The 144,179-nt window shown below is 44.3% G+C and overlaps 1 protein-coding gene across 2 annotated transcripts; it reads right to left on the reverse strand.

Moving 5' to 3' along the window:
* Nucleotides 1-42,899: 42,899 nt before the first annotated feature.
* Nucleotides 42,900-101,635, reverse strand: LIMA1 (LIM domain and actin binding 1). 2 transcript variants are annotated; one of them, XM_040426009.1, is made up of 11 exons: nucleotides 101,504-101,635; nucleotides 88,936-89,058; nucleotides 80,129-80,174; nucleotides 68,141-68,539; nucleotides 61,301-61,394; nucleotides 58,055-58,209; nucleotides 52,942-53,040; nucleotides 52,320-52,374; nucleotides 51,100-51,203; nucleotides 48,218-48,351; nucleotides 42,900-46,138 (listed from the first exon to the last, which is right to left on the reverse strand). In XM_040426009.1, the coding sequence occupies exons 2-11, from the start codon at nucleotides 89,049-89,051 to the stop codon at nucleotides 45,175-45,177; spliced, it is 2,166 nt and encodes a 721-aa protein (XP_040281943.1). In that variant the 5' UTR covers nucleotides 89,052-89,058; nucleotides 101,504-101,635; the 3' UTR covers nucleotides 42,900-45,174. The 2 variants fall into 2 exon arrangements, with proteins under 2 accessions (XP_040281943.1, XP_040281944.1); XM_040426010.1 differs by lacking the exon at nucleotides 68,141-68,539.
* Nucleotides 101,636-144,179: the final 42,544 nt, after the last annotated feature.

The raw sequence follows: 144,179 nt of genomic DNA on the forward strand, positions 1-144,179 counted from the left end.
TGTGACATCATAATGGAATCCGGGATCCTATTATCTGCTGACCAAACATTGTGACATCATAATGGAATCCTGGATACTATTATCTGCTGACCATACATTGTGACATCAGAATGGAATCCTGGATACTATTATCTTATTGCTATAAATTGTGACATCATAATGGAATCCTGGATACTATCATCTGATTACTATACATTGTGACATCATAATGTAATCCTAGATACTATCACCTGCTGACCATACATTGTGACATCATAATGGAATCCTGAATACTATTATCTGCTGACCATCCATTGTGACATCATAATGGAACCCTGGATACTATTATATGCTGACAATACATTGTGACATCATAATGGATCCCTGGATACTATTATCTGCTGACCATACATTGTGACATCATAATGTAATTCTAGATACTATCACCTGCTGACGATTCATTTTGACATCATAATAGTACCATGGATACAATCATCTGCTGACCATACACTCTAACATCATAATGGAATCTTAGATACTATCATCTGCTCACCTTACATTGTGACATTATAATGGATGCCTGAATACTATCACCTGCTGACCATACATTGTAACATCATAATGGAATCCGGGATCCTATTATCTGCTGACCATACATTGTGACATCATAATGGAATACTGGATACTATTATATGCTGACAATACATTGTGACATCATAATGGAATCCTGGATACCATTTTCTGCTGACCATTCCTTGTGACATCATAATGGAATACTGAATACTATTATCTGCAGACCATACATTGTGACATTATAATGGAATCCCGGATACATTATGACATCATAATGTAATCCTAGATACTATCATCTAATTACTATACATTGTGATATCATAATGAAATCCCGGATACTATCACCTGCTGACCATACATTGTGACATCATAATATAATCCTGAATACTATTATCTGCTTACCATACATTGTGACATCATAATGGAATCCTGGATACTATCATCTGGTCACCTTACATTGTGACATCATAATGGAATCCTGGATACTATTATATGCTGACAATTCATTGTGACATTGTAATGGAATCCTGGATACTATTATCTGCAGACCATACATTGTGACATCATAATGGAATCCCGGATACATTATGACATCATAATGGAATCCTGGATACTATCATCTTATTACTATACATTGTGACATCATAATGGAATCCTGGATACTATTATCTGGTGACCATACATTGTGACATCATAATGGAACCCTGGATACTATCACCTGCTGATCATACATTGTGACATCATAATGGAATCCTGAATACTATTATCTGCTGACCATCCATTGTGACATCATAATAGAACCCTGGATACTATTATATGCTGACAATACATTGTGACATCACAATGGAATCCTGGATACCATCATCTGCTGACCGTACATTGTGACATCATAATGGAATCCTGGATACTATCATCTTATTACTATACATAGTGACATCATAATGGAATCCTGGATACTATTATCTGGTGACCATACATTGTGACATCATAATGGAACCCTGGATACTATCACCTGCTGATCATACATTGTGACATAATAATAGAATCCTGAATACTATTATCTGCTGACCATCCATTGTGACATCATAAAAGAATCCTGGATACTATCATCTGGTCACCTTACATTGTGACATCATAATGGAATCCTGTATGCTATTACCTGCTGACCATACATTGTGACATCATAATAGAACCCTGGATACTATTATCTGCTGACAATATATTGTGACATCATAATAGAATCCTCAATACTATTTTCTGCTGACCATACATTGTGACATCATAATAGAACCCTGGATACCATCATCTGCTGACCATACATTGTGACATCATAATGGAATCAAGGATACTATCATCTTATTACTATACATTGTGACATCATAATGGAATCCTGGATAGTATTATCTGCTCACCTTACATTGTGACATCATAATGGAATCCTGGACACTATCACCTGCTGACCATATATTGTGACATCATAATGGAATCCTGAATACTATTATCTGCTGACAATACATTGTGACATCATAATGGAATCCTGGATACTATCATCTTGTTACTATACATTGTGACATCATAATGGAATCCTGGATACTATTATCTGCTGACCATACATTGTGACATCATAATTGAATTCTAGATACTATCATCTGCTCCCCTTACATTGTGACATCATAATGGAATCCTGGATACTATCAACTGCTGACCATACATTGTGACATCATAATGGAATCCTGAATACTATCATCTGCTTACCATACATTGTGACATCATAACGGAATCCTGGATAGTATTATGTACTGACCATACATTGTGACATCACAATGGAATGCTAGATACCATCATCTGAAGACCATACATTGTGACATCATAATGGAATCCTGGATACTATCATCTTATTACTATACATTGTGACATCATAATGGAATCCTGGATACTATTATCTGCTGACCATAAATTGTGACATCATAATAGAATCCTCAATACTATTTTCTGCTGACCATACATTGTGACATCATAATAGAACCCTGGATACCATCATCTGCTGACCATACATTGTGACATAATAATGGAATCAAGGATACTATCATCTTATTACTATACATTGTGACATCATAATGGAATCCTGGATAGTATTATCTGCTCACCTTACATTGTGACATCATAATGGAATCCTGGATACTATCACCTGCTGACCATCCATTGTGACATCATAATGGAACCCTGGATACTATTAAATGCTGACAATACATTGTGACATCATAATGGAATCCTGGATACTATCATCTTGTTACTATACATTGTGACATCATAATGGAACCCTGGATACTATTAAATGCTGACAATACATTGTGACATCATAATGGAATCCTGGATACTATCATCTTGTTACTATACATTGTGACATCATAATGGAATCCTGGATACTATTATCTGCTCACCTTACATTGTGACATGATAATGAAATCCTGGATACTATTATCTGCGGACCATACATTGTGACATCTTAATGGAATCCTGAATACTATTATCTGCTGACCATACATTGTGACATCATAATGGAATCCTGGATACTATCATCTGCTCACCTTACATTGTGACATCATAATGGAATCCTGGATACTATCACCTGCTGACCATACATTGTGACATCATAATGGAATCCTGGATTCTATTATCTGCGGACCATACATTGTGACATCATAATGGAATCCTGGATAATATTATCTGCTGACAATACATTGTGACATCATAATGGAATTCTGGATACTATTATCTGCAGACCATACATTGTGACATCATAATGGAATCCCGGAAACATTATGACATCATAATGTAATCCTAGATACTATCACCTGCTGACCATACATTGTGACATCATAATGGAATCCTGAATACTATCATCTGCTTACCATACATTGTGACATCATAATAGAATCCTGGATACTATCATCTGGTCACCTTATATTGTGACATCATAATGGAATCCTGTATGCTATTACCTGCTGACCATACATTGTGACATCATAATAGAACCCTGGATACTATTATCTGCTGACAATATATTGTGACATCATAATGGAATCCTCAATACTATTTTCTGCTGACTATACATTGTGACATCATAATAGAACCCTGGATACCATCATCTGCTGACCATACATTGTGACATCATAATGGAATCAAGGATACTATCATCTTATTACTATACATTGTGACATCATAATGGAATCCTGGATAGTATTATCTGCTCACCTTACATTGTGACATCATAATGGAATCCTGGACACTATCACCTGCTGACCATATATTGTGACATCATAATGGAATCCTGAATACTATTATCTGCTGACAATACATTGTGACATCATTATGGAATCCTGGATACTATCATCTTGTTACTATACATTGTGACATCATAATGGAATCCTGGATACTATTATCTGCCGACCATACATTGTGACATCATAATTGAATTCTAGATACTATCATCTGCTCACCTTACATTGTGACATCATAATGGAATCCTATATACTATCACCTGCTGACCATACATTGTGACATCATAATGGAATCCTGAATACTATCATCTGCTTACCATACATTGTGACATCATAACGGAATCCTGGATAGTATTATGTACTGACCATACATTGTGACATCACAATGGAATGCTAGATACCATCATCTGAAGACCATACATTGTGACATCATAATGGAATCCTGGATACTATCATCTTATTACTATACATTGTGACATCATAATGGAATCCTGGATACTATTATCTGCTGACCATAAATTGTGACATCATAATAGAATCCTCAATACTATTTTCTGCTGACCATACATTGTGACATCATAATAGAACCCTGGATACCATCATCTGCTGACCATACATTGTGACATCATAATGGAATCAAGGATACTATCATCTTATTACTATACATTGTGACATCATAATGGAATCCTGGATAGTATTATCTGCTCACCTTACATTGTGACATCATAATGGAATCCTGGATACTATCACCTGCTGACCATATATTCTGACATCATAATGGAATCCTGAATACTATTATCCGCTGGCCATCCATTGTGACATCATAATGGAACCCTGGATACTATTAAATGCTGACAATACATTGTGACATCATAATGGAATCCTGGATACTATCATCTTGTTACTATACATTGTGACATCATAATGGAACCCTGGATACTATTAAATGCTGACAATACATTGTGACATCATAATGGAATCCTGGATACTATCATCTTGTTACTATACATTGTGACATCATAATGGAATCCTGGATACTATTATCTGCTCACCTTACATTGTGACATCATAATGAAATCCTGGATACTATTATCTGCTGACCATACATTGTGACATCATAATGGAATCCTGGATACTATCATCTTGTTACTATACATTGTGACATCATAATGGAATCCTGGATACTATTATCTGCGGACCATACATTGTGACATCATAATGGAATCCTGAATACTATTATCTGCTGACCATACATTGTGACATCATAATGGAATCCTGGATACTATCATCTGCTCACCTTACATTGTGACATCATAATGGAATCCTGGATACTATCACCTGCTGACCATACATTGTGACATCATAATGGAATCCTGGATTCTATTATCTGCGGACCATACATTGTGACATCATAATGGAATCCTGGATAATATTATCTGCTGACAATACATTGTGACATCATAATGGAATTCTGGATACTATTATCTGCAGACCATACATTGTGACATCATAATGGAATCCCGGAAACATTATGACATCATAATGTAATCCTAGATACTATCACCTGCTGACCATACATTGTGACATCATAATGGAATCCTGAATACTATCATCTGCTTACCATACATTGTGACATCATAATAGAATCCTGGATACTATCATCTGGTCACCTTATATTGTGACATCATAATGGAATCCTGTATGCTATTACCTGCTGACCATACATTGTGACATCATAATAGAACCCTGGATACTATTATCTGCTGACAATATATTGTGACATCATAATGGAATCCTCAATACTATTTTCTGCTGACTATACATTGTGACATCATAATAGAACCCTGGATACCATCATCTGCTGACCATACATTGTGACATCATAATGGAATCAAGGATACTATCATCTTATTACTATACATTGTGACATCATAATGGAATCCTGGATAGTATTATCTGCTCACCTTACATTGTGACATCATAATGGAATCCTGGACACTATCACCTGCTGACCATATATTGTGACATCATAATGGAATCCTGAATACTATTATCTGCTGACAATACATTGTGACATCATTATGGAATCCTGGATACTATCATCTTGTTACTATACATTGTGACATCATAATGGAATCCTGGATACTATTATCTGCCGACCATACATTGTGACATCATAATTGAATTCTAGATACTATCATCTGCTCACCTTACATTGTGACATCATAATGGAATCCTATATACTATCACCTGCTGACCATACATTGTGACATCATAATGGAATCCTGAATACTATCATCTGCTTACCATACATTGTGACATCATAACGGAATCCTGGATAGTATTATGTACTGACCATACATTGTGACATCACAATGGAATGCTAGATACCATCATCTGAAGACCATACATTGTGACATCATAATGGAATCCTGGATACTATCATCTTATTACTATACATTGTGACATCATAATGGAATCCTGGATACTATTATCTGCTGACCATAAATTGTGACATCATAATAGAATCCTCAATACTATTTTCTGCTGACCATACATTGTGACATCATAATAGAACCCTGGATACCATCATCTGCTGACCATACATTGTGACATCATAATGGAATCAAGGATACTATCATCTTATTACTATACATTGTGACATCATAATGGAATCCTGGATAGTATTATCTGCTCACCTTACATTGTGACATCATAATGGAATCCTGGATACTATCACCTGCTGACCATATATTCTGACATCATAATGGAATCCTGAATACTATTATCCGCTGGCCATCCATTGTGACATCATAATGGAACCCTGGATACTATTAAATGCTGACAATACATTGTGACATCATAATGGAATCCTGGATACTATCATCTTGTTACTATACATTGTGACATCATAATGGAACCCTGGATACTATTAAATGCTGACAATACATTGTGACATCATAATGGAATCCTGGATACTATCATCTTGTTACTATACATTGTGACATCATAATGGAATCCTGGATACTATTATCTGCTCACCTTACATTGTGACATCATAATGAAATCCTGGATACTATTATCTGCGGACCATACATTGTGACATCATAATGGAATCCTGAATACTATTATCTGCTGACCATACATTGTGACATCATAATGGAATCCTGGATACTATCATCTGCTCACCTTACATTGTGACATCATAATGGAATCCTGGATACTATCACCTGCTGACCATACATTGTGACATCATAATGGAATCCTGGATTCTATTATCTGCGGACCATACATTGTGACATCATAATGGAATCCTGGATAATATTATCTGCTGACAATACATTGTGACATCATAATGGAATTCTGGATACTATTATCTGCAGACCATACATTGTGACATCATAATGGAATCCCGGAAACATTATGACATCATAATGTAATCCTAGATACTATCACCTGCTGACCATACATTGTGACATCATAATGGAATCCTGAATACTATCATCTGCATACCATACATTGTGACATCATAACGGAATCCTGGATAGTATTATCTACAGACCATACATTGTGACATCACAATGGAATCCTGGATACCATCATCTGCTGACCATACATTGTGACATCATAATGGAATCCTGGATACTATCATCTGCTTAACTTACATTGTGACATCATAATGGAATCCTTGATACTATCATCTTATTACTATACATTGTGACATCATAATGGAATCCTGGATACTATTATCTGCTGACCATACATTGTGACATCATAATGGAATCCTTGATACTATCATCTTATTACTATACATTGTGACATCATAATAGAACCCTGGATACTATTATCTGCTGACAATACATTGTGACATCATAATGGAATCCTGGATACTATCATCTTGTTACTATACATTGTGACATCATAATGGAATCCTGGATACTATTATCTGCTGACCATAAATTGTGACATCATAATAGAATCCTCAATACTATTTTCTGCTGACAATACATTGTGACATCACAATGGAATCCTGGATACCATCATCTGCTGACCATACAATGTGACATCATAATGGAATCCTGGATACTATCATCTGCTTAACTTACATTGTGACATCATAATGGAATCCTGAATACTATCATCTGCTTACCATACATTGTGACATCATAACGGAATCCTGGATAGTATTATCTACAGACCATACATTGTGACATCATAATGGAATCCTGGATACTATTATCTGCTGACCATACATTGTGACATCATAATGGAACCCTGGATATTATTATATGCTGACAATACATTGTGACATCATAATGGAATCCTGGATACTATTATCTGCTCACCTTACATTGTGACATCATAATGGAATCCTGAATACTATCAACTGCTGACCATACATTGTGACATCATAATGGAATCCTGAATACTATTATCTGCTGACCATCCATTGTGACATCATAATGGAACCCTGGATACTATTAAATGCTGACAATGCATTGTGACATCATAATGGAATCCTGGATACTATTATCTGATGAACATACATTGTGACATCATAATGGAATCCTGGATACTATCAGCTGCTGACCATACATTGTGACATCAAAATGGAATCCTGGATACTATCATTTGCTCACCTTACATTGTGACATCATAATGCAATCCTGGATACTATCACCTGCAGACCATACATTGTGACATCATAATGGAATCCTGAATACTATTTTCTGCTGACCATCCATTGTGACATCATAATGCAATCCTGGATACTATCATTTGCTGACCATACATTGTGACATGATAATGGAATCCTGGATACTATTATCTGCTGACCATACATTGTGACATGATAATGGAATCCTGGATACTATCATCTGCTTACCATACATTGTGACATCATAACGGAATCCTGGATAGTATTATGTACTGACCATACATTGTGACATCACAATGGAATGCTAGATACCATCATCTGAAGACCATACATTGTGACATCATAATGGAATCCTGGATAATATTATCTGCTGACAATACATTGTGACATCATAATGGAATTCTGGATACTATTATCTGCAGACCATACATTGTGACATCATAATGGAATCCCGGAAACATTATGACATCATAATGTAATCCTAGATACTATCACCTGCTGACCATACATTGTGACATCATAATGGAATCCTGAATACTATCATCTGCATACCATACATTGTGACATCATAACGGAATCCTGGATAGTATTATCTACAGACCATACATTGTGACATCACAATGGAATCCTGGATACCATCATCTGCTGACCATACATTGTGACATCATAATGGAATCCTGGATACTATCATCTGCTTAACTTACATTGTGACATCATAATGGAATCCTTGATACTATCATCTTATTACTATACATTGTGACATCATAATGGAATCCTGGATACTATTATCTGCTGACCATACATTGTGACATCATAATGGAATCCTTGATACTATCATCTTATTACTATACATTGTGACATCATAATAGAACCCTGGATACTATTATCTGCTGACAATACATTGTGACATCATAATGGAATCCTGGATACTATCATCTTGTTACTATACATTGTGACATCATAATGGAATCCTGGATACTATTATCTGCTCACCTTACATTGTGACATCATAATGGAATCCTGAATACTATCATCTGCTGACAATACATTGTGACATCACAATGGAATCCTGGATACCATCATCTGCTGACCATACAATGTGACATCATAATGGAATCCTGGATACTATCATCTGCTTAACTTACATTGTGACATCATAATGGAATCCTGAATACTATCATCTGCTTACCATACATTGTGACATCATAACGGAATCCTGGATAGTATTATCTACAGACCATACATTGTGACATCATAATGGAATCCTGGATACTATTATCTGCTGACCATACATTGTGACATCATAATGGAACCCTGGATATTATTATATGCTGACAATACATTGTGACATCATAATGGAATCCTGGATACTATTATCTGCTCACCTTACATTGTGACATCATAATGGAATCCTGAATACTATCAACTGCTGACCATACATTGTGACATCATAATGGAATCCTGAATACTATTATCTGCTGACCATCCATTGTGACATCATAATGGAACCCTGGATACTATTAAATGCTGACAATGCATTGTGACATCATAATGGAATCCTGGATACTATTATCTGATGAACATACATTGTGACATCATAATGGAATCCTGGATACTATCAGCTGCTGACCATACATTGTGACATCAAAATGGAATCCTGGATACTATCATTTGCTCACCTTACATTGTGACATCATAATGCAATCCTGGATACTATCACCTGCAGACCATACATTGTGACATCATAATGGAATCCTGAATACTATTTTCTGCTGACCATCCATTGTGACATCATAATGCAATCCTGGATACTATCATTTGCTGACCATACATTGTGACATGATAATGGAATCCTGGATACTATTATCTGCTGACCATACATTGTGACATCATAATGGAATCCTGGATACTAGCATCTGATTAGTATACATCAGGGGTACTCAACTGGCGGACCGCGGTCCAAATACGGACCGCGGTCGCCAGTTGTCCGGACCCCGGCCATCCTTCAGAGCGCTCCTCCTCTCCTGCACACTGTACCGTGCAGGAGGAGGAGCTTACCGGCGCACTTCCTCCTGTCCCACTCCCAGAGCGCTGAGCGCAGTGAGACATGTAGCGCTCCTCCTCTCCTGCACACTCTGGTATGTGCAGTTGGAGGAGCTTACCGGCGCACTTCCTCCTTCCCAGGGGAGCAGTGAGAGACGGCTCCCTCCACATGCAGGCACCAGCGCTTTCATCCGGCACCTGCAGGTGGAGGGAGCTTTCTCCCTCAGTGCGCTCACAGGTCCCTCCTCCCCTGCAGCAGCGGCAGCACATAAGGGAGCTTCAAGCTCCAAAGGACACTTACGTGCTGCTGGAGAGGGGAGGGACATCACCACTGCCACCAATGAAATAAATGTCACATTTGGGAAGGAAGGGGGGTGTGGAGAGGGAGGGCTACTGAGAGGCGGGAACACGTCACTGACTGCAGGAAAGGACTCCAGTCAGTGTCGTGTTCCCATCTCTCCTGGGCCATCTTCTTTAGGTAACCTGATTAAATAAAGTGATTAAGCCCCATCAAACCATGATAGTTTTGTTCCGCATCCAATTCCCATAGATGATAGTATCTAGGATTACATTATGATGTCATAATGTATCCGGGATTATATTATGATGTCACAATGTATGGTCTGCAGATAATAGTATTCAGTATTCCATTATGATGTCACAAGGAATTGTCAGCAGAAAATATTACTATACATTGTGATATCATAATGTAATCCTAGATACTATCACCTGCTGACCATACATTGTGACATCATAATGGAATCCTGAATACTATTATCTGCTTACCATACATTGTGACATCATAATAGAATCCTGGATACTATCATCTGGTCACCTTACATTGTGACGTCATAATGGAATCCTGGATACTATCACCTGCTGACAATACATTGTGACATCATAATGGAATCCTAAATACTATTATCTGCTGACGCAGCCAGGTGAATGCAAATTTATTTTATTTTTTTTGCAAAAGCAGAGAAGGGGGGCACTAATGGGGGCATTACTCTTACTGGGGGCACTAATGGGGACATTATTCTTACTGGGGGCATTATTCTTACTGGGGCACTAATGTGGCCATTACTAATTCTGGGACTTACCCGGGGCACTGCACTATAACGGCAGAGCGCCCCAGGCGCATGGATCACATGATCGCATGGCATCTTTACTGTTGGCGTTCAGCTCGGACCTTCACCTGACTGCAGACCCAGGTATGTAGACCTTTAATAAAACTAGTTGAGTACCCCTGCTATACATTGTGACATCATAATGTAATCCTAGATACTATCAACTGCTGACCATAAATTGTGACATCATAATGGAATCCTGAATACTATTATCTGCTGACCATACAATGTGACATCATAATGGAATCCTGGATACTATCATCTGCTCACCTTACATTGTGACATCATAATGGAATCCTGGATACTATTATCTGCGGACCATACATTGTGACATCATAATGGAATCCTGGATACTATCATATGCTCAAATTACATTGTGACATCATAATGGAATCCTAAATACTATCATCTGCTTACCATACATTGTGACATCATAACGGAATCCTGGATAGTATTATCTGCTGACCATACATTGTGACATCATAATGGAATCCGGGATCCTATTATCTGCTGACCATACATTGTGACATCATAATGGAATCCTGGATACTATTATCTGCTGACCATACATTGTGACATCAGAATGGAATCCTGGATACTATTATCTTATTGCTATACATTGTGACATCATAATGTAATCCTAGATACTATCACCTGCTGACCATATATTGTGACGTCATAATGGAATCCTGAATACTATTATCTGCTGACCATCCATTGTGACATCATAATGGAACCCTGGATACTATCACCTGCTGACGATTCATTTTGACACCATAATAGAACCCTGGATACTATTATCTGCTGACCAAACATTCTAACATCATAAAGGAATCTTAGATACTATCATCTGCTCACCTTACATTGTGACATTATAATGGATTCCTGAATACTATCACCTGCTGACCATACATTGTAACATCATAATGGAATCCGGGATCCTATTATCTGCTGACCATACATTGTAACATCATAATGGAATACTGGATACTATTATCTGCTGACAATACATTGTGACATCATAATGGAATCCTGGATACTATTTTCTGCTGACCATTCCTTGTGACATCATAATGGAATACTGAATACTATTATCTGCAGACCATACATTGTGACATCATAATATAATCCCGGATACATTATGACATCATAATGTAATCCTAGATACTATCATCTAATTACTATACATTGTGATATCATAATGGAATCCCGGATACATTATGACATCATAATGTAATCCTAGATACTATCATCTAATTACTATACATTGTGATATCATAATGTAATCCTAGATACTATCACCTGCTGACCATACATTGTGACATCATAATGGAATCCTGAATACTATTATCTGCTTACCATACATTGTGACATCATAATAGAATCCTGGATACTATCATCTGGTCACCTTACATTGTGACGTCATAATGGAATCCTGGATACTATCACCTGCTGACAATACATTGTGACATCATAATAGAATCCTAAATACTATTATCTGCTGACCATGCATTGTGACATCATAATGGAACTCTGGATACTATTATATGCTGACAATACATTGTGACATCATAATGGAATCCCGGATACATTATGACATCATAATGTAATCCTAGATACTATCATCTGCTTACCGTACATTGTGACATCACAACTGAATCCTGGATAGTATGATCTACAGACCATACATTGTGACATCATAATGGAATCCTGAATACTATTATCTGCTGACCATCCATTGTGACATCATAATAGAACCCTGGATACTATTATATGCTGACAATACATTGTGACATCACAATGGAATCCTGGATACCATCATCTGCTGACCGTACATTGTGACATCATAATGGAATCCTGGATACTATCATCTTATTACTATACATTGTGACATCATAATGGAATCCTGTATACTATTATCTGGTGACCATACATTGTGACATCATAATGGAACCCTGGATACTATCACCTGCTGATCATACATTGTGACATCATAATGGAATCCTGAATACTATTATCTGCTGACCATCCATTGTGACATCATAATAGAACCCTGGATACTATTATATGCTGACCATACATTGTGACATCATAATGGAATCAAGGATACTATCACCGGCTGACCATACATTGTGACATCATAATAGAACCCTGGATACCATCATCTGCTGACCATACATTGTGATATTATAATGGAATCCTGTATGCTATTACATGCTGACCATACATTGTGACATCATAATGGAACCCTGGATACTATTATCTGCTGACAATACATTGTGACATCATAATGGATTTAAGGATACTATCATCTTATTACTATACATTGTGACATCATAATGGAATCCTGAATACTATCATCTTGTTACTATACATTGTGACATCATAATGGAATCCTGGATACTATTTTCTGCGGACCATACATTGTGACATCATAATGGAATCCTGAATACTATTATCTGCTGACCATACATTGTGACATCATAATGGAATCCTGGATACTATCATCTGCTCACCTTACATTGAGACATCATAATGGAATCCTGAATACTATCATCTGATTACTATACATTGTGACATCATAATTGAATCCTGGATACTATTATCTGCGGACCATACATTGTGACATCATAATGGAATCCTGGATAGGATACTATTATCTGCTGACCATACATTGTGACATCATAATGGAGCCCTGGATACTTTTATATGCTGGCAATACATTGTGACATCATAATGGAACCCTGGATACTATTATCAGCTCACCTTACATTGTGACATCATAATGGAATCCTGGATACTATCACCTGCTGACCATACATTGTGACATCATAACGGAATCCTGGATAGTATTATGTACTGACCATACATTGCGACATCACAATGGAATGCTAGATACCATCATCTGAAGACCATACATTGTGACATCATAATGGAATCCTGGATACTATTATCTGCGGACCATACATTGTGACATCATAATGGAATCCTGGATACTATCATCTGCTCAACTTACATTGTGACATCATAATGGAATCCTGAATACTATCATCTGATTACTATACATTGTGACATCATAACGGAATCCTGGATAGTATTATGTACTGACCATACATTGTGACATCACAATGGAATGCTAGATACCATCAACTGAAGACCATACATTGTGACATCATAATGGAACCCTGGATAATATTATCTGCTGACAATACATTGTGACATCATAATGGAACCGCGGAAACATTATGACATCATAATGTAATCCTAGATACTATCATCGGATTACTATACATTGTGACATCACAATGGAATCCTAGATACCATCATCTGCTGACCATACATTGTGACATCATAATGGAATCCTGGATAGGATACTATTATCTGCTGACCATACATTGTGACATCATAATGGAGCCCTGGATACTTTTATATGCTGGCAATACATTGTGAAATCATAATGGAACCCTGGATACTATTATCAGCTCACCTTACATTGTGACATCATAATGGAATCCTGGATACTATCACCTGCTGACCATACATTGTGACATCATAATGGAATCCTGAATACTATTATCTGCTGACCATCCATTGTGACATCATAATGGAACCCTGGATACTATTAAATGCTGACAATACATTGTGACATCATAATGGAATCCTTGATACTATCATCTTATTACTATACATTGTGACATCATAATGGAACCCTGGATACTATTATATGCTGACAATACATTGTGACATCATAATGGAATCCTGGATACTATCAACTGCTGACCATACATTGTGACATCATAATGGAATCCTGGATACTATCAACTGCTGACCATACATTGTGACATCATAATGGAATCCTGAATACTATTATCTGCTGACCATCCATTGTGACATCATAATTGAACCCTGGATACTATTAAATGCTGACAATGCATTGTGACATCATAATAGAATCCTGAATGCTATCATCTGCTTACCATACATTTTGACATCACAATGGAATCCTAGATACCATCATCTGCTGACCATACATTGTGACATCATAATGGAATCCTGGATAGGATACTATTATCTGCTGACCATACATTGTGACATCATAATGGAGCCCTGGATACTTTTATATGCTGGCAATACATTGTGACATCATAATGGAACCCTGGATACTATTATCAGCTCACCTTACATTGTGACATCATAATGGAATCCTGGATACTATCACCTGCTGACCATACATTGTGACATCATAATGGAATCCTGAATACTATTATCTGCTGACCATCCATTGTGACATCATAATGGAACCCTGGATACTATTAAATGCTGACAATACATTGTGACATCATAATGGAATCCTTGATACTATCATCTTATTACTATACATTGTGACATCATAATGGAATCCTGGATACTATCAACTGCTGACCATACATTGTGACATCATAATGGAATCCTGGATACTATCAACTGCTGACCATACATTGTGACATCATAATTGAATCCTGAATACTATTATCTGCTGACCATCCATTGTGACACCATAATGGAACCCTGGATACTATTAAATGCTGACAATGCATTGTGACATCATAATGGAATCCTGGATACTATCACCTGCTGACCATACATTGTGACATCATAATGGAATCCTGGATACTATTATCTGCTGACAATACATTGTGACATCATAATGTAATCCTGGATACTATCATCTGATTGCTATACATCAGGGGTACTCAACTGACGGACCGCGGCCGCCAGTTGTCCGGACCCCGGCCATCCTTCAGAGCGCTCCTCCTCTCCTGCACACTGTACCATGCAGGAGGAGGAGCTTACCGGCGCACTTCCTCCTGTCCCACTCCCAGAGCTGAGCGCAGTGAGACATGTAGCGCTCCTCCTCTCCTGCACACTCTGGTACGTGCAGTTGGAGGAGCTTATCGGCGCACTTCCTCCTTCCCAGGGGCGCAGTGAGAGACGGCTCCCTCTACATGCAGGCACCAGCGCTTTCATCCGGCACCTGCAGGTGGAGGGAGCTTTCTCCCTCAGTGCGCTCACAGGTCCCTCCTCCCCTGCAGCAGCGGCAGCACATAAGGGAGCTTCAAGCTCCAAAGGACACTTACGTGCTGCTGGAGAGGGGAGGGACATCACCACTGCCACCAATGAAATAAATGTCACATTTAGGAAGGAAGGGGGGTGTGGAGAGGGAGGGCTACTGAGAGGCGGGAACACGTCACTGACTGCAGGAAAGGACTCCAGTCAGTGTCGTGTTCCCATCTCTCCTGGGCCATCTTCTTTAGGTAACCTGATTAAATAAAGTGATTAAGCCCCATCAAACCATGATAGTTTTGTTCCGCATCCAATTCCCATTATTGGGGCATTGGATGCGGACCCCTTAGTTTCAATGGAGCGGAAAAAGATGCAGACAGCACACAGTGTGCTGTCTGCATCTCTTGTGGCCCCATTGTAATTAAGGGGTCCGCATCCAATCCCCCAATAATGGGAATTGGATGCGGAACAAAACTATCATATGTCTGTTCTGTGGCTTGGGTTGCCACCCGGCCAGTAGTTCACCAGCAAGGCTGGTATTTTAGTTCCCTTGCCGGTGCCAGAATTTTCCTGTAAGGACTGTTAAAGGGTTTCTATAACTTGGTATGACATAATTAGCTGTCAGACACTAGCGATCTGCTAGTGTCTGCTCTGTCCAACCATCCTACTATAATCACTTGTGGGGCAGCGGTTTTGCTAAAAAACTAAAGTTCTCGCGCATGCGCCGTGCGCGGCTGTATTCGGCGCATTTGAGATCTTAGCTCGGAGCGGTCAGACATTCAATGCGCATGCGCGGCTGTATTCGGCGCATGCGCATTGAATGTCTGACCGCTCCGAGCTGAGATCTCAAATGCGCCGAATACAGCCGCGCACGGCGCATGCGCGAGAACTCGTCCGCTGCGTCACACGGAGGAGGACATGGGCGGGCTGGAGGGACGCGCTGGGCGGCTGTGTATGAAGGTAGACGGAGCCTCTAGGTGCTAATGACGCCCACATAGCACCTAGAGGCTCATTAGCATATTTATAAAAGTTAGTTTTTTAGCAAAACCGCTGCCCCACAAGTGATTATAGTAGGATGGTTGGCCAGAGCAGACACTAGCAGATCGCTAGTGTCTGACAGCTAATTATGTCATACCAAGTGATAGAAACCCTTTAAGGTACTTTCACACTTGCGGCAGGACGGATCCGACAGGCTGTTCACCCTGTTAGATCTGTCCTGCCGCGATTTCGCCGGACTGCCACTCCCCATTGACTATAGCGGGAGTGGAGCTACGGCGCAGCATGGCAGTGCACGGCGTGAGGCCGCCAGACGAAAAAGTCGGACATGTAGTACTTTTAGTCTGGCGGCCTCTCACCGTGCTGCGCCGTAGCTCTGCCCCCATCCCCATTATAGTCGATGGGCACAGAGCAGCGGCACGGCGAAGTAGTGGCAAGATGGATCTGACAGGGTGAGAAGCCTGTCGGATCCGTTCTGCTGCAAGTGTGAAAGTACCCTTACTAATGAGCGCTTCCATCATGGAACGCCCATTAGTACAGCATTTACCTCCACCGCTACTTGTGCTAGTAAAAAAAAAAAATATATATTACGGTACCTCCACCTCCATTTGCTCACGCTGTGGAGAACACTCCCTGCTGACTAGAAGCTCAGGACAGGACCTACAAGACGTCATCACGTTGGAGCACCGGTCCTGAGCTTGCAGTAAGCAGCGAATATTCACCGCAGCCAGGTGAATGCTAATTTTTTTTTTTTTTCCAAAAGCAGAGAAGGGGGGCACTAATGGGGGCATTACTCTTACTGGGGGCACTAATGGGGACATTATTCTTACTGGGGCACTAATGTGGCCATTACTAATTCTGGGATTTACCCGGGGCACTCCACTATAACGTCAGAGCGCCCCACGCGCATGGATCACATGATCGCATGGCATCTTTACTGTTGGCGTTCAGCTCGGACCTTCACCTGACTGCAGACCCAGGTATGTGGACCTTTAATAAAACTAGTTGAGTACCCCTGCTCTAGGGTGTACGGGCGCTGCATTAGTTCTACACCAAATTTATCAACTGTGACTTTTTAAGAATTCGCAAAGAGTAGAAGAATTTTACTCCAGTAAAGAGGTGGCATAAAAGAAAATGAAGCAACATCTCTTCTAAAGACATACATTTAACTAATGAAGCTCAGGGGTGGAGGAGGGCTCAGGTGGCCCACCGGGAAATTTTTCTGTAAGGTCTATGGCCAATCCCATCCCTTTTCAGTGGATGTCCTTCCTGTTGCTTCTCTCTCCCCATCACAGGTCAGGAAGGAGGGGGGGGGGGTCCTTGTCCTTTCTGCTGCAGCTCTCTCCCTGTAACTGTCACAGCTTCTAACAGAACATATAGCTGGTGACAGCTGAACTATGGAATTGAGCATGGACAGACAGAGAAGGAAAAGAACAAATAGGTGGTGCTATACAGAAAGATTATTGAATTACTCAACAGCTAAGCTTTTAATTACAATGAAACAGATACGAAGAGCAAATCGGCACTATACCATCCACACACCGCAATCTCCATTACATGATGGGCATGGGTTCCAGAAATTACTACCAAGACCAGTTAACTTCTGAATAACATTTATTAAGGAAATTATATATCATTATATATGCGGAGGTAAAGGTCACGATGTTAATTCTTTAAATACTTAATAAACCGTTTAAATAGAGATAATAAAAAAACAACACGTCTACTCATTAATGAGCGACTTCACCCAATGAATCTAACATCGCGACAATATGGGGGAGGGGGGGCGACGACTGTTTGTTGCCCAGTGCCGTGAATGTGCACTGACCGTTATCTCCTTCTTTTACAGGTACCTGGAACGTCCGTTGAAGAGAAGGACCAATCACCATTCTCCAAAGGCACCTGCAACTTTTCCGCCGATGACTTCGCCAATTAAATCCTGTTGCCAGGTAAGAAATCAATAACTTTACTATACACCACACACACCTATACAATGAATGGAACCATGCCATCATGTGTTCCCTTCATTGTATAAACACTTTTGGGCCCATACATTCTTAGACTTGAGGTTCACCAGATATAACTCAGGTGGTGCTCTACACGGCTTCAGAATAGCACATCCCTATAGGAAGCAATAGAGATAAGAATATCTGTATGGCACTCACATTTAAATAAAACAGAAGCCGAGGGTGCGGGATGTAGTGGCAGTGCAGTCAGGTAAGGAGAGATAAATTCTGGTTTTAGAATGATTCTTTACTGTTTGTTTTACAGGTGACACGTTTCGGGGACAAACCAGCCTCTTCATCAGACCAAAAGACAAATACATGTTTTGTCATATACAGTATGTCATGTTTTTATCTTTTGGTCTGATGGTCTTCTCTGGATCCTCAGCCTCGGACATTGTGCCTGGAGGGAGAAGCCTGGCAGCACCAGCATCTACATTCATCCTACAGGCCTGCAGCGGGTGTTGTGCTCCCAGAGCAACACTAAGTGGAGAAGCTCTGACATAGGAGCTTAACCTTGTGTTATATGGTCCTTCCGATGAGGCGATGCTCTCCTCTGAAAACAAATACCTTTACTGTATTAAATCCATAAACAGTATACATATAGGCATGGTGTGAAATCGCAGGTTCCTTCGAATAGATCAGCATGATTGCCTTACACATCTCACACGATACTTTGTCATGGTGCCACCTGACGCGTGGGATGCAAAATGGCCATAATTATCTATGTTTTTTTCATGGTGAGTGCCATACAGTTATTCCCTTAACTGGATTCCTAAATTTTTAATTACATGCAGTTACATTAGTATTTAGATCCAGATGGACATTTGAAAATGTAGAGTATTTTTCGTGGGATAATCCTTTCAAATGTACATTTTTCTGGTGGATCTGAAAACCGGATATGCGCGAATGATCATGGAGGCAGTAATACCATTTGTACATTAGGCTACATTCACACGGCAGTGAAAAAAAAATTGTCATGAAAAACGGACACACTGCCTGTTTTTCATGGGTGCACTCCTGTCTAACTGCCATTAAAAACGGTCCCAATATGTTCTATTTTTTGATGGCCGCCATTCACTGGCCATTAAAAAAAAACGGCCGCGTGTTTTTCCTTTTGCATCGATCCTCTTTATTCTCTACAACATTGGCTTTTATTTGTTATCTTTATTACAAAATGTAGAAAGAGCCTCAATAAAATTGTTTAAAAAAACAAAAAACGGCATGCGAATAGCCCTATTAACAATTTGTTCTAAAAACGACCATCACAAGGCTGTTTTTCATTGTCATGTAAATGTAGCCTTCATGTGAGCACATGCCCGTTACCATGTGACCTCCAGCACCCACTACTTAAAGCCCGCCATCCCCTCACGTCAGCACTCTCCAGCGCCATACTTCTGCATACAGGGGCAGATTGGCCATAGACCCTACAGGGAAATTTCCTGTTGGGCCGATGCCCAGGGGGCCACTCAAGCTCTCTTGACGGCCACAGGCCAGGTACATAATGATTTGATGCTCAACGGCCGCAGGTGCCCTCCTAAACTCATCTGTATTACTGTCCTTATGATGGTGATACAGTTGAATACTGTGGTGAGGGCGGCAGTATTTTATGCTGTCCTGTGGTATTTGGTTCTGCTGGGGCGGTTTTCTTCTCTGCACTACAGTATTGCAGGCCACGCCTACTTGTTTTGGCCTGTCTTCTGTCAGTCTAAACCCACCTACAACATGGGGCCACTTTTAGTTTTTTTTTCCAGGGCCATTTTAAGTTCCCAGTCCTCCCCTGTCTGCATATGTAACATCCCAGAGTATGTCACTAAACTCTTTCTCCCTGCTGCATCATGTCAGGTGTATATGTACATTGTCATCTTGTGTGATCTAACAATGCATTCTTCCATTATATGTATTTTCCAGGCCTGTATAATGTATTTTCTGTAATTTCCATGTACACCAGCAGGTGGCAGCAATATGTTCAGTAGACCTTAGCCAGTTTAGTATTGCTAGACTGGAATAGTACATTCCAGTCTAGCTCCCCCCTCTTTGAGGAGGAGTGGAATGTTCCCACATCCTACCTCATGGGGAGGAGAGGAAGTTAAGTTAGTGTGTACCAGCCCCCCTGCTAGTGGTAGGCTGTGTTGGTAGAAGCTCCCAGAAACAGGGATCCCAACCTAGGATCCAGCCTCGGCTGAGGCCAAAGATCCCTCTTCCCAGCCTGAGTTTTCTACCTCAGCTGGTGACAAGCAAGCAGCACCTCCAGATCTACAGACCTCCAGGACAAAATATACCCTGCGAGCAGAACTGTGAGTACTTATCCAGAGTCCAGCAGAAGCAAAATACCTCCTCAGCTAGTCAGGCCCATACTAAGCAGAAGACAGAGCAGAAGATAGATACCTGCCAGATTCTCTAGGCATATGAATAGAAGCAGAATACATATTGATTCCTGCCACATATTGCCAATACCTGCTGGGACCCAAGACCTATGCTGTAACTCGTATGGATTCAAGCTGCCATTAAGTAAAGACGAGTTGGATTATATCATCAGTCTGGATCTCATTCCTTACTACCAAAGTTCCTCAGTTACTCCTACTAACAACACTCATTTTATTGCAAGTGAGCCAGGATCCAGGAGTCCAGCCGTACCAAGGTAGTAGACACCATTGACACAATACCTACTACACAGAGATATTATCCCCCTCTGGCATTCCTCACCTGGTACGTGAGTCATTACATCTTAAAGGGCCCTGTTACAGTACCTGCGCAAGCTGCAATTGGCGTCACAAACTACTTATAGACTTATATATTTACCTGTCCTGACCCACTGCATCATTGGCCACCGTACCAGTGTCCTGCTCATTGCACATACTACTCCAATGGGAAACTCTGTCTTCTAACCTCATCGACAGTTTTCTGCCATGTTTTGGGTTACTTGCCCACACTTGGGAATCTATGCTAAACGGCCACCATAATTAGTCTCCTATTCCATTATATTCCCTATTCTGGAAAATGGTTTCTTTGCAGTTTTCTCCATTTATGATTTCAAATGTGCAGTTATCATTTTGACCTTATCTTTTTATTTTTATGTACAGTACAGACCAAAAGTTTGGACACACCTTCTCATTCAAAGAGTTTTCTTTATTTTCATGACTATGAAAATTGTAGATTCACACTGAAGGCATCAAAACTATGAATTAACACATGTGGAATTATATACATAACAAACAAGTGTGAAACAACTGAAAATATGTCATATTCTAGGTTCTTCAAAGTAGCCATCTTTTGCTTTGATTACTGCTTTGCACACTCTTGGCATTCTCTTGATGAGCTTCAAGAGGTAGTCCCCTAAAATGGTTTTCACTTCACAGGTGTGCCCTGTCAGGTTTAATAAGTGGGATTTCTTGCCTTATAAATGGGGTTGGGACCATCAGTTGCATTGAGGAGAAGTCAGGTGGATACACAGCTGATAGTCCTACTGAATAGACTGTTAGAATTTGTATTATGGCAAGAAAAAAGCAGCTAAGTAAAGAAAAACGAGTGGCCATCATTACTTTAAGAAATGAAGGTCAGTCAGTCAGCCGAAAAATTGGGAAAACTTTGAAAGTAAGGGCTATTTGACCATGAAGGAGAGTGATGGGGTGCTGCGCCAGATGACCTGGCCTCCACAGTCACCGGACCTGAACCCAATCGAGATGGTTTGGGGTGAGCTTGACCGCAGAGTGAAGGCAAAAGGGCCAACAAGTGCTAAGCATCTCTGGGAACTCCTTCAAGACTGTTGGAAGACCATTTCAGGTGACTACCTCTTGAAGGTCATCAAGAGAATGCCAAGAGTGTGCAAAGCAGTAATCAAAGCAAAAGGTGGCTACTTTGAAGAACTTAGAATATGACATATTTTCAGTTGTTTCACACTTGTTTGTTATGTATATAATTCTACATGTGTTAATTCATAGTTTTGATGTCTTCATAGTCATGAAAATAAAGAAAACTCTTTGAATTAGAAGGTGTGTCCAAACTTTTGGTCTGTACTGTACATCTATTCGTTCTTTATATATCCTTTCATTTTCTTGTATCTCATTATACTCATCAATGTATATTCTTTACTTGCAGCGACTCACTGATAAAGGTCCGGGTCGGACCGAAACGTCTATTGGGTTGCATATACTGTAGAACTGGATACAACATGGATAATGATTTTTTTTTTTACTACCTTGACGAGCTGAAATGCTACTCGATCATGTCGGTCCTTATGGACATACATTTTTTTTGCATAATAAATCACTAATGCTGCTTGATCACGTTGGTCCTTATGGACATATGCACAATAAATCCCTAAGTGTGCGTGGAATCGTTCACTCTCACAACGTAGCCTTGTAATCGGTCTTTCCCCCTTCTCCTGAACTGGCTGATAACAGGGAGGTGTAGAGCAGAGGATGAGAAGGTTGTGTAATATGCTGGTGTTATATAAGGGATGATTATTGTCTTCCTCCTCCTGCTCCGAGCAAAAAGTACACAAGTGTCTGCTTCAGGACGTTACTAGCAGAGATATTTCTTCAGGAATTTGGAGCATGCAGAAAATGAAAGATAATCATCGTACACTTTCCTAAAAGCTACAACTATCTGTGGATCTCCTTCCCAAGCAGACATGGCTTTCTTCTCACAGCCAGATGCTATTTAAGGCTCTCCTAGTGCCAGCTTACTAATCCTGAACTTTAATCCTAATCTATTTTTATAGGATAATTTGCAGAAGGTTTGGAGACCTTTTGTTCACAGTAATTCTAGGAACTGACATTCTATCAAACTCTAAGAACAAAACGGACTAGGATAACGAAACTAGGATATCAGGAGGAGAAATCGCACATTCTGTAGGAGAACCTTTATAAATAATGGTACTTAAGGTGGTCTAAATGGACTAGTTGGGGGGTAATTTGCTTAAACCGGTGCTTCACACGCTGGTCTTAGTAAATACCCTGCTGGAGAAAGATCTGACTAATTTATTAACGTCTTACAGACCGGGCCAATTGTCGTTTGTGTACTTACATACACAAATGCTCGTTAGCAATAATCTCGAAGGCAGTTTTTTTAAACCCCCGTAAATGGCTAAAAAAAATTTACCTTGTAATACCACTTTTATATTACGGTTGTACTAGGTATTGAAGCCTCATTACTTTTTCAATATCCATACACCTCACAGTGCTGAAAGCTGGTATGTAAAAGGACCTGTGATGACATCATCGCTATGTGACAAGTAATGTCCACATGTTCCAGGTCACATGGCGATGACATCATCACAGGCAGGGCCGTCTTTAATACTGATTAGACCCTGGGCAAGAATTTACTTGGGCCCCCTGGATCCCGCCTTCCCACACCCTAGCATGCAATGACGCCCTCCACCACAACACACAAAAAAAATAATAATCCACATACCTCGTAGAGTAGTAAACTTTAATAATGATGAGTGGCCACTAGAGGTGTTCCTTGGCAGTAATGTAAATACTGCCTTTTTTCTGAAAAGGCAGTGTTTACATTAAAAAGCTTGCAGAGACATGTTATAGACACCAGAACTACTACGTTTAGCTGTTGTGGTTCTGGTGACTACAGTGTCCCTTAATATAGAGGGGGGAAAAAGAATCAGCACAAAAGTATCAAATAAAAGTGCTTCCAGAAGAGATGTAAGCCAGAGAAAAAAAATGACCTAATCTATCTGGCTAGTGAACTCTTCGAGGCTGCCTTTCCCTTATTTATGCCAGAAAAGGGAACAAAATGCACAGAGGACTTTCTCCAATCCTTAGTTAACCCTAGGAAACGTATAAGGCATCTCCTAATCTCCAGACAGTGGAAACGTATTTCTTTTGATCCCTGGGCTTATCAAAAGTGCTTGAAAAGTAATCAAAGCTAAGAATACCCAGATGGAAGCATAGGGAATCTAAAAGCTAACTAGAGGTCCGAACTTTAAAGAAAAAGGGTCGGATCAATAACATCCTAGGAAATTTTAATAACGGACATTATACTTAAATCCAACATAATCTTATAATAGAAATCTCATATGGGTTTCTCATCAAGTATTTATCAAAATAATCATAACAGATTTGAACAAAACATCTTAGAGGAGTACTTATCTTGACAAGGAATGATCAAACTGAAGATGATTGCTGAACACCGCTTCCTTTGGTGCAGAATATATTGCGAGACAGATGCTTTGATCCAAGACACACTGGAGGTCCTGTGTTACATTTACCAGAATAACTTTAGACGTCAAATCTCCAATTTTCCTTGCAATCTGGCATCCATGATGGAAAAACGACCGTGGCATCCATCCCCCGGAGGAGCTCACGGGTCTGCCGCGAGAGCCCACTGGACCCTTCAGCCTGGGAATTCTAGATCGGCGGCAAGTATTTATAGGGTTTGCTGGTGCGCCATACCTCCTGTAGGCCGTCCAGACTAAATGTTCCAGTCCATCTTATTACTCCCAACCAGGAGCCATATAGGGCTTTGTTGATACGCCATTCATACTGTAGGCTATTCAAGCAATATGGTCCAGCCCATCTTCTCACTCCTCAGCAAGAGCATTATAGGGCTTTGTTGGAGTGCTATGCCTATAGTAGACTATTAAACTACAAATTGACAACCAAACATAGCCACAGAACTAGTTCACCCTGTATGCATAGCCACCAAGATAGACTGCCACAAAGACATGACAGCACCCCAGGCACCGCTGGTCACATAGACACCCACTCAGAGCCAAGCACAGTCATCCAGACACTGCTGCAAGAGCGGTCAACCATTTAGACATGGCAACAGAAGACACCCGCCATGCAGACACGGCCGCCAGAAGCCGCCACCCATGCGAAGTTGCCCGCCGATTAACACAACTGCACTAGTTAAACCCAGAAGCAGAATGCAAGAGCAGTCATCCCAGCAAGCAAACACAGAAGCAAGCAATCAGCTCCATAGATACATGAGGCAATCCAGGAAAATACAAAAAATGCAGCCAGCCAGACAGGCACAGGCTCAAAAGGCAGCCAGCCAGCCAGACAGGCACAGGCTCAAAAGGCAGCCAGCCAGCCAGACAGGCACAGGCTCAAAAGGCAGCCAGCCAGCCAGACAGGCACAGGCTCAAAAGGCAGCCAGCCAGCCAGACAGGCACAGGCTCAAAAGGCAGCCAGGCACAGGCTCAAAAGGCAGCCAGGCACAGGCTCAAAAGGCAGCCAGGCACAGGCTCAAAAGGCAGCCAGGCACAGGCTCAAAAGGCAGCCAGGCACAGGCTCAAAAGGCAGCCAGGCACAGGCTCAAAAGGCAGCCAGGCACAGGCTCAAAAGGCAGCCAGGCACAGGCTCAAAAGGCAGCCAGGCACAGGCTCCAAAAGGCAGCCAGACAGAAAGACAGGACAGCTCAAAGCAAGCCAGACAGAAAGACAGGCACAGGTTCAAAAGGCAGCCAGACAGAAAAGACAGGCACAGGCTCAAAAGGCAGCCAGACAGAAAGACAGGCACAGGTTCAAAAGGCAGCCAGACAGAAAGACAGGCACAGGTTCAAAAGGCAGCCAGACAGAAAGACAGGCACAGGTTCAAAAGGCAGCCAGACAGAAAGACAGGCACAGGTTCAAAAGGCAGCCAGACAGAAAGACAGGCACCGGTTCAAAAGGCAGCCAGACAGAAAGACAGGCACAGGTTCAAAAGGCAGCCAGACAGAAAGACAGGCACAGGTTCAAAAGGCAGCCAGACAGAAAGACAGGCACAGGTTCAAAGGCAGCCAGACAGAAAGACAGGCACAGGATTCAAAAGGCAGCCAGACAGAAAGACAGGCACAGGTTCAAAAGGCAGCCAGACAGAAAGACAGGCACAGGTTCAAAAGGCAGCCAGACAGAAAGACAGGCCACAGGTTCAAAAGGCAGCCAGACAGAAAGACAGGCACAGGTTCAAAAGGCAGCCAGACAGAAAGACAGGCACAGGTTCAAAAGGCAGCCAGACAGAAAGACAGGCACAGGTTCAAAAGGCAGCAGACAGAAAGACAGGCACAGGTTCAAAAGGCAGCCAGACAGAAAGACAGGCACAGGTTCAAAAGGCAGCCAGACAGAAAGACAGGCACAGGTTCAAAAGGCAGCCAGACAGAAAGACAGGCACAGGTTCAAAAGGCAGCCAGACAGAAAGACAGGCACAGGTTCAAAAGGCAGCCAGACAGAAAGACAGGCACAGGTTCAAAAGGCAGCCAGACAGAAAGACAGGCACAGGTTCAAAAGGCAGCCAGACAGAAAGACAGGCACAGGTTCAAAAGGCAGCCAGACAGAAAGACAGGCACAGGTTCAAAAGGCAGCCAGACAGAAAGACAGGCACAGGTTCAAAAGGCAGCCAGACAGAAAGACAGGCACAGGTTCAAAAGGCAGCCAGACAGAAAGACAGGCACAGGTTCAAAAGGCAGCCAGACAGAAAGACAGGCACAGGTTCAAAAGGCAGCCAGACAGAAAGACAGGCACAGGTTCAAAAGGCAGCCAGACAGAAAGACAGGCACAGGTTCAAAAGGCAGCCAGACAGAAAGACAGGCACAAAGGCAGCCAGACAGGCACAGGCTCAAAAGGCAGCCAGACAGACAGACAGGCACAGGTTCAAAAGGCAGCCAGACAGAAAGACAGGCACAGGTTCAAAAGGCAGCCAGACAGAAAGACAGGCACAGGTTCAAAAGGCAGCCAGACAGAAAGACAGGCACAGGTTCAAAAGGCAGCCAAGACAAAGGCCAGCACAGGTTCAAAAGGCCAGCCAGACCAGAAAGACAGGCACAGGTTCAAAAAGGCATGCCATGACAGAAAGACAGGCACAGGCTCAAAGGCAGCCAGACCAGCCAGACAGGCACAAGGCAGCAGACACGGCAACAGGCTCAAAAGGCAGCCAGACAGACAGACAGGCACAGGTTCAAAAAGGCAAGCCAGACAGAAAAGACAGGCACAGGCTCAAAGGCAGCCAGGCACAGGCTCAAAAGGCAGCCAGACAGACAGACAGGCACAGGCTCAAAGGCAGCCAGGCACAGGCTCAAAAGGCAGCCCAGACAGCACAGGCTCCAAAAGGCAGCCAGACAGAAAGACAGGCACAGGCTCAAAAGGCAGCCAGGCACAGGCTCAAAAGGCAGCCAGCCAGACAGACAGGCACAGGCTCAAAAGGCAGCCAGACAGACAGACAGGCACAGGCTCAAAAAGCAGCCAGGCACAGGCTCAAAAAGCAGCCAGGCACAGGCTCAAAAGGCAGCCAGACAGACAGACAGGCACAGGTTCAAAAGGCAGCCAGACAGAAAGACAGGCACAGGCTCAAAGGCAGCCCGCTAGACAGGCACAAGCTCAAAAGGTAGCCAGACAGACAGGAACAGGCTCAAAGGTAGTCTCCGCCTTCCATGTCAACGAGGACATTGCTCTCCCCTCATTTTGTCACTCACCTTCACATCCTAGGGAACAGGCCTTCCACCAGCAGGACGTGGTTTGTGCCCTGTGAATTTATTTATCTGCTTCGGAGTCGTTTCGGCATACCAACTCACTGTTAGTTATTCCTGAGGGTCCTCAAAAGGGTTTGACAACCTCCAAAGGAACGATTGGTCCGCCCCTCCGTATTCACTCGACCAGGGCAGTGGGTGCTTCTTGGGCTCGTTTACACCAGGCTTTCACTTTACAGCTGTCTAAGGAGGCAACCTGGTTTTCCTTGCCCACGCATACCTTTTGCGTCGGCAGACGCCGCTCTGAGTCGCAAGGTCTTGCAAGCTGCGGTATGTTAGGCTCCCGTGACTTCCATGGGTGTGTGGTTTCTACCCTTCACATGGACTGCTTTGGAAAATCCCACGGTCCTGTGTCCCTCAATGATACGAGCGAGCTCCCACCCTTTGTTCTCCAATTTTGCCGCAGGCGACGGCAGTTGTTTTACTGGTGTTATGGGTGGTGAAGGTGACTGTCACCAGAAAGGCCACTTTCCAGGAAAGGCGGAAAGAAACAGTGTCAAGAGGCTCGAAGGGAGCTTATTGTGGACTTGTGGAAGCTCACCAGCCAGCCAAAACATGCCAGGGGATCCAGGGTGACGTGTAAACTGTCCTCCTTCTGATTAAAGGTCGCAGCCTTGACGAGGATGTCATCCAGATAGGGGATCAGGGTGATGCCCCTGGAATGAAGAAGAAGGGCAAGGAGAGGAGCATGCACCTTCGTAAATACTCACAGCGCTGTTGCCAGGCCGAAGGGTAGAGCCACGAACTGGTAGTGGTGAGACTCTACCGCAAAGCGAAGAAAACGCTAGTGCGCGGGAGCAATGGGAACATGCAGGTATGCGTCCCAAAAGTCCACAGAGGAAAGGAACTCGCCCTGTTCCAGAGAGGCAACTACGGAGCGGAGAAACTCCATCCTGAAGTGGTGGACCCTGACAAACCAGTTCAGCAACTTGAGGTCTAGAACAGGGATCCCTCCTTCTTGGGGACGACAAACAGGTTTGACAAAAAAAAAAGTGGAACCAGGTAGATCACTCCCCGGGGAGAAGAGACTGTAATGCCTGAAAAAAGGCAGAGGCCCGAACTCAGTCCCTGGGCGGCTGGTAAAGGAAGAATCGGTCCGGTCGATCTTGTAACCCGAAGTTATCATCCCGAGTACCCATTCGTCAGAAATGTGGGACCGCTAAAACCTCCTGAAAAAGGAGGAGCCGACCCCCCACCCGAGAGGGCGGGGTCGCCCCTTCATGCGGAAGATTGACTATTGGCATAGGCGTGGGCGGGTTATGCCCACGGGCGCCAGGCTGGTTGGGGTTTAAAGAATGGTTTTCTCTTCTGCTCTTGATTGGAAGCCCTGGGTGGCGCTCCTGCCAACGGGAATGTGCCGGAGAAGCACAAGTTCGAAGGCCTAGAGTGAACCGGACGCTTGGCCTTGCCCTGTGGGAGGTGGGTACTTTTACCACTTGTGGCCTCAGAGATGATATCGTCCATCCAAGCACCAAACAGACGAGAGCCTGAAAAGGCAAGGCCCACAAGGGAACATTTTGATGAGGAGTCTGCAGCCCAGTAAGGCGACTGAGAGTGGATGAGCAGGCAACCAGAGTGCCCGCGTCCAAAGAGGCCTCGCAGAGGTACTTCCCCGCCTGAGAGAGCTGCAGGGCCAAACACTGGAGGTCCGCTGGGCAAAGACCAGCCGCGATGTCCTGATGCAGGCAAAGGGCCCATTCAGAGACCGCCTTAGCCACACACACTGAGGCAAAAATGGGACTAAGCGCGGAGCCAGCCGCCGCAAAGGCAGACTTGGTAAAAGACTCCAGGCGGTTTTCCACAGGGTCCTGAAGGGACAGTCCATCGGCCATGGGGATGGTGATATGCTTAGTAAGGGAGAGTCGTCCTAAACCTGGAAGGTGTCGTGGACAACCACGACCAGGCTATCTACTATAGAAGCAATTGTTCCTGATACAGATCAGAGTCTGAATCAAGTACCTCCCCTTTGGACAGTGTCTCACCTGGGAGGGAGGACATATCCAAGCGTGGCCTTGGGGGGGACCTCAGAAGAAGAATAGTGTCCTGTTCTGAGCCGCCTGTGCGAAGGTCTGCCCCTGGGTTGGTCGCCCAAGGAAGGAGCAGGATGTGTAGGTGAGGACTGGTCAACCAATCGACCCATGAGAGAGAGGGTAGATTGGGAAACTTTCGATAAGTCCTCTACTGCCTGGGACAGGGCACGGGCCCATTCCAGTTCCACACAGTCAGGGGGGGCAGCGCGGCTGCTCGGGTGGGAGGGCTAGGGCCGGTTTGGGCGTACAGCATGCGGTACACAGGGAGTCTGACTGGCCATGAGGAAACTTAAGCTCGCATTTTGCACAAGCGTAGTGGGTGGGGGCTGGTGGTGGGCAGGCGTCACTCGTGGGTTTGGACATGGCTACTAAGAGTTGGTCCCAGGGTTGGAGGGATATAGGGTTGTCCTACCAGAAAAGTTGCAGGTGGAACCAGGTCCTGATGTCCCCCAGTGAAGCTCCCTGCCGACCCGCGTGAAGAGGAGTGGAGAGCCGGCTTCCCCATGGGTCCAGCACGGGGAAAAAAAGAGTAAACTCCGCCCTCCCAGGAGTGTCCGCCCCTTAATTGTAGGGGGAGGGTCCGGAGAAAACGTGGCCTAGTAGGCCCCCCGAGACCAGGGACTAAATTAGTTGCGGGGGCCAGCTGCGAAGCACTTCCGGTCGGCCGGAAAAACGGAGGCGGAGCGGGGGCTGCCCAGAAGAGATGACATGCCGGAGACCCCGCTGGAGGGGTAGAAGAGAGCCTGAGAAGCGCGGGAACCAGGAAGGCCGCAGACCGGGGCCTAAATTAGAAGGGCAGGTGGCCGGAACGGCGCTTCCAGGCGGCCACCAGAAGGAGTGCTGGAGGCGCCTCCCAAGGATCCCCAAACCAGGGCCAAACTGTAGCCCTGGAGGAATAGTTCCCAATGTGAGGACGACAGGTGGGAGGAAGGAAGGGAAGGAAGGAACAAAGGGGAGCATAGCAATACTCACCCAATTCAGACTACTCACCCCATCTTCCTCCTCTTCTATTCACCCTCCTTCAGTGGGCCAGCAGGGTCACCTCTTCAGCTGCTGGCAACGAAGTGGCAGGTAGCTGGCATGGAGGGAAGGTATCTCACCGGCAAGGCCGGTATTTTCCTAACAGGACTGCTACTAATGAGCACTTCCACCTCTCCTGGTGTCAAATGGCCTCCATTGAATGCAATGAGAGTCCACTCTATACCTCTCCTGGTGTCAAAAGGCTTCCAGCGAGTGCAGGGAGAGCAGGCTACGGCTTTATACTTACACTAATTAAAATCAGCAAAAATTCTGGGGTGCACTAATGGGGGCATTATTCTTCCTGGGGGGCACTAATGGGAGCATGGGAACATTACTCTTACTGGGGGCTCTAATGGGGGTATTAATTCTGGGGTGCACTGATGGGGGCATTACTATTACTAGGGGCACTAATGGGGGCATTATTAATTCTGGGCAGCACTAATGGGGGCATTAATATTATTGGGAGCCACAGTATGATAGCGACTTAACACCCTGTGTTAAACCACTTCGTCACAGCCAGACACCCTTTGGGGTGTGGCTTAACATGGCCAGTATGTTTTTTTGGAAAGGTGGCAACCCTGAAGGAGGGCCGTATCCAGGTGACCCCTTCGGTGGCGGAATGCAGGGGAGCTAGGCTGCCCTGGTTCTTTTTCTTGGGGCAGCTGGACAGGGATGGAAACCCACCCGGGCCATGGTCCCCGGGAAACCAGGGAGGCTAGGTGGCCCTGTTCACCTCCTGTAAAAAGGGGAAAAAATAAAAAAATAAAAAAATAAAAATATAGCAGGATTGCCTCCTACGACACTAAGCTAAAAACGGATATGTTCTCTCCAGGCTGGTATAGCCGGCAGGAGGAACTAACACTTTTTAGACTAGTGTCACCTCTTAGCAGGCAGCAGCTAAGCCCACAATCCTGTGTCCCCCAATGACACGAGCGAGAAATAGCATTTATTATGTAGAGAAAGTTAATATAAAGCACTTACTAATGTTTTGTTATTATCCATATTGCCTCCTTTGCTAGCTAGATTAATTTTTCCATCACATTATACACTACTCGTTTCCAGGGTTACGACCACCCTGCAATCCAGCAGCAGTGGCCGTGCTTACAAAATAAAGGAAAAAGCACTAGCCTATGTGCGCTCCTACAGTCCCTGCCACCAGAGAGGCCGGCACTTTTTCCTATAGTGTGCAAGCACAGCCACCACTGATGGATTGCAGGGTGGTCGTAAGCCCTGAAAATGAGCAGTGTATAATGTGATGGAAAAATGAATCCAGCCAGCAAAGGAGACAATATAGACAATCGCAATACATTAGTATGTGGCTTGTATTAACTTTCTCCAATTTCAATAATAAATGCCACTTGCTGAAGTGACAAAACTCTTTTAAGATCCGTTTACATGGGACGACGTTCAGAATCTAGTTCATGTCCATTGCAGACTCAGGATCCTCTCCCTGTCATATGTCCCAAGTCTGACTACCAGGAGGGCTGTTTCACACGAACGTGTGCAGTGCAGGGATTGCGCTCTGGGTGTGAGCGTGAAACTCTGTTCTGGACACTGCTCGTCTTGCAGGAGCTCACAGCGTTATACTATGTGCCTCTTCATGACCTTACTTATACAGAATTATAGTGACAGCGTTATGTCAGTATGACTCCAGCACTGCACACACTTTTGTGAAACAGCCCTTATACAATCTAGTAGTCTGTGGTAGAGGTCTATGCCATATAATGCTGAATGTTAAGCCACACTCCTCAGTTGGCAAAGTGCGGACGATTATGCGTGATTGGTTTACTTGCTTATTAACCCCTCAAGGACCCTGCCATATTTCACCATAAGGACCAGGCCACTTGTTTGCAAATCTGACATGTGTCACTTTGTGGTGACAACTTTAAACCGCTTTTACTTATACAGGCCATTCTGAGATTGTTTTCTCGACACATTATACTTCATCACAATGGTAAAATTGAGTAAAAATTTTTAAATTTATTTATAAAAAACAAATTTACCAAGAATTTGGAAAATATTGCAAATTTCCAAATTTAAATTTCTCTACTTTTATAATAGATAGTAATACTTCCAAAAATACTTTACATTCCCCATATGTCTACTACATGTTTGGATCATTTTGTGAATGCCATTTAATTTTTTGGAGCCGTTACAAGGCTTAGAAGTTTAGAAGAAATTTTCCAAAACCCACTTTTTAACATAATCGAAACCACCCAAAAATAACCCCATTTTAGAAACTACACCCCTCAGGGTATTCAAAACTGATTTTACAAACTTTGTTAACCCTTTAGGTGTTCCACAAGAATTAATGGAAAATAGAGATACAATTTCAAACTTTCACTTTTTTCGCAGATTTTTCCATTTTAATATTTTTTTTTCCAGTTACAAAGCAAGGGTTAACAGCCAAACAAAACTCAATATTTATGGCCCTGATTCTGTAGTTTACAGAAACACCCCATATGTGGTCGTAAACTGCTGTACGGGCACACGGCATTGCGCAGAAGGAAAGGAACACCATATGGTTTTTGGAAAGCAGATTTCACTGGGATAATATTAAGTTGCCCTGTCACATTTGAAGACCCCGATGTACTGCTAGAGTAGAAACTCCAAAAAAGTGACCCCATTTTGGAAACTACGGGATAAGGTGGCAGTTTTGTTGGTACTATTTTAAGGCTAAGAAGACAGGTTGGCATCAGCAGGAGCTGCTCAAACCCACATGCAGTTGTGCATATATATAGGGGAGCAAATCCTGCACTTGTGGCCCATTGCTAATGGCAATCCCCAGCAAAATGCATACAATGGAGGATGCCCGCGGCGAACCACAAGTACCACAATAGACATCCTACACAAGGTAACAAGTGCGGATGTGATAATTTATATAACAATATAACAAAACAATAACAAACATAGGTGCACTCTGCAGTCTCACTAATTCTCAAACTGATTTTAAAATTGAGAGATTAGTCAACATGTCCTACGGTGTAGAACATGTCTTAAGCCCGGACACCACGACAAGGTTTCTCAAGTAGCCCGGGACCCTACACTCTCCTACCTGAGCCATATGGGCGATACCAGGAGCCAGTGGGCAAATTACAGGAGCATAGGGCCGACTCGCAAACAACTCACCAGTTACCTCCAGCATGTGGCCATGCTTGCAATGGGAGGAGGGAGGAGTCTGTGAGTCCCACTCAAGACTTGCTGATATAGCCCAGGCTTCACAGGTGCACCTAAATGTGACCTGTAGATGGAAAACAGGCACATTTAAATAGGAGTTTATACACCTCCAGGAATCTATATATACAGACTAAGAAGACAGGTTGGCATCAGCAGGAGCTGCTCAAACCCACATGCAGTTGTGCATATATATAGGGGAGCAAATCCTGCACTTGTGGCCCGTTGCTAATGGCAATCCCCAGCAAAATGCATACAATGGAGGATGCCCGCGGCGAACCACAAGTACCACAATAGACATCCTACACAAGGTAACAAGTGCGGATGTGATAATTAATATAACAATATAACAAAACAATAACAAACATAGGTGCACTCTGCAGTCTCACTAATTCTCAAACAAGGTACAAGGTAACAAGTGAGGATGTGATAATTAATATAACAATATTGTTATATTAATTATCACATCCGCACTTGTTACCTTGTGTAGGATGTCTATTGTGGTACTTGTGGTTCGCCGCGGGCATCCTCCATTGTATGCATTTTGCTGGGGATTGCCATTAGCAACGGGCCACAAGTGCAGGATTTGCTCCCCTATATATATGCACAACTGCATGTGGGTTTGAGCAGCTCCTGCTGATGCCAACCTGTCTTCTTAGTCTGTATATATAGATTCCTGGAGGTGTATAAACTCCTATTTAAATGTGCCTGTTTTCCATCTACAGGTCACATTTAGGTGCACCTGTGAAGCCTGGGCTATATCAGCAAGTCTTGAGTGGGACTCACAGACTCCTCCCTCCTCCCATTGCAAGCATGGCCACATGCTGGAGGTAACTGGTGAGTTGTTTGCGAGTCGGCCCTATGCTCCTTTAATTTGCCCACTGGCTCCTGGTATCGCCCATATGGCTCAGGTAGGAGAGTGTAGGGTCCCGGGCTACTTGAGAAACCTTGTCGTGGTGTCCGGGCTTAAGACATGTTCTACACCGTAGGACATGTTGACTAATCTCTCAATTTTAAAATCAGTTTGAGAATTAGTGAGACTGCAGAGTGCACCTATGTTTGTTATTGTTTTGTTATATTACTATTTTAAGGCACATATGATTTTTGGTTGCTCTATATTACACTTTTTGTGAGGCAAGGTAACAAAAAAAATAGCTGTTTTGGCACAGTTTTTATTTTTTGTTATTTACAACATTCATCTGACAGGTTAGATCTTGTGGTATTTTTATAGAGCAAATTGTTACGGACGCGACAATACAAAATAGGACTACTTTTTTTGGTGGTTTGTTTCAGTTTTACATAAAGCATTTAAAAAATATATATATATTTAAGGTCTTTTTTTGGGCAAATTTTTTTCGCGATGAGATGACGGTTTGATTGGTTCTCTTACAGGGTGCATATGACTTTTTGATCGCTTGCTATTACACTTTGTGATTTAAGGTGACAAAAAAAATTGCTTTTTTGACACTTTTTTTTTACGGTATTCACCTGAGGGGTTAGGTCATGCAGTATTTTTATAGAGCAGGTTGTTACGGACGTGGCGATACCTAATATGTATACTTACTTTGATTTACACAAAACATTTTGAGACCAAAAAAAAAAGATGTTTTAGTGTCTCCATATTCTGAGGCGTCTTATTTTTTTGGGCGATTGTCTTAGGTAGCGGCTCATTTTTTGCGGGATGAGGTGATAGTTAGATTGGTACTATTTTTGATCGCTTGGTGTTGCACTTTGTGATGTAAGGTGACAAAAAAAAACGATTTAGCACAGTTTTTATTTTATTTTTTTGACGGTGTTCACCTGAGGGGTTAGGTCATGTGATATTTTCATAGAGCCGGTCGATACGAACGCGGCAATACCTAATATGTCTACATTCATTTATTTTTTTTAAATTTCCCCTTTATTTTGGCAAAATGTTTTTTTTTTTTTTTACTTGAAACTTTAAAAAAAAAAAATGGGGAAAAGTACATTTTTTTCACTTTTTTTCCCACTCTGGGACTTCAACTTTTGTTATAAAAGGGAAAATAATAATGATCGGGTCCCCATCCCGATCGTCTCCTAGCAACCATGCATTAAAATCGCACCGCATCCGCACTTGCTTGCAATTTTCACGTAGCCACATTCACTTCATGACGTACATGTACTTCTCTGGTCCTTAAGTCACGGCCAGAGATGACGTATATGTACGACATGGGTCCTTAAAGGGTTAAACAGGTCTAAAATGAGATGTGCTAAAAAACGAAATGGTTTTGAAAATTATTCCAAAATTCATAGTCAATGTGGGTCATTAGAGGCCAAAGTACGAGGCGTGTGTGTGTGTGTGGGGGGGGGGGGGGGGGGGGGTTGTTGTTGGCTCTTCTTAAACAGGACCTGTCACCTCTCCCGACATGTCAGTTTTAGTAACTACTTGTATTCCCCATGTAATTCCCTCCTAAAATGCATCCAAGGCATCTCAGGAGGCCACAGTTCTACTCCACACTAATTAGGGGCAAGTACCCCTAAAAATATGTTTTCAGATGAAAGGTTGGCTTCCCTGGAAGATACCTCTTTGCATATTATTTTTCCATGGACCATTACCACTAAGTCTCCACCATACAAAGCTGGTCTTCTTAATGAGTCAGTAACCCCCGTCCCCCAGGCTGCACCCAAAGGCATGTCCCTCAGCCAGTCAGAATCCTATTCCATACTGACGAGGGATAAGCACACCGAAACAGCTGGATATTTGCGCTGGACTTTTTCAGTCTAGTCCCCAGGCTTGTTAAAAAGGTCAGACTGACTCATAAGGAGCCACTTCCAAAAGGTGTCATATAAAATGGACACAAATGAGATTGTTCACAATTTCTCCACAAGGTGGCAGTGTCTCCTAAGTAGGATGACAATATATTACGCTAATATGCGGTATACATTTTTGACGCTTCCGTTTTTACTACAGATTCTAGATACATGAACTTAGACTACATATAATGGTTAAAGCACTAAGGGTTTTTTATTTTCTATTCAGGCTAGGCCGATTGACTTTGGATAAGTAGCCCATGGCTTTGTCACACCACAGAAATTCAATTGGTTCCCCAATCACTTTACGGTCACTCTACTCCAGTGTGTTATCACTCTGGAACACCGACCGTGAGGCAATGCCGTTACTGACGGCCGGACCGCTGGATTTCATCATCTTAAGGCCTCATGCACACGGCCGTTGTCTTGGTCCGCATCAGAGCCGCGGATGCGGACCCATTCACTTCAATAGGACCGCAAAAGATGCGGACAGCACTCCATGTGCTGTCTGCATCCGTTGCTCCGTTCCGTGGCCCCGCTAAAAAAAATATATAACGTCCTATTCTTGTCCACGCTTTGCAGACGAGAATAGGCAGTTATATTAAAGACTGTGGGTGCCGTTCCGCAAATTGCGGACCGCAAAACACACCGCGGTCGTGTGCATGAGAGGCCTAATGCTTTTTGTTTTCTTCCAGGATCATCTCCTTTCACTACTGTGTTGGGTAGGGAAAGTAACAGGATAAAACTAGAACATCCCTGTACGATAGTGCTCATTTCACCAGCCGACTTCATGCTTCTACTTAGATACACAACGTAAAAAGATAGTCAATGATAGCGTTTCCCATTACAGTAGATCTGTCCCCTCCCAAGGCTTTATAAGTGCAGTACTGCATGGATAGTGCCACTTCTGCTTAGTCCCCATCACTATGTTAGGCGGTATTCACATCTGTGGCAAGTCCATGGGGATTCAGTGTTGAACTACAGAATCCAGCAACACTGGATCCAGCAGGCTTCTCTCTACTGGAACAGCTTGCCGTAGATGTGAACAGGGCCTTATATCTTCATACACACTCCCATTTCCACACTTTGCTTCTACAAGGCAGTGCTGGAATACATTGAGGGGACTTCTGAGTGCACGCTCATAATGGAGAGAACCGAGTGCACGCTAAGTCCTCTCCAGGTCAGTGGCGTAGCTAGAAATGACTGGGCCCCACAGCAAAAAAAAAAATTGTAGCAGATTTCAAATACGCTCACGTGGAAAGCGACTTCTTTCAAGCATATTCGAACTGAAGCCAATGGGGAAGGGCTTTTTTTTGTGTACGTATTTTTTATTTTTTTTTATTCTACCACTAAAAATGTGTTGTTCTCAGAGACCTCAGCCTTCTGACCGGTTAGTTTTTTTTCCTCAAATGTAATTTTAGCAATGAGAAAAAAAGCACAAGGCTGAATCTCGATTCCATACGTCTGGATGGAGAAGCACATTGATCTCTGTAAGCCCCATCCAGATAACCAGGGCAGTCATAAAAACTTCTGCAACAAACCTTTCATGTATGAATATACCCTAAAGGATGCAGTTTGCTTGTTGTGTATAAATGTTCTAGGTGGTCTTGGATCTGGAACAGGGTCGGCTGTGACAGCAGACTGGACAATTCCATCCATTTTGCATCTGCAGGACATGAATTTTAAAATAAGGTTTTTATTTATACAGTTTTGTCCATTTATGTATGGGGTATATTAAAGTGTGATTTTTTTTTTAAGGCAGTTCCAGATGATTGAGTGCCTGTTAATATCCATAAACATAAAATATTAGTACTAAAAGGCCGTGGGATAGGCCTATCACAGTGCACCTATATCCAGAAATGGAGACAGGTGAGCCACCATAGCCATTTTCTATATGAGGACATTCATATCCTTTCTAATGGACTACAAATTCTGATCTGATCCTGCAGCCACAATCTAAACCATCTGTTCCTTACTTCCTGCTGACCCACCGAATGTACGTTAGGGGGAATTCACATGACAGTATTTTCAGTCTACATCCTATTCCCATTTTTTGGGGATCGCACACAAACCCATTCACTTCTACTGGGCAGCAAAAAATGCAGCCAGCACTTGGATCTCATTTGTGTGCGGTCCATATCTGTGCAGCCAAACCGCAAATTGTAGAACATGTCCTTTTGTTGTCTGGACAATAGGCTTTTTTTTTTCCAATGGGGGCCCAAGAACAGTGTGGGGAGCACATGGAGGTTGTGTGAATGCCCCCTTAGGTAGAAGTCAGAGACAAATGGAAGAGAATGTTAAAACAATAGATTTTATTATTAAAACTTTTTGCAATGTGGCTTTGTTTGCAAACAGAGGACCCAGTCTTGAAAGTTACAGGACATTCAAAAAAATTTAAGGAAGGACTGGAATGTTATAAAAGAAACCAGTCACCTGCTCAGGCCCTTGCTTTTCCAGCAAATCAGCTAAAGATTGCACATGAACAATATTTTCCAATGGTGGGAATTATTTTCAGCCCACAATATACAGGCACCGGCCGTGTGCACTCCTATATCACGGATGGGACCCATTCACTTGAATGGGTCCATAATCTGCAAGATAGAGTGGAGGCACGGTGCGAGGAACTCCAATTCTGTGGAATTTGTGTCCGTGCTTCTGTACCGCCAAAAATAAGTAAATAGAACATGTTCTTGCGATGCAGACTGAATATTACAGACTCATTCAAGTAAATGGATCCACATCCGCAAAAGCCCTTAACCCTACAGGACTATAGGAAACTGCGGGGACATTCCTTATAAGAGCTTTAATGGTGGCAAGTTGTTGTCCCCCTGAATAAGGCCTCATTCACACGACCATATCTTTGGTCCGAATCCAATCTGCATTCCTTGCGGATCGGATACAGACCCGTTCATTTCCACAGGGCCGCAAAAAATATGGACAGCACACCACGCGCTGCCCGTATCTGTATGTATGTTCCAAAGTCCTGCAAAAAAGAAGAAGTCCAAGATAATACAAATGGATCAGTTCTCAACGGATGCAGATGGCTGTATTATCTGAACGGATCCGTCCATGACGGATCCACACAAAACGCATGTGAAAGTAGCCTTACACCAAGTTAACGTCCCCCTCCACAAACACTGTATGGAGCGCGGCTTCCAAAGCTGCAAAATAATCAGGTCAGAGGAGGGGTGTAAACATATGCATAAATAATGGACGGCATTAAAACAAGCAAAAACGGGGTAAACCATCCATCAATAACATCATGAGGAAAAAATGAAACATCGACTCTTCTGTCCCTGAAGGAAAAACAAACAGATCAGCAGCTTATCTGACTAATGATGGCAAAGCAATTACTGTGCAATGAAAGGAAGTGAGGCCGTTGTCCTCGGGAACAGGGCCAGCACTTGTCTACTTACAAGGGATGCTTCATTTTTGTTCTTCCTTTGATATGTTCACCCCCCACCCCAAACACATGTGACACATCGTGAATGAACTAAAAGCACTGGAGGCTCCGGTTCCCCAATCATTTTATATCTACCCTTCCTGTTCATTGTGAAGGGGGCTCACAAGTTCCACAACTATTAAATTCCTTGTGGACCTGAAAAAGGTATTAAATCTGGTGATTATATATAGTTATACTCCTCTATTCAGATAGATAAAAAAAACGTTGGCATAATGCAATTGTTTTTTTCACTTTGAGAAGTGTGTGGCCTCACAGCCCTGCACATTTACTAGTCAGGAGACCCTCATACACATTAGATTGTCAGCTGGTAATGTGTATGGAGGCTTTAAACATGAAGATTGTGGCCTATGCAGGTTGGAAGCACTTAAAAAGATAACACCCAAGTCTAAAGCTGACCATACACCTTAGGGCTCATGCACATTAGCGTGTGTGCCCCATGCCTGTATTGACCTGAATGGGTCAGCAGTCTGCTCTAGCTTTGATATAAGAGATTGCCATGTGATGTATTTTTTTTACAATAATCATGGGATAACCATTTTAAAGGTGTTGTCAAGGTTCAGAGCTGAACCCGGACATACCCTTATTTTCACCCAGGCAGCCCCCCTGAGGCTAGCATCGGAGCATCTCATGCTCTGATAGGCTCCCTTGCCCTGCGCTAGATCGTGCATTGCACAGGCTCTTTTGTTTATCATAACACACTGCCAGGCGGAAGCTTCCGCCCGGAAGTGTGTTTGGCGACGTCACCAGCTCTGATGGGCGGGATTTAGCGCTGCCCTAGCTATTTTACTGGCTAGGGCAGCGCTAAAGCCCGCCCATCAGTGCCGGCGACATAACCGGGCTTCCTGGCAGCACCGGTACGTCACTGAAACTCCTAAAAATGCCTTTGCCCTGCGCAATTTAGCATAAACTGCTCCGATGCTCAAGTCAGGGGGGCTGCCTGGGTGAAAATGGGGATATGTCAGGGTTCAGCTCTGAACCTGGACAACACCTTTAATGGTCAAGTTCACCATACACATTAGATCAATGTCTGCTGCGGGAACAGGTAAACATCTAATGTTAATGGCGGGCCTCCAGAATCTCCTCAGACAGCTGATGTCAGGGGAGAATAAAGGATCAGGCATATTTGATTTGGATGTCAACTGCCCAATCCTTTCCCCTCTCCCATTCACAATACATGCAGGCTTGGCCAAAAGTGCTCATGTGTATAGGCTAGCTTTAGACTTCATCCAATACTAGTTTAGGCAAACAAGTCAAAGAAATAGAAAACGCACTGAAATTCTTGAATAAAAATCTCTTTATTGTCAGATTGGTTGGGAAGAAAATATATTACAACTTTTTCTTAAAAAATGAAGTACCAACTTATCAACTCATTCAGCAAGACGCACTTGTATAAAAAAAAAATCCTTATTTTAATCTTCAGGGATAGAGTAAAAACAGACATAAGAAAATCACATACACTGCCCTCTAAAACGAAATCTCTTCCATACCGCAGCCTACTATGATGTAGTGTTTATGACGTTATACCACTTTCTCTCAGGTCACACCTTGTAGAGTGACTATGATGGATTTCACACTTGTGCTGCCAGAACTACAGAAATGAAACCACAAATGATAACTCTTAAGTCTCCATGTCCAGGTCTCATATGACCCCGATGAAGCAGCAGATACATTCATCAGTGGCAAACTAGGAATGTACAAGTACTCGGTATATTGCATAGTTGAGACATTTGCTTCCAGTGCAATGTAATATAAAACTTTGTCCCACTGGAATATCTATACACAATGGAGGCAGCCATCTTTTAGCAATGAAACAAGATTCATGAGGACTCTGGCCACAAGACCAGAATGGTCAGGTGAATGAGCAGAGGGCGTCCTCAATTACTGGTTCAGCTCAAGACATTTCCACTGTGCTACGATTTATGCACGTGTTAAACCTATTTGCCATTACTTTATAGTAAAAGTGTAATAAAAAGCGGCACATTGCACTTTATGACCCACAGAGGGTTGAAGGGTGGACTAGGCCAACCATAACTGAAGGCTCCACATGCATCAAGACTTTGGTCGTTTTCTTCCAGTTCACTACTTCTAAAATGATAAAGTTTTCATGAGAATTAAAAATACACATCGCACCTGAAATACTAGTGTATTCCCAAAAAGCGCCTACAATGGAGAGATGAAAGATATTGCCTTTATACAAAGTATATACTGCAGAACTCTTATGTAAAAATTCCCACATCTGAACAAAGCGTCTGGACAGTTAAAATAACACGGTTTACAAAGTTCCAGCTGTGCAAAACAATAGGGTCAGTTTTCCTTACAACCCCCTACCACCTCCGGTGTTCCTCCTACCATGACTGGTATGACGAGCAAGCAAATTTAAAATGATACTATACAAATAAGAACAGTGCATAGAGAAGGAATGCTTTACCATAGTGCAGATCTGTGCAAAAACAGGATTTCTGAGAAGTGTTGCGTCAAAGTTGACCATAAAATATTATGCAGTTTACAAACCACACCAACAACTGCCTTACACTTCTAGCTAGGAGGATGCTCTACCTATAAAAATATTTTCCCGATTATGAAAAAAAAAAAACATTCTGCAAGAACTTTGCCAAAAAAATTGCTTTCATCCATACCACCACTGTAGGAAGAGGAAGCAGGTGAAGGCTAAAGATGCCGCCAAACTTCCAATGGCTGTCAGTCAAATGCTTATTCGGCTGACAGCCATCTCTCCCGACTCCTGTATACATGTCCGGTTTAGACAAACGTGTATGTGATTGTCAATGGGTATAGAGAAGAAAGCCAGACACTTCTGGTGGCAACTTAATATCTGTGCCCCATCTTTCTCTCCTGACATTGTTGGGGATGGTTGGGAGCTTCCTATACACATTATACTGTTGGCTGAGAATTGTTTTCAGCGCATAGGAGGGCTATCAGCCATAAAGCTCAGATTTTGGTGTGTGGCCATTTCAATAAGTTATATAGGGGCCTCATAACTCTCTGACCGAAGATGTTAAGGCAAAGAATGGTCGGGAAACTTGAGTTTCATTGATAATCCCCCCACTAGAGATGCCTGGCAGAGTCTCTCTCTCACCACTCAAAACACATACACCTGCCAAAACCAAACAGGTGTGTTATTGGGGAGTCGTGAGGAACAGCTGTCCACAGAATATTAAAAGCAGGTTTTTGATAACTAAACAACATCATGCATTTGCTGTTGGCAGAATGAAGGCAGATTTCTTGATACAGACGCTTTAATTGTACTACAAAGTGCTATACATCCCCATGACTGAAAGCCTGTATGATGATCTCCTTGAGGCAAGACAATAAATTTCCTGGAGAAAAAAAATAAAATTATGGGGATCTTGTTCTAAAGCAATCACATCCTACAAATTTTAATTTTTGAAAACATTAAATATTACTAACTTAAACATGGGAGACAAGTTTTAAAATGGGACTTTACACTAGATACAAAATGAAATCAGTATTACCTAGGGCATTAAGGCTGAGCCATGTACAACATAAAACTTTTTTTTTTTTCACAAAATTTACTAATAATCATCTTCGTCATCGTCGTCATAGTAACGATTTCTTTTGATCCGTTCTTCTACACTCAGTTCTTCTACATCATCTTCAAAGTAACAGTTGTCTTGAGATTTTCGATTCAAAGTTGGAGAAAGCTCCTTGGACACTACTAGATCTTCTGTGCTTGAGTTTTTCGAATGGGTAGATTCCTCAGGGGAGAGTTGCTGGTTGGAAACATCCAATTCAGAATGGTCCCCATTTTCTAAGAAGCTCTCATCTTCAGGGTTTGAAGGAGTTTCATCCTTGGCTTTAGTGGTTATGTGAAAAGGTTCATCCTCATCTAGGTCAGCTTTGGCCCCATCATCTTCTGGTTTATTGCCATATTCTCTTTCCAAATCATCCCCAAGTTGTAGGGATTCAGGCTTTCGTAATACTGGTGACAACTCAGATGAACTTTCTGATTCTTTCCGGTTTTTGGTGACAGTTGGTTTTGCTATACTTAGCATGAATGGACGGCTGCGCTCTTTGAGAGAGGAACTTCTCCTAAGCTTCTTAAGGTCAGTATCTTCCGGATTTCCTGTTTTTATAATCTCGTCGCTTGGTGGCCATTTTGGTTTGAACACTTTAATGTTCTCCTCCAAAGTACCACCTGAGCCTGATGATTCCATTGGAGGTGGCCAAGCAATTTTCAGCTTTTTGGTTTCAACTTGTTTTTCTCGTTCATGTGCATTACTCGCAGACTTGGCTTCCATGGATGCAGCCAGGACACCAACTTTAGCAATTGGTGCCTCTTCTACAACAGGACTGCCAGGGTCTTCAGTGGTATTACTTTGTTGCTCATTATTCTCATTGGCATCTTTCTTGCTCTCCCACAGTTCTTTGTGTGGTTTATGTCCAAAACCCTCATCATAGTTCCCTTTGGACTTAAAGAGCTGGTTGAAGTGAGGCTTGCAATATGCATTCCCATGCAGTGAGGCATAGTTCCCCAGACTGGTGGAAAAAAAAAACAATATATTACTTCCCAGTAACAAATTCCTCCAGACTATCAGTACTCTAATGAAGCCACAGCTCATGCAATTTGTTAATAAAGTTAGACTTCCTACTGATAAGATCTTAAAGGCTACAAACAAAAGTCAACTTTGACTGTCAGATCAGCTTTGAGGATTATCCAGGAAAGGAGAAAAAGGGGGTGGAGACTGAATTTGCTAGTGAGTGGAATTCTGCAGCTTGCTATGTATTACAATACATGCAGGCTGCAAATGCCAAAATGGTACAAAGTGTTTGGTAAAAATATATATTTTTTTTTACCAAAATGCACGCAATTAAACGAAAAAAATGGTTCAGATGTCAGCCTTTAAAAAAATAAAGCAAATATCACATCTAAATATTATATTCCTGGTTTTAATGATAATCAGGGCAGTGCATATGCTAGTCAGATGTGTTGTAGGCAAGAAGCGTACCTAAAGCGTGTGTATTGTACTGTGTTGCAGGCTCATCCTTAATATTACGTCCCCCCCCAAACTTTTCTAATGACAACCTATCAGTATCTGATCGGTGGGGGTCCAACAACCAGGAGCCGCCACCCCCCCCTCCCCCGATCAGCTGTTTGAGCAGGCACTGGTGCTCGTAGTAGCGCTATGGCATTCTCGCAGTTTTGTCTAGGCCATGTGACATGATGTTTATCGGTCACAAGGCCTACGGGCAGCCCAGGTCCATTGAAGTGAATAGAGCTGAGCTGCAATACCAAGCACAGCTGCTATACAGTGTACAGTGTTGTTCATGGTGGGGCAAGAGAAGGCCACGGCACTCCCAGGAGTGCTGATACTTTCTCACACATCTGATCGTGGTGGTCCCGGATGTCGGACCCCACCGATCAGATAATTATAACCCATTTTGAGAAAGCCAAGTAATTACTAAACTAGACATGGCAGGAGATGTGACAGGTCCTCTTTAATTTATATTAGTCCTCTTTATAATAAAATAATTTGCAGATTCCCCTGCCTCACAACATTGTGCCAGTTTGTATACTGTATGGTACCTTTTATTGATTTTTCTCTAACTATAGAGATTTGTGAAAAGGGAATCCAAGGCTGTAAAACAGTTTTACAATACGTGAAGTGCCACAGACAGGTAACCCTTGGAGCATGCCCCATCACTATATATAAAAGCATCTCTTTTGTAATGTGCATCACACACAGTGACCGTTCCAAAATCTCTAACATAGCATATAAATTCAGTGCAATTTTGAGGTGAAACAGACATGCAATGCTTGGCCATGTGAGATTTTTCTTCTTTACCAGCTTCTTTTGAACAATGCCCAAACATGTGGAAAAGGTCTCGATGTTTGCAATGAAGGGAAGAAAAGACTCCAGCATACTTTATAGAAACACTGCAGAGGAAAGCTGGGGGGTTAGCCAGAACAATATCAAAATAAATAAATAAATAAATAAATATATATAAATAATGGCGGCACAGAGTAAACATAAGGTGGGTGCTATGTCCCAGGGCATATGTCCAGAGCCCAAATGTAAAAAAGGAAAAAATCAGACAGCACTTCAGATAAATTAAACAAAAGCTTATGGCAAATGTACTTCTGTTTAGTATAGGAAGAGAATGTGTGTATGTATAAAATCGGACAGCACTTCAGATAAAAAACCAAAAATGTATTCACCCACGCGGCAAAAAGGAAGCAAAGTTTCAGCTCAACAAAGAGCCTTTCTTCAAGCTTGAGAAAGACTATTTTTGAGCCAAAACATTACTTCCTTTTTTGCCACATGGGTGAATACATTTTTGGTTTTTTTATCTGAAGTGCTGTCCGATTTTATACATACACACATTCTCTTCCTATACTAAACAGAAGTACATTTGCCATAAGCTTTTGGATGAAGGAACACCTATCCTGAATACATGGGTGCCCTTACACTCTAGTTACGGTACATACATGTTCAATCAAGTGAACATCTCAGGAACATGTTCTGCCTGCGAGGTTCATACAAGGACACAAAGCTGTCACGTGCGTCTAGTAATCCCAACCGATCCTAAATCGCCTACACTGGAGGTATCACCTACCTGAGCTTTGTGGAGCAGTGATGACAGCGGAAGCAGCTGTTGTGATACACTTGCTCGTTGGCAAAGAGACGTTCCATCGGGTAAACAGTCTTCTGACACCCAAAGCAGATCTCTCTTGGCGGTGGCTGAAACTTCTGTTCAAAAGCAAACACCTGAATCAATAGATTGAAAATGTGCAAACATCCAATTTTCCTACTCTGCGCTGTGCCACCCTATACTGCAAACAGATGGGACAACATAGAAAGGAGCTTCTGAGAGAAAGAAAAAGCAGCAATGGAACAGGCATCGTCAAATCAATCAAACTGTATCCACACGGGACAAGTCCATGCCAAATGAATATAAAAAGAAAAAAAAGAAAGAAATGCAAGGTCAGACACGTTACAGAACCGTGCACTAATCATACCCTACAACCTCCTGCATCTATAGCTTTATATGCTTGGGCAGCAGCATGCAGTGAACAAAGCATTCTCATGTGACTTCTGAATTAATGATGGCCTAGGCCCCATCAAATTGTATGGTTGAATGCAAGAGCACAGCGTGTAAAAGTCACGTACAGAGAGAGGGTTGTACGCGCTGCCTATGCCACTGCAGCTTGGAAGAAGACAAGGCCTTAATGGTGGAGGCTGCAGAGGTCAGACTACAAGGGAAGAGGAGGACAGGAGCGAATAGAAGGAGTCAGGAGACAGAAGCTGGAAGAGAGAAATAAGAAGCGGTCAAATAGATTCTGGCTTGAAGGAAACTAAAGCCGATGGGCGACCATTAGCAACTAGTACAATAACGTTACTACAGCATGTCATATTTCATGAATGCTCAATAACTAAGACGTCTCATAGAACTTGCTAATCTTTCCAAGTGATACATTACTGATCTATAAAATTCTGCAGTTCAACCAGTTTAAAGGAAACCCGTCATTAGGCCAGGCAGTTCTATACACGACAGTAACGTGTTATAAAGATGCCTGTGGATAATGGGATTAAAGAACCACAACTTATCACGTGTGGTCCTTCACTCCCATTATACAGTCATCTTTAGAAACATGCTAACGGGATGTGTAACTATATTGCGACTGTCCGTGGGGCTCATACCTAATGAAGGGATCTCTCTAAAATGTTTTACTAGCATGAAGTCAATTCTGGCAGGCTCTACAGCAGGGATGATCAGCAACCTCTGGCACTCCAGCTGAAGTGAAACTACAACTCCCAACAGGCACTCGCAGTAGTCTTTGTAACTCGCATAGAAGTGAAAGAAGGATCCTGGGAGTTGTAGTTCCAGAACAGCTGGAGTGTCGGAGGTTGCCGATCCCTGCTCGACAGGGAAACCCTGCAGAGAAAAAATAAAAATAAATGGTGTTTCCCATGGTAATAATTCATTAGCGTTATAAAGACTCCCTAATGAATATTCTATTTAAGTATCGGTTTTGTTACAGAGCCCAAATTAGCCGGAGTGGTTGACTAGCAACAGGTTGCACCGCTGCAACCACATCTCTGCAGAAAACAATATTCTCCTTCAATGTGATACAAATGCCAGCTCTGCAAATACCTTACCCAATTCCAGTGCAGGAGAAAACTGCTTCCAATTACTAGCAGGAAGAAGTCCATTTTTTATTCAGTCTACACTTAAAAGGGTTTTCCGGGATTTTAATACTAATGACCTATCCTCTGGATAGATCATCAGTGTCTGACCGTTGGGGGCCAACACCTGGGACCCCTGCTGATCAGCTGTTTGAGAAGGCACTGACGCTTGCAGTAACGCTGCAGTCTCAGTTTCTCCTTGGCCTAGTGGCGACACGTTCATCGGTCACATTGAAGTGAATGAGGCTGAGCGCGATACCAAGCACAGCCGCTATATAATGTACGGCGCTGTGCTTGGTGAGCTGAGAGAAGGCGGCGGTGCTCACATGTGCGCCGATCTCAGAAAAGCCCTTTAATTTATGCTGTAGTTGGTGTTTTAACAGGCAGGAGAGACAACGGCCCACATTTACTAATGCGGTCACACCAAGCTGAACAATCCACTGTGCCCCGCTCAATGATGTGCGCCAAAATTGCACCAGATACTAAGAAAATCAATAGTTGGAGTAAAGTCAGGAAAAAAATAAAAAAATCCAGTTGCCAAATTTACCATACATCCAGAGCCACTGTTGGCGCACATTTAGACGGCCTAACATTAGTAAACCTGCCTGAAGTTTTCTTTCAGTAGTTCAAACTCACATTTTTAAACCAATTTGATTTTGCAGATAGCCAAAAAGGGCCTGGTCACAGTACGCAAGCTGCAGATTCCACATCGAAAGTCTGCAACCAGTGTGCTGCACGGGCACATCGCATAAAGCAGTAAGTGAGATGTTCTACAACACACAAGTCTGTAGATATTACACAGTGTATGTTAGGGGATAAGTATAAAGGGGTTTTCCAAGCTCTCGACATTGCTGACCTATCCTAGGTCATTAATATCCGATTGATGGGGGTCCAACACCCCACACCGATAAGATGTCCCCTGCAGCCCCTGGCTCTGGAATTAGCACTGTGAATGGAACAGGAAGGACAGCACCGTTCAGAGTGTAGTGGCCGTGCTGGGTTACTGCAGCTCAGCTCCTAGTCACTTCAACAAGATGCAGTAACCCAGCACGGCCACTCCACTTTGAACAGAGCTCATCAGTGGGGTGTGGGGGAGCTGAACCCGCATCCTGAGTATAGGTCAGGGATCGCAAAACTACAACTCCCAGCATGCCCAGACTGCCAACAGCAGGGCATGGTGGGAGTTGTAGTTTTTTTTAACAGCTGGAGAGCCGCAAGTTGTCCATGCCTGGTATAGGTCATCATTGTCAGGAGACTGGAAAATCCCTTTAAGGGAAGGGTTCAATTCTCCCTTACCAGTGAGCCACTTACCTTAGTAATTTTGGGAGGAGTTGTTTCCAGCTGGTTTAGGGCTCTTGCTTGTGGGTTATAACCAGGAGAACTGCTGGGTCTCTGAACTTCATCCTCAGACTTTCCTGCAGATTCAAAATGCACTTTATTAAAAGGAAATGTGTCACCAAAAAGGTTATCTGCCAGTTAAAAATTAGATAGTAGCACTTTTTTTTTTTTTTTTTTTAATCTGTTTAATTTCTAATTTACTTAATCTATTTCCTGAACATGATTATGGGGGCAGCCATCTTGCCTGATGAGAGCATTAAGACAATTGCTATATGGCAGCCCCATGGGCCATAGACACAATGGTCAGGAGTGGGCCCTATTGACTTACATGGGAATGTTTTCTAGGCTCTGACCTGCACAGAGGTGATATCATTACAGGCAGGATTAGAAGGAGTTAACTGCAGTAAAGTGATCTGTACAAACCAAGAAGTGGCACCAATTAACTGACATTGTGGCCAGTGCAAAAACTGCAAGATTTTTTTGTTTTAGTATAAAAATATAAAAAGTGACATGGAAAATTAAATAACAAAAATGGTTTAAAAATATTTTAAACATAAAAGGGATTCAAATCCCAGGGCATTTTCTGATGGCACATTCCCTTTAATGGTACTAATTGCACACCTAGGGACACCAGCAAAATGGGGTCTCGGGGACTGTGGCTATGCCATGTCCATGGAAGGAGAATTTCTTTAAAAATACTGGTAAGCTGCATATCAAATAGAGGATTTGTGAAAACTGCAGAGCAAGCGAGCGAGCAACTCCAACATAAGAAAAACTACCGGAAGAGGATTCCCTAACGTTTTCATAATACCACACCATAATACACAGCCTTTCCACATTAGATTGGGGCAAGAAGGGTCGCCCTAATGAATCTCCTCCGACCGTGGCCACCTGGACGCCTCCCATTCTCTCTCTATCCCCCATTACACCATCATACCTTCTTGGCCCCAGAAGGCAAATCAAACACCCTCCCCACAATGGATTTTATAACCTTTGAACACCTGTAGTGTTTGGTTAAATGAGCTTCATTTATATAAAACTTTACAAGTTCTCAAAGTTTCTATGCAAGGCTGGATCGAGAGCGTTCACATAGCAATGTTACATCCTGCCCTACCAAAAGCAGATGTCTATCAGTACGGCTGCAATACACAAATCAGTGTAAATGAAAAGGTGCAACTGTCTGCAGAGCTTACCATTACTATCTGCCAGGCTCCGGGGTGTAGAAGGACTGTTTTCACCGAGTGATCTCTACAAGACATCAAAACACAAGGGATTAATAGACAGTTATCTGTTAAGACTAAAGAGAGTATTAGACACCCCAATGCTGCTAGAGCTAGTCGCGAGGGAAGCGTTCCCTCTTGGCAGTAGCCAGACAGCAAGCAGAGGACACCGCTACTATTACATGCAGCAATGTCCTCCGCAGCATGGGGAGGAGTGATCGCTATGCCATCGCTCATCCCCATGCCAGCAGCAGATCGTGATTACACAGCACGATCTGCCGCCAGCAAATCCAGATCTTTCAGCAAGCTTGTTCATCAGGCAATCGGAGGCAGTATTAGACTGCCAGATGATCGCTAACGTGCGTTCATAGGAACGCTAGTTAGGGATTACAGGGCAGGAAATCTGCCCGTCTAATATACCCTTTAGATCAGGGATGGCTCTCCAGCTGTTGCAAAACTACAACTCCCATCATGGACAGTCTACAGCTATCATCCTATAGCAGGGCATGGTGGGAGTTGTAGTTTTACAACAGCTGGAGAACCGCAGGTTGGCCATGCCCGCTTTAGATGGTGTCTTCCCTGGTAATGTTCTTACCTTTTCACCCTCAATGGAGGAGCTGGAGCGTGCTGGACTGGGAGGAACGTTTTCTTTTTGCTCAGACTTCATGTCGTTCCAAATGGCTTTCATGTCATTCTACAGAAATAGAAAAAATAAATAAAAATTGTAAAGGACAATGGAACGTTTACACACTGTTGATATAGTATCAGCAGCCAAGGAAATGTATCCTACCGTCATTTTTGCAACTAAGATGCTGAATGTAACAAATCTACAGAACCAGAGGGTGTTAGAGTTTCCAATTTTTTTTTTGACCGTTTCTGTGTGGGAATCACACACTAAAGCCCCCCTTACACTTACACATTAGTCTGTTGGAGGAACCCACCATTTTTGGCTGAACCAGCTGGCAATCTAGTGTGTATGGGGAGCTTCCAACAGATTATGTCAGAGGAGAGAAGGACTGGGTGCAGGGAAGTGTCTGGCAGCAGGTTTCTCCTCTCGCCCCATTGAACAGGGTGCACGTGTCTATTAGGAGACACTGGGAGAACTGGGAGAGATAGTTGGCTGAATGAGTATGTTCAAATGACAGCCTGCATAGGTGTATCTATAAAGAAGGCTATACACACACACACGATGACCAAGTTCGGGTACTTTCACACTAGCGGCAGGACGGATACGACAGGCTGTTCACCCAGTCTGATCCATCCTGCCGCTATTTCGCCGTGCCGCCACCCCGTCCCCATTGATTATAATGCGCTGGACCTCCGCCCCCATTATAGTCAATGGGGATGGAGAGGCGGTCCGGCGGCATAGCGAAAGAGCGGCAGGACGGATCCAACAGTGTGAACAGCCTGTCACAGCTAGTGTGAAAGTACCCTTACTGAAGGTGTATGAACACCTTAAGACAACTCACATTGGCTATGTGCAAGGAGTTAGTCTTGTATAGCAGTTCACATATACATTACTGTACTAGGCATATTTCCAGATACTCCAACTTTGGCAGTAGCTTAGGGTACTTCACACTTGCGGAAGAGGATTCCGGCAGGCAGTTCCATTGCCGTAACTGCCTGCTGGATCCGGCAATCCGGACGCAAACGGATGAATTTGTGAGACGGATCCGGATCAGTCTCCCAAATGCATTGCAATACCGGATCAGTCTTTCCGGTTGTCATCCGGAAAATACGGATCCGGTGTATATTTCTTTTTCTCATTTTTAAAAGGTCTTGTGCAGACCGCAAAACCAGATCAGTTTTTCCAGACAACTTGGGGGCGGATCCGAGAGGCTCATTTGCCTATAGCTCATTTTTCTCAGCAATGCGGGCACATAGGAACACAGGACCAACACAGATGTCTTCAGCTGCCAGCGCACATATAACAGGTCAGCCAGTTTCATAGGTACAAATCTGCCAACAGATGTGTAACACCCCAGAGTTGTGTTCCTATACGCCTCTACCCTGCTACTATATTCTAAGAGCCTTTATACTGTCAGATATGATTTTGCTCATGTCCTCCAAAAAATGTGCATAAAACTATGTTAAATGCAATTGTTCATGTAATTAGCCTGGTTACCAGCAGGTGGCAGCAACTCATTGGCAGGTACAAGTTACAGTTTAGTGCATCTGAGCTGGAATGGTCTATTCCAGCTTAGCTCCCCCTCTGTGGAGAAGTGGGCTGGATAGAGATAGCTCTCTCTATCTCCCAGTAGAGCACCTTCAGCTCTGATGATGAAGCAGAAACTACAGACCAACTCCAGAGTTCCAGAAAGAAAGCATCCCCTGAGAATCCAAGCTGACGTTTATCCTGCAAGCTCCACATTTAAAGCAGAAGTACTCATTCCTGCCAATCATTGCTAAAACCTGCTGGGACCAAGAGACAAAAGTATACCGCTTGGATGAACGTTATTTCAAGTAAAGCAACGTTTGAACTTCATCTAAAGGTCTGGACATTTCTTCTGCAAAGTTCCTCTATTACTCCTACGATCATTAAACTCAAATTTATTGCTAGTGAGCCAGGAGCCGGGAGTCCAGCCGTACCCAGGTAGACAACGTGACACAAATACCACCAAACTACAGAGACATTATAAGCCATTACCCCACTCTGGCATTCCTAATCTGGGACGTGAGTTGCAACACCTTGGAAGGGCCCGGGGATAGTACCCTGCAATTGGAGTCACGACAAATACAGAATATTACACCGCCCCCCCCCCCCCCCCCCCCCCCCCCCCCCCCCCCGTACCTGGCCCCTGCAGATGCTCTTTAAAGTGCATGCGCAACCAATCCAACAGTACATGCTAGGAGTGAGAGCCAAGCACATTACCTACGCACTGCATATAAAAGGCTTACACCTTTCACTATTAAAGATATGGCAATTTTTACATTTTGTATAGATTCATTCTTTAAAAAGGGGTTGGGAAATCTGCTGCCAGGATTGTAACCAGAGCCTTCTCCCGATGGCTCGCTGATATCTGTATCATATGACACTGGGAATGGACTATGAACTCCAGACCGGCTGCAGCCTTTGGATGCAAATGCAGGTCAATTACATGAAACTAAATTTCCACCTCTAAACAACTTCAGGGCTTTATACTAAACCACTAATGGCTGCCTCGAATGCATTTCCATGTTAAATTACCAAAGGAAACGTGGGGTGGAGTACTGGAGTTTTGTTCTGCATCTATGTGTACACCTCGTCTTAGACCATTCTGCCTTCTGGTAAATAGGAATGAACACAACATCATCCAAGTATTCAGGAGCATGCTGAATGCAGATGCTAGAGGATATGGCCGAGCAGTGCATAGCTAGGATTTGTTCCAGCAGAGGTGGTCAGACTGGTTTCTCCGCTCGACAAGTCACTACTTAGTAACAGCACAATAGTGAGATCCTCAGGCCAAAAATCCAGAGGAAATTGCTGAGCTCCATGTCCTGTTGAGTCACTCATTAGTGATCGGATGAGGCCTAAACCCAGCCCTGCACTGGGAAGGACACAGAACACATGCCCGGGTGTTACAGGCTTTCCTGTATAAGTGACATTATAACAAGAGGCAAGAAAAGAAAGTCAGAGCAAAGGTTCACAGCACGATATACAGTCCGCTGAGTACCAAATATTGGTTCTGAGGGGTTAGCAAGCAGTACGTGGGCACAGATCACCGGTGGGGGATATTTGGGGGGCAGCAACTGGATTACTTAGAATATAAGAATATAAATCTAGCGAGACGTCAGTAAAATCGCCTCGGCACAACACCGGAACAATGGGTGAATCATTTACTAGCACTGAACCCGTCTCCAGGTCAGAGTCCGTGGCCTGGCAGTCTTCAGGAGCGGTGGACCAACAAGTCACAGAATACAGTATTGGACAGCATTCGGCGGGCGTTGGAATTGGAAAATGACTTTAAGGGTTATACCCATGTCAGAATGGAGAAGGAAAGCCTACCTCGCATGCGTCGTGTGCTCTCTATTCACTGCAATGGGAGTTGCGAAATAGCTGAGCAAGGCTTGGCTCTTTTCACACGTTCCATGGCATTGAATGGAGAGCACATGAACGGCCACCTCTCCATCCACAGAAATGAGACTGCCGGAAATAGCCAAGTGTAAGGAACTCTCACAGCGGTGAACAGAGGGTGGCTGTGTTCGCGGGTCCACAAGGTGGGACCTGCACCGATCTGACACTGATAGCATATCCTGGCAATATGCCATCAACATCTGCATATGGAATAGCCCTTTAGTACATGTGCCTCCAGTCAAAGGTCATTTGATACCTCAAGAAAAATTCTCAAGAGAAAAATAAAATAAAAATCTAAAGCCTCTCATAAGCGAACAAGACTGTATTTTGCAATGGATATCAGGTATTCCAGCAAACCAGATACCAGCAGTACCTTGTAATGCACAGAATAAACAGACACCGGGCTCGTACGGGTGAACTGTTTCCCTCATTCCACAAATAGTTTCAGCTCGTCTTTATCAGGTTTTCTTCAGTTTCTGTCAGTAACAGAAGTTCGGTTTTCCAGTAGCATGAAACTCAAAATCTCTGCTTGTGTAATAGGAAATGCCACCCGGACACCATCTAAAAAAATACTAAGCTACCCCTTCACAACTGCTGGACTAAAAGCTATGTACCACAGCATGTACGTTGCGGGCTAGATCATGTCCCGTGTGTAGACACTTACTGCAATCATGTGCAAAAAACAAAATTAAAGAGGACCTTTCACCGATTCTTACCCTATGAACTAAGTATACATACATGTGGAGCGGCGCCCGGGGATCTCTCTGCACTTACTATTATCCCCGGGCGCCGCTCCGTTCTCCTGCTATGCCCTCCGGTATCTCCGTTCCCTAAGTTATGGTAGGCGGAGTCTGCCCTAGCACTGGCCAATCGCATTGCAGAGCTCACAGCCTGGGAGAAAATAACCTCCCAGGCTGTGAGCTCTGCGCTGCGATTGGCCAGCGCTAGGGCAGACTGCGCCTACCATAACTTAGGGACTGGTATCTCCGCCTACTATAACTTAGTGAGCGGAGATACCGGAGGGCATAGCGGGAGAACGGAGCGGCGCCCGGGGATAATAGTAAGTGCAGTGAGATCCCCGGGCGCCGCTCTACATGTCAGTATAGTTAGTTCATAGGGTAAGAATCGGTGAAAGGTCCTCTTTAAAGCTCCTGAGCCCAGTGTAAACTAATAAGCCTCCTATCAGGTGCCATTTAGAATACTGATGTCTTCTGTGGCAGAGGGATCTTTCAACCTCCATCTAGGCTCCTAAGCCCCAATTCGACTGTGACCGCTGCACTCCCTATATAACTACATTGCTCATCATGTGTTGCTGTTAAATCTACTCATTGTGGACGTACCACGAAAGAGGAGAGGACGGAGGAGGACTGCAGGACGAGACTACACAGTTCATGCATCTATCATACTTTTACTAATATAGAAGGGGAAAGGAAGTCTTCAGGTCAAGAATAATTAAGGGTCTGTTCCCAGAACTCTTCCAGAATACGCAGTCGCCTCCATTCACATTGGGTGCATCAGGACTCCCGTTTTTGGAGATGGGTGTCCCAGATATATCTTAAGAGGTTTATGATGGGAATACCCCTTAAGAGGATACATTTCAAAGCACAGAAACCTAAGCAGATACATAAATATTTGATCATCAAGAGCTACCTACCGTAGGAGAGGCCGGCTTGGTCTGTTTGCTCAGAGCCGCTTGGTATTTAGCCATTCTATCCTTAAGAGAGGAGGTTTCCAGGACATGAGATATTTCGAAACTTTTCTGAGAGGTGAGCTTACTGGGACTGCTATCAGGAGAACTGATGGAAGTACCTGAGCAACAAGGGAAAGAAAATAAAGTTACAACCTGAACTAAAACAGTCGCTAACAAGACAAACATACAAGCAATTGAAATCCTACAAGACGCACAAGGCCACAGAAAATAAAAAGTACTAGACTCAAGGAAGCATAGTTTAATCCATGCTAAGAAATTCCTGTTCAGAAGAAACTGTGCTCAAAGCTAAAAACAAAAGGGTACTGACACAATCTACTATGCGATAAACATCATTGTTATAAAAAAAAGTTTATACATTTTTAACTGTTTATATACAGCAGCCTGAACGTGTTCCCACATAATGCAGGCTCGGTCCAGTTCAGAGTGAAATCCATCAGCCCAAGTCTGACTGTTCACTCTTCTTCTCTGCTCTCGAACAATCTTGTAAGCTTACATCTCTTCAAGTCCACTTAACAGTTTTAAAGAGGTCACCTTAAGGCCTCTTTCACACGACCGTTTTTTTTTCTGTTTTGCGGGGACATTTTTTGCGTTCCGTATACGGAACCATTCATTTTAATGGTTCCGCAAAAAAAAACTAAATATACTCCGTATGCATTCAGTTTCCATATTTCCGTTCCTTTGAAAGATGGAACATGTCCTATAATTGCCCGCAAATCACGTTCCGTGGCTCCATTCAAATCAATGGGTCCGCAAAAAAAAAAAAAGGAACACATACGGAAATGCATCCGTATGTCTTCCGTATCAGTTCCGAACCATCTACTGAAAATGTTATGCCCAGCCCAATTTTTCTATGTAATTACTGTATATGCCATATGGAAAAACGGAACGGAAATTGAAACACAACGGAAATCAAAAAAATGGAACGGCTCCGTGAAAAACGGACCGCAAAACACTGAAATAGCTATACGGTAGTGTGAAAGAGGCCTTAAGGGTGGCATCATACACAGCTTTGTGTGGCACTTTTTGGTGCCTTTTTCTGAGCCAAAACCAGAAGAGGATCCAGCAGGAAGAAATCCTTTCTATACATTTCTCATTTCCCTTCTTCAGGCTTTAGCTTAAGAAAAAAAAAAAAAAAACACGCAAACAAAAAAAAAAATGCCACAAAAATGTGATGTCACCCTAAAAGATCGTTCAGGAGAAGAGAGGGACTATAGAGTAAGCACATCAGACAGATCTGACAGAATTCACTCTGAATGGGACCGAGCAGCCTGAAATGTACTAGAACACATGAAGAGTTCTAAAATTTTTATTAAAATGGACCACAAAAATGAGTTTATAGAACTTATGGACATTTGTGAAGCCAAGTACTTGCAGTAACTCTTGTACAAGGATAATTGCATGTTGCTGTATGATGTTCTTTGAGCTCTCCTACAAACCTACATTTCTTCTTGCAGTTGTCATCCAGATATAATTCACAGTAGCCTAACCGATGTCTACCTGGCACTTCCAAAAAGGAGATTAAGCCACATTAATCCCTACATGAACGGTATCTGAATGGCAGGTGCTAAGTGCTTAGATTATTCCTGTCAAACCCCACAGATTGCAGAAAGGACCCCACCAACATTTCCCCTGGTGCTGACAGTAGGTTTTATTTCTGAATTCTAATAGGCAATCACTGACTAAGTGAATGTTGTTTTCACAATGGCTCCTCAGATCTGATACAAGACAATCAAGTAGAATATACCGATTTCATTATCTTCCTGACAGCCATAGACTTTTACTCATGAAGATTTTCCATAAAAAAAAAAAAAAAAAATTGATCTGGGAACCAAGAGAACATTCTTTTCATAAAAAGGAGTGCAGTTCCCTAATGCCATGACAAGCAGGGGCACGCAACAGAAGAATACATGTGCCAGGCACCATAATCTTCAGCAGCATTGATTTACAAGCGTGTGTATGTGACCCAAAGGCCCCAGAATACCTGTCAAAAATCTATTAAAAACCCAATTGTATGTGAATCCAGGCCACAAGTCAGTAGGTCATCTGTCCTTAGTTACAGTAGTTTACCAAAGTGACAGAGCTGAAGTACCAGGTTCTGCCTCCCATATGGACAGCTCATTGTGCCAGGGGCTCAGACCCACATTAAAGTGCATCTGTTTTCTCAGGTGTCGTGTGTACATGAGAAATACTACTTCTGGCCATTATATGACTTGAATGAAACAATCAGGCTTCAGCTCGAGTTGTCAGTTTTCCTTGAGGTTTTGGGTGCAGACTCACTGCTAATAAGAGATCCTGCTCACCTCTGTCTTACATAGACTCAAGGACAGCATGGAGGACACTATACAACATACGGAGCAGTGCTGCTGTGAACACAGCATTGGGGAGATGTAGAAAAGTTACCCCTCTATCCACTCCTTTATTGCCTGCAACTGTAACCCAATTTCTGGGCGAGCCGTTGAAGGGGTATTCTGGTTGCTAAAAGTTATTTCCTATCCAGAGGAGAATAGATTGGTGGTGGTCCAACAGCTTGGACCCCAACCGATCACAAGAATGGGTGTCTTGTATCAGTCGGTGCGCTCTGAAATGAACAGAGTAGCAGGCAAAGCATGCGCTGGTCCGTTAATCTTTATGGGAGTTTCGAGTAGTCATTCTTGTGATCAGTGGGGGGGTCCCAGCATTAAGACCCCCACCGATCTAATAGTTATCCCCAAGCCTATTGATAGGGGATAACTTCTAAACTGGAATACCACTTTAATCCATGTTCGCTGAATATATAACAGTGAATGGTGAGTGGGTGATCAAGGCAGTTTGGGAACCTGAGAAAAAAGGCATTTTTCTGCAATAAAATATACATTACAATTTCCTATTCACTTACAACATTTTTGAAAAAAATAAAAAATTAAAACTTCTTACTGAAAGACTGATGGACTATCCTAAAGAAGAGCAAAATCGATATTAAGTCCCGAACAGCACCTACAAGTCCCTGATCACATTGAAATGAAAACAAGGGCTTGAATACTTCTGCGTCATGAACAGCAGATCTGATCCTAGTGACTAATGTCTACAACATTTTGCTTATAACACTGTATGAGGCTCTTACACAACTAGATGTATTCTGGATCCAAGCCACAAAGATTTTAATACCTCACCCCTAGGTTTCTATTAAGAAAAAGTTAATAAAAAGCTTACTTTTCTCCAAGAAGGCATCCGAGTCTTCATTTGTTATGTGGTTTTCTGCATTCAACCTCCCAATATTTATTTTCCCTGGTTCACGCTGAGGATGCTTTAGGTAAAAGGAGACATCAAAAAATAAATTAATATAAAATAAATAAAATAATAATGGCAGATACCTGGATAGACAGAGGTCTCTTCCTGCTTGTTGCTGCCATGTCTATAGTGAGCAGGAAGACAGGAGGGAGACGGCAAGTGTGCACCTTCCCTTCATACAGCTGATCAGTAGGGATGCCCCGGCTGATCGGATATTGATTATCTATCCTTCGGATAGGACATCAATATTAAAAGCCAGGAGAACCCCTTTAATGAAAGGGAGTGATAGTTCTGCTTTCTAACCAGATTTAAAAGGGTTATTCCCATTTTCAAGTGATGGCCTATTGCAGGCATGCTCAACCTGCGGCCCTCCAGCTGTTGTAAAACTACAACTCCCACAACGCACTGCTGCAGGCTGATAGCAATAGGCTGTTCGGGCATGTTGGGAGTTGTAGTTTTGCAACAGCTGGAGGGCTGCAGGTTGAGCATGCCTGGCCTATTGCAATCATGTTATGACTGGTATGGGTCCAACCTCTAGGACCCCCACAGTGCTTGCGAATGATGGGGCGGCACTGTCAATTTCCTTGCACAGTAGCGCTTGACCACTTGGCACTGAAGTGGACTGTGCTAAACCAGAGCAAAGAGCACATTATTTTTATGATCCTAGGCAGTGATGGCTAACCTCTGGCACTACAGCTGTTGTAAAACTACGACTCCCAGCATGCTCTATTAATTTCTATGGAGTTCTGAAAACAGCCAAACAAGTGTACATGTTGGGAGTTGTAGTTTTACCACAGCTGGAGTGCCAGAGAGTAGCCACACAGCCCTAGGGGGTTGCAGAGGTTGGACTCACAACGGTTATAACATCACGCCATCTTACTATAAGAAGGGAATAGCACTTAAGCGGCGGACAACTTGCGTTCAATGCATTCATTTTTCACATATACTTAATATAAAAAAAAAGACCATTACAGAAAAATCTTGGATTTCACCAAATCCAAAATGTCTTCCATCTAGACTTGAAAATGTAGGCTATTTTTATATTATGAGGTTTAACTGATGTACATATCAAAATGTATTCTGATCGATCAGATCAACTCGAGGCAAGCCGTAAATAACCCCAGACCGATGTGCACAACATCTCATACAGGTCCTCAAGAACAGACAGTGGGGTCTACAGCTAAAGGAGCACACTAATTGGTTTCCACCAAGCATGCCCACTGATGAGGAATGAACCCTTTCCAGCAGTCCTCATCTGTGACCACATCACATACAAAAATACAGGAGCAGCATTAGCCATGAACACAATGATCTCCAGGGTCAAATCAATGTCCTCCAAGCTACCTTACACCAATACTCTGACAAGTTAGATTGGTCATGTTTTATTTGAATGTTCACCTTTAGACATTATTTTACACTGTGCTTTCAGCTGCAAAGTTTATTTTTATATTTTAAGACCCAATTCCTCATCACCTTTCGCATATTCAGAAGAATTGTAGTCTGTGGTTGCATCAAGGGAGATCTGTATTCAGTCCACAGACATCAATACAAGGTCCTACTGAGGTCTATGGGAAATGCCTACAGATCAGCACCCTGAGAAATCTTGCTAGTTATGAGATAAGGCGAGTGGGCGTCAAGGGGTGCCAAAACCTAAAAAGCTCCTTCTATATTTCATTATATATTTTCATTAGAACAGATTTGGTAGTTAAGGGAACACATTCACATCAAAAATTAAACATACAAGCAATTTCAAAATGACGGCATATCACTAGGAAACGCCATCACCTTAGGCTTGGCAGCAGTCTAACCTCAAATACCCCCCCAATCCACAGTGTGATTCTGTACTGTGCTCCTCCGAAAACACCCGGTGTTCGGGGTAGAAGGAGGCACTGCTGCGCAGGGGAAACTATAAAGAGGCCATATCCATTAATTTTAAGGACTGGTGGGGGTCCAAGAGGAGAGATCCCAACCAAAGTGATAGGTCATCAGTTTATAGGTGGTCATAAAACATTACTCATCTACAGATCCTGAGTCCCAGCTCATAGAATGGTCTAGATCTGCATTCTTTGGGCCTGAAATCACCCAGCATTCCTCATCTCAATACGTCCCCAGAACTTACACCAAGAAACATTGTAAAAATCAGATTAGAAAAACCCAACTTTCCTACTGTATTACAGTGGGATCTGACAAGACGACTGCCAAGAATGTTGAATGCAGCTCTGGTCAATGCAATTGATTTACAGAGGGATTCAGACATTCCACACAACAGAAGCGTATTCCAGAGCAGACCTGTACCTAGTATGAATGGTATGCATGTTTGGTGCCAGGTACGCCGTAGAAATAATGCGAATTATGAATACTATGACATTCCTACAGCAATTTGCCTTCAAATGAAGGCTATAGTCTGTATGACTGAAAAAGCTAAAAAAAAACGCATAGACCTCATCACACAGAACCCCATCTATAGCACCTATTAAGGGTACTTTCACACTTGCGGCAGGACAGATCCGACAGGCTGTTCACCATGTCGGATCCGTCCTTCCACTATTTCGCCGTGCCGCCGCTCTGTTCCCATTGACTATAATGGGGACGTGGGCGGAGCTCCAGCGCAGCACGGCGGTGCACAGCGAAAGCCGCCGGACTAAAAAGTCTGACATGCAGGACTTTAGTCCGGCGGCTTTTGCCGTGCACCGCCCAAGCTCCGCCCCCATTATAGTCAATGGGGACGGAGCGGCGGTCCGGCGGCACGGCGAAATAGCGGAAGGACGGATCCGACATGGCTAACACCCTGTCGGATCCGTCCTGCCGCAAGTGTGAAAGTAGCTTAATTTAGCCTGTAATTGGCAACTGATCAATTTAATATATGAAACTACTAGTAGTCCGTGAAATGCAGTTGTCAGCAGGATACTAAGGCTGACTTCATCCCAAAAAACCTTCCCAATTAATTTTGCTGATGGGTGGGGAATAGGTTTCGACTGCTTGTCATCCAATATTTCTCCAGGCCTGTGGTTAGAGTCACAATGCAACTTAAAGGGGTTATCTAATATCTCCCACAATGCCCAAGCCCCTTGAATAGATTAGATTAAACTCATCTGCTCCCTGGTACCTGCGTTGCTCCAGATCCTTGCACGGCCGCTGCTGCATCTCATCGCGCCTGGGAATTTGAGGCTGGTCACCATCACGGATGTTTTGATCCGAGCGATGGGGAGATGCAGCGGCGCTCATGCAGGGATCTAGAGTCATGTGAGTGCCGGGGAGCAGAGAAGTATAATCCATACAAGGGGCCCAGGCATTGGGGGGGTATTTTAGATATCGGATAACCCCTTTGACCATACAAGATGATAATTACCTCTAAGAGCCCACTCACACGGCAGAATTTGCCAAAGTCCCAGCAGCAGCCAAGTGGTGTCTGCCTCACATGGTTTTCAATGGCAGGCAGTGCTGCTGTTCAGGAACCCCGATTATCCTGCGGTTTGTGTGAAGTTTTAAAGATATCCTCTAACCACAGGATAGGGCAGGGGTTGTCAACCTCTGGACGGAAGGTGAACGGAATGGATGTGCAATATGTGCTCTCCGCTTCACCAGAGCACGCCCCCGATCTTCCGGTCTGCGGCTCCGGAAAAAATAAATAGAACAGGTCATATTCTTGACAAGAATAGGCAGCTCTATGGGGGTGCCGACCGGGTGTATTGCGGATCCGCAATGCACTACAGACGTCTGAATGGACCCTAAGGGTACTTTCACACTAGCGTTAGAGGAATCCAGCAGGCAGTTCCATTGCCGGAACTGCCTGCCGGATCCGGAAATCTGTGTGCAAACAGATACCATTTGTTTCCAGATCAGTCCGACAAATGCATTGAAATACCGGATCTGTCTCTCCTGCGTCATCCAGAAAAACTGATCCTGCATTTTTTTATTTTTTCACATTTTTTAAAAAGGTCTGCGCATGCGCAGACCTGGAAACCAGACACGGTTTTCCGGAACACTTGGTACCGGATCTGGCATTAATACATTTTAATAGACATTAATGCCAGATTGATAATCAGGCAAGTTTTCCGGAATTTTAGCATGCCGCAGTATTTTCTCCGGCCAAATACCGTAAAAGTCACTGAACTGAAGACTTCCTGATGCATACTGAAGGGATTGCTTTTCATTCAGAATGCATGGGGATAAAACTGATGCGTTCCCCCCGGTATTGAGCCCCTAGGACGGAACTCAATACCGGAAACCTTTAACGCTAGTGTGAAAGCACCCTTAGTTATCCTCCATCTTGTGGATAGGGGAGGGGATAATCTAACTTTTAAAGAACTTAAAAGGGATTCTCAGAAAATGAAATTGTTAGAACTAGCCTGGAAACCACCATCCCCATCTGAAGTATTAGCCGGCCACGCATTATGGAGCACTTTTTTCTTTTCACCTACCATTCCTTTCATTGGAGGTGCCCTACAATTTAAAGGCAAAGCACACGCCTTGTTCAACTATACATCTAAAAGCAAACCCTTTTATATACACGTGTCCCTTCAATGCCTACGTATACGGTCAACTGTAGAGCTCCAAGCAGAGTGTGAACTTAGCCTGTGGAGGCTGAGGCCGGATCATCCTCAGACCGGTGGAGACCCTAACCAGCCTACCCTTCATGATATCCAGCCACTAATGGGGGAACCTCTTTACAATACATAACCGGCCCACTTATTGTTTAAGCCTTTACATCATAATCAGCGACCAATAATTGCTCCTTGTCATCTACAAACAAGGCGGCATTAAGCCAGTTCTCCTCAGACATGGACACCGTGCCATTATACTCCCCTTTTCACACTCATGTAGAAACAATCAGCCAGTGTTACAGATCACAAAGTGTTAAGTATCTCCAGCGCTGCTCAGATGCCTGTTAAACCCCGGGTGGGGGAGGGGGGATTTACAGTCTATGACCTCATATACAGCAGCTCTAGGCACTGTAACCAGAGCCTGAGATAGAGAACGGGATAGGAAGAGAAGGCCACAGAGAGGGCACGGACCTCAGCCGGACAAAGGCCTGCACACATAGCAAGTCAATGGATTGAGTTTCCTGCCAGGCAGACACACCCGGGCAATTATCTGTGCAAGGGACCTCTTATCAGAAGGCAGGCATGCTGGGAATGGGCTATGCCCAGTTAACCTATGAACCGCGCCACATCTGGTTATTCACTTACTGAGCTGGCTCCTCTTGTTTAAAGGGGAAATGCACCAAACTATCATTTTCACTTTACCATTCTGCAAAACCTACAGTAAATCCCCACATGTATGTAAAGGTTTTACTTGTTTCTTAGCACTGGAGTTACACAAGAACATGGATACAGGTGTGGGGGGGGGGGGGGGGGGGAAGAGGTACAGCCCGTAATTTAGACTTCCTCTTAGTAATCCTATTGAACATTGTGGTCAGCCTCTTCACGGGATTTATTTCTGGAAACAGATTGCAGTCAAAAGGCAAAACTAGGAAAGTACCCGAGTTTCCACCAGTATAAATGGCGTTGTCCTTTTCTGTCCAGTTAAGAATTACAGTATAGGCCGTTTCTAACATAATTCTTCCTGGGAAAGACTGGTGATTACCAATTTAGATGCCACCAGGGCTGTTAACCCAAACTTACTACATACTTCAATGACATGTTTTCTTAGCAGGCCTTACTAGACAAGACTACTGTTCAAGAGTCTGGAAAGCTGGATGACAACTTCTATAAGAGCCGACCCTTCCGTCTGATTAGTTTTATCCCAGGTTGCTCAGAAACCGTGGACTTAACGGAAAATATAATTTTAGGGAGATATACCCATTACTGTAGAAGTATGGCACCCTCTTTTTAAGCAACATAAAAAGTAGCCAACAACCCCATGTACATAGTCTTACATCCTGCTGAATTTAGACAACCCCATGCACCATTTTAGAACCCTCTTAGATGGCTTGAATACATTTCCTGACTGACAATGGGCAATAGTGCTGGCTGAGAGAACATGGTTGTTCCACTGTATTGCAACAGGAAGAATTTTGTTTTTTGTGCTTCTGGCCTTTCCCCAGGTTACAGTCCCAAGCAAGCAGATCTGTGTCATAGCAAGCCTACAGTGCTTGCTCCACATGGAAGAATTCAGCTCCGCAGGCAGAAAGAGTAAGCAAACTATAGAAGCAATGATGTACATAACTATTCACATACACTTTTCCATCCTGGAAAGGAAAAGGAGCTCACAATCCTGGTGCTTCCTGATCACAGGCGGCTCATGCAATGCCGATTCATTGCCAAAGTGCTGACATATCTGTTTTCCCACCAGGTGGAAGTTTACCGCAGACATAGATGTTCTACATTAAGAGGAATCTCCTTGGAGTAGTTACAGAAACCACAAGAGACAAGGGGGGGGGGGGGGGGGGGGGGGGACGACTGCCGGAGATTCATAATCTGCAGTCGTTCCTGGTCTAACTCAAAAGCGATACAGCTGGGAGTTGTAGCCGAACACAAAGAGAAGGCTTTAAATCAAATAAAATGGCTACAGGCAATGTAATGTGTTGCTATGAAGACAATGTAGTAGAAGAACCTCCATGGTTGTCCCGGGCATCGCTGGACAGCTGTGAGCTCACAGAAAAGTTTGGCAGCCACAGCCAAGTGTCGAATAGTCAGATGGAGGGGCTCTACTGCTAAACATGACACCGTACCATCAGTCACAAGAGCAACTGCTAAGCCATAAGGCAGATGAGGGCAATGACACTGAAATGCACTGGTGGGATCTCTGCTCAAATCTTACCTTATGGACGGCAGCTTCACCTTTCTCAAACATCATCTTCAGGCTGTTTAAAGGGACATTGAACTTCTCTATCTTAGGAGATGGTTCAGGGTTGTCCAACTTTGAAGTCTCCAAATCTTGTTCCATGCTCTCAACCTCAGTGGAGGAAGAACGAAGTTCTGAGGCACTGGGATAGCGGAAGCGGCTTTGTTCCTGCACTTGAGCGCGGATCTTGGGGCTTTCGACCTCCGAATGGTTAGCAGGGGCCGTTTCAGTCTTGGGGCTGCTGACTCTATGCCGTATAACAAAGCTGCTACTGTGCTTAATTTCTGTCCGAGCGACCGGACCAGGGATCTCCCACTTCTTCCTTAACACGCTCAGGGACCCTCGATTAAAAGAGGACGGAAGAGTTTCTGTGTTCTAGAGAGAACATAAAGTGGATGAGTAAGGAAGTGGCTGCCTAAGCCAGGAAAAGAAAAGGTCTCCAACAGACAGCAGATCCACATCCAGACAGCTGCTCAGAAAATTTTGGTCTATGCCACATGTAAATAAAAAAAAAAAGCATTCAGCCCAGGGGGAATAAGGAGGCGGAGAAAAGTTTGGGCAGGAAGTTTAAGGGAGAGTTAAAAAAAAAAAAAAAAAAAAAAGGAGGATATCCTTATAAGGACAAACAGATGGGAAGAACAAGGCAAAAAATGATGAGAAAGTGACTCATGTAACAAGCAAGAAGCTATGACATGAAATGGGACAGAAAGTCAAAGAAGGTACTTCTGCTTTACGCTGCTGACACAACTGGAACATTTACTATAAAAAAAAACACACACACACACACACACACACACACACACAAAGCATTTCAACTAAAAACCTAAAAATACAGGTAACCAAATCCAAGTCAAACAAGCAGGAAAAGCAAGGATTCTGAGCCAGTGGCAAACAAGGATAGCTGTAATTTAGACATGCATATAATAAAAGTTGGCGTGCAGTTATCAAGAGGCTTGATCAAAGCAGAACATTATAGAAGAGGATATTAAGAATGGCAAGTAAGCTGCCACAACGAGGGTGAGCGATTACTGCCCAGGGTGGTACATCAGAAACCGGTGTGCAGGTCAACAAGCACACATGCAAGAATAGGGGGAAAAGGCAGACTGATGAGCCCCAAAAAGAAGAAAGAAGTCATTCTACCTGTTTTCGCTGCATGACTGCGGCCGCTGCCTGGAAGAGCTTCCAGTAGGAGTGTAGCCGCAGTGACAGCCTGCCAGGCTTTATAGAATTACAGGTGATTAGCAGCTATATTGGGATTGTAACCCTAAGTCTCTCGCCTCATTACATGCCGAGGAAACAGCACCAGATTTCTGAGCTGGGTGAAAGACAAATGGAAAGATCACCCAAAAGGGGTTCTAATCAAGCTGCACCGGCTACAAATGCAAGCAAGGGCAACGTCCGGCTATGCTTCTACCCATGCAGAATAGCTAAACGTGGCCGCATACATTCAATAATGATCGTCCGGTTCACAGCTATCCCTCATGACTCCCAACTCTGATTCCTCCAAACGAGTTTCAAATGGCAAGAAATGAGATAGCCACTGCCAGACATTATTGGTGGCACTATCTCCTGGGAGAAGAAAAGGACTGGGTGGAAAAAAAAAAAAAAAAAAAAAAAAAAAGGATACACAGGTGGCAGACCTACAAGGCCAGATTTTCGTGAACTAGCGTTATTACGAAAACTTGTGTAAATGTGCCGATGAACAACCATTTCTCTCGCTCATCAGATGACATTAATTTTCAATTAATGAATCTGCATCTGATTGGGGACATCATAGTAGCCATGGCTTGTCCCAATAGAGTACACGAGATCACTGCATGTAAATGCAGAGCTCCGCCTCCACTGATGAGCAGGCATCAGGAAGGAACTGTCCCTTCCCAATAATTGCTTGCTCCTTCAGTCAATGAAAATGGGCCATAATATGTATGTAGGTCTTTAAGGTGCGCCCTACCAAAAAAAAAGTATGACAGATAGTTAAGGGCATCACAGAAAGGTTTGCAACTGAATAAATCTGAATAGGTTTGCTTCATTAGGCAAGCACATAAGATTTCTGCATGCCTTATTCAGATGGACAGGACAGTCGCCAAAGATTTCTGCCAAGTATAAACATACCCTTAAAGTTTAATTAGCCGTACACAAGAGATTTCGCATGCCATAAAGCCCAACTTAGATCAGTTTCTACCTCCTGTCGGTGCCTGTTACACAAGAGTGTGGCAGAAGTCACCTGAAGGCAGGCATCTGTGGAAAAGGCCACACACCACACGTACACCAAGGGCATGCTGAAATCCACCGCAGCAGGGTTTGATGAACAGAAGCCCAGCTTGGGTCTCCAAGCAAGGCGAATACTGATCTTCAGACTGTTGGTCATTTGCTATATTCAATGGTGTCTACATCCAAGTCAATCAGAAGGTGGCCGACAAATCTCTAGTGTATGGGCAGCACTGGACAGATCTGTAATGGCAGCACGGTGGCTCAGTGGTTAGCACTGGTGTCTAGGTTCAAATCTGACCAAGGACAACATTTACATGGCGTTTGTATGTTCTCCCTGTGTTTGCGTGGGTTTCCTCCGGGTTCTCCAAAGACATACTGATAAGGACCTTAGATTGTGAGCCCCATTGGGGACAGCTTGATGCTAATGTCTAAAGCGCTGCAGAATATATCAACGCTATACAAGTGCATAAAATAGCGCCACCACCTAACTGTGTATGTGTAATGAATGCACACTGTATAGGATACACACACTACAGCAGCGGTCAGCAGTCTTCAGGACTGTCAAACTACAACTCCCAGCATACACAGCAGCAACACTCACAGAAGTTGAGAGGTAGAAGTTAAAATTCTGGGAGTTGTTTCAGAACAGCTGGAGGTTGCCGATCCCTGCTCTACACTAAGGCCTCTTTCACACGGGCGTGTTCGGATTAGGTCCGGATGCATGCCGGCAAACCCGCGCGAGTAGGAACGCAATTGCAGTCAGTTTTGACTGCAATTGCGTTCCAATGTTCAGTTTTTATTGCGCGGGTGCAATGTGTTTTGCACGCGCGTGATAAAAAACCGACTGTGGTACCCAGACCCGAACTTCAGATTTGGGTTAGTTGTAGAGTAGATTGTATTATTTCCCCTTATAACATGGTTATAAGGGAAAATAGCATTCTGAATACAGAATGCATAGTACAATAGGGCTGGAGGGGTTAAAAAAAAAATATTTAACTCCCCTTAATCCACTTGTTCGTGCAGCCGGCATCTCTTCTGTCTTTATCTGTGAGCAATAGGACTTTTGATGACATCACTGCGTTCATCACATGGTCCATGGTGATGGATCATGTGATGAGCGCAGTGACGTCATCAAAGGTCCTATTGCTCACAGATAAAGACAGAAGAGATGCTGTGCGAATAAGTGGATTAAGTTAAATTATTATTATTATTTTTTTTTATTTTTTTAACCCCTCCAGCCCTATTTTACTATGCATTCTGTATTCAGAATGCTATTGTTTTCCCTTATAACCATGTTATAAGGGAAAATAATGATCGGGTCCCCATCCCGATAGTCACCTAGCAACCGTGCGTGAAAATCGCACCGCATCCGCACTTGCTTGCGATTTTCACGCAACCCCATTCATTTCTATGGGGCCTGCGTTACGTGAAAAACGCACAAAGAGGAGCATGCTGCGATTTTCACGCAACGCACAAGTGATGCATAAAAATCACTGCTCGTGTGCACAGCCCCATAGAAATGAATGGGTCAGTATTCAACTCACGCATCGCATCCGCGCGGAATACTCGCCCGTGTGAAAGGGGCCTAAGGGGGAGGGGGGGGGGGAATGCATCATGAAGGTAATAGGTGGTCAGTTTTGCTAGAGTCTGCACTGGTGCACTTTACAGCACATTTATCGCATGTTTGATACATTTTCCTTAACCTTAAACCTAACACTTGTCTAGAAAAGCTACTCCACCTTCCAACTGGAGTAATAGTGCTTTTTTTTTATTTATTTTTTAAAGTCTCAATAATAAATATCTTGAGTGAAAATCACTAACATAGCTAATGGCACCCATCTCCACCCACATTTCAAAACTGGAGTGAGTGATGAGGGGGGGGGGGGGGGCAACATTTTTGCACAAGTGAGTGCACAGATGCAAAAGCCCAATTTTGCGACTTTTTGAAGCCAGAATTCTGGCGTGAAAGACATGATAAAATCAGGGCCTACATTTTTTGGTGCATATTTTACATAGACATAGCTGTCTTTGCCAGCGGCATTTTTAGATATTTTGCCATCCCATTACCCACATGTATCATGGCCCAGGCGATGCTCTCCTGCACAGGCGCCCTGCGTTATACAATAGAGACAATCATTTCATTATTTTAAAATCGATAGAAATCGGTTTTATTTCACAGTAAACAGATTTTGGTTTTCTTTTACTTTCTTGATTAAATCAAACTGAGCTTGGATCTTAAAAGGTCAGCATTCCTAAAAGGAGACAATCTTATTATTCTCCCAGGTCGTATGTTATCAGATAAGAAAACGTCACTCCTAAAGCAATCAGTCTGGGCAGGATTACAGCTCATGGCTCTTACTCATACCCCCCACGGGCCATCCTTGGAATGTCTGTCACCTCTCCTCACAGGACAGCCGGCTAAGTGGTAATGTCGTGTGATTAATCAGAGACGAGCCCTGCTGAGAAGACCTGCCGTACAATGGCCTCATCTAGACGTAAGTGGCTCTAGGGCAATGCCGGCTTTCTGATGAAAGGTCCATTTCCCAGAAGAGATTAATCAAGTGCCTAGGACAAACATGTTCTAAGCTGGGGTTTTCCAACTTCTTCTTCAAACACTGGACTGGGAAACTACCAGAAACTCAACGCTTACATTCCCTCAGGATAGGTTATCAATATCAGATCAGCGGGTGTGCTGGGTGCTGCCATGTCTATGGAACAGCAGCGGGAGACAGAAGGGAGACTGCACGAGCGCACTGTGCACGCGTCTCCTCAAACAGCTGATCAGTGGGGGACCCGGGTGACAAACCCCCACCAGATACTGATGACCTATTCAGAGGACAGGTCACCAGTCTCTGAAAACCCCTTTAATATTAGATTGGAGGGGGTCCAAGACCCAGCAACCCCACTAACCTGTTTGTGGCATCCACAGGAGCCAGAAACTATACACTGGCCGAAGCTAGAAGAGGAAGGCTCCATCCGTGGTAGTTTAGGACACAGGCATAATGCAGCACTTAGAGTCCAAAAGAGTGTCCTTTTGGCTTCTGTTGGGCTGAGATACTGCTTATTCTCTTTCAACAGAAAAACTTACTATACAGCAGCATCCCAAAGAGAAAAATATATATATCCCAAGGAATAACTTTATTACTACGGGATGGCAACCAATGTAGTGGCCTACATGCAGTATGCCACTGTAGCCTTGGAGGTTTCTGTCAGATGTATACTCTGGAGAACATTCCAGACATATCTGAAATGCCAAAGAGCCTTAGGAAGTCACCATTTGGGGGAGAAAAAAGTAAAAAAGGTACTGTAATAATTCCTTTAACTGTAGATGCATTCAGATAAAATAGCTATAAGGAATATTAAATTACTTGGCTTCCAAGATCTCAGGCACATGGCAGAGCTGGGCGCAGAAAACTGGATGGCAGCACAAACAGTCCCCAGTGGCTCTATACTAGAATATAGCTTAGGGTCTGTTCACATCTATGTTGTGGCTTCAGTTTATAACAGGAGGAAAACTTGCAATGCCAGGTGCCTCCACGACTGATACCAACTAGGCACAAGCCCTATTCATTTACAAAGGAGTCCGTCAGGGTTATAGTGTGGTCATGTCAACGTCAAGAAAAACGCTGCATCACAGCCATCACATTTGACGGATCTGCCGACAGTTTGGGATCTGGCAGTACTGCAAGTACACTTGATTTTAAAGAGGACCTGTCACCATGAAAAGAAATGGAGTCCGCAGGCAGCAGGTTATAGAGCAGGAGGAGCTGAGCAGATTGATATATCGTTTTGTGGGAAAAGACTCAGTGAAACTGGGAATTTACTTAAAATTTCAGCTCTTTCTGACCTCAATAGCCAAGTTGGCAGTCTTCTAAGTGACTGACCGCCTTCCCTCTGTACAGAGATCGAGGTCACTGGAAAGACCGCACACAGGTACAAAACAGAGATTTTTAAGGGGCTCTCCAGGATTTAATTGATGACCCGACCCATCCCTAAGATAGATCATAAATATCAGATTGGTAGGCATCTGACACCATTGGTGATCAGCTGTAGCTCTGTCAACCCATTGTTAGGCTACTTTCACACTAGCGTTCGGGGCTCCGCTTGTGAGCTCCGTTTGAAGGCTCTCACAAGCGGCCCCGAACGGATCCGTCCAGCCCTAATGCATTCTCAGTGGAGGCGGATCCGCTGAGAATGCATCAGTCTGGCACCGTTTGTCCTCCGCTCCGCAGGCGGACACCTGAACGCTGCTTGCAGCGTTCGGGTGTCCGCCTGGCCGTGCGGAGGCAAACGGATCCGTCCAGACTTACAATGTAAGTCAATGGGGACGGATCCGTTTGAAGATGACACAGTATGGCTCAATTTTCAAACGGATCCGTCCCCCATTGACTTTCAATGTAAAGTCTGGACAGATCCGTTTGCATTATCATGAACAAAAAAAAAAATATATATATATTTTTTTTTGTTCATGGTTATGCAAACTGATGCGTTCTGAATGGATGCAAGCGTTTGCATTATAGGAGCGGATCCGTCTGTGCAGACAGCAGACGGATCCGCTCCCAACTCAAGTGTGAAAGTAGCCTTAGTGGACAGAGCTTGTTACTGCGGTGCTGTTCCCATTGGAGTGGGACACTCAACCAGTGGACCAAGCTGAGCAGTTCCGCTGGGGGTGCGGAGTGTTGGACCTACACCGATCTGATATTGATCTAACTTAAATATACACTGCTCAAAAAAATAAAGGGAACACTTAAACACCACAATGTAACTCCAAGTCAATCACACTTCTGTGAAATCAAACTGTCCACTTAGGAAGCAACACTGAGTGACAATCAATTTCACATGCTGTTGTGCAAATGGGATAGACAACAGGTGGAAATTATAGGCAATTAGCAAGACACCCCCAATAAAGGAATGGTTCTGCAGGTGGTGACCACAGATCACTTCTCAGTTCCTATGCTTCCTGGCTGATGTTTTGGTCACTTTTGAATGCTGGCGGTGCTTTCACTCTAGTGGTAGCATGACACGGAGTCTACAACCCACACAAGTGGCTCAGGTAGTACAGCTTATCCAGGTTGGCACATCAATGCGAGCTGTGGCAAGAAGGTTTGCTGTGTCTGTCAGCGTAGTGTCCAGAGCATGGAGGCGCTACCAGGAGACAGGCCAGTACATCAGGAGACGTGGAGGAGGGCAACAACCCAGCAGCAGGACCTCTACCTCTGCCTTTGTGCAAGGAGGAACAGGAGGAGCACTGCCAGAGCCCTGCAAAATGACCTCCAGCAGGCCACAAATGTGCATGTGTCTGCTCAAACGGTCAGAAACAGACTCCATGAGGGTGATATGAGGGCCCGACGTCCACAGGTGGGGGTTGTGCTTACAGCCCAACACCATGCAGGACGTTTGGCATTTTCCAGAGAACACCAATATTGGCAAATTCGCCACTGGCGCCCTGTGCTCTTCACAGATGAAAGCAGGTTCACACTGAGCACATGTGACAGACGTGACAGAGTCTTGAGACGCCGTGGAGAACGTTCTGCTGCCTGCAACATCCTCCAGCATGACCGGTTTGGCATTGGGTCAGTAATGGTGTGGGGTGGCATTTCTTTGGAGGGCCGCACAGCCCTCCATGTGCTCGCCAGAGGTAGCTTGACTGCCATTAGGTACCGAGATGAGATCCTCAGACCCCTTGTGAGACCATATGCTGGTGCGGTTGGCCCTGGGTTCCTCCTAATGCAAGACAATGCTAGACCTCATGTGGCTGGAGTGTGTCAGCAGTTCCTGCAAGACAAAGGCATTGATGCTATAGACTGGCCCGCCAGTTCCCCAGACCTGAATCCAATTGAGCACATCTGGGACATCATGTCTCGCTCTATCCACCAACGTCACGTTGCACCACAGACTGTCCAGAAGTTGGCAGATGCTTTAGTCCAGGTCTGGGAGGAGATCCCTCAGGAGACCGTCTGCCACCTCATCAGGAGCATGCACAGGCGTTGTAGGGAGGTCATACAGGCACGTGGAGGCCACACACACTACTGAGCCTCATTTTGACTTGTTTTAAGGACATTACATCAAAGTTGGATCAGCCTGTAGTGTGTTTTTCCACTTTAATTTTGAGGGTGACTCCAAATCCAGACCTCCATGGGTTGAAAAATTTGATTTCCATTTTTTTATTTTTGTGTGATTTTGTTGTCAGCACATTCAACTATGTAAAGAACAAAGTATTTCAGAAGAATATTTAATTAATTCAGATCTAGGATGTGTTATTTTTGTGTTCCCTTAATTTTTTTGAGCAGTGTACTTCTCCTCTTGTAGTAATCGTGAATGGCAGCTATGGATTACAACACAGATTCTATTCAAAATGTCTCAAGTAGTTATTAGAAACAGTCAATTTGTTGACACCCATCCCTATTAACTTGACTAAGGCCTCATGCACACGACAGTTGTTTTTCTCGGCCTCCGTTCCGTTTTTCCTGCGGATAGGATGGGGACCCATTCATTTCAATAGGACAGCAAAAAAATGCTGATAGTTCATCCGTTTGTGTTCCGCGTCCGTTGTCCGTGTTTCCCTTCAGCAAAAAAAATTGCACGTCCTACTTTTTTCACATTTGCGGACAAGGATAGGCATAGTTTTTTTTTTTTGGCGGACGCAAAAAACAACTGTCGTGTGCATGAGGCCTAAGCCGTAGAAATACTGTGCTGCAAAACATAAAATGTATATCTTTGCAAAATATTTTTTTTAAAAAAGCCCAAATGACTTAAAATAAACAGTACCTACCACTTCTTTAGTCGACTTTCACACGCTCGTTTGGCTTTGTTTGTGAGATCCGTTCAGGGCTCTCACAAGTGTCCTAAACGGATCAGTTTGCATTCTAAATGAAAAAGGATCCGCTCAGAATGCATCAGTTTGGCTCCGTTCAGTCTCCATTCCACTTTGGAGACAGACACCAAAACGCTGCTTGCAAACTGACACAATCTGGCACAATAGAAAACAGATCCGTCCTCCATTGACTTTCAATGGTGTTCAAGACGGATCATCTTGGCCATGTTAAAGATAATACAAACAGATCAGTTCAGAACGGATGTAGACGGTTGTATTATCTGAACGGATCCATCCATGACGGATCCGCATAAAACGCGAGTGTGAAAGTAGCTTACCCAAGTGATCATGCTGGCCGTCAGCAAACAGACAACGGGTGGGGTCACTGGAGCTGTAGCGCTTGATCACCAGGGAAAAAAAAAACAAAAAAAAAAACCCACAAAGGACTGGTAAAATAATTGAATTTATTTTAAAACATTTTGAAGAAAAAAAAAAAAAAAAAAAAAAGTTTAGTTCAGTCTTTTTGACTGATCAGGACGGAGATAAAACTGCAGCATGCTACGGTTTTATCTCAGTCCTAAAAAAAACACTGCCAAATCCAGCATTTTTTCCATAGGAATGTATTAGTGTTGGATCCGACATTCAAAATACCGGCATGCGCAGACCGAAAAAAAAAAGGGGAAAAATAAATAAATGCCGGATCCATTTTGCCAGATGACACCAGAAACACTAATCCAGCATTTCAATGCATTTTTCTGACTGATCAGTCTTACAAATGGCATCATCAGTTGGCATACGTTTTTGCCAGATCCAGCAGGCAGTTCCGGTGATTGTACAGCTTGCCGGATCACTCTGCCGCAAGTGTGAAAGTAGCCTAAAGCCAGTCATGCAGACTTTTACAGGCTCAGATCGGGAGACCTCTGAACAGAGCCAGGGAGCTAGAACAAAGTGGTGGGGAACAAGCCCAAAAAAAATTCCCAAAAGCTGGACAACTCCCTTAAGTATCTAGTTACATGGTGCCTACATCTGTGAATACTCTTGTACACAGTAAGCAATTAGGTCCATGAAGATCACATAGGTAACTTTTCATGATGAATTAGGGCACCCCAACCACCCCACCAGGTATCCAGGACACAGAGGTGGGCAATTACATTCTTCTGCATTCTGGCGCTTGACAGTGAAGAGAAGCAAACTGACCCCTTTTTCTTTCTGGCTTCATTTTACATTGAATATTAATATGAGAGTAATGACTTCAGAGCAATATCCCTAATTCCCCTCATCTTGACCTGTATGACAAGTCTCTTCACGCTCAATTTATTAAAACAAACTCATTCAGAAAATAAACTGATAGCATTAAATGAATGAAAATATGGTAAGGGGAGTTACTAGAAAACATGCACGCTAGAGGAAAGGCCATCAGGTGAAGCACAGCATATCCGCTCAGGAATAAATATACTAAGTATGCATCATAGTATGACACTCATGTACTATGTTACTATGTATAATAGGAACAGATGGCAGGATTTTTCTTGCAATACAAGGTTACAGGTATTAAAAACTAAAAAGGATTCTCAAAATGGGGGAATACGCTCTCACTCTTGAGACTGGGGGGTCCCCAGCGACTGGACCCCCACAGATTAGACACATATTCCCCATTTAAGGGATATAATGCTGTAATGGGACAACTCCTTCAGGGAGTTAAACTACTAAATATTGTATCATGAGCACCTCGCACCTCTCACCCCCCCCCCCCCCCCCCCCCCCCCGACCCATATCATTTGGTGGAAATGTGAAATCTAAGGCATCTTTTACATTTGCAGTACAGCCTTCAAGCAGGGGACCATTGCAAGCAGCATTTTTTTCCCATCCAAATCCATAGTTAATGGGGCCGGCAGGCATTCTGGCGACATGCAGGAATGCCAGAACCGGAAAACTCTGGCAGCCTGTTCTCTACCGGAACGCTGTACCGCAAATGTGAAACTAGCTTGACTGACCGTTTTCTCCACTTCCCATCTCCATAACAGACTTCACCATTTCCTAAAGAGCAAAGACCAATAATAAAGCACAAAGCGCTCATTCAACTGACAGCGCTCTCTCCCGATGACCCCAATACACGCATGCTTGGTTCGGCCAAGTGTGAATATGTTGTGAAAGGGAGAGGGGAGAAAGCTGCTGCCAGACAGACACAGGAAGCCATCTGCCCGAGAACAAAAGGGATCGGACGTGTTGAAATCCAACATGCCGGACCTTTCTCTGCGTAGTATCTAGCAATGGGGAAGTGTCGGAGGGCCCTCACACACATTAGATGGTTGGAGGATCCAGTCTAACGTGTATGGCCTGCTTTTTTAAATTGCTATTTCCTTTCCAGTAAATGCTGCAGGTCATAAGAAAATATGGTGGGCTGTAAAGTAAAGGACATAAGACCTTTACCGGAAGTTAGAATCTACAAAAAGCAGGTAAAAAAAGTCATGAATCTCAGGACCAGATGAGTTCTCAGTGACAGGAGCTCCAGAGTCTGCAGGAATAGATCCCAGAAAACCCTTTTGACAAGAGTGCATTACTGGATTTTACTACGGAAAAACCTATCCTCTGGATAGGTCATCAGTATCTGATCAGTGGGGGTCCGACACCTGGGACCCCTGCTGATCAGCTGTTTAAGACATCAATGCTCGTGTGAGCACCGCGACCTTCCCTGTGCTCACCAAGCACATCGCCTTACATTGTATGGCATCATGCTCAGCCCCATTCATTTGTAAGCCGAGCACAGAGAAGGCTGCGGAGCTCACAGAAGCGTCGCTGCCTTCTCAAATAGCTGATCAGCAGGGGTCCTGAGTGCCGGACCCCCACCGATCAAATACTGATTACCTCTCCTGAGGATAGGTCACCAGTAGTAAAATCCTGGAAAACCCCTTTGATATGCTGATCAGAAGGCTACTTACAGTTTTCTTCTTATCCTGGCTGGCTTCTTCAGCTGCTTTTTGATATCTATGCAGAACAGAAAAAATAAAATCAATATATATTAACGTGTAACCATTTTCACACATTCTGCACTGAAATTTCTTTGGCAATACAATCACCCATTTTGTCTACTAATGAAAAGGAAATACTTCTATATTCTTTTAAATCTAAACAGGTTTTTTTTTTATTCCATTTTTGTACATGACTACAGGGGCAGCCATAATGCCCGAGATTTAAAAGCAGTCAAATGCAGCAACCACGTGGACCATAGGAGCCTGTAATGTGGTGGGAGAGTGTTTTGAGCATGCTCTGTGACTTGTGCAGGGATGGGGGAGGAGCTAAGTCGTAAACATCTATTGTAAACAGTAGCCAGTGTTTTCTATATGTTGGTCAAAAGGAAAAAAGTCTGGGACCGTGTTAGCCAATAGAAAACTAGTTTAGTGCTCTCATTAAGAAACAAAAAAAGAGTATTGCAGGTCTGATACTTTTTAATGGCTAACAAAAATAGAAGTAATGATGTTACAATATAGCGAGCTTTCGAGACATTACCAGTACCTTCATCAGGCGTACTACAAGAATATATGAAGAAACAGCAATGTCACCCTTCATTGTAGGCTGTGAAGATAATGAGATGACTGCTAAAAAGTGATCTCTACACAAAACTGTTCTGAAGCTCAGTGGTCACCGTCAATACTGAAATATTTCATGATCTTGTTTTGCTGACAGCATAATCTTCTATTAAGTTTTATAGAAAACTATGCAAAACTTAAATTTTATTAATTACATTCTCTGCTCTTTCTGAGCTCAGTAGCCAAGAGGGAGGTCTTGTGAGTGAAAGCTTTCCCTGTATAAGTGTGTAAACAGGGAACATTCGGTCACTGATGAGATAACCCACTTCGCTACTGAGCTCAGAAAATGCAGAGATTGTAACAAAAACTGCAAAAATGCTGAATATTTCTGCTCAGCTCCTTCTGCTCTCTAACATGCTGTATGCAGACTGCAGTGCATTTATATGATGACTGGTTCCCTTTAAAATAAACCATCCTGACTGAGGGATTCTAAAGAAAGCACACAAAATGTTTCATAGGTCCAGCACCATCAGGGTTAAAGCATCTATATCTTTAATGATTTGCCCTAAGTGTGTGTTATCTTTAAAACATGGCTGTCGTCTTCCAAAAACAGCACCACCCCCGTCCACGGGTGGTGTCTGGTATTGCAGCTTGGCTCCACTGGAGTCAATGGTGAACAGGTGCACTATCGCACACAACCTGTGGACAGGGCTGGTGCAGTTTTAGGAAGTCAGAGGCCATGTCCTTTAAATCTGTGTCTATGCCAGGAATTTAAGAAAAAGAAAGCTTCCAGTTCTGTGAGGACACAGCATGAAATTAAAAAGGTCACCACTAAATGCAATGCAATCTACAGGCTATAGAGCAGGAGGAGCTGAGCAGATTAATATGTACAATTTTATGGAAAAAGATTCAGTAAAACTTGTAATTTACACATTTCTCAGCTCTTTCTGAACTTGAGATCACCCCCGTGTACAGCCATCAGTAACTGACATCGATGTCTGTATAAACGCTTACACAGAGAATGCCATCAGTCACTCATAACACCTTCCCTGTGTACAATTGAAGTCAGAAATAGAGAACTATATAAATTACACGTTTTAATGAAGCTTTTCCCATAACTATATACATCAATCTGCTCAGCTCCTCCTGCTCTATAAACCTGCTGACTGCAGATTGTGGTGGCAGGTAGGGTTGTCACAATACCAAAATTTTGATTTGATTTCGATACCATAAAAAAGTATAGCGATACTAGATACCATGCGGAAAAAAAAAAAAAAGCTTGCATTCCGCATTTTATGGAACGTCAGGCCCATAATCGAACAGTGCTATCCTATTTTTTGGTGGGGACAAGGTGACAAAATAAGGCTACTTTCACACTAGCGCTTGATCGGATCCGTTCTGAACGGATCCGATCATATTAATGCAGACAGAGGCTCCGTTCAGTACGGATCCGTCTGCATTAATAACTTAGAAAAATTTCTAAGTGCGAAAGTAGCCTGAGCGGATCCTTTCAGACTTTCAATGTAAAGTCAATGGGGGACGGATCCGCTTGAAGATTGAGCCATATGGTGTCATCTTCAAGCGGATCCGTTCCCATTGACTTACATTGTAAGTCTGGACGGATCCGCACGCCTCCGCACGGCCAGGCGGACACCCGAACGCTGCAAGCAGCGTTCAGCTGTCCGCCTGGCCGTGCGGAGGCGAGCGGAGCGGAGGCTGAACGCCGCCAGACTGATGCAGTCTGAGCGGATCCGCATCCATTCAGACTGCATCAGGGCTGGACGGAAGCGTTCTGCTCCGCTCGTGAGCCCCTTCAAACGGAGCTCACGAGCGGACAGCAGAACGCTAGTGTGAAAGTAGCCTAAAAATAAAAAAATAAATAAAAAAAGTGAATCACGCAGTTTTGACATTTTTTTTTTCTTCTGTTACAGCATTCACCACAGGGAATTTTTTTTATATTATGATAACTTGGACTTTTTGGACGTGGCAATATGTAATAGGTTTATTTATTGTTTATATATTTTAAATGTAAAATTAGGAAAGGGGGTGATTTATACTTAATATTTTGATGGGTTTTTTTTCCCCCACCTATTTAATAACCATTTTCCCCTTAGGGGCTAGAACTTGGGATCTTTTGATCCCTTGTCCTATTCACCCTAACAGATCTTTTAGGGTGAATAGGATCTTACACTGTCCCTGATGCCCTGTGCATAGTGCACACAGCAGCAGGGAGCTTACCATGGCAGCCAGGGCTTCAGTAGCATCCTAGCTGCCATGGTAACCAATCGGAGCCCTGCAATTACACTGCTTGGGCTCCGATCTTGCCACTGCACCACCAATGAAGAGTAGGGGGAGGGGACCCTGTGGCCACTGCCACCAATGATTTAATACTGGGGTTTGGGGGGGAGGGAACATAACTAACTTTTAATACAAAATACAGGAGGCGGGTGCCAGCTGCAGAATCACATAGCTGGCACCCGGCCTCTATGACAGGGAGGTGTGGTCAGCGTCAGTTAACCCTTCAGGTGCCGCATCTGAGCGGTTAACTGCCGCGGATCACAGCTCCCTGTCAGAGGTCGGGAGCCGGCTATGTGATTCTGCAGCTGGCACCCGCCTCCTGTATTTGAATTAATGGGCGAGTTATATTCATTGGTGGTGCAGTGGCCACAGTCCCTCCCCTCCTCCACCCCTCTGTCGTCTCATTGGTGGCAGCAGCACAGGGGGGAGGGGGAGGGAGAGACTGCTTCCTTCTCCCCTATGCTGCTGAGGGAACATGGCGCGCGCCGAGAGCAGCGTGCGCCATGTTCTGAGATACTAGGCTGCGCTATCAATTGGGTATCGATAAGTCGATACCCGGTGCAACTCTAGCGGCAGGTTCTCTTTAAGGCTGGATTTACATGATGTGAGGTGCCGATAATAGTGTGCTAGAAATACAAGAGCGAATAAAGGAGCTTACTTCTTAATTATTTATAACCTATTTTGGAGAAAACAGGTCACATGCTGTTGGAATGGTGACTAACCTGTACATAGATTATAATTAAAAACCTTTTTGAAGACATAATTATTTGATTATTTAGGGTCTCTTTCCCCTGATCTGAGCCTCCCATTGTTCTGTAGTACATGCCGACACCACGCACTGTATACTAAACTGAAATTCCCCTCCCATCCCTTTGGCAGAAAACAGTGACCTCTTGATATCTTTGACTAGTGCAGGTGACAGCAGGTAAGTCCCAGGGTTTTTGATTTACCAAATTGCCCGACAAATAAGCGTTTGTTCGTTCATCAGGCAATCTGTATTACACTGCCAACGAGCGTTCATACGTTCAGCAAAAAAAGTAGATGCAATACAGCTGGCATCTTTACCCTTATGCTTTAAAGGGGCTTTCTAGCATTTTTATATTGATGGCCTATCCTCAGAATAGCTTATCAATATTAGATCAGTGAGGGGCCCCGGCTCCTGCTGATCAGCTGCAGAAGTACACAGCTCTGTCCCATACTGTAGTAGATGGCGATGTTACTGTAGTACTGCTCCAGATATGAATAGGAGCAGCGCTGCAGTAAATGCCGCCATGCACTACTCCAGGGATGGCCAGCCAGCAGGGCATGGTGGGAGTTGTAGTTTTACAACAGCTGGAGAGCCTCAGGTTGGCCATTCCTGCACTACTCAATGGATGGAGCATGTACTTCTAGCACTACTTGTGAACAGCTGATTAGTGGGCATGCAGCATCTCTTACCACCGACTAGCCTGAGGACAGGCCATCAATTAAAATAAATTCTGGAAAACCCCTAAAAAGGGTTGTCCCAAGAAAAATATTCTACAGTTTTCAAACCAGCACAAGGATCTCAATACTTTTGTAACTGAATGTAATTAAAAATTTAGCATAGCTACTGAGTAAGGGCTCATGCACACAACCGTGTGTATTTTCCGGTCCGCAAAAAATACGGATGACGTCCGCGTGCATTCCAAGTTCTTAGAACGGAACAGCTGGACCCTAATAGAACAGTCCTATCCTTGTCTGTAATGCGGACAACAATAGGACATGTTCTATTGTTTTGCAGAATGGAAATACGGAAACAAAATGCACACGGATTAACTTTAGTTTTTTTTGCGTTCTGAATGGCTCTGCATACGGGAAAAAAATAAAATAAAAGTTCGTATACACAAGGCCTTAGACAACTAAACCTATCTGTATAGCGCCACCTGCTGTTTGTTCTTTTAATTTCTTTGTCCCGCTCACCGAGACGGAAGCACATGCTCAGTTCCATCCTTTAACTGCCACCAGCTGCAGCAGAAAGGACACGCCCTCTGAATAAAGACACCCTCCCACTAAGCTGTCAGCTTGATATAAATCTAGCAGAGCAATGAACAGGGAGCTCTCTGGACCCATGTGAGGCACAGGGCTGGTTCTAGCTTGGTTAGAAAGAGGATGTCAAACTATATTATGACAATTTTCATATTTTACATTAATCATGGAATAACCCCTTGAAGCTGAAAAAAAAAAACTGATATACAAAATGATAAATATCACACATGTTTACATCAGCAACTGATCGAGCATGCTGTATGTAACTTCCTGTGTGGATCTTTTCTAGGAGAAGGACTGCCTGGACGGCAACAAGGCCTGGGACAACATGTCCAACCTGCAGAACAGAGGTCATTTGGTAGAAAAGTCATTGCTCCAAGAATTGTGCAGCATTTAAAAACCTCAGTCTTCTTTCTTCTAAAAACAGTGCCACACTCATCCACAGGTTGTGTGGGGTACTGTAAGCCGCGTAAGGGTACTTTCACACTTGCAGTAGGACGGATCAGACAGGCTGTTCACCCTGTCGGATCCGTCCTTCCGCTATTTTGCAGTGCCGCCGCTCCGTCCCCATTGACTATAATGGGCACGGGGCGGAGCTCCGGTGCAGAACGGCAGTTCGCTCTGAGAGGCCGCCGGACTAAAAAGTCGGACATGCAGGACTTTTAGTCCTGCGGCCTTTCGCCGTGCCGGAGCTCCGCCCCCATTATAGTCAATAGGGACGGAGCGGTCGTCCTGCCGCAAGTGTGAAAGTAGCCTCATCTTCAGTGGATTCGAGTTGTAAAGCCGCACACAACCAATGGAGAGGACAGGAACAGTTCATACAGACCTGTCCTGGATCAGCGGGAAGTCCTGAGCAGGGACCCCCATTGTGCATGGGAACAGCATTTTCTTCATGAAACATCCCTTTTAAAAGGGTTGTCCCATTAAAACAACTTATCCCCTACCCCTGTCTGATTAGTGATCCCCACCAGAATGGGGTGGGTCCATGCTCTCCATTTAAATGGAGCGGCAGACATGCATGAGCGCTACCACTCCATTCCGCTCTATGGGGCTGCCGTAGATCGAGTACTAGCGCCTAGCTAGCTCCAGCAGTCTAATAAAGTTGAACGGTGCAGCGGACACACAGGCACATCTGTTGCGCCATTCAGAAAGGAAGCATGGGCCCCCAGCGATCAGACGGGGACAAGTTGTTTTAATGGAACAACCCTTTAAGGCCTCATGCACAAACTTTGTTTTGGTCCACATTTTTTGCGGCTCTGATGTGGACCCATTTACTTCAATGGGGCTGCAAAAGATGCAGACAGAACTCCGTGTGCTGTCCGCATCCATTGCAAAAAAAAAAAAAAGTAAATAAATAAAAAACATGTCCTATTTCTGTCTGTTTTGCGGACAAGAATAGGCATTTCTATCATGGCTGCCTATTCCATTAATTGCAGAACTCGCATGGGTGGCAATTTGCGGACCGCACGACACAGCATGGTCGTGTGCATGACGCCTAAGGCAGATGCGGTCTAGCTTTCTCTTTGTTCTGCTCCCTCATACAATATGGTCAATCATCTCTAGGGTAGACTTAGTAAATGTCAGCAATATCCTATGACCGTGTGCTATAGAAGGTTTGCCTTTACCCCCCTAAAGATATTGTGCACATTATGGAGAGCAATAGGTAACCTTAGTGAGAAGGTCACAGAATATTTAACTAGTAGAACAGGAGGTTAGAACCGGCATCACCTGGCCAAGTGAAACCGTAATGGGGAAAATAAATGTGCAGCCTCATAAATCATGGAATGTGTCGCGTGTTCTGCCAACACAGTGCTCCAGCGCTGACAACTTTACCCTGAACGCAAAACACTAAGAGCAAGATGGCATTTGCGGTAGCAGATCCGGCAGGCTTTACCGGCACAGAGAAGCCTACTGGACGTCGCCATATCCCATTTGACTATAATGCGGTCCGGCGGTGATCTGGCCGCTTTACAGCATAAATGCTGGGTTTCGGCAGGACAAAAACTGTTTTTGTCTGGCCGACAAAAGGAATTTTGTTGCCGGATCAGACATGCGGCAGATACAAACATACCCTTAGCTGAACAGGTCAATGTGCACTGTGTACGTGGCAATGGCACAGCATAAGTGAGGCCTCCGACTAGATTAGAACCCAAATGGGTAAGGGGCGTCCTAACGCAGGTTGTGTTTTGAAATCAATGTCTGAAGTGGATTGTAAGGGGACCGAAAGTACATAAGATTCCACTTAAACTGCACCCAAACGACAAGAAAGCACTCAGTAGCGGAGTAGTCCTCATGCAGGCCATATTATACCAAAACCTAGCGCCATTATGTAGAAGTATGGCAGGTTTAGACCTGGCATAACAGTACAAAAATGTGTTTTCTATTTGGCAATCTAATCCAGTTACCGTCCAGTAACATTAAGAAGCTTCTGACGACAGGAATAGGTGCAGCTTCCTATAAACAGGGAAGGGTGCGTAGATTTCTTTGGAAGAACCTGACTAATGTTCCCAGGAGGGTTCAGGGCAAGATGTTACATGTCTACGTATACATGGGGACAGTTTATCAGTAACTGAATCAGCACCTGTGCACAGATATCCAGAAAATATTCTGCAGACGGACTGTAATCTGCCGTCCAGGAATTAGTGCCAAGAACGGGATCAGATCCGGAATTTTGCAAGCAGGGGAAAAAAAAAAAAAAAAAAAAAGCTTTGGTAAAGGTTTTCCTAATTCCACAGGGCTGGACCTGATCCCATTCCAGCACTAAGGCTAGGTCTACACGACGACATTTGTCGCACAACAATTTTTATAATGTTAGTCTATTGGTTTCGCACTGCAACATGCTGCGACGCGACAGTCGCAAAAAATCCATTCGAGATGGATTTTTCTGCGACTGTCGCGCATGTTGCAGTGCGACACTATAGACTACCATTATAAAAATTGTTGCGAGACATTGGTGCGACAAATGTCGTCGTGTAGACCTAGCCTAAATATACAGCTTCCATGGTCTTCTGAAAATTACCAAAATTACCCAGCTCACACAGAAACGGCAAGGTGGACTCAGTGGGAAGAAGTGAATTACACAAAGTAAAGCCCAAGCAGCCATGGGACAAAACGCTGGTGCCACCAAGGGCTAGGTTCTCACTCACGTTCCCGGTATTGCAATGCAACAAACAGTGCCAAGTCCAAGAAGGAGGGGGTCACAGGGTTCCCAAAAAGCAAACATGTCTAATGTTGCAACGCTCTCATCATTGCTGAAGGCTAGGAAAGCTGGGTGACCGCACCTTTGGCAGATGCGATGACAGTCATACAGGTTGTCACCTTTCCAACAAGGTATATACGGTAAGTGGTAGAAATCAGTTCTATCTAAAAGGACAGTGAAAGTTGCATTAAGGAAGAGGTGGGCCATTTCTCCGTGATTTGCTTTTACACTGAAGTCTCATGACTAGACATAGGTCCAAGAGTCACAGAACTCAAACAAAAATAGCCAACACATTGAAAACAAGCTGCAGACCACATGCAATTTACACCGAATTCTACGTTGGAAAATTTGCTTGGGATCAAAAATTTGGATTATTCGTGCCTGTCCTGTTACGTGAGCAATGCAACCACCTACACAATCATTACTTGTTGATGATTAATCTGTAAAGCTGCCACGTTGCAATAGCCCTATGGCAAGAGGATGGAGTCTAACCCAATAGAAGATTTAATTAAGACGCACATAACCGTAAGCGGCCATTTTACGGACCATATTAATATTCATGAGAACTCAGCAGAATGCGTTTGAGGATTCAGAAAGGCCTGCGGTTCTCAATTCAGCATTGGTGGGACCACGGTGTATGGCACAAGAGTTCATTGTAACAATGTAGCGCTGCACAAATAGAAAATAAAAAACTAAAAGGGGTAATAAAACTTACTTGGAGAAACGTTCCATTATGGCCGCATTCTTCGGCTTCACGAGAGACAGCTCTCTGGCCGTTACTCGGAGGGACTGGGAGGCCCACTGACCCCTTTTAAACCCAGAAGTGTTCATCTTAAACCTAGGGTGGAAAAAGATTAATATTAAGCTTGCAGTACAAGTTAAAATGTCACAAAGCAGAAGGGTTTTTCTAACTGCGATTTCAGCAAGTTATATATTTATTTATAGAGGAAGAGAAGGGCCTGGAAGAGTCTTGCACAATGCTCTGCTGGCACTAGTGGGGGTGAGGTCACTTGTCACGCAATCTGGTTTCTAAAAAACATACCTACCTACAGTACAGGGTTTACTCATAAGCCCAGACGCACAGGGGCGCTTGATGCCAGAGGGCACATGTGTAGTAGGAAAGTATACGCCACTTAGAATGGTTAGACAAATTGCAACCAGATTTGTCACTTAGGAATCCACAACCATCATCTCCACCGCACTTCTCCATAGCAGAGGTGCAACAGTGCTAGGCCTCTTTGCACACAAAATCGCGGAACGGATGTGGACCCATTTTGCGGACGTGTGAATGGACCCTTACAGTGCACCCCCCCTTCTCTTCCCTGGAATAAGTGCTAAAAGCCCCTTCACCAACAGTAGAGCTTTTCACTACCATTTCCCCAGTAGTCACTGCAGCGCCGCTGGTTACGAGAGTGCCTCTACCTTCATTTTCTTCCGTAGTCATGGTAGGGTCTCTGCCCACGTCCCCTTTTCTCATGGTAGACACAACAATACTTATATACTCTCCTCCAGTTCTCTCCCATAATGCTGCTCATTAAAGAGGCTCCCCAAACCCCATCCCCCTATTCTGTAAATGTGCTGGTATACACAAATGTCTAACAAACTTCGGCTTCCTTCACATCTCTATTGGAGATCCCGCAGGCCACTCCGGCACACGGCATCCTGTCCGTCAGTCAGAAACCCTGCATGGGAGTGCCTCCTTAAGGCTATCTTCACACTAGCATTTTTACTGGATCCAGCAGGAGGTTTTTTTTCCAACTTTTTAAAAAAAATAACCATTAGCCCCCTTATGGGCTAGAACCTGGGATCTTTTGATCCCTTGTCCTATTCACCCCGAAAGAGCTCTATTAGGGTGAATAGGACTTTACTCTCCCTGCTGCACTGTGCTTTGTGCACACAGCAGTAGGGGGCTTACCATGGTAGCCAAGGCTTCAGTAGCGTCCTGGCTGCCATGGTAAACAGAGCATCGCAATTTTACTGCTGGGGCTCCGATCGGAACTGCCACAAATGAATGGTGGGGGAGCGCCTGTGGCCACCAATGAAGATAATTAACATGATTATAATACTGAAGGGGAAGGCCACTGCGCCACCAATACATATGATTAACCCTTAAATACAAATGTAGGCTGCGGGTTGCAGCATCGTGGGACCCCACTGACTATAATGTGATCCGGCCGGATTCTGGGGTGAACGCTGGGTTTTGATGCACGCACTGTTTGTCTGGCTGAAACCTGATGCTCATGCCGGAAACTACAGGATGCCTGGACATTATAGTCAATGGGCTCTAGTGGTAAACGCAGGAGGTATCTGGCTGGGCCAGATCCGACAAACTAGTTCCGGCAGAGAATCAGCCTGCCAGATACCTTACTGCAGATGTGAAACCAGTTACTCAATCACAAGTGAAGTTCTCTTGTTTTTATTTTCTGATTGCAGATATTAAATATATTCCCCAAATACCTTTCATTAGTTATAATGGCTCATTTTGTCTGGGGAGCAATCATTTGGAGAAAAAAAAAAAAAAATGGCCGCCGTCCTATTACTGCATACAAAACCTGTCCTAATCACACAGCAGGACACCGCCACTTTCCCACCTCCTCTCTGTACTTCACGTCTCCTTATAAGCTCCATTCCTACAGAGATTCAGCTGAAGACCATATTAAACAGTATTCAGGATTAAAAAAAAAAAAAAACATAGCACTCCAACTTCTCATTGTAGTTTCTGTGTTTAATTCTCATCCAGCATGTAACGTTTCGACTCCAGTGCTTGATAAAGACTCACTGGAGTCGAAACGTTGCATGCTGGGTGAGAAATAAACACAAACTACATTGAGAAGTTTGAGTGCTATGGGTTTTTTTCCTTCTATTTTTGTAATTTGGGGACCCAAGGTCAGGATCCGACACCACTGGCACCGCCACCGAATGGCCTTAGAGAACATCCCAACAAAGGTAGTGCCGTCTTACTTTTTACTTTAAAACCGTATTCAGGACCATAACCCCTGACAAGCAGAGCAGAGAGGAGGATGAGGCAGCTCTGAAGTAACCTGTTCTCCGGTCTGATTAGGACAGGTTGTGTGTGTACTAATAGGACGGCGGCCATTTTATTTCTCCTGATTGCTCCCCAGAGAAAACGAGTAATTATAACAAATGAAAAATATTTGGGAATTTATTTATAATAAAGTACTATTTACTTATTTTCATTTTCTTATTTCCTGGAGAACCCCTTTAAAGTAGAACTCCCAGCAAAATGTTTATTCTATGACCTGCTAGAAAGTGATGTCATGTGACCAACGCTCTGATCTCCAACTGACACAGGACAGGAAGTCAGTTACTTCTCTATTTATTCCTATAAGGCCTCATGCACACGACCGTTGTTTAGGTCCGCATCCGAGCCGAGCCTAAGACAGAGTGAGGCTCCCATAGGGATACATAGAGAAACTGATTCCTGTCCATACATAAGATGCTGTATCAGTTGGAGAGTCTGATTGCTGGTCACATGACACAGCTGAGGATCAGAAGGGAGGGGATAACTCCCAAATACAGTCACTGGTAAGAAGATTACATCATGCACCTTTCTAAACAGGTCAGAGAATAACATTTTTGGCGGGAGTTCTTTAACAGGATTTAGAGAGATGCTTTTAAGCAGCCATATGAGATGCATAATTGATTGATGGGAGTGTTGTGGTCATGCTCTGACTTATGCAGTACAAAACAGCTCCATCTTGTCCATGATAGGCGACGTAGATGCATGATTATAATGATATGACTGCTGAAAAGTGATCTCTACAGAGCTGCCAATCCACGCATGCACTTCAGGTGTTTTACCGGTGAAAGGTCCATGCCGATTGGCTGGACTCCTTGGTCACACATACTGCAGATCGGCACAGTCTGTGATACCGTATATTGAATGTGGTTTCAAGTTGCACTGTCCTAGGAAAAGAGCACTGCTGAAAAGGTAACCTGAGGCCATTGTGAGGGTCAAGTTACACGAGCCAGTGCCAGGCCAGTAAAATATGCTTCTGAACAAAGTACCATTCGATCACTGCTCAATTAAAGGGGAAGTGTATTCAGAAAATGCTAAACAGTTTATCAAAAAAAAAAAATATATATATATATTTTTTTTAAACAATCTATATTTAACCCCTTCATGTTTTCACTGCCTGGCTCTGCAAATCAAAGTGGAAAGGGTGCAGCAGCTGCAGAGAGAGCAGAGCCTCTAGGTGTAATGGCAACACCCCCCAAAGTGGGCACATATAAACAACCAACACAGATGACTTCAGCTGCCAAGTGCACATATAACAGGTCATCCAGTGTCATAGGTACGAATCTGCTGACAGATGCCCTTTAACATGTGACAGTCTGATCACTTTTCCCATAGACTGCAAACATGTAACACTGCAGCCTATGGGAGATTCACTATGTTCCTACAAAGACCTGTCATAGGCAGGACTTTAAATGAAACGTTGTTATGATAGGGTTCGGAGCCTTCCGAAGACTCAAGGCTGCCATAGCAACCAAACAACTCCCTCCATTCCAGAGTAGGCGAGCCGGTTGGGCTTTGGGAGCACTGGGCTCCCACAAAAAGACAACTCAGGCGCCGCAGTCGCAACTAACCATAGCATCTGCAGGAGAAATGTTCCTGATCAGTTTTATGAGGTCCCGAGCATGCGCCATCTTTAAAGCAACGACTTTATGGGCTACAAACAATAGACTGAAGGAGACCTCATGGACTTCTATGGGAGTTTTCTAGGCATCTCTGGCCTGTGCAGAGGTCATTCTACAAGGAAAGAATAGACAAGCTGTAACAATCACCTATTGTGAATGGTGGATCCAGTGTGTCTTATCTATAAAGATGTGATCTTCTAATCCTGCCTGTGATGATAATGTGATGGCTACTGGAAAGTTACCTTAAAGGGTCTCTATCACCTCGTTTTGACATAACTAGCTATCAGACACTAGCGACCCGCTAGGGTCTTCTCTACCAAACAATGCTATTATAATACCTTTGTGTGCAGCAGTTTGCCTAAAAAACAAACTTTTATTGATATGCTAATGAGCCTCTAGGTGCTATGGGGGCGTCTTTTCAGCACCTAGAGGCTCGGTCTACTCACACAAAATGCTGCCCAGCGTGTCCCTCCAGCCCCCCGATCTCCTCTGGAATGCGATCCTCCCTCTGAGCCAGCAGACGAATTCTCGCGCCTGCGCCGTGCGAGTCTGTATTTGGCGCAGGCGCAGTGAATGTCTGACTGCTCCCTGCACAGACATCTCCACTGCGCCTGCGCCGATGACGTCAGAGTGCTCCGAGGAACAGACGACGCCCGGCAGCAAGCCGTAAAGATGTCTGTGCAGGGAGCGGTCAGACATTCACTGCGCCTGCGCCAAATACAGACGCGCATGGCGCAGGTGCGAGAATTCGTCCGCTGGCTCAGAGGGAGGATCGCATTCCAGAGGAGATGGGCTCATTAGCATATCAATAAAAGTTAGTTTTTTAAGCAAACGGCTGCACACAAAGGTATTATAATAGCATTGTTTGGTAGAGCAGACACTAGCGGGTCGCTAGTGTCTGATAGCTAATTATGTCAAAACGAGGTGATAGAAACCCTTTAATATGTTGAGGAAGTCTCAACATATTAGGCTTAGGCTACTTTCACACTAGCGTTACTATTTTCCATTATTGAGATCCGTCATGGGGTCTCAATACCAGAGAGAGAAAAAAAACAAAAAAAAACACAACACCTTCTGTTTTGTCCCTATTCATCGTCAATGGGGACAAAACGCAACTGAATAGAACGGAATGCACCAAAATGCATTCCGTTCTGATACCGGAGAGCAAACCGCAGTATGCTGCAGTTTTCTTTCCGTTATGGGATGCAGAGCAAAACAGATCAGTCATGACCCACAATGCAAGTCAATGGGACGGATCCGTTTAACTGACACTATGACAATAGAAAATGGATCTATTGACTTTCAGTGGGGTTCATGACGGATCAGTCTTGGCTAGGTTAAAGATAATACAACCGGATCCGTTCATAATGGATGCAGACGGTTGTATTATCAGTAATAGAAGTATTTTTTCCGAGCCCTGTCGGATCCAGCAAAAAAGCTAGTGTGAAAGTAGCCTTTGTAGGCAGTGTGAAAAACAGCATCATTTATTTATTTAATTATTTTTTAAATATAAATGGTAACATGGACAAAAAAATAAAATCATATGTTCTAAGAAATTATGTTTAAAGGGGTTATCCAGGAATATATTTTTTGACTTAAAATAGGTCATCAGTATCAGATCTGGGGGGGTGCTCCCAGGACCCCACCGCCAATCAGATGTTAGACGAGGCCTTAAACACTGCAGCCTCTTCCTAGGCCAGTGACATCACTGTACATTGGTCACATGGTCTAGTTGCATCTCAGCCCCATTCAAGTCAATATCAAGAATAGCTACTATATGATATACAGCGCTGTCCTCAAAAAGCTGCCGGCAGCAGCATCTCTCACCAGAGCTCCGAGGAGCACAGCGGCTCCATGAAACAGCGGATCGGCGGGGATGCAGAGACTTGGACCCCCACTGATCTGATAATGATGACTTATTCTGAGGATAATCTTTTACAGGAATACCCCTTTAACAATAGGTCATTTTCTGATGACACGTTCTCTTTAAAGTGCCTTTCACACGGCCCAATACAAAGCGAATGGCAAATGACTGGTATTATAATACCTTGTCCCCCGATTCACCCTGCCTATGGTGAAACTACAACTCCCAGCATGCGCCATTCATTTCTATAGAGTTCTGAGAATAGGCAAGCAAGTGGACATCTTAGGAGTCGTAGTTTTACAAACACAGGGCTAGGGCCACTAACTGTCACTGTAATGTTGTGCAAAATATTTTATAATTCTAGTCTAGAAACATAGAATGTGTCGGCAGATAAGAACCATTTGGCCCATCTAGTCTGCCCAATATACTGAATACTATGGATAGCCCCTGGCCCTATCTTATATGAAGGATGGCCTTATGCCTATCCCATGCATGCTTAGGCTACTTTCACACTACCGTTCAGAGCGGGTCCGTCTGATGTCTGCTCAGACGGATCCGCTCCTATAATGCAGACGTTTGGATCCGTTCAGAACGGATCCGTCTGCATTATAGTTTAAAAAAAATTCTAAGTGTCAAAGTAGCCTGAACGGATCCGTCCAGACTTTACATTGAAAGTCAATGGGGGACGGATCCGTTTGAAGATTGAGCCATATGGTGTCATCCTCAAACGGATCCGTCCCTATTGACCTTACATTGTAAGTCTGGACGGATCCGCTCGCCTCCGCACGGCCAGGCGGACACCCGAACGCTGCAAGCAGCGTTCAGGTGTCCGCTCGCTGAGCGGAGGCTGAACGCTGCCAGACTGATTCATTCTGAGCGGATCCGCGTCCACTCAGAATGCATTAGGGCAGTAGGGATGCGTTCGGGGCCGGTTGTGAGCCCCTTCAAACGGAGCTCACAAGCGGACACCCGAACGCAGGTGTGAAAGTAGCCTTAAAGAGGACCTTTCACCTGGAAAGACATTGTGAACTAAGTATGCTGCCATGTAGAGCGGCGCCCGGGGATCTCACTGCACTTACTATTATCCCTGGGCGCCGCTCCGTTATCCCCTCCGGTATCTTCGCTCACTAAGTTATAGTAGGCGGTGTCTGCCCTTATCCTGTGGGCGTCTCCTTCTCCTAGGCTGCAGCGCTGGCCAATCGCAGCGCACAGCTCACAGCTTGGGAGAAAAAAAACTCCCAGGCTGTGAGCTGTGCGCTGCGATTGGCCAGCGCTGCAGCCTAGGAGAAGGAGACGCCCACAGGATAAGGGCAGACACCGCCTACTATAACTTAGTGAGAGATACCGGAGGGGATAAAGGGAGAACGGAGCGGAGCCCGGGGATAATAGTAAGTGCAGTGAGATCCCCGGGCGCCGCTCTCCATGGCAGGATACTTAGTTCACAATGTCTTTCCAGGTGAAAGGTCCTCTTTAAACCAGGGCTGTGGAGTCGGAGTCAGGGGAAATTTTGGGTACCTGGAGTCGGAGTCAGCAAACAATGCACCGACTCAGACTCCTACTAAATTTAGATTGGAATTAAAAAAAAAAAGCAAGTTTAGATGTCCCAATTCACAAAAAGTTATAATTAATGACTTCTCTACTGTAAGAATAAAGACCAATGCATGCAGTGCCTCACGTAACCGCAAAACAAACACGTTAAGTGACCGTGAAGAAGCATGCTTTTCATGTGCTTCACTATATGGCAGGCAACGCACAATCCTTGTTTATCCAGAGATCGTTAGTGATGTGGCCAGAATAGTTACTGCAATGCCACCCACCCAAGTCAGTGTCGAAAGATTATTTTCAGCCCTAAAAATAATAAAGTCTGACTTAAGAGTCTCTATGAAAGAGGATCTGGCAGAGGCAATTCTCTTCCTTAGAACTCTACATTGAATTGATTTGCTAATCCTATAACTACATTTCAAGATTAATATAAACCATTTCTAGGTTTTACAGATTTTGTTTTTGGTTCATTATAGATAAGCTTTGTTTTTGTTCTAAAACAACCAAATAATGTGGTTTGTATTTTTGAACTGGTAAAGATCCTGTTCCTGATGTTTATGCCTGCTGCTACTATCCAGCCACTTGATTGATTAATAAAAAAACTTTGTTTTCATTGTGTTTGTCTTTTGCTTAAACTGTGCAATACAGTAGACTGTTGGCTTCCCAGCCAGTAGTCCTGTGGTAGGTTGCGTTTCTTTCCCTCAAGGAATGTATAAAATACATTCGCATATTAATACAGAGGAGTCGGAGTCGGGGGTACATAAAACTGAGGAGTCGGAACATTTATCTACCGACTCCACAGCCCTGCTTTAAACTCCTCCACTGTATTTGCAGCTGCCACTTCTGCAGGAAGGCTATTCCATGCATCCACTACTCTCTCAGTAAAGTAATACTTCCTGATATTACTTCTAAACCTTTGCCCCTCTAATTTAGAACCATGTCCTCTTGTAGCAGTTTTTTTTTTCTTTTAAATATTTTATGGTGTCACACTGCGACATTCACAAAAAGCCCATCCAAAAATGGATTTTTGTGTCACAGTGCGACACCATAGACTAGAATTATAAAATATGCTGCGCAACATCACTGTGACCGGAATGTCACGCGACACATGTTGCAGTGTAGTTGTACCCAATCTGTCATACGCCTTGTCGCCCTAGCCGTACACAGCCCAAGGACTTTGAACCAGCAATCACACAAATATTCCTTCCTGATTCTTGGCCAGTGTAAGAAGTCCCTAAATTGAGGGACCACTGTAATATCAAGTCTAGATATCATTCATATTCGTGCAAGTCCATCACACTTCCTCCATCGGTGCCAAGCCCTGGACACTCCCTTGAACTCCCATAAAACAAACTTTCCCTGAAGAACAAGAAAACCCATGAGTAATACCAGGATCACTTTCTATCGAGGGCAAGGCGATCGGGTAATAACTACCAATGACTTAAAGACATGAAGAAGCCTCCACCGGAGAAGCCGAAATTCCGAGGAACTAAACACACAGAAAGGTGTAACAATATCCTGCAGTGCTAAAAAAACCAGACAAACTTGTCACAGCCGGTGACCACAATGAGCACTGCGCAGGAAGGCTGCCCTCATTCCTGGATGATTTGTCATCAGCGCGCACACAAACTCCCTGATGCATCACTGAACGAGACGTGGCCTCCTATAACAGCAGGGTAGAAGAGATACAAACATTTACATAAACCCTTCAGGAAAGCAAGTACTAGAGAAATAAATAGTAACAATAGACTGCCATTTAAAGGGGATGTCCAAAATTAAAAAAAAAGATGGCTGCTTTACTCCAAAAACAGCTCCACGTACCGATCCATGGTTTGTGTCTGGGGATGAGCTGTAATACCACACACAACCTGTGGACAAGCGTGATGCTGTTTTAGGATGAAAGTGACCGTCTTTTTCTAGACCTGGAGAACCCCTTTAAAGGATCCTAAAAGGGGGAGGTGGAATACAAGCTAGCGGAGCTCGGTTACTAGAAAGGTGCATTAAGACGAAGACTGAGGGGCTTTTTTGTACAGACGATAAAAAGGGAACAGGGAGATAAAGCTTTCACCCTCCACTACCATCCTTCTCCACCTGCGAACAATCCCTAATAAAAAGAGCACCGCCTGAAGAAACAAGGGCAATTCACAAAAGGGCTGGAAAATTCCCATTCTTGGCATAAAGAAGGTGTAAGAGCTATTGCCTGGTGGGGTGGTGCCCGCTCCGGCATCAGACGGGCACCACATTCAGTGTGGACCATGTAGGCGAGACATGAGGTCTGAAACAGACCGCTCTGGAGCCGCAAACCATAGGAAGACCCCAGCAATCTCAGCCGACCACCAGGGCGGGTGCTTCGTAAACTACCTGGATTATAGAGGTAGGTTCACACAAGGGATTTCGACCGCATCAAATTCCGCCGGCAGAAACTACTGTGGTTTCTGATGCAGGTTTTTATTTTGAATGGTGCACAGTGGACCAGTTCTCGATTCAGCTGCACCGAAAGGAGCTAAACCGGAAGCACGCTTCCCGATGCGGCTTTCGGAGGTGTCCGCACAGTAACCGCACCAAGAAGGGACCTCTACATTTTTGGCATAGTCTGGAAAACCGCACAGGAAACATCTTTGGCCCCATGAACGGCTCAGTGCCCTCCCATTGAAAACACGGAAACAGACATGTGAACCCGTGTACCCCACAGCAGAAACCGCTGTGAATGTGGTCGAGCTGCGCCTAGGCCACGTGAGCAATGGTCGTGACGCCATCGGCCTAGGATAAGCAGCGAGAAAGAGAGCCCTGGCCTTCATAAACAGCTGATTGGCAGGGGGCCCAGTGTTGGATAGGTCATCAGTTTCAAAGACCCCTTTAGGCAGCCAGATCTATACCAAAGAAACCTGAAAAACATGCAACATACATTTATACCATAAACTATGGCCCAATACATTTAAAGGGGTAGTCTCATCTGAGACAATGGGGGCATATCGCTAGGATATGCCCCCAATACCTAAACAGAGCTCTGAAAGTGGTGGAGGGCGCACTGCGCATGCACCCTCCAATCAATTCCCTGGGGCTGCCGAAAATAGCCGAGCACTGGCTCAGCCATTTCCATCGGGCCTATAGAAGTGAATGGTAGCGGTGGCCGGTCATGCGCAGTGCGCTCCCATTCACTTCTATGGAGAGGACGCTTGGTGGTGGTCGGACCGCAGTCCTCCAGCCACCACTCTCCCCGCTCCGTTCTCGATACATGTGCAGGTACCAGCTGTGGGACCCGCACCTATCAGACCATGGGGGCATATCCTAGCGATATGCCCCCTTGTCTTAGATGAGACAACACCTTTAACTAGTTATCATGGGGATAATAGACGTTCTATGTACAAAAATGAGCCACGGGGTTTAGTTGCCACCAAGGGGGCATTGTGAGGCCATGGAGGGGGATGTGCCCAAATACTAACCCCCACCACCTCTAAGTCTGAGCACTCCGGGACACAATATAAGGCCTCATGCACACAAACGTATTTTCTTTCAGCGTCCGTTCCGTTTTTTTGGCGGAGTGCTATCCAAAGGGCATAAGCAATTCAAAATATCAACCACATAATATAGTAACATTCTAACCCAAAAACCAGAATTCCCCGACGTACGTTTCGCCATGCTTTTTCAAAGGGGCATGTCCCTCTGAGCTATACATCTATAAGTCTCTGGTACGGTAACTGAACCGGGTGGTATACCTTACCCATTGTTTGCCGTCGGTGGTGCGCTACAATTATGTGTTTATCACTAGGTGTCCATATTACAAATCCTGCACAGCAGTCGGCAATATACACCTCTGGTAATTTAATGTCCAGCCGATAGGGGTATCATATATGTGGTACATACGGCCCCGATCCCAGGGGGAATAGGCTTCATAGCGCTCGTCTGCATGGCTGTTATCATGACACTGATATTTTGTGTACTATTTGTACTGATACAATAATGTAGATTCTTTAGATGACACGTGTGGTTCATTACTTGTGGTTGGTTTGGTCAGGGGCTCTAGAGAACCATAAAGGGATGCCCAATCCAGACAACCCCCTACAGCAGCCTGTATTCTGTGTGGATGGCAGGAGCCCGTGCCAGAAACTGCCTAGAACATCCCATTATAAAGTTAGTGCAATGTCTCTAATGAACCAGTGAGAACCTGCTTTTTATACACAACCACAGTCTGCATGCCTTGTGCTTTTTTTGTGGATCGCGCACTGACCGATTCATTTCTATGGGGGCCACGCACACAGCCGTGTTTTTCGCAGATCCACAAATCACGGAACATTGTCCTAGTCTGGCCCGTATAGTGGTCGAGAATACGCAATTGTAGTGAGGAAAATATGAAATGCATCTGCGTTCTGCGAATCCGTTGTTTGCAGACGGAAATCCAAGGTGTGTGCATGGCGCCTAAAAGACACGGGATCAGGTGGTGAGCAAAATCCAAAGGTGATTGAGAAGCTTCCGCCTGACGGGGTTAGACGGACAGGACTCCGAGCAGAGACTAACGATAAGGATGAAGACGGCGACTATCCGCTCTCCTGCTAGATGGCGCCGTTCACACGCTGCAAACTAATTCTGCACTGACCTCAAGTCATGGAACAGGAGCGGATTTTAGGAGATGGGGCAGATCTCCAGGCGGTGGGGCAGATCTCCAGGCGGTGGGGCAGATCTGTTCATGCATATATTTTTGCAGATCAATGAGGAAATCTACATGTGACGGAGGATTTGGGGAGGAACAGTCGCAGACATCTGCAGCGTGTGAACAGCGCTCGATACTAGATACCTCTAGTGGAGATTTAGGAGAACCTAGATCAGATGGCAGCTTAGAATTACTCCACCATTTGCTGACATGGGCCATAAAGCACCACCAAGGCTCCTGTATTATATGCCAGGTCCACCCTGTGGGCACACACACAATACAATATGCCAACCCCTGTAATAACTGCAAGGTCTGGTAAATGTGACGGGCATACATATGGCGCAGTTCACAAGCAGCGGTTACACCACTGGTACTTCTAGCATTGGTATGCATGACAACAGTAAGTCTATTAGGGGGGATGCACTACAAGTCCCAGAAGAGCAGAGCTCCCGCCAGAGACGCCCAATGGACGGAAAGTTACCTGGCATCAACCTTTGTCCCGCAATATCTGCCGATACCGCGGGGTTCGCATCAATGACCCAGTTACCGCACATAATGGAGGCTTACCTCTGTCAGCCGGCTCACCGCACTCTGCCTCAGTCCCGTTGGCTTGTAGTCACCGCTCCCCGGCTGTGTGATAGACGATCGCAATCAACCCCGCACCTGCCACAACCCCGCACAGCTCAGCACCTGCACTGCCCGCCCACACAATGACGTCAGCGGGCCTGCCAGCGCCTGATATAAAGCGGCGGGGCGAGCACAGCGCCACCTACAGGAGGTCCGTGTAACTAGCGGTAAGGAGTCGTCATCGCGCAGGGAGGAGGGAGCGCGCAGTGCCCTGAAGAGACAGCCAGGACTGCGACAACTCTCATAGAGACAGTCAGGACTGCGAGTCTGCGACACCTCTCATAGAGACAGCCAGTACTGCGACACCTCTCATAGAGACAGCCAGGACTGCGACAACTCTCATAGAGACAGTCAGGACTGCGAGTCTGCGACACCTCTCATAGAGACAGCCAGGACTGCGACAACTCTCATAGAGACAGCCAGTACTGCGACACCTCTCATAGAGACAGCCAGTACTGCGACAGCTCTCATAGAGACAGCCAGGACTGCGATAACTCTTATAGAGACAGCCAGTACTGCGACACCTCTCATAGAGACAGTCAGCCTTCTGTCTATTGTTCCCTGTTATCAGCCATTTCAGACCAGACAGTAAATACTAGAAAGTTCTTCCATAATCCCCAAGCAGCAGTTCTCTGCTTTACTTACTGTTTTAAGAGCGGGTTCACACGGAATTTGTGTGGATCGCGTTAGTATCAGTTAGTATCCTCAGCTAATGGGCTTATTCACATGAGGCCTCTTGCACACAAACCTGTGGCCCGCAATGCACAGGTACCGACCGTGGGCCAGCCGCATGCGGATCGCAACCCCATTCAATTGAATGGGGTCCGTGATCCGTCCGTTCCGCAAAAAGATAGGACAAGTTCTATCTTTTTACGGAACGGAAGCACGGAACCCCACGAAAGCACTCCGTTGTGCTTCCATTCCGTGGTCCCGTTCCGCATCTCCGGAATGGGTCCGCATCCGTCATGCTGAATGCACACGGCCGGTGTCCCGTGTATTGCGGACCCGCTGTATGCGGCTGCAATACGGCCACGGGGGACACACGGTCGTGTGCAAGAGGCCTGATGCAGTCACATTCCAGTTATAGCATGACTTGTGGATGTTACATGCCATTCTGACCACACTGTGTGAACAGACTCTAAAGACCTTCACTGTGACAACAGGAAACATGGAAGCAGCAGGTCCGTGTTCTTCACATCCCTGTGTGTGAGGTTACTTAGATGCCATGCTTATACATTAATGATGCATTTGACTCTGTGCCCAAAGTTAGCTAAAGTGGTTTAAAGTTTAATGAGGGGGCATTGTTTCCTTACCATTTTTCTCTACATCAGCTGGAGTGATAGAACAATTCTCGGGCCCAGCATGAAGAGCAGATTATTACCGCACACAATGGCTGGCATCTAACAATGCAGTTACTAGCACTTATTGTGTAGGGCCGGGACGTAAGTGCAGATAAAGAATGGCTATCTCAGCTGAGCAAATGTCAACATTGACTTAAAGTCACCATATTGTCCAGGAGACCTCTATTTACCTGGCTATTTTAGGCAAGACTTAAGGGTATATTAGATGGGCAGATTTTCTGCCCGTTAATCGCTAGTGAGCATTCCTATGAACGCCTGTTAACGATCATCTGGCAGTCTAAGGGCTCTTTCACACGAGCGGATGCCGTGCGGGTAATCCGCTGCGTGAAAGACAGCCAAGCCCCGCTCCGGACAGCAGAGACACGGAGCAGTAACATGACTGATAATGCTCCGTGCCTCTGATCTTTTTACTACAAAATCACGGTGACCACTTTATCTCACTGAGATTTTGTAGTAAAAAGATCACAGAGAGGCACAGATCATTATCAGTCATGTTACTGCTCCGTGTCTCTGCTGTCCGGAGTGGGGCTTGGCTCTCTTTTCACGCAGCGGATTACCCGCATGGCATCCGCTCGTGTGAAAGAGCCCTAATACTGCCGTTCTTTGGGCAATTCAGATCTTTCCGCATGCTGAAAGATCTGAATCTGCTGGCGGCAGATTGTGCTGTGTGATCATGTTCTGCCACCGGCACACCGCTGTCCTGCATGGGGGCGAGTGACGGCATAGCGATCGCTCCTTTCCATGCTGCGGGGGACATCGCTGCATGTAATAGCAGCGGTGTCCTTTCCTAGCTATCTGGTTACTGCCAGCAGGGAACGCTTCCCTCCCGACAATCGCTTGCAGCATGGGGGTGTCTAACACACCCTTTATACAGACGGCTGTGCTACTTCAGATCTGATCTAACATTTCTGTATCTTTCAGACTTAAAGGTGTTATACCGACATGGAAGTATAAAGGCAGATTGTCTGACAGATGATCGCTGAGGCTACTTTCACATCAGCGTTTCCCTTTTCCACTATTGAGACCATTCATTGTCAATGGGGACAAAGCTGAACTGAACGGAGTGCACCAGACTGCATCCTGTTCCGTTTGGTTGCGTTCCTATCGCGGACAGAAAAACACTGCAAGCAGCATTTTTGAGTGCGTCATGGGGTGCGGAGCAAGACGGATCCGGGATTAAAAAACACAATGTAAGTCAATGATGCCGGATCCGTTTTCTCGGGCACAAATTACAATGGTTTTGGTACCGGATCCGTTATTGCTATTTTAGAGATAATAAACCGGATCCGGTGTAATACTGTGCCGATTACCCGATGCACGAGCAAACGTTCATTCATTGGGCAATCCAAATCTTTCAACAGGTTTAAAAGTTATCATTTGCAGGCAGCGAATCATGGTGTCTAATCACGATCTGCTGCCGGCAAACAGTGAGCGATGGCATACAATACTGAGGAGGAGATCGCTGCATGTAAATGCAGCAGTCTCCTCCACTGACGAGCAGGCGATTGCTGGGAAGGAACTCTTCCCTCCTGACCATCGCTTGCCTGATCTGGCTGTCTAACCCCATGCTCTTAACTGTGTAGGGCAAGGGATTCTGGTCATTTTGGCAATATCCTGTATCTGATAAATGGGCTGAGGCCACTGGCCCCCCTCTCACCTCACCCCCTTTTCGAAAAGTGGTGAAGGCACAATGGCGTTTTGCGACTTTTTGTTGGCTGATCGGTGTGTATATATATATATATCAGTCATGTCAGTTCACCTTCATCCCCTGAAGGATGATTACATCATGTGAACAGTAGGTTTTCAGATTCTCTCATATCATCTACTTGTGAGAGGGGTGAGTGATGTAGAACTGTAGGTTGGTTGCCAAATTACTGTTAAAGTCAGTCCAAGTCCTGACATGTGCTTTAACCTGCAATTACGTGTGACAAACAAGTGACTGATTGAACGTCCACTTTCCCTGTCAATTACCTGCCCTGCTTTAGACCTGTTTTATGGACATGTCTGGTGGGTAGAGAAGGGCAGGATGGTCACCAGCAGACATTCAACCACTTAGACATCATGTTGATGAGATGAAAAGTAAGAATGAGCCTCGGTTTGTGTTGTCCTCTGACAAGGGAGTGGAGACGTGTCTGAACGGCCCTTATTTGTCATGTCTCACTATCGACAAGAAGGTAAAAGTCCAGGCAGCCTGAGCTGTCCTCGTCTGGGGGACTTTGTCATAGACACTGGTAGAAACTAACAACTATGAGATATTCAGTTGCAGGAAAGTTTTATGACATGAACAGACTCCAGAAGAAACTACTATTGTCTACCTGTGAGTCAATCATGAAGTGTCTGTTAAAGGGGGTTATCCCATTATTGTAAAAAATATAGTACATGACAGTCTCTAGAACCAGCCCTGTACCTCTTATGGATCCAGAGATCTCTGCATTCATTGTATCAATTGTTCTGCTAGATTTATTTCAAGTTACCAGCTCAAGCATATCCTTTTTTTATTATTATTATTATAATTTTTTTGGGGGGGGGGGGGGGGGTTCTTGTCCTTTCTCAGGGGAGTGTCCTTTCTGCTGCACCTCTCCCCCTATCACAGATCACTGGGTGTGTTCTTTCTTCTGCAGCTCACTCCCTGTTAGGCCAAGTTCACACTTCAGTTATTTGGTCGGTCATTTTCATCAGTTATTGTAAGCCAAAACCAGGACCGCATGCCCTCCAAACCATATGGTCTGTGAGCGGCATTGATCGTTCACACGGAAGCACACAGCATCATAGATTACAATGATGCTGTGTACGTCGGGCCGCCCGCGGGACTATTGTCCCGCACTTATATGATCTTATGAGTGCGGGACAGTAGCACCGCGGGCGGCCCGACGTACACAGATATCTCTGGTGGCAGTTGAAGGATGGAACTGAGCATGTGCGACCACAAAGTACAAACAGCAGGTAGCTCTGCAGATAGATTTTATTGACTAACTCAGTGACTATGCAAAAGTTTAAGTGCATCTAATTACAAAAGTATTCAGATCCATGTGCTGGTTTGAAAAATGTAAATATTTTTCATGGGACAACCTCCTAAAATGTTGCTTATTTATCATTATGGACAATATTTATTATTATTATTATTATCCAGAGAAGAGGTAATAAGTGTAAAAGACCTGGAAAACCCCTAAAATGGGTTTCGTATGTACTATAGGAGTTTTATCTCTCTGTGCTGACTGCGATAGAAGGACACTATTTTGTAGTTATTTTCAGCTGCGTAGTACTACCGAAATAAAAACAGCAAAAAAAAAGTAGTAAAAGTTTTCCATTAATATTGAGTTTTAAAAAATATCTCTTTCTGATGAAAAAGGTCATTTGGAAGTCAACAATATTCATTTAAGAGGTCACAAACATCATTATTATTAGTCTTGTTGTATAGTAAATTATTTTATAGTAATCCAATCACTCTATTCAGTTACTTCAAGGAGTCACAGTCTGAATAACGACTCCCAGATGCAAAGAAAATATATGAAGCAGGGCTTGATGGCAATTTCCTAATCTAATCTCCAGACATGGAAATAATCAAAGAAAACTAATTTTAACATAACATATGATTCAATTGACCGGACAAGACAAATCTCTGAGATTAGTCGGTTTCTTCTCTTTCCTGGCTCCGTTGTGGTAAAAGGAAATCAGTTCAATTATCAAAGCTTTGTCATTTTGTGAAATACTCTGAGGCCACGTTGAATTCTAAACAGAGCTCACAGCTAAAGCAGATTGATATACAGTGTATTTTAGTGGGAAAAGATTCAGTAAAACTTGTAATTTATACATTTATATCTTTGCTTTTTACATCTCCTGTGAAGAGCTATCGGTACAGGGAGGAGGTGTTATCAGCTATCTCTATATGCACAATTCAGTCAATCACTGACAACCCCTCCTCCCTGTACCAATGCTGTTCAAAGGAGGTAGAAAAAGCAGACATATAGAAGTATGAATTATACGTTTTACTGAATCTTTTCCCACAAAACTTTATATTAATCTGCTCAGCTTCTCCTGTTCTATTACATGATGCTTTCAGAATGCATTGCATTTTATGGTGACAGGTCCTATGTAAGTTCCAGAGACTAACAGATCTCTGACTGCAGGAAAATCTACAGCAAGAGAGAAAGGAGAAGGTTAAGAAATGCATGACTGAGCGAGAAGAGTCGGGCAGTAAGGTAACTGCTGTTGAGGGTAATACACACTTTACTGCCATGGAGGGATTACTGGTAAGACACCATACACACTTAAAGGGGTTATCGCAGGTGAGGCTAGGGAGGCTCATCCCCGTCCCCGCCTGCCATCGGCTGAGCCCCCCCCCAACACTGGATGTTTTCATCGGCGCACGGGGAGAAGCAGCGGAGTTGCGGGGACCAGGAGGGGCGAAGGGAGCGGGGACCCAGGTAAATATATTCCCTGTGTGGGGCCCAGCACATGGGGGGCAGTTTATGATATTGGATAACCCCTTTAAGGAAAGACCAGGTCAATCGTATCATTCAACCTGTACACTGCAGTGCACACTACAGGCATAATTGCAAAAGTACAGTCACCTGCCATAGATTCTACTGAGAGAGATAGTGTGCCTCTGGCTTGGTTTCCTGACTCTTAAACTATAAACTGGCCATTACACTCTACATATGCCCTGTGTTGCACCCATCCAAACACCTAACATCAAGGGTACCCCAGCTACCATCAGGCAGGAGCCCCAGAATCAGGGTGTGACCCGAAGGAAGAATGGGTTCCCCCTCCTTACGGTGCACTGGCCTTTGAGAGCAACAGTGGAGGACAGCCAACATACAGCTCAGTGGTTTAAATGGTTGCCTCACATGCAGTGTTCTTGGGTTCAAAACCCCTTTTAAAAAAAATGTATATTTTATTGAGCCCTAGAAAAGAGACAAATTCAAGTGATGTGTGACCCTGATGTCTGACTAGTCAGATTCGCAATGTCTTTTAGGTTCATTGTATTTTTAATTGCTGTCTAAACCTATAGCTCAGTGGTTTTTTTGTGTTTTTTTTTGTATATAATCTTTATTAGATTTTTACTCTTTTCTTCTTTTAAACATGTCACAAGAGCAGAAAGACTTGACAGGTAATAATACATGATACATAATATATCTGAAGCAGATTGAACATATATAGATATGTACAGAGTGGTAGTATAATGAGTACTACAAATACATTACATCATTGCATACCCGTTCGAGATAGTGACCAAAACTAGTTTTACAACCAAAAACTATTTCTATTGTAGTCACACTCATTTTCTCACTTTAGATAAGCTACTGCCAAAGATGCCTGGTAACAACGTCTTCCCCTTTGCCTATTGAAAACACATGTGCAGTACCCCAGGGGGATATCTGCCAATGTTTGGTTTGTAATGTTATATACACCTAGTATGACATAGTATGGTTGGCAGGGACATGGTTAACCACCCTGTTCCTCCCCTTTTAGCAGGAGTGGGCTGGTCCTACTTCCTGTCTAGAAGGGGAGTTCTAGTCTAGTGAGTGAGGACAGCAGAAGGAGTTCTATGTGCTCCTTATCCTTGGCCCTCAGGATCAAGAGACTAACAGATCTCTGAGTAACTGCTTCTGCTACAGAAAGAGCAAAAGAGAGAAAGAAAGATAAGACAATGGAATCAGCATGTCAAGCAAAGGAGAAAGCAAGGTAACCCTCAATTACAACTACTACAAAAATAACTTCTTGTGAAGGACTACAGTTAAGACACCCACCACATTTAACCATGTCCTGGCCAGACGTGCCTCTAAAGCCTGTATCTCGCAGTGGACATTACAGTCACACTTGCCAGATTATCATTGCTATCCAGGAATTCTAGAGAGAGAGAGACTATAGCAAGATAGCATATCAAGAGTTCCATTACTTGCCACTTTACCATCCTCTATACCTTGCCAATTGGGAAAAAGATTACTTTTGGATGTACTACAACCCCTATTTTGCACTCAAGTAAAAGGGAGGAGTTTATTTTTCTACCTTTGGCCTTGTTTCCTGACTCCTACCACACTATACGCTGCCCATTGCACTGCTACACCTCCTACCAGCCCATCCTACAACCACCAACATCAAGGGTACCCCAAACTACTATGGAGCAGGAACCCCAGTGACAGGGAGTACCCCAAGGGAATAAAGAGTGCACCATTCATTCACTGCACCGGCCCTAGGAAGCAACGGCCTGAGGAAAACCCAGTGATGCATCCTGTAGTGTCACGGATCAGTGGATGTGAACCCACTGTGTCACTGACTGGCTATACTCTGGAGGGGCGTATCTAAGCAACTACATGGTTTTCACTAGAGCCTCAGATGGTGAGGATAGACTTGAACCGTTAGAGTAGTCGCCAGGAGCTACTCCAGAGTCAGAGGCAGCTGGTCCGGGCAGACAAGGAGATACCTGAGTAGGTACCAGCAGTACAGCGTTGTCAGGCAGGCATGGTCGCTACCAGGAGCAACATTGCAGGATCTAGGATAAAGCAGAGGCGTAGTCAGACAAGCAAAGGGTCAGGGCAGGCGGCACAGGAACAGGTCAGGCAATCCGGATGGGCAACAGGAGAGTCAATGCAAGCAGGCAGGGAACAGACAAGAAGCAGAGTCCAGGAACGAAGCATAAATCAGGCGCACGTGTGAGTATCAGGAACTTAGCAAGCACAAGGACCTTGACACTGAGGCATCTGGAAAGAGAGCTGAGCCACTGAAATACCTGCAGGAGAGCCAGGGTTGGTCAGCGAGGTCACCTGACCTAACCCACACAGTCCAGGGAGTGATGCGCTCCACCCTTAGAGCAATGAAACCATACACCAGCAACAAGCATGCTGTGGCCAGGGCTGAATGGTACCCGTGGAGTGGAATCCTCAGCACCAAAGCACTTACAGGCGACAGAGTCCAGGACTGCAGCGGTGGACAGAAGAATCATCGCTGAGTACGGTGCCCAGGTCTACGACGGTAAGCGGGGGAACAGCGGCATACTGCAGCCGCTGTTACATGTAGTCAGAGCCACTACCACTCCCATCCTCTGCTCCAGCTCCTCAAGGGCTTGCTGCTTTAGCCTTTTACATGCCTCACAGTTCTTCAGCCACTCCAGTGTATTCTATTATATAAAGATCCACATTTTCCAGCAAGACAGGACAGGCCTGGGAGCAGATTACACATTGTATAGAGGGAAGTCAAATAATTACTCAGTAATTAAACAAGAAAAAAAGTGTTACAGCCCCTTAACCTGATGGTTTGGGAAGTTCTCGGTATTGGTTTTTCTATGGTGTTGAGACATTAGGTGACGTGACCTTAATGGGGAAATGCTCCAGCAAATAAACCTGTCAGAAAAGGAATATATGGGGTGTTCTTCTCTCTCCTGACCCGTCTGGAGCAGCCGGTATGGACTGTAGAGCCGAATCTTTGTCCTTTCTGTCAGCTACGATAAAAACATAAAGATGTTATTAAATGTACACAGCAGCTACTTTCACACTTCCGTTGTTGTTTTCCAGTATTGAGATCCAGCAGAAGATCTAAATACCGGAAAAAAACTTTTCCATTTAGTCCTCATGTATTCTGAAAGGAAAGAGATCCAGGAGGCATCAGGACGTCTTCCGGTCCGCCAGCATTCTGTTTTGTGACCGGACACAAGACCACTGCAAGCTGCAGTTTTGTCTCAGTTCATAAAAACGGAAAAACCCCGGATCCATCACCCATTGAGTTTCAATGTATTTAGTGACAGATCAATTTTTTTCCGTTTTGATCTCACACAGCCACATCCTAATCCACATCCGGATGTGCAAAATCAAAACGGGTCCGTTTAATTCCGGTATTGCGATCCTCTGCAAGATGTCAAGTATGAAAGTAGCCTAAGCCGGGTATCAGTTCCAATTCTTACTATTCCTGATTGCAAATAAAAGCTAGTGAAACAGTAGCAATAGGGTTAAAAAAAAAAAAGTAACTGGGCAGAATAGCCATTGGCAGCCTGGACTGGTGTTCTGCATGTCACCGGATACAGAAAATAATGGCTACCACATGCTGTTTTCAGTGAATTTTATGAGTGTGATTTAGCTTCTTTTTTTTTTTTTTAGCACATGGGAACAAGAATTAGTATCCCTCAATACCAAAGCATTAATCTGTGCTGTTATTCTCAAATATACATATATACTGACAAGTGTAGGTCAACCCGATATACTGTGGGAGCCTCAAATACAGCACTTACTACATGGAAGGGCCACACATCACAATAAGTCAAGGTCGGGTCAAGGTGTAGACACACACATATGACTTTTTACACATCTATATTTGTGGCTAAAAACAGGTTTGACAAGAAAAAAAACAACTATAGTCACCTATACATAAACCTAAACACATATACACTCAAAACACAATTTTGGGATGTTGGAAAGATACCATGGTAGCCCCATAAGAGAGGAAAACACATAGCATACTTGCAGTGTAAGGGGATCAATGCTTACTTAAAGGATCCTTTTGATCCTTGAGTAGTATGTGTATCGGCCAACTCTAGGGTGGCAGAAGAAAGGCAGTCAGACACAGACAGAACTTGCTTCAAGGATATTTACTGGTCTCACGTGGGGCATGAAGCTTGCTGGATACAGTAGTGTGACATGAGACCACAGGCTTAGTGGTTACAGTCTCACATGAGACAACTAGTTATAGTTACAGTCCCTTAGAGGCAACAGGTATACAGCCGTAGTGTCTTGCGATCCACTAATTGTGAACCCGCAAAACATGGATACCAGCTGTGTGCGTTCCGCATTTTGCGGACCCCACATGGCTGGCACTATGATAGAAATGACTATTCTTGTCTTCAATTGTGGACAAGAATAGGACTTGCTGTATCTTTCTTGTGGGGCGGAACGGAATTACGGATGCGGCTGTCCGCATCTTTTGTGGCCCCATTGAAAGGAATGGGTCCACCTGTTCCGCAAAATTGCGGAATGGATGTGGACCCATTCATACGGTTGTCTGAATGAGTCCTAATACTGTCCCTTTATGTGGTAACCGCTTACTGTCTCCCTTGGCTTGTGGTGTTTCCAGCGTGGTGGTGGTCTGACTTGAGGTTGGGACGTTATATTTCGGTTGGTATTATCAATTATCTGCTTACATATCTTGTATTATACTTTATTTATTCCTTTTAAGCATACATAATATGAACCATGTATTTTCATAGCCACATTGTTAGGCTGTATTTATAACACCTTTCCAGAAACTCTGGTTTGCACTTTACAATACCTTCCCATACACTATTTGCACTTGTACGTTATCATTTTTATCCCGCTGTCCGGCCACCACTACTGTGTTGTTGTTTTTTATCTTTTTAACCTATTTGTGTATGCCAATCAGATTGTTTAATATATGTCTAATACAAATTTAATGGTGTAATCATGATGAAAGTGTGACTATTACGTTATCTGCAGCTTTCGACACTGTAGACCACCATCTCCTTCTCGCCATGCTCCAATCCATCGGCCTAAAGGACACCGCCCTCTCCTGGTGTTCTTCCTATCTCTCTGATCTCTTTCAGTGTATCATTCGCTGGCTCCACTTCCTTACATCTCCCCCTCGCTGTTGGAGTTCCTCAGGGTTCAGTCCTAGGCCCTCTCCTCTTCTCCCTGTACACAGCACCAATTGGACAGACCATCAGCAGATTTGGTTTTCAGTACAATCTCTATGCTGATGACACACAACTATACACTTCATCCCCTGACATCACACCTGGTGTATTACAGAACACCAGTGACTGTCTCTCTGCCGTCGCTAACATTATGTCCTCTCTCTATCTGAAACTAAATCTTTCGAAAACTGAACTTCTTGTGTTCTCTCCATCTACTAACCGACCTAAACCTGATATCTGCCTCTCGGTGTGCAACACCGTCATCACTCCTAGGCAGCACGCCTGCTGTCTCGGGGTGACTTTTGACACTGATCTTTCTTTCACCCCCTATATTCAATCTCTCTCCCGCTCATGCCGCCTGCACCATAAAAACATCTCTTTAGTATCCGCCCCTTTCTCACTATGGAAACAACAAAAACTCTCATTGTTGCCCTGATCCACTCCCGCCTTGATTACTGCAACTCCCTATTAATTGGCCTCCCCCTCACCAGACTCTCCCCTCTCCAATCTACTCCTAATGCAGCAGCCAGGGTCACCTATCTGTCCAACCGCTACTCTGATGCCTCCGCCCTGTGTCAGTCATTGCACTGGCTACCCATACACTATAGAATCCAATTCAAACTGCTCGTCCTCGCCCACAAAGCCCTCCACAGTGCTGCACCACCCTACATCTCTTCCCTCATCTGTCTACCACCCTGCCTGTGCTCTCCGTTCAGCCAATGACTTACGACTGACTTCCACAAAAATACGAACCTCTCTCTCCCGGCTCCAAGATCTCTCCCGAGCTGCACCGGTTCTCTGGAATGCCCTACCCCAAGAAATCAGGCTCAATCGCAACATGCACAGTTTTAAGCGTTTTCTAAAAACACATCTTTTCAGGGTGGCCTATCACCTCCCTTGATCTAACCTCCCCATAGCCCATTTATCATTCCCTGAAGCTGAGCCTCCACTGCACCCAGAAGCACTTTGTATATTGGCTGCCGATCGGCTCATGTGGCTTTATATCTGATCCCCTATTCTCCCAAGATGGCTGGACTATCGTACATAACAAGCACGTCTACCTTCTGCGTCACCCCTATCCCCTCATAGATTGTAAGCTCTTGCGAGCAGGGCCCTCATTCCTCTTGTAATAGTCGACTCGTCTGTTGCTATGTTATTTATTTATGACTGTTTGTACATGAACCCCTGAATTGTAAGGCGCTGCGGAATATGTTGGCGCTATATAAATAAAGATTATTATTATTTAGTATTGAACCACATATGCCTTTATTGGTGTTGAACCCCTTTAAACACCCTGCTGAAGGGATTTGACTCCTATGAGGTGTCGAAATGCTGCCACAGGCTACCCATAGCATTACTATGCCACATTCACGCCATGGCCACAATACATACATGGTGTTTCACTCACATTAATGCATACGGTTTTAACTCGCTAGAGTCTCCCAGAGCCAAAGGCACATATTATGTCATATCAAATGCACCATGGCATATCATACATGGCGTTAAGTTACTTGGCTCACTTAATGTACATGGAGGCCGCATGTAACACTGGGCTGCTAGTTGGGCATCACCCGATTGATTGGGATAGACGTGATTGATATCAGACGATGATCATTTGTCTAACTGTGACTTCCATGGAGACTACATTAACCGCCTCACGTCCGCCCATAGGATATAAACGTCCTATGGGTGGACGTCTATTTCTGACAGCACGTTTTAAAACGTCCTTTCAGAAATTGCAGCTGCACGCTAATCGTGCAGCTGCTGATCGGGTTGCCCGCTGTCAGTGACAGCAGGGCAACCCTAAGACAAGGCAGGGACAGTTCCCAGGTGTCCCTGCCTTCACGATCGCTGCAGACACAGCGCTCACCGAGCGCTGTGTCTGCAGAGCAGGAAGCGCTGTGCGCTTCCTGTTCCGGCCCGGCGGTCATGTGACCGCCGTGACCGGAGTGTGCAGGAGCTGTGTGAGGTCTCTCAGAGACCTCGATCAGCCCTGCTGTGAGGCTGTACAGCGCAGGATTGCTGCTGTACAGCCTCTCTAGGGGTGCATTTGTCCTGTAACTGGGGCTACTATGTCAGCCCCAGTTACAGGAGAAATCAACAGTGTAAAAAAAAATAAAAAGTGAAGTAAATGTCCCCCAGAGGTCTTGTATGACCTTATGGGGGACGAAAAGTGTAAAATAAAAAAATAAAGGGTTGAAAAAAAAAAAAAAAAAAAAAGTTTCACATGTAAAAAAAAAAAAAATCCCAAGTAAGGAATAAAAATAAAAATTAAAAATAGAAAAAATAAAATAAAATAGACATATTTAGTATTGCCGCGTCCGTAAAAACCAGCTCTATAAAAATATCACATGACCTAACCCCTCGGGTGAACACCGTAAAAAAAAAAAAAAAACTGTGTCAAAACAAGCAATTTTTGTCACCTTGCATCACAAAAGGTGCAACACCAAGTGATCAAAAACGCGTATGTCCCACAAAATAGTACCAATAAAACCGTCACCTCATCCCGCAAAAAATGAGCCCCTACATAAGAAAATCTCTCAAAAAATAAAAAAAACTATAGCTCTCAGAACATGGACACATTAAAACATAATTTTTTGGTTTCAAAAATGCTATTATTGTGTAAAACTTTAATAAATGAGAAAAAGTATACATATTAGGTATCGCCACGTCCGTAACAATCTGCTCTATAAAAATGTCACTTGACTGAACCCCTCAGGTGAACGCTGTAAAAATAAATAAATAGAAACTGTGCTAAAACAACCAATTTTTTGGTCACCTTGCCCAATAAAGTGTTATAATGAATGATCAAAAAATCATATGTACCCAAAAATAGTACTAATAAAACTGGCACCTTATCCCCTAGTTTCCAAAATGGGGTCACTTCTTGGGAGTTTCTACTGTAAGGGTGCATCAGGGGGCTTCAAATGGGACATGGCATCTAAAAACCATGTGGAGTTCCTTTCCTTCTGCGCCCTGCCGTGTGCCCATACAGCAGTTTACGACCACATGTGGGGTGTTTCTGTAAACCGCAGAATCTGGGTAATAAATATTGAGTTTTGTTTGGCTGTTAACCATCGAAATTGATTAAAAAAAATTGATTAAATTGATTAAAATGGAAAATCTGCCAAAAAAGTGAAATTTAAAAATTTGATCTCCATTTTCCTTTAATTCTTGTGGAACGCCTAAAGGGTTAACAAAGTTTGTAAAATCGGTTTTGAATACCTTGAGGGGTGTAGTTTCTACAATGGGGTCATTTATGGGGGTATCCACTATGTAGGCCCCACAAAGTGACTTCAGACCTGAACTGGTCCTTATAAAGTGGGTTTTGGCAATTTTCTTAAAAATTTGAAGAATTGCTTCTAAACTTCTAAGCCTTCTAACGTCCTAAAAAAATAAAATGACATTTCCAAAATGATGCCAACATAAAGTAGACATATGGGGAATGTTAAATAATAAATATTTTATGAGGTATCACTTTCTGTTTTAAAAGCAGAGAAATTGAAATTTAGAAAATTGCGAATTTTTCTAATTTTTGGGTAAATTTGGGATTTTTTCATAAATAAAGGTGAAATATTTTGACTCAAATTTATGACTATCATGAAGTACAATGTGTCACGAGAAAACAATCTCTGAATGACTTGGATAAATAAAGGCGTTCCAAAGTTATTACCACATAAAGTGAGATATGTCAGTTTTGCAAAATTTGGCCTGGTCAGGAAGGGGGCAAAGGGCCCAGATGGGAAGTGGTTAACAGTAGAGTTTGGATCTACCGGAGCTCACCATATCTGGCATCCCCGGATATGACCATGTACCAGTGGATCCCTCTTGACTATAATGGGATCTGGTAGTGATCCTGCTGCTTTTCCGGCATAAATGCCGGGTTTCGGCAGGACTAAAACCGTTGCATGCAATGGTTTTTGGTCTGGCCTACAGCCAGCATTTGCGCTGTATAAGGCAGTCAGATCAGCATACCGCAGATGTGAACCCGGCCTAACATAAATGTTATTTCAACAGCGGAAGGAAATACAGTACGTCTAGCACTGCTTATGGGTGGTGTCACACCAAGGGCAGACTGGCTATAGGGAAATTTCCTGGTGGGTCGGTGCCCAGGGGACCACCTGAGCACTCCTCAAGGCTGCCAGCTGGATACATAATGACCTCATGCTGTCAGTAGTAATTAATGCTAGAAACATCAGGTATTATTGCACTTGGCCAGCAGACACAGGTGCCCTCCTGAATTCAGCTGTATCTCCATCCTCAGGACTGTTATACAGTTGAATACTGCAGTGGGGCAGGCAGTATTTTGTGCTGCATTGTGGTATTTCGTTCTGCTGGGGCGGTATTTTGTGCTTCACTGTGGTACTTGGTTCTGCTGGGGCGGTATTTGGTTCTGCTGGGGCGGTATATTGTGCTGCACTGTGTTACTTGGTTCTGCTGGGGTGATATTTTGTGCTGGACTGTGGTATTTGGTTGTGCTGGGGCAGCATTTTGTGCTACACTACGGCACACTACAGTTTGGACCCGACTACAGCATGGGGCCTTTAGGTTTTTTCCAGGGCCACATTAAGTTTCCAAGGTTTTATTTGGTTCCTTCGATTCACTTTTTTTTTTAGACAAAGCCCAGAGTAAGGGCTCGTGCACACGACCGTATGTATTTTGCAAAAAATACGGATGACGTCCGTGTGCATTCCGTGGGAACGGAACGGAACAGCTGGCACCTAATAGAACAGTCCTATCCTTGTCCGTAATGCGGAATTGAAATACAGACATAGGCCTCATGCACACGGCCGTTGTGCGGCCGTTCCATGCATTGGGGACCGCATTTTGAACGGGTCCATGATCCGTCCTTCCCGTAAAAAAAAAATAGAACATGTTCTATTTTTTTGCGGTGCGGAGGCACGGACAGAAATACCATGGAAGCACTCCGTAGTGCTTCCAATTTGTGCTTCCGTTCCGCACTGCACCGCATCTCCCGGATTGCGGACCCATTCAAGTGAATGAGTCCGCATCAGTGATGTGGGGTGCACACGGATAGGACATCTTCTATTTTTTTGCGATATTGAAACGGAATGCACACAGAGTAACTTCAGTTTTTTTTGCGGACCCATTGAAATGAATGGTTCCGCATATAATCCTCAAAAAAACCTGAATGGACATGGAAAGAAAATACGTTCATGTGTATGAGCCCTAAGCTTGCGCAATTCCAATATTCTGCTCCTCTGCTGGAACAGAGTGCCGAAATGCCCTAAGGCAGGTATGGGTGTAGCCTTAGGCCTGCTGCACACGTGTGCTGCCCGTTGCCGTATTGCGGACCGCATTTGCGGATATGCAATACACGGGCACCGTTCCGGTTTGTATACCGCATCACAGATGCGGAACTATTCACTTTGATGGGTCCTCAAATCCGGAGATGCAGAATGGTGCGGAACGGAATCACGGAACGGAACATGTCCTATCTTTTTGCGGAACGGCCGGATCGCGGACCCATTAAAGTGAATTCGTCTGCGATCCGCTGTGGCTGCCCCATGATCGGTGTTCGTGCATTGCGGCCCGCATTTTGTGGGCCGCAGCACAGCCACGGGGCGCACACATTTGTGTGCAGGAGGCCTTAAAGGGGTTGTCCAGGTTCAGAGCTGAACCCGGACATATCCCCATTTTCACCCAGGCAGCCCCGCCTGACTTGAGCATCGGAGCAGTTCAATGCGCAGGGCAAAGGCATTTTCTGGAGTTCGGGTGCTAGGGCAGCACTACAGCCCGCCCATCAGAGCCGGTGATGTCACCGAACAAACTGCTGGGCGGAAGCGTCTGCCTGGCAGTGTGTCATTGTAAATAAAAGAGCCCTTGCCCTGCGCGATCCAGCACAGGGCAAGGGAAAGCATTGGAGCATGAGATTATGGGTATGTCCGGGTTCAGCTTTGAACCCGGACAACCCCTTTAATTATTTTTAATATGAATTTTTTTCTTGTATCATTTTTATTGCAATTTGCTGTGATGACCAAAGTGATATATTCTTTACATATGTGACTCAAGATGAGGTTTCACACACAGGAATTGTTTCCTTTGGCTCAGGCTGTGAACTTTGCTTTCCTCAGGCTATTTTATCAGGAGTGCCACACCTGATTCATTGTAACCCTGCCCCTCCCATTCCCTTCTGTATATTTCATATCTGTAGGAAGGGCTGTTTGTATTGTGACAGGGCCTGACTGTCTCTAAAAAGCAGAATCCTCACTGGCTCGGTGATTGCTTTGAATAAACCGATTATGTATGAAGCTACGGTCAGGCTTTTTGATCAGGTTTGAAAAGCCAAAATCAGGTGTGGATCATAAAAGGAGAGAAGGTATTAAGGGTCACTAACTTTTCAAAAAACGTTTCATATGTCATAGAGACATATCAAAACTTTAGATCGGTGAGGGTTTGAGTGCTGAGACCTCCACTGATCTCTAGAGTGAGGGGAGTGAAGCGCTCGAATATCACTGCCGAGGACAAAATCGAGATGGGTCCATAGACTTCTATGTGGCCTGACTCGTGCACTGAGGAGAGATAGTGTTATGCGCTCGCTTCTATCCCCTCATTCTAGCGATCAGTCGGAGTCTCAGCTCTTAGACCCCCACCAATCTAAAATTATAACATATAAAAAGTTTTGGAAAAGTTAATAACCCTTTAAGGACAAATATGATTTCTCCTCTTTTTTTTCTTTTAATCCACTTCTGGTTTTGGTTTTAAAACCTGCATCAAAAAACCTGTGTGGCCGCACCCTAAGAAGAAAGCCAAAGGTCATTTATAAGGGCACGGCTGCATGGCGAAACACTGCTCTCGCAACAGCTGTCAGGATCTCAGGTGCATTGCAGTGTCGCCATGTACCCTAAGAGAAAAGGCTCATTCACACTTCCGTATTGCAGATCCGTACTAAATTCCATTTCTTTCTCATGAAAAAAAATATTTATGGCTTTTAATGCACTTTTTAATGTGCATTACTTTTTTTGGCAGCATATTCCAACAGATCTGTATTGGTACTGATTGTAGTCCATAGCACTCTCTGGTCATTTTTCGTATTTGTATATTTCACATGTGCATATTACTTCCATTTTTACATCTGTATTTCAGCAACATTACAAAAATAGTTTAAAAAAATGAGTTAATCCTTCAGCGCAAAATGGGTCATGCATTTGTATTTGATCCAGGTTTTCTGATCAAGTGTGAAGGGGCCAAAAATGGTGTTTGCCTGTGTCACACATCTAGACTTGAGCAAATGTACTGATAGGCTTGTCTTAGACTTTCCTATAGCACTCTACATGGAGCAGTCTGTGATGTGGTGAGCATCCGATGGAGGGACAGAGGCAGCAGGGGAGGAATGGAGGACACCAGGAATGTTGACTGTAATCATATCATGAATAGTCTAATTTTATGTTTGCACCAGAGGGTCGCTTTATCTTTTGCATAAAACCAACTGCCAAGAATCTACAATGCATTCAGAAAGTCTTCAGACACTTTCACTTTTTCAACATTTTGTTATGTTGCAGCCTTGTGCTGAAATAAATAAATAAATAAATAAATCTAGTTTTCCCCCATCATTCTGCACTTACTACCCCATAATGAGACAGCAAAAACAGAATTTTAGACATTTTTGCAAAGTTATTAAAAAGGAAAAACTAAAACTTCGCATAGACATAAGTATGTCCCTTTCCTATGCAACCTCTTGCTATGACACTTGAAATTTTGTTCTACAGCTTCCAATTTCTCTTGATCATTTTTGAGATGCTTCTGCGCACAGTGGCCTTCTTAAATGGAAGAACTTTGAACAACCAGGACTCTTCTTAGAGCTGGCTGCCCCACCAAACTAAGTAATCAGGGGGAAAGACCCTTGGTAAGAGGGGTGACCAAGACCTCAATGGTCATTCTGGCTGAGCTCCAAAGATCCTGTGTGCATAAATAGGAGACACTTCCAGAAGGCCAACAACAATTACAGAGCTTCACCAATCTGGGCTTAATGGCAGAGTGGACAGAAAGAAGCCTCATTAAAAGACACATGAAAGACTAACTGGAGTTTTCAAAAAAGCAACTAAAAGACTATCAGACTGTGAGAAACAAGATTCTCTAGTCTGATGAAACCAATATTGAACTTTTTGGTCTCAATTCTAAGCATCACATCTGTAGGAAATCCAGGCACTGCTCATCACCTGCCCAATACATCCTTACAGTGAAGCATGGTGGTGGCAGCATCCTGCTGTGGGGGTGTTTTTCAGCGACTGGGAGACTGGTTAGAGTTGGGGGAAAGCTAAATAGAGCAAAGTACAAAGATATTCACGGTGGTTCAGTGGTTAGCACTGATGCCTTGCAGCAGTGTCGGACTGGGGTACTTAGGGCCCACCAGTGTAACTGATTCTGGGGGCCCACCTTAGGGCTCCTGCACACTAACTTTTTTTTTTTTCCATGTCTGTACCATTCACTTCACTTCAATGGGGCTGCAATAAAAAAAGAAAATGACTCTGTATACCTTCCGTGTCTGTATGTCAGCATGGCCGTTCTGCAAAATGATAGAACATGTCCTATTATTGTCGGCATTACAGACAAGGATAGGACTGTTCTATTAGAGGTTGGATGTTCTCTTCCGCATAATGTGGGATGCACACACCCGGAATCCATGTTTTGTGGAGCCGCAATTTGCAGACTGCAAAACATCCAATGGTCGTGTTCATGAGTACTTACAGTGATAACAGAAATATTCACCACTTCACATCCGCCCATAGGATATAAACGTCCTATGGGTGGATCTTTATCTCTGAATGGACGTTCTGGAACTTCCATTCAGAGATGGCAGCTGCACGCTAATCGTGTAGCTGCCGAGCGGGGAACCCGCTGTCAGTGACAGCAGGGCAACCCAAAGAGAAGGCAGGGACAGTTCCCAGGTGTCCCTGCCTTCTAGATCGCTGTATACACAGCAACGAGCGCTGTGTATACAGATCAGAAAGCAGGCGAATGCTGTAAAATAATTAAATAAAAACTGTGCTAAAACAACCAATTTTTTGGTCACCTTGCCCCATAAAGTGTAATAATGAATGATCAAAAAATCCTATGTACCCAAAAATGTAACCAATAAAAACGCCAACTCTTCCTGCAAAAAAACAGCCCCTGCACAAGACGATCGGCAGAAAAATTTAAAAAGATATGGCGTTCAGAAAATGGAGACACAAAAACTTTTTTTTTTTTCAAAAATGCTTTATTATGTAAAACTGAAACAAACAAACAAAGAAAGTAGACATATTTGATATCATTGCGTCCGTAACAACCTGCCCTTTAAAAATAGCACATGATCTACCCTGTCAGATGAATGTTGTAAAAAATAAAAACAATGCCAAAACAGCCATTTTTTGGTTACCTTGCCTCACAAAAAAACTTAATATAGAGCTATTAAAAATCATATGTACCCGGGGGCGTGGCCAGCCGCGGACATGAACGGTCGCATCTGAGTGAGCTCCGCTCTAACACAGCTCTAAAGTTATAATCCTGAGTAGTATTTGGCCGCCAACATTCCTCAGCCTAAAGAGAAAAGGTCGTGGAGACCCCGAGGACGAAGCATGTCCAAAAACAAAGCTCCTACCGCTGCTGAGAAGCTTAAAGTGTTTGCCAGAATGAACAACCAAGATGGCGCCGACCTCACCTCAAGGGCTTTCTCGCAGGACGCCGCCGAATGTTCAGCGGCGGGAGAATCGGAGCGGGAGGAAGAGCCCACACTGGCCCGAGTTACCAACAAACTACTCCACGCTATCACCACCTGCAGATCCCCTAGTTTCCAAAATGAGGTCACTTTTTGGGAGTTTCTACTGTAAGGGTGCATCAGGGGGGCTTCAAATGGGACATGGCATCCAAAAACAAGTTCAGCAAAATCTGCCTTCCAAAAACCATACGGCGCTCCATTTCTTCTGCGCCCTGCCGTGTGCCCTTACATCATTGTACGACCACATGTGGGGTGTTTCTGTTAACCGCAGAATTAGGGTAATAAATATTGAGTTTTGTTTGGCTGTTAACCCTCGATATGTTAAATAAAAAAAAGGATTAAAATGGAAAATCTGCCAAAAAAGTTAAATTTAGAAAAGTAATCTCCATTTTCCTTTAATTCTTGTGGAACACCTGAAGGGTTAACAAAGTTTGTAAAATCAGTTTTGAGTAACTTAAGGGGTGTAGTTTCTACAATGGGGTCATTTATGGGGGTTTCCACTTTAATGGATGCTGTCCGCATCCATTACGTCCCCATAGAGAATGAATGGGTCCGCACCCGTTCCGCAAAATTGCGGAACGGATGCGGACCCATTTTGCGGACGTGTGAATGGAGCCTAAGGGCAGACATTCACAGCAAAATGCACAAACATACATGTGGCAGAATTGACACATATATGGATATCCTGTACTTAAGTCAGTCAGACACAAGGCACATGCAGCGCACACCAATCACTCATTGGACACATGTGGCACACAAGACACTTATACATGGCTAAGGGTACTTTCACACTAGCGTTTTTGTTATCCGGTATTGAGTTCCGTCATAGGGGCTGATCAGTGTTATCCTAATGCATTCTGAATGGAGAGTATTCCGTTCAGGATGCATCAGTTCAGTCCCTCTTACTTTTTCTGGGCAGAGAAGATACCACAGCATGCTGCAGTTTTCTCTCCGGCCAAAAATCCTGAACACTTGCTGGAATGCCGGATCCGGCATTAATTTCCATTGAAATGCATTAATGCCGGATCCGGCCCCAAGTATTCTGGCAAAATGGATCCGGTTTTGCGGTCTGCACATGCTCAAACCTTTAAAAATGAGAAAAAAATAAATACCAGATACGTTTTTCCGGATGACAACCGGAAAGGCGGATATGGTATTGCAATGCATTTGTGAGACGGATCCGCATCCGGATCCGTCTCACAAATGCATCCGTTTGCATCCGGATTTCCGGATCCAGCAGGCAGTTCCGGCGATGGAACTGCCTGCCGGAATCCTCTGCCGCAAGTTTGAAAGTGCCCTCAGATGCCACTGATGCATATGTCACATATGTCACATGCTGCACGCAGGGCCTGCCTTTGGGGTGTGCGGGCTGTGCGGCCGCACAGGGCGCCATAGTAACAGGGGCGCTGGGCGGCCGACAGCTCGCAATGTAATCTGCGGCAGGCGAGGCTGTACTTGTGTTCTCCTTCGGGGCGCCCCCTCCATCTCCACCTCCCCTGTCTGACCTGCCTGCTGCCCCCGCCGCTGCCAATAAGAAGAGAGACAGGAGGAGGAGGGGAGGGGCTGTGGCCACTGCGCCACCAATGAAGAAAACTGACCTGAAATACAAATACAGGAGGCGGGTGCTGGAATCAAATAGCCGGCACCCGACCTCTGTGACAGGGAGCTGCGATCAGCTGCAGTTGAGTTAACCCTTCAGGTGCGGTACCTGAGGGGTTAACTGCCGCTGATCGCAGCTCCCTGTCACAGAGGTCGGGTGCCGGCTATTTGATTCCGGCACCCGCCTCCTGTATTTGTATAAGAAACATAATTGGTGGCTCAGTGCGCCCCCCCCCCCCAACACCCCAGTATAAGAAACAAACATAATTGGTGGCTCAGTGCGCCGCCCTAGTATAAGAAACGTTGGTGGCACAGTGCGCCCCCCCCCCCCCAGTATAAGAAACATTGGTGGCTCAGTGGGCAGTGCCAATGAGGGTTAAAAAAAAAATAAAAAAAATTAACTCACCTCCTCCAGTTGATCGCGTAGCTGCCGGTCTTTCTTCAGGACCTGTGGTGACGTCACTGAGCTCATCACATGACCCATTACCATGGTGATGGATCATGTGATGTATCATGTGGTGAGCACAGTGATGTCACCACAGGTCCTTTGACGGGTCATAAAGAAAGAACAGATGACGATCAATTGGAGGAGGTGAGTTAATTATTTTTTTATTTTTTAACCCTCATTGGCACTGCCCACTGCGCCACCAATGTTTATTATATTGAGGGGGGGCGCACTGCGCCACCAATGTTTATTATATTGAGGGGGGGCGCACTGCGCCACCAATGTTTATTATATTGAGGGGGGGGCGCACTGCACCACCAATGTTTATTATACTGGGGTGTTGGGGGGGCGCACTGCGCCACCAATGTTTATTATATTGAGGGGGGCGCACTGCGCCAATGTTTATTATACTGGGGTGTTGGGGGGGCGCACTGCGCCACCAATGTTTATTATATTGGGGGGGCGCACTGCGCCACCAATGTTTATTATACTGGGGTGTTGGGGGGGCGCACTGCGCCACCAATGTTTATTATATTGAGGGGGGCGCACTGCGCCAATGTTTATTATACTGGGGTGTTGGGGGGGCGCACTGCGCCACCAATGTTTATTATACTGGGGTGTTGGGGGGGCGCACTGCGCCACCAATGTTTATTATACTGGGGTGTTGGGGGGGCGCACTGCGCCACCAATGTTTATTATACTGGGGTGTTGGGGGGCGCACTGCGCCACCAATGTTTATTATACTGGGGTGTTGGTGGGGGGGCGCACTGTGCCACCAATGTTTATTATATTGGGGGGGGCGCACTGCGCACAACGATGGGTTAGGGAAATTTCACAGCAGAGTGCGCATTCGCTAGGAGCCTCGCCGGCGGTTAGGGTAGGGAAAAATTATGGGCCAGTGCACAGGTGCGGTGATCGGATGGATGTTCTCAGCAGGACATCGGCCGACACTGCGCATGCGCTGGGAGCCTCACCAGCGGTTAGGGTAGGGAAAAAGCACTGGCCCGTACGTAATTTTTCTCTTCCCTAACCGCTGGTGAGGCTCCCGGTGCATGCGCAGTGTCGGCCGGTGTTCAGCTGAGAACATCCATCCGATCACTGCGCCTGTGCACTGGCCCATAGTTTTTCCCTACCCTAACCGCCGGCGAGACTCCTGGCGCATGCGCAGTCTGCTGTGAAACTTCCCTAACCTGTCGTTGTGCGCCTGCGCTGCGCTGCACACCTCCTCACGTCATGTCCGGTGCGACCGGAAGTGACGAGGGTAGGGAAATCTCACGAAGTAGGGAAGTATAACATTACACCGGCCTTTGGGGTGTGCGGGCTGGTAACTACTTGGTTGGATAGTCAGCCAGCCTATGCCATGATGCCAGCAACAAGCAGTGTTTTTTTTTTTGGGGGGGGGGGGGGGGGCCACAAGGTTAGCTCGCACAGGGCGCCTGGACACCTAAGGCCGGCCCTGGCTGCACATACACCACTGATACATAGAACATATATAGCACACACCAATCACACATAGGAAACACGCAATGCACACACCCAGACATTTATGCCTAACCCTATTAAGTGTAGCACACTTAAAGGGGTTGAAGGGGTTGTCTCACTTCAGCAATTGGCATGTGATTGTCCATATTGACTCTTTTCCATCACATTATACACTGCACGTACCCATGGTTTTGACCACTCTACAATCCAGCAGCTGGGGATGTGCTTGCACACTATAGGTAAAGGTGTTGGTCTATGCGAACTTTCAGTCTTTCCCTATAGTGTGTACAAGCACGGCCACCACTGCTGGATTACACGGTGGTAATAACCACGGATATGTGCTGTGTATAATGTGATGGAAAGGAGGCAATATGGAGTATCACAATACATTAGTAAGTGCCTTGTATTAACTGCATGATAAATGCCATTTACTGAATTGAGACAAACCCTTTAACCCAGGGGTGCACAACCTTTTCTGGTTGGGGGCCACGTGGTGAGCCTGAACCAATTCCAAGGGCCGAAATTAAAACTTAAAGGGGTATTACCAACTGAAATACTATTTTTATGGCATATTGAACATACAGTATATATCATAAATGTCTAGTTACACTTATAGTACTCCCATCTAATGGGAAATTACATGAAAGATACATGTGAGCAGCCACAAGACATAGACATACATGTCTGCTACCAGATAATTGGGGGCCGCACAGAATGGTATCGAGGGCCGCATGTGGCCCCCGGGCCGCAGGTTGTGCACTCCTGCTTTAACCCCTTTAAGCATAAATGTCTGGCATGAAATTTACCAAATCTTAATCTCCTCAGATTGCACATAATCTGCAGTATATTTAAAAGGGTTGTCCTACCATAATTACCTATTGCCTATCTACAGGATAGGTGATAAATATCAGATTGCTGGGGTCTGACTGCTGGAACACCCACTGATCATGAAAAAAGGGGTCCTGAAATACATTCAATTACATTAACACCAATCTATGTACACAAGGGTCTTAAGACCACGTTCCCTTGATCATGGGGGTCCCAGCAGTCAGACCCCCATCAATCAGACACTTATCACCTGTCGTGTCAAAGCTGTTGGACCTTTTCACAATCCCTGTCCTTAAAGGTTTTCTTTGGGTGTAAAAAAAAATAACATTTTACAATCTGGCGAAAAATATGTGTCAAACTAAAATATAAATGCTCACCTGTTAAAGGACCTGTCTCCACTTTTCTAGTTATCCTCTATCCACTGGATCGGGGATAACTAAGTGATCCGTGGGAGTCTGAACGCTGAAGCCCCCACTGATCCCCCTTCTTGATTGAGTGGCAGGTAGAGCATATGGCCTGCCTCTCCATCCATTCTCTATGGGGTCGCTGGAGATGGCAGAGTACAGCGCTGGCTATTTACAGTGGTCCCAAAGAGAATAAATGGAGCAGCAGGGCATATGTGTAGCCTGCCACACCATTAAAAAGGGGGAACAGGACCCATTCCTGGGATCAGTGGGGGTCGCAGAATCAGACCCCACTAATCATATAGTTATGCCCTATGGTGTGGAGAGGATAACTTGCAAACCTGGACAACCCCTTTAAATCCTCCACCACTCCACCACCAGTATCTCTTTACATGGCAGCAGTGATGCCTGTAAATACGGGATATCATCACTGCCGCCATGTAAACCATTCGTGTCAATACTGGAGAATATGACGTACTGTGCAGAACTTTTCAGTCATAAGTCCAACCCCCTTTGCAGGTCATAACCTTTAACAAAGCCTAAGCAAAGGTGCTAGAGGAGCAACATGAGCAAAGGGCACAAGCGGAGGGTCATAATTGAAACAGAGGCATTAGGGTCACCTTAGGCAGGGTAGTAGTGGGGATCCTGGAGCAGGGGTAACTGGAGAGGCAAAATTAGCGGTGCATTTAGAGTGGGGGCATCTGGAGCTGGGGCATTTATGGGGGTGAACCTAAAGCAGAGGCATTAGGGTCACCTGAGGCAGGGTAATAGTGGTGATCCTGGAGCAGAGGTATTAGGGGGGCAACTGGAGAAGAGGCAATATTAGGGGTGCATTTAGAGTGGGGGCATTGGGGGGCATCTGAAGCTGTGGCACTAATGGGGGTGCACCTAAAGCAGAGGCATTGGGGGGACCTAGGTCAGAGTCCCCCCAATGCCACTCTGAACTCTGCAGAGAGCAGCACACATTCATAGATCTGAGTCTACTATAAACAAATCCCCTATTTCTCCCTTACAGTCTCCTACAGCTCACTACTGCCACACACCTGAGAAATCAGCCCAGCACTACAGAGGAGTCCTTCTCTCCAGCAGCCACAGTTTTCTGACAGCAGGGAGGGCAGGAGGATGGCCAGACATGTTCTCTCCTCCTTCACTGCCAGCAGCCCAGGAATCCTATAAGATACTGCAGGGCCTCCTGTACAATTTACACCAGTAGGAGGCTGCATCGCTGTGCGATGCTGCCACCTAGTGGCTATAATAGTTATGTCTCATTAGAAACAAGAGAAATAATTACTCATCTGTCTTATCTCTGGGCGCAGGAGACTGGGGGCCTACTGAGGAAACCCCCGCCTCCCCGGGAGGCCAGTCCAAGCCTGCCTTGCAGCACTTGGGTCTTAGGTTCGAATCCGACCAAAGACAACATCTGCATGTAGTTTTTATGTTCTCCCTGTGTTTGCGTGTGTTTCCTCCAGGTTCACCGGTTTCCTCCCACACTCCAAAGGCATACTGATAGGGAACTTAGATTGGGAGCCCCATTGGGGACAGTGTGATGCTAATGTCTGTAAAGTGCTTTGAAATATAGTAGTGCTACATAAGTGCATAAAATAAATGAATATTATTAACCCGTAGGAAACCAGCGCCGTACATGTACGGCGCTGGTATCAGGGTCACAAATCCCAGTGCCATACAGCTACGGAGCATTGATCGGGTGGGCGCAAGACCTGCCCGATCATCTGCAAGGGTCCGGCAGTCACAGATAGCCGGACCCTGCTGTATGTTCCGACATTGGTGAAAACACAGATGCCGGTGCATTAACCCTTGCGCTAACCGCGGCAGGTGACGGGGACCTGATGGCAGGGAAGGCAGCCCGATGCCTTCAGTGAGAGCCTGTGAGATCCAGCCCCCTGGATCTTACATGCAGGTGTCACGGGTAGTACAGGGAAGGAAAGACAACCAAAGGGAACCACAAAAAAACAAAAAAAAACAGACTAGGCCCCAAACCTAGAGAACAAGGCGGTCACCTCCTAGCAATCCCTGATGCTCTCCCTAAGCTGCTAACAACATGTGCAAATCTCAAAGGTAGAAATGCACATAAACAGGAACCTGAGACTGCTGAAACACTGCACCAAACCCTCAGCTTAGAGAACAGGGAAAGAGGCAACCAGCTCCTTCCAAACTGAAGAAGCTAGTGTCTCCCTGAGGCCTAGTAAGAACAGACACACCAGGAAAAGGGAAAAGGACTTAGCTTGAGAAGCAACTGGAACAGGAGAACCACCAATCAAGCAGAGCACTCCACAGAACAACTATCAGCCGCAGGGAAACAAGTGAGAGGCGGAACATATAAAGAGCCACCTGATAATGAGCAGTATATGCAAAGGGGTGGAAACCTGTCAGCAACAATGAAAACAAGAGAGATCTGTCAGATAGACTCCTGAGTCTTCCGTCTATCTGAACTTCTAAGATCTCTCCCAGGGCCGGCGGTGACAGCAGGAAGCTGTAAGTGTATTACAGTGAGTCATACACTTACAGCCAATGCATTACAATACAGAAGTATTGTAATGCATTGTAAAGGGGATCAGACCCAAAAACTTGAAGTCCCAGAGTGGGACAAAAAATAAAGTGAAAAAAAGTTGAAAAAATAAAAAGTTTTCAAAAAAAATTTAAAGTTTCAAGTAAAAAGAAAAAAAAAGCGTCCTTTTCCCAAAATAAAGTAAAAAAAAAGAAGTAAAAAATAGGGAAAAAAAGAAAAGTAGACATATTAGGTATCACTGCGTCTGTATCGACCGGCTCTATAAAAATATCACATGATCCACCCAGTCAGGTAATTGCTGTAAAAAAATGAATAGAAACAGTGTAAAAAATGCCATTTTTTGGTCACCTTGCCTCACAAAAAGTGTAATACCAAGTGATCAAAAAGTCTTATGTACCCCAAAATGGTACCAATCAAACCTTCATCTCATCGTGCAAAAAATGAGCTCCTACTTTAGACAATCGCCCAAAAAATTTAAAAAAATAGGGCTCTCAGAAGATGGCAACACAAAAACAAGATTATTCTGTTCAAAAATGATTTCACTTAACAAAAATAAAAATGATAGACATATTAGGTATCTCCGCGTCCGTAACAACCTGCTCTATAAAAATATCACAATATATGCCCCCTCAGGTGAATGCTGTAAAAAAACTAAAAAAAGAAAACTATGCCAAATAACAGTCATTTTTTTTCACCTTGCCTCACAAAAAGTGTAATACCAAGTGATCAAACAGTCTTATGTACCCCAAAATGATACCAATCAAACAGTCATCTCATCCTGCAAAAAATTGGCCCCTGAGGAGAAAAAGCACCCAATAATTTGCATTTGCAAAAATTGGCCTGGGATTTAAGGTCAAAAGTGGCCCAGTACTGAAAGGGTTAATGGAAACCTGATCCAGAGTGCTCTGGAACTCAGACTGGACAGAAGGTTCACCTTCCAACAAGACTTTTCATTAATTTAGCAAAGATTTCTAACATTTTATTTGCACTTTGTAATTATGGGGTATTGATGCAGAATGATGGGGAAAAATATATATGTTAGCAAGGTCGCAACATAACAAAATGTGCAAAAAGTTGAAAATGTCTGAAGACTTTTCCTAATGCATTGTATATATACACACTTAGGGCTCATGTACACTGCTGTAGCTGTTTTTACAGTTCACAAATTGCGGATCAAAAAAACACAGATAACGGCCGTGTGCGTTCCGCACTTTGCAGATTGGAACATCCTGCCCTCTGATAGAAATATTAATTTTTATCCACAAAACGGACAAGAATAGGACATGTATCTTTTTTGTAGGGCCGTGGAACGGACATGCGGATGTGGATTGAGTTCGCTCCTGCTCTGTGTATGTCTGACCAATGCAGAAGAATCTTTATTTGATAGTCATCAAGTTTGTGCAAAAATACATGCAATTCCTTAAAGTAACAAAAAAAAATACATGCAATTCCTTAAAGTAACAAAAAATAAAAAATACATGCACATGCAATTCCTGTATTTCATCCTCCACACCCAACTGGATTGCTTTGGAGAGACGCGACATTAAATTCTGTCTGTAAAACAGTAAAGCAGGGAATTGCTTAAGAGAAAAGTGACAAATGTGAGAATGATCTCAATTATCTACTCTATGTATAGTATAGGACCTGCTGAGAGCAAAGTTCAGAAAGGCCGATATTGGCTAATTAGAGGTGAAAGTCAGGTTAACCATATTGGAGGAGCCTAACGTGTGTTTTAAAACTACAATTTATTACGGTATGTTTTTTAAAGACAGATGATCAGATGTCACATGCTGGTCAATAGTAAATTATATAACTCCCTATAAACACAGGTTGTTTTTTTTGTACAGATTTTTTCGTTTCTGAGAATTTTTTCCTGACATTTTTTTTGTGATCCCTCAATGTTCTGGGTGTAACCACAGACATTTTCCATAGGAAAAAAGGTCTGAGAAAATGCTATGTCACTAAAAATGTCACCCCAGATAAATATTTTGTACAAAACATAAAAAAAGAAAGAAAAGAGCCAATAAAAAAACTAGTATGAACCCACAATTATATTGTCGTACAGATCTTTTTTGGATTCAAATCAACATCTACATCAATATCTTAAAGCAGTGTTCCCTAACTCCAGTCCTCAGGGCCCACCTGCCGGTCAGAATTTGAGAATATCCTACAGAAGGAAGTCCTGATGAATGGACACTAATTATATCATCTGCTGAATACTAAAAAGTCCGAAAACATGACCAGCAGGGGCGGCCCTGAGGACTACAGCTGAGGAACAGTGTCTTAAAAGGAATTGTCTCGTCTTGCCAGATTAGACTAAGTCTCGACCACCAGGTGGCTGGGAGAAAGACCAGCGCAGATCTGCAGTGAAAAATTTAGTACGTTCCTCTTGGGATCATGGGCTAGGTGAGTATTGATTTTGGAGGGGAACCATACATGTGTGAGGGGTAAATAAGGGTCTTCATACTGTGTGAGGGGGTACCATATTAGTACAATATTAGTGATATGATGGGGCAGAGCTTAGCAGTGCTAATGGTGGAGCTTCGCGGTGTGACAGGGGACCCCAAACACACCTTTGCATGAGACCCAGAAATGCAAAATCTCCCCCTAGCAATATGTTATTGCTTTATGAGATAGGAGGATTGGAAAACCCATTTCAAAAGTGACTAATCTTTATACATTCAGTATATGAACATTGATGTGCATGATGCTTTGAATCCACGTGGTACCAGAGTCTATCTGCAGTGCAGGACAACCTCAAGATTTTGGCCTGTAATTTCAAAAAGCCATATCAAAGCATAAATATAACGTAAAATTAAACATGAATTGTTCAAAGACCAATATTAAAGGGGTTGTCTGGGTTCAGAGCTGAACCCGGACATACCCATAATTTCACCCAGGCAGCCCCCGTGACTTGAGCATCGGAGCAGTTCATGCTCCAATGCACTCCCTAAATCTAAATCGCGCAGGACACGGGCTCTTTTATTTACTATAACACACTGCCGGACGGAGGCTTCCGCCCGGCAGTGTGTTCGACGACGTCACTGGCTCTGATGGACGGGCTTTAGCGCTGCCCTAGCCGCTTTACAGGCTAGGGCAGCGCTAAAGCCCACCCATCAGTGCCGGTGACGTCACCGGGCTCACTGCTTGGTGGAAGCCTCCGCCTGGCAGCCTGAAGGAGAGCCAGGTTCGTCACCGGAACTCCACAAAATGCCTTTGTCCTGCGCGATTCAGCACAGGGCAAAGGAGAGCATCGGAGCATGAACTGCTCCGATGCTCTTGTCAGGAAGGCTGCCTGGGTATGTAGCAGGGGCGTTGCTTGGGTCTGAAAACATCCAGGGCACAAGCCCACTGTGTTGAAATTGCACATTAAAGGCATGCTTAAAGGGGTGTTCTGGTTTACGCAAATGAAGTGCAGTTCTGCAGACTGCAGTCATTATATAATACAACATTTGTTATGTTTCATTTCCTCACCATCTTTGCTTGGGCCCTTTAAAATTGATGGGAGTGGACCCTGGGCAACCCCACAGATCATCCCCCCACCCCCCTTGTACTTGTGCCGCTGATCCGCTACTTGCGGGCTGCGTGGGAATGAGTTCAGTCACTTCGGTGCGCAATCCCGTCCTGCCCCAAGCCCCAAATATTTTGACCTAACGACACCCCTGGTATGTAACATAGTAACATAGTACATAAGGCCGAAAAAAGACATCTGTCCATCCAGTTCGGCCTGTTATCCTGCAAGTTGATCCAGAGGAAGGCAAAAAAAACAAACTGTGAGGTAGAAGCCAATTTTCTCCACTTTAGGGGAATAAAAAATTCCTTCCCGAATCCAATCAGGCAATCAGAATAACTCCCTGGATCAACGACCCCTTTCTAGTAGCTATAACCTGTAATATTATTACGCTCCAGAAATACATCCAGGCCCCTCTTGAATTCCTTTATTGTACTCACCATCACCACCTCCTCAGGCAGAGAGTTCCATAGTCTCACTGCTCTTACCGTAAATAATCCTTTTCTATGTTTGTGTACAAACCTTCTTTCCTCCAGACGCAGAGGATGTCCCCTCGTCACAGTCACAGTCCTGGGGATAAATAGATGATGGGATAGATCTCTGTACTGACCCCTGATATATTTATACATATTAATTAAATCTCCCCTCAATCGTCTTTTTTCTAAAGTGAATAACCCTAATTTTGATAATCTTTCAGGGTACTGTAGTTGCCCCATTCCAGTTATTACTTTAGTTGCCCTCCTCTGGACCTTCTCCAGCTCTGCTATGTCTGCCTTGTTTACAGGAGCCCAGAACTGTACACAGTACTCCATGTGTGGTCTGACTAGTGATATGTAAAGTGGTAGGACTTTGTTCTTATCACGGGCATCTATGCCTCTTCTGATGCAACCCATTATCTTATTGGCCTTGGCAGCAGCTGCCTGACACTGGTTTTTGCAGCTTAGTTTGCTGTTTATTAAAATTCCTAGATCCTTTTCCATGTCAGTGTTACGGGAGTGTTTTATCATTTAGTATGTACGGGTGACTTGCATTATTCCTTCCCATGTGCATAACTTTACATTTGTCAGTGTTAAACCTCATCTGCCACTTATCTGCCCAAGCCTGCAATCTATCCAGATCCCTCTGTAGTAGTATACTGTCCTCTTCAGTGTTAATTACTTTACACAGTTTAGTGTCATCTGCGAAAATTGATACTTTACTATGCAAGCCTTCTACAAGATCATTAATAAATATATTGAAGAGATAGGGCCCAATACTGACCCCTGAGGTACCCCACTAGTGACAGTGACCCAATCTGAGTGTGTTAATAACCACCCTCTGTTTTCTATCATTGAGCCACTTACTTACCCACATACAGACGTTTTCTCCCAGTCCGAGCATTCTCATTTTATATACTAACCTTTTATGTGGTACAGTGTCAAATGCTTTGGAGAAGTCCAGATATACGACATCCATTGATTCGCCGCCGTCAAGTCTAGAACTTACCTCCTCATAGAAACTGATTAAATTAGTTTGGCATGACCGATCCCTCACGAAGCCATGCTGATATGGCGTTATTTGCTTTTTTCTGTTGAGATGCTCTAAGATAGCATCTCTCAGAAAACCTTCAAACAGTTTACCCACAACAGATGTTAAACTTACCGGCCTATAGTTTCCAGGCTCTTTTTTTGGACCCATTTTGAATATTGGCACTACATTTGCCATGCGCCAATCCTGTGGGATATTCCCTGTCAGTATAGAGTCCGTAAATATCAGAAATAAGGGTCTGGCTATGACATTACTTAATTCCCTTAGGATACGGGGGTGTATGCCATCCGGTCCTGGCGATTTGTCTATTTTAATCTTTTTAAGTCGCTGATGTACTTCTTCCTGGGTCAGACAGGACACTTTTAATGGCAAATTTATTTTTACATTCTGCATGTCATCTGACAGTTTATTTTCCTCAGTGAATACATTGGAGAAAAAAATATTTAACAGCTTTGCTTTCTCCTCGTCACTCTCTGCGACTATCCCCTCATTACTCTTTAATGATTTATACTTTTTAACATTTATATAATTGAAGAACATTTTAGGGTTAGTTTTACTCTCTTTGGCAATTAATCTCTCGGTCTCTAGTTTGGCCGCTTTTATTTGTTTTTTACATGTTCTATTTTTTTCCTTATAGTTTTTCAGTGCTTCCATGCTACCCTCCTTTTTTAATGATTTATTTGCTTTCTTTTTGTCATTTTTTGCTTTCTTTACAGTTCTGTTTATCCACATTGGTTTCTTTTTGTTCCTTAACCTTTTATTCCCATACGGTATGCACCCCTCACAATGAGATTTTAGGATGTTTTTAAAAATATCCCATTTTGTGGCTGTATTTTTATTTTTGAGGACTTTGTCCCAGTTAGTTAGGCCTATGGCCTCTCTTAGTTGGCTAAATTTTGCTTTTATGAAGTTTGGAATTTTTGTTCCTCCCTGTAGAAACGCTCTTTTGAATGATAATTGGAAGGTTATTACTTTATGGTCACTATTTCCCAGGTGTCCACCAACCTGCACATCTGTTGTTCTGTCAGGCCTATTGGTTAATACTAAGTCCAGTATGGCCGTCCCTCTAGTCGGGTCCTGAACCAGTTGGGAGAGGTAATTGTCTTTGGTTATTGCCAAGAACCTGTTTCCTTTATGAGATATACAAGTTTCAGTTTCCCAGTCTATATCTGGGTAGTTGCAGTCCCCATAATAACCACATCATTATGATTTGCCGCCTCGTCTATCTCGTTTAGTAGTAGATTTTCTGTGGACTCTGGTATATTAGGTGGTTTATAGTAAACTCCTATTAGTAATTTATTGTTGTTTTTAGCTCCATGTATTTCTACCCACAGTGACTCCACATGTTCATGTCCCTCACTTATATCTTCACGGAGTGTGGGCTTTAGACAAGACTTTACATAAAGGCAGACCCCTCCCCCTCTCCGGTTTTGGCGATCCTTTCTAAACAGACTGTAACCTTGTACATTAACTGCCCAGTCATAGCTATCATCCAGCCATGTCTCAGTTATTCCCACTATGTCATAGTTCACACATCACTAATTCCAGCTCCCCAGTTTTATTAGTCAGGCTTCTGGCATTAGTATACATACATTTGAGAGGTTTATGTATATTTTTTACCCTACACCTTTCCTGAACTGTTCTAGTCCCTCCTTCCATTCCTCCCTCAGTCCCACTACCTTGCCCCCGGTCTCTATCTGCACTATCTTCCCCTCCTATAGTGTAATTTCCCTCCCCCCCAGTCCCTAGTTTAAACACTCCTCCAACCTTCTAGCCATCTTTCTCCCCAGCACAGCTGCCCCTTCCCCATTGAGGTGCAGCCCGTCCCTACGATATAGAGCCTGTAGCCGATAGAGAAGTCGGCCCAGTTCTCCAGGAACCCAAACGCCTCCTTCCTATGCCAGTTCTTGAGCCACTTGTTAATCTCCCACTGCCTTTCTTGTGTGGCTCGTGGTACAGGCAGTATTTCGGAAAATACTACCTTTGAGGTCCTTGCCCTAAGCTTTTGACCTAAATCCCTGAAATCATTTTTAAGGACTCTCCACCTACCTCTAACTTTGTCATTGGTTCCGATATGGACCATGACCGCTGGATCTTCTCCAGCCCCTCCCAGTAATCTGTCAACCCGATCCGCGATGTGTCGAACTCTAGCGCCAGGAAGACAGCACACTGTTCGGCGATCACGGTCTTTGTGACAGATTTCACTATCTGTACCCCTAATAATGGAGTCTCCCACTACCAGCACCTGTCTGGCCTGCCCTGCTCTCCTGGTTCCCTGCTTACTGGAGCTGACATTCCCCTGACTGGCAGAGGAAGTGTCTGGCTGCGGCAGTGCCGTCCCTGGACTGACATCCCCCTCATCTGCCAAACGTGCAAACTTGTTGGGGTGTGTCAGATCAGGGCTAGCCTCCCTGGCACTCTTTCCTCTACCCCACTTTCTAACTGTTACCCAGCTAGCTACCTCACTTTCCTCAGCCTCCTCTCTGTCACCCTCCCCCTCATCTACCCCAAAGAGTGCTTGCTCGGTGAGAAGCAAACTCTTTTGCAAATTGTCAATGCCTCTCAGTGTTGCAACTTGCCCGTTTAGAGACTCGATTTACGATTCCAAACGGGAAATTTGCTCACATCTTGAACAAAGATATACACCCTCGAACGGATGTTCCAGGACTGCATACATCATGCAAGATGTGCACTGGACTGCGTTGTCAATTGTGTAACACATACTAAATGGGGATTACAACAGTAAAAAAGTAAAACAGTAAATATGATTTAGAATTAGACCCTGTCTGCTGTAGTTGAAGGACTACCTAGAATTAAGCCAACAACTCACAAGGAAATTATATCCAACCTTAGTTTCCAACTCCTTTTCTTGAACTCCTTTTTTTTAACTCCACTTAATAAGAAGCCCACTTAGTAGAGCAAGCCTCAGGAAGAACAGGCTCTATAGAGTCTAGTGGTTCAATTTATAGCACCTGGTTGCCCAGGCCACTCCCCTTAATCAAGCAGAGAAAAAAAAATGGGTTTAAATGGCAACACCCAGCAGACATTGGTATATGAGCGAGTGTAACGGATCACCTGGCACCCCGACTGAGTACCTCCGTTGACGGATGCTCCTAGCGTTTCCTGAGAATTCCAAGCACTCTGGCAGACACCACAATCACCGAACCGAAGAAGCATATAAATCCTCTCAAGCATATGAATGCTGTAGACAGTTGAATAGGAAACCATACGAATAGATTTACACTCCTAGCAGTCAAACTGGAACAGCATACCATAAATCCTCCCCCAAGAATGAGACGACACTTCACTTTGAGGGTTAAAACAGGAACCCTTTACTGAGGGCTACCCACCCGTATTTATGCAGGTCCCCATCTGGTGTACACGCCCCTAGGGGACCAGAGGTAAGACTGTGACACAGGACAGATACGTAGCAACTCAGGATACACAACACATCCCCACAATGCATCATGGTTTCCTCCTCTCTGCCCTGGAGACACCCGAGGAGCAATTCAATTATCCCTCAGGACAAAGGGAAATCGCCAATACACATTTGGAGACAACAGGACAGAAATCAACACCCAAACACACAATGTCACACCCCCACAGCAAACACAGACATTTAACATATCCCCAGATAGCTCAAGTCTGAGTGCATATCATTAGGTGAATGGCACTCAGAATACACAAATACAATAAAATTAGCTATCTGGGTACCCTCACATAACAAAATACAATTCCAAAGACAGATTTAAGCTGTGCGGCCGGTCTGTCTTCTTCTTTAAAGTTAGTATGGGCCATAATCCTGAGGCAAGAGGCTGGTAAACAGGCCTCTCCAAAACCCAGTGGCGAGGTTGGTTTTGCCACAGCGAGTATATAGGTAAACTGTAAAAACTAAAACCAAATGAATTCATTTGAACATTGTATAAAATAGAAATCATTTTACTATCTGTGAAGATATGGTATGTCAGTGCTTTCTTGGCTCTTTCTGCAACTCCTATAGACTTCGGTTGAGGAAAAGCATCCATCTAGGGTGGATGTCATGTGCATATGTCAGAAGATTCAAGCTGACCTAACCTTGGCAGCATGAAATACCCTTAGGCTTCCTCACTACAATAAACTATGTTTTACTCTGAAATACTCCAGAGGGGGATATATCACAAAGGGTGGTTTGATAAATTTGGTGCATATTTAAAATCATACTGTTTTCCTTACAGAATGTAACTCAAAATTTTTTGACTTATGTCTGTGTACCTAGCTCACCACACCACCGCTTTTTCAAATGTGGCAAGGATCAGTGTAAAATCTCAAAAAGTCGCACATTTTTGGACAAAAATGGAGAGTGCCAAAATTTGGTAAATTTGGTTAATCCAGTCAACCAGTGTACAAGGTTTTCATACAGTAGATGCCCCCATACCCCCATTATTTTAAGAAGAGATTGGCATAGGGAGAAATTTTTCCTGGCCGAGCCCCCTCTGACTTCTTCTTGCCAAGTTCAGCTTGATTGATAGGGAGAGACCTGTCAATAAAGCTGAGTCGGGTGGGGAGAAGCTGGAGGGGAGCCATCCAGTGGACATTTCTTTTTAAAAAATATCTTCTCTAAAACACTGCAGTTTCAGGGTAAATCATAGTGTCTTTTAACAAGGTAGCCTATTGGCAGGGCCGGCCTTAGGTGTCCAGGCGCCCTGTGCGAGCTAACCTTGTGGCGCCCCCCCCCCCCCCCCAAAAAAAAAAAAACACTGCTTGTTGCTGGCATCATGGCATAGGCTGGCTGACTATCCAACCAAGTAGTTACCAGCCCGCACACCCCAAAGGCCGGTGTAATGTTATACTTCCCTACTTCGTGAGATTTCCCTACCCTCGTCACTTCCGGTCGCACCGGACATGACGTGAGGAGGTGTGCAGGGCAGCGCAGGCACACAACGACAGGTTAGAGAAGTTTCACAGCAGAGTGCGCATGCGCCAGGAGTCTCGCCGGCGGTTAGGGTAGGGAAAAACTATGGGCCAGTGCGCAGGCGCAGTGATCGGATGGATGTTCTCAGCTGAACACCGGCCGACACTGCGCATGCACCGGGAGCCTCACCAGCGGTTAGGGAAGAGAAAAATTACGTACGGGCCAGTGCTTTTTCCCTACCCTAACCGCTGGTGAGGCTCCCAGCGCATGCGCAGTGTCGGCCGGTGTCCTGCTGAGAACATCCATCCGATCACCGCACCTGTGCACTGGCCCATAATTTTTCCCTACCCTAACCGCCGGCGAGGCTCCCAGCGCATGCACACTCTGCTGTGAAATTTCCCTAACCCATCGTTGTGCGCAGTGCGCCCCCCCAATATAATAAACATTGGTGGCACAGTGCGCCCCCCCCCAACACCCCAGTATAATAAACATTGGTGGCGCAGTGCGCCCCCCCTCAATATAATAAACATTGGTGGCGCAGTGCGCCCCCCCTCAATATAATAAACATTGGTGGCGCAGTGCGCCCCCCCCTCAATATAATAAACATTGGTGGCACAGTGGGCAGTGCCAATGAGGGTTAAAAAATAAAAAAATAATTAACTCACCTCCTCCAATTGATCGTCTTCTGTTCTTTCTTTATGACCTGTCAAAGGACCTGTGGTGACATCACTGTGCTCATCACATGATACATCACATGATCCATCACCATGGTAATGGGTCATGTGATGAGCTCAGTGACGTCACCACAGGTCCTGAAGAAAGACCGGCAGCTACGCGATCAACTGGAGGAGGTGAGTTAATTTTTTTAAATTATTTTTTAACCCTCATTGGCACTGCCCACTGAGCCACCAATGTTTCTTATACTGGTGGGGGGGCGCACTGTGCCACCAACGTTTCTTATACTAGGGGGGGGCGCACTGAGCCACCAATTATGTTTCTTATACAAATACAGGAGGCGGGTGCCGGAATCAAATAGCCGGCACCCGACCTCTGTGACAGGGAGCTGCGATCAGCGGCAGTTAACCCCTCAGGTACCGCACCTGAAGGGTTAACTCAACTGCAGCTGATCGCAGCTCCCTGACACAGAGGTCGGGTGCCGGCTATTTGATTCCGGCACCCGTCTCCTGTATTTGTATTTCAGGTCAGTTTTCTTCATTGGTGGCACAGTGGCCACAGCCCCTCCCCTCCTCCTCCTGTCTCTCTTCTTATTGGCAGCGGCGGGGGCAGCAGGCAGGTCAGACAGGGGAGGTGGAGATGGAGGGGGCGCCCCGAAGGAGAACACAAGTACAGCCTCGCCTGCCGCAGATTACATTGCGAGCTGTCGGCCGCCCAGCGCCCCTGTTACTATGGCGCCCTGTGCGGCCGCACAGCCCGCACACCCCAAAGGCCGGCCCTGCCTATTGGTATTACTTATTGGTATTCCAAGGTACCACTTGGAACCAAACCCGGTATCAATGTTTTTACAGACTTTGCGAAGTAATAACTTCGGCTCATCGGAGCCAATACATTCTAATACTGTACAGAGCTCCCGCTCCATACAGTGTTACAACGAAGATTTATGCAAATCGACTTCGGATGAAGCAGTCGATTCACTCATCCCTAATGAACACCGTCCTAAAGTTCTATTTACTTTCTGTATACTGTGTAAGAAAACAATATTGCATTGTACCAGTGAGGTTTTTTGTTTTTTACCGTATGTATAGTAGTCATAGTTTACTGCTGAACAAGATCTGGTCCAAAAATTTAATATATCAGACAGTGGTGTAACTAGAACTGACTGGATCCCACATCAAATTTTTAAATGACCCCCCACACCCACCCAGCAACCCCAAAAGAGCTCTCTCAGACCAGGCCCAGCCCAACCTACACGTACAGTACAGACCAAAAGTTTGGACACACCTTCTCATTCAAAGAGTTTTCTCTTCTCTTTGAAGAGAATGCCAAGAGTGTGCAAAGCAGTAATCAAAGCAAAAGGTGGCTACTTTGAAGAACCTAGAATATGACATATTTTCTGTTGTTTCACACTTGTTTGTTAGGTATATAATTCCACATGTGTTAATTCATAGTTTTGATGCCTTCAGTGTGAATCTACAATTTTCATAGTCATAAAAATAAAGAAAACTCTTTGAATGAGAAGGTGTGTCCAAACTTTTGGTCTGTACTGTATATACTATAAGTCATGTCACTGTATATACTGTCACTGTGTATTATGTCATTGTATAATACTCTTGAGGGGGCCCTGACAATAAAATCTTTCAGTCCTCCATCCCGGGCAGGCCCCTTCTTAGTTCGGGCCCCATAGCAGATGCTTCCCCTGCTTCCACTATAGCTACACCCCTGATAGCAGATTTTCTTCATCCTTTTTTAAATCCATTGTCTCTTGGGCTTTGATCACAGCTGCTTTGGGGTTTCCATCATAAATGCGGTGGCAGTGGCTGATCCTTGGCACAGTGGACACTGGCAGCGAGTATCAGACATCATTAACTTATGATGGGGTCTTTCTTGTTGATAGGGGTAGAGGTTGTCTAAGGGCGGCCATTCAATAGTTGTTGTCCGTATGATCATTTGGCTTACAGATATCTGTCCCAGCTCCCTCCCGGCTCCCCCATACACTTACAGTTTCAGCTCGGCCAAACATATATATATTCAATGGGGAAAGGCAAGAAAGCCACTGCCAGACACTTTTGACAGTGGGTTATCCCCCAGGAGAATAAATGGATTGGGTGAAAATATTCACTTTGCCCAATCTTTCTCTCTGAGAGGATGTCAGGGACAGTCAGGAGCTCTCCACACACATTAGACTGTCAGCCAAACCAGACGATAGTGGAGGGTTCGGCCTGTAATACACAAATGTGCATGGAGGCCTTAACACTGTGCTGATGCCTATAATGTCCGCACAATCTGTGTGAACAGGCAGGCACCGCTGGTAACATCAGCCAATCTGCTCCATTCCCAAGCTAGAAGACATATGGGGAAGAGAAGAATATTATTCCTTTTTTCACTTTTTTGCCCCCACCAAGAATTGCTATACCTCGTTAGTGATGAGCGGCAGGGGCTATATTCGAATTCGCGATATTTCACAAATATTTGGGTGAATATTCATCATATATTTGCGAATTCGAGATTATTTTCTTTATTGCGAAAAATCGGCAATGTAATATTCGCATAATGCGCGTGAAATACAGGTGTGGGTCACTTTTGCTACATTTTCCAAGCTGCTCGAAGTTTCCTGAGACTGGAGAAAATGGTTGGCACGGCAGAACATTAGAATAGCTTTATATGCAGTTAGAGTGCTCCAATATATTCGCGATTGCGCTAATCGGCACTAATGATGCAAATATTTTAGCACGATAGGTGAAACGTCACATTTTAGCAGGTCTGCATGTACAGTGCTGCCCATAATTATTCATACCCCTGGCAAATTTTGACTTAATTTTTGACGGGAAATGACATAGGTGTCTCCCAAAAGATAATAAGACGATGTACAAGAGGCATTAGGCCCCTTTCACACGGACGAGTATTCCGCGCGGATGCGATGCGTGAGTTGAACGCATTGCACCCGCACTGAATCCTGACCCATTCATTTCTATGGGGCTGTTCACATGAGCGGTGATTTTCACGCATCACTTGTGCGTTGCGTGAAAATCGCAGCATGCTCCTCTTTGTGCGTTTTTCACGTAACGCAGGCCCCATAGAAATGAATGGGGTTGCGTGAAAATCGCAAGCATCCGCAAGCAAGTGCGGATGCGGTGCGATTTTTACGCATGGTTGCTAGGAGACGATCGGGATGGAGACCCGATCATTATTATTTTCCCTTATAACATTCTGAATACAGGATGCATAGTACAATAGCGTTGGAGGGGTTAAAAAATAAATAAATTTAACTCACCTTAATCCACTTTCTCGCGCAGCCCGGCTTCTATTCTGTCTTCTTTTTTGCTGTGTGCAGGAAAAGGACCTGTGGTGATGTCACTCCGGTCATCACATGGTCCGTCACATAATCTTTTACCATGTGACGTTACCACAGGTCCTTTTCCTGCACACAGCAAAAAAGAAGACAGAAGAGAAGCCGGGCTGCGCGAGCAAGTGGATTAAGGTGAGTTTAATTATTTTTTATTTTTTTTAACCCCTCCAGCGCTATTGTACTATGCATTCTATATTCAGAATACTATTATTTTCCCTTATACCCATGTTATAAGGGAAAATAATACAATCTACCCAGCACCTAACCCAAACCCAAACTTCTGTGAAGAAGTTCGGGTTTGGGTACCAAACATGCCGATTTTTCTCACGCGAGTGCAAAACGCATTACAATGTTTTGCACTCGCGCTGAAAAATCGTGCATGTTCCCGCAACGCACCCGCACCTTTTCCCGCAATGCCCGTGTGAAAGAGGCCTTATTGTGGAAAAAAATAAATTCTCAGCTTTTATTTACATTTGAGCAAAAAGTGTCCAGTCCAAAATCATTCATACCCTTCTCAATAATCAATAGAAAAGCCTTTATTGGCTATTATAGCAATCAAACGCTTCCTATAATTGCAGACCAGCTTTTTGCATGTCTCCACAGGTATTTTTGCCCATTCATCATTAGCAATGAGCTTCAAATCTTTCAGGTTGCAAGGTCTT

The sequence above is a fragment of the Bufo bufo genome, chromosome 3 (genome assembly GCF_905171765.1).
Source record: "Bufo bufo chromosome 3, aBufBuf1.1, whole genome shotgun sequence".
Lineage (NCBI taxonomy): Eukaryota > Metazoa > Chordata > Amphibia > Anura > Bufonidae > Bufo > Bufo bufo.

What these genes read in the sequence shown, in the direction of transcription:
- LIMA1 (XM_040426009.1), bottom strand. Translation starts at nt 89,051, where the DNA reads ATGAACACTTCTGGGTTTAAAAGGGGTCAGTGGGCCTCCCAGTCCCTC. An exon ending in ATAATGGAACGTTTCTCCAA is followed by an intron (nt 80,175 to 88,935) that starts GTAAGTTTTATT and finishes TGTTCTGCATAG; the next exon opens with ATATCAAAAAGCAGCTGAAG. An exon ending in CCAAGCCGGCCTCTCCTACG is followed by an intron (nt 53,041 to 58,054) that starts GTAGGTAGCTCT and finishes CTATTTCTGTAG; the next exon opens with AATGACATGAAAGCCATTTG.